Genomic DNA, 119,196 nt, shown 5'->3' on the forward strand with positions numbered 1-119,196 from the left:
CAGGCCCTTTTAAAATTGTTGTTGTTGTTGTTGTTGTTGCTTTGTTTGTTTGTTTTGAGACAGTCTCTCTACATAGCCCTGGCTGTGCTGGAACTTGCTCTGTAGAGCAGGCTGGCCTCGAATTCACAGAGGTCTGCCTGCATATGCCTCCTTAGTCCTGTGATTAAAGACATTCGCCACCACAGCCCAGCCTAAATTATCATTAGTATTCATTTATTTATTTATTTATTTATTTATTTATTTATTTATTTAGTGTGTGTGTGTGTGTGTGTGTGTGTGCAGTGTGCACTAACACATACTATGGTGCTCCTTTGGAACAACTTTCAGAAGTTATTTCTACCCTTCCACTATGTGGGTCCTAGAGATGGAACTCAGGTCATCATCCCAGACTTGGTATAGCAAGTGCCTTTGCCCCATGAGCCATCTTGCCAGCCTTAGCAGCACTGTACTTCTCAATATGATGCAATCAATGAGAAGGACACAAATTCACATTTGTGTGTCCTTGACAAAAAAAAAAAAATACATCTCAATTTATTTTGTTATTTGTTTATTTGTTACCCATGTATATGTGTGTATGTCTGTGTGTATATATGTGCACCATGTGTGAGCAGGCATGCTTGGAGGCCCAAAGAGGGCATCCGATACCCTGGGACTGGAGTTGCTGACCATTGTGAGTCCTGGTCCTACGGAAAAGCAGTCAGTGCTCTTAACCACTCCACCGTTTCTTTAGCCCCTACCTCGAAAGCAGGTGTAGGCGTGCTTGCCTTTAATTCAGCATTAGGAAGGCAAAGGCAGGGAGATCTCTGCATATTCAGGCCAGCCTGATCTGTACTGTGTGTTCCAGGACAGCTAACCTACTTAGTGAAACCCTGCCTCAAAAATAAATAAATAAATATAAAATTTTAGAAAGTTAAAACTTTGGGTGTCTAGGCCAGTTTGGTTTCAGAAACTTTGGGTTTCTGAGCCAGTGAGATGGCTCAGACAGAAAAAGTACTTTCTGAGCAAGCCCCGTGGCCTGGGTTTAATCCCCAGAATCCACATAGAGGTGTTAGGCAACTGTGATGACCAGGACACTACAGAAACACTCCATCCACATAAAGGGGAAAGGAGAAAAGCATCTCCACAAACTGAAGTCCCAGACCTTCACATGGCTCCGGCACTCCCACCTACCCACCCACACTCATAAACACACACACACACACACACACACACACACACAAATAATAATAATAATAATAATAATATAAATAAATAAAATTTAAAAATCAAAAGCCACTTTACCGTTTCCCCTTGTATTTGTTTGCTCAATAACCAATCAAAGTAAATATACATATATGTTTCAATACAAGCCTCTCAGGACAAGGCTTCTTTTCTGTGTAACCCTGGCTGTCCTAGAACTCACCCTATAGACCAGGCTGGCCTTGAATTCAGACATCTGCCTGCCTCTGCCTCCCAAGTGCTCAGATTAAAGGAGTGGGACACCACCACTCAGCATTCTTTCATAGTGTATTTACAACTCACAATGGTATTCTCTCTTAGTTCTGATGCCTTCTGGATATACGGGTCTCAAATTTGGGTCATACTAAGATTACCTGGAAAATAAAGAGGCCTGCCTCCCACCCACCCCCACCCCCAGAAAACCTGTTTAATTAGTCTAGGGGACAGCCCGGGCTTTCAGAGCTTTGAAAAACATTTGAAGTGATCATAGCACGTAGCCAAGTTTGAAAGCCATTGCATTGTGTTTATAATTATCGAAGTGTTGACGGAGACAGAGTCTTGTGTGTCGGAAGGGATAGAAACGAGAATAAACTACATGTACAAGAACACAGGCCAGGGTTTCATGGAGCTTTAGCCCTTGAGCAGAACGGACCCAGCGAAGAGGGTAGAGGTTAGACATCTCCTGGAACAAAGAGAGGAATAAGCTTCCACGGGCTTGCTGGGGTGGGGTGAGGGACAGCCTCATCTTGCCTGGAGGACTTCAGGTGCCTAAGCTGGTACAGCTGCAGGAAAAAACCACGAGGCTGAGATCAAAGAAAACACAAAGCCGAGCTGCTAACAGCTGAGGAAAGGGCAGGCCTTAGTTTATTTGCCTTCTGTCCTCTTGTAATACCTAAAGTTCTCAAAAAAAAAAAAAAAAAAAAAATATATATATATATATATATAGAGAGAGAGAGAGAGAGAGCTGTTCAGAAAATCTGAATATCAGACAGAATAGTGAGAGACTTGGGAACCGTCAACCTACTGAGGATAACTGAAGCCGAAGGAGTGGACCTTGCCTTGGGAGGTGTGCCAAGTAATAGCAGAGATAAAAGAAAGAAAAACTTGAGATAGCAGAGAGGACATGATTCCAGGGATGTGTCTGAAGTGGCCAGGAAGGAAGCTGGAAAGATTGCCATAGAAGCCGAGGAGGGGAACTGGGGAGCCCAGGCAGAGTGTCACCTCTTCCCTTCAGCCTGACTGTCTTACAGGACTTCCCTACTCCTTTCCTCCTTACAATAATTGGCATGGGACTAAGCAGGAGGTTCAGCCATCCTTGAAGGACTATAAAAACAACTTTCCACATTATCAGTGAGTGTGAGGTTCATGGAGGAAAACTGGCTTGCCAGTGTGCTCCTCCTTGTGCTAAGCCAGGTATTCTTCCTGAGACCAGGCACTCTCTCAGCCTACTGTGTCCCATCAGATAGCATCAGCCACCCTTTGTTTGGCCAGCTCTTCTTCTGAATCTCTTTTTACTTTTCCAACTCTTTAGGTCTTTGTGCTACAGTGGGCAGTGGGGATGGGGAAGAGGGGGAAATGGAAATGGAGACAGAGGACAATGACATCTGTTGGCCAGTAGTCAGCAGCTGGACCTTTGAAAGAACCAGCATCCCAGCCTCACTGCCCCCTTGGCCCCACCCCCAGGAAGCTACAGAGAGAAAGGAATAACTGTGTCACTTTTGGCTTCTCACTGCTCATCTTGCTCTTAAAACCGGAGGCCTCTGGGGCCGAGAGAAACTGGACACAGTGTGCCGAGCAGTTTAATAGGGCTGGTTCTTTTTCTGAAAGTTCCCTATTGCGGAAAAAATAAAATTATGTGTTTAATTTCTGAAACCTAATGCCTCATTTGCCTTGGCAGCCATTCTGCCGGGGCTTGGCCGAGAGTCTGGCAACAGAAGTAGACTGATTAATACCAGCTCAACTTGCTCTCTGGAGGAGAGTGTTATTTACTTGACTGTTTTCTTAAATCCTCTTTAATTTGCTTGTGTTTCAGTATAATCGTATTGGTTTTAGCGTGTTCTGTCTCTGGTCACTGGCCTCAATGGAGCCCGGGAGAACTCCCTGCTCCCTGCACTTCGGTCCCCTTCACAAAGCAAGATTGTGTTCAACCCAGTGATTAGAAATGGAACGTCACATGTTCTATTCCTTCTGGGATGGGCAAGTTCTAAGCGTACTTTCATCCCCTGCTAGCCCTCAATCTCTGGGAGGAAGGGAAAGAGGTGAAGGCGGCTCAGAATTTCAACAGGGCTTTCTATAGTCTTCTTCCCTCCCAACTTGAGTACCCTTCAGAAGATGGGGACACTACCTCCACAGCCTGACCTTCCCCTTGCGGAGGCCCCAGGGATATCAAATAGCAAGTGTTGGGGGTGGGGGGTGGGGGACACAGAGGACTGTGGAAAGATTGGGCCCCAACAGGGAAGTGTAAACACAGCTGTGGAGATGAGGAGGAGCACCCTCCCTCCCCCTGTTCCCACCCAGAAGCAGGGAAAGGCAGCCCTGAAGTGAGGAACCAAGCGGGCAAACAAAGCAGATCGCAACCTAAAAGCCTGCAGGAAGGTCACCAGAACCTGGGGCTGCTGCCCGGGACGCGCTGTGACCGGCGGAAGAGCCAGACCCCTCCCTGAACGCTTAGGGGCCAGCACAGTTCCAAAGCGAGAGGAGGTCTGGACATTATGGAGCCTGGAACCATGGCTTGATTTTGGAAGCCTGTCCAACTGCTGGACACTTTGTCCTCTGATCTCAGAAAACTCACTTTCGGACTTAGGTACTTTAGCCTCTGGCCCCTAGGTGCCTTAGGGAGCCTAAGAATGCATTGGATTCAGCAAGCAAGAGCAAGTCCACAATAAACCCTTGTCCACAGCCGTTAGGAACTTCTGAGCCTCCGAGCCAAAACATTAAACGGGGGCTTCCTCAGCCTTTGTTAATTACAAAATAAATAATTCCAGCAGGAAGAGCTTGCCTCTTCGGGGAGATTGCTTTGGCGAGGGGCGGCGGGGGTGGGGGTGGGGTCGGGTTTCGTGCCCTGATCTGTGGTCCTCTGAAAGCTTCAACCCCATAGCTAGGCTGCTGCTAACCCATCTCACTCTCAGAGTTCAACTCAGTTAATGCAGGACCTTGGTCACTCAGGACACACCTTTGGCAAAGTCCCACCTGGGAAGTAGCTCTGGTCAGCTGGACAGCTAATGAGCTGTACTTCCTCTCTGGCCGTCAGGAGCCTCAACCGTGAAAGTGAAACCGGGGTGCTTTATGAGCAGAAACAGTCGTTTCATGCTATGCTAATACTAATGATCGACTAACGACTAACGCTAAGCTCTCATCCTGTGCCCAGCCCTATGCGAAGCGCTTTCTTTACGAGGATCTTCTCATCTCGTATAGAATCAGGGATGTTCTTATCCCTGTTTTATAGCTGAGGAAATAGGGTTTATAAGATTCTAGAACTTTCCCCGGGTTGTCCATCCGTAAAGTAGGGTGGCCTGGATTTGTGCCTTCGTTCTGCCCGCTTAGTCCATGATTTGAACATCTCTGCTCCCTCCTCTGAGGTCTTCCTAACTCTGACATCATGATTCTGGATTCACTCCCTGGCTTTCTGCGCTTACCAGTGGCGCCAGAAACTGAATCTATTAGGGGCTCCAGTCTGCTGGTCCAGAGGGGGATAGCTGAAAGCTAAGGGGCTCCTCACTTCCTCTGTACTAAAGATGCCAATCAAAGCTAGACACTCCACAGACCCCCATATCAGCAGGGAACATTCTCTGTAGAAGACAAACAAATCTTAGCCAGGCAGGAAAGGGGAGGTCCCTTGGCTGGGTGACTTCCCCTTTCTCTTTCCTGGTTTATTAATTTATCAGGGCCACCCACCCTGCTGATAGGATCAGTCCTTTGTAACACACTGAGGTCGGGATGGGGCACCCAGCTACAGATCTCTCAGAACAATATCATCTATACATGATATTGTACATAAATGAACAAAAAATAATACACATAAGCCAGGCATGGCGGACGAGTGTCTGTAATCCCAGCATAGGAGAATAAAATATAAAACTTGTAGCCGGGCAGTGAAGGCACAAAACTTCAGTCTCGGCAGAGACAGGCAGATATCTCTGAGTTTGAGGCCAGCCTGGTCTCCAGAGTTAAGTTTCAGGATAGCCAAAGCTTCAGAGTGAGACTCTTGTCTTGAACCCACTCTCCCCGAAAAAAAGAGCATAAACTAATCTTCCAGATGACTAGAGGTCAGTTCCCAGAACCCACATAAGGTGATTCACATAAAATGGTGACACAGAGAAGGACACTGGACTCAGAGAAATGACCACATGGTCCACAGCCTCAGGCTGGTAAGAAGAATTGAAATTCCCAACCACATTAAATCCTAGTCCAAAAATCTGTATTCTTTATATAATAAAAGGAGTATTATACAATGAAAACAAAATCATGAGGCTGGAGAGATCCCAAGATATCTCAGAAATATAGTTGTCATATTGTTATCATGTGTAATCCACATTGTGGGTCACTTATTCTTACTTTTTGAAAAACTTGTCATTTATTTCTTTATTTTTTTATTTCATGAGACAGGGTCTTGTGTATCACGGTCTGGCCTTGAACTTGCTGTGTCTTGCAGAATGACCTTGAACTTCTGACCTTCCTGCCTCCATCTCCCCAGTGCTGGGATCATAGATGTGCACCACCGCAAACCTGCTTCATCCTGTGCCGGGGATCAGAGCTAAGGCCTGGTGCTCCCCCGCTAAGCACTCAACCAACAGAGCTGCATCTCTGGTACCTTCCCTTCAGATGCACGCAGGTTCACAAAGTCCAAGGCATTTGGCCAAATGCTTTACATGTGTTATCTATACTGATCAGTGAGGTACGTCAAGTAATCCCACTTGGCAGATATGAAACCAGCTTAGAGGTGCTAGATGTCTCGAACAAAGCAGGACAAAGGGACATTTCAGATTCAAATTGCAGCACCTCTGGTATTGCTTATCGTTCTCATCGCTATAACACGCCATCTGACAAGATCAAACTTAAGGAAAGACAGTTAAATCTCTGATATGCAGGATCTCTGGTGTGCGACCCCCAGATTGAGAACCACTGCTCCAACAGGGGATGGTTTCATAGGACAGCCGTGAGGGGCAGGGCGAGGGTCACAGCAGTCTTCACATCTGGCACTAGACCCTGAGAGTGACAATGAGTCAGCCCTAGGTGCTGAGGGACTGGCTGTGTTCTCAGCAGAACTGGGCGTGTGTGTGAGCTGTGGTCATTCTGGCCCCGGTCCTCCTCAGTCACGCTGTCTGACTGTCGTTTTTGTAAATCTGGCCTGGGTTCTTTTCAGAAAAACAGCCTCTATTATGTGATGTCATGGTCCAGCCTGGGTCAGAGAGGGAGGGGAAGCCGTTTGCACACGTCTTGTTTCCAGACGACTCCATCCGTTCCTAAAGGAAACTATTCTTCTGTCTTTCTCTCAGACTCAGTAAGGACTGCTGCTGGGACAGCTGCAGAGTGCATGTTGACCATAAATGAGACCCTGGGACCAATCCCCAGTACTTGACACCCCCCCCCCAATAACACACAAAAGGCCAAGTAGAGGATAAGATTTTGATCTAAGGTAAGAAGTGTGTGATAAATTATATGGTTAAGACATCCTCCTTAGCATCAAGTTATCCTGGGTTCGAATATTGGCTCTGCTATTACCTCAACTATTTTATTTCCTGATTGAGAATAAAATCCTGCCGGGAGGTGGTGGCACACGCCTTTGATCCCAGCGCTCAGGGAGGCAGAGGCAGGTGAATCTCTGTGAGTTCGAGGCCAGCCTGGTCTACAAAGTGAGCCTAGGACAGCCAAGTACACAGACAAACCCTGTCTTGGAAAACAAGAGAGAGAGAGAATAAAATTCTGATGTTATTTTTTTTTTTTTTAATTTTGAGACATTTCTCATTATATAGCCCTGGCTATCCTAAAACTCCATATGCAGACTGGGTTGGCCTTGAACAAACTCATGGAGCTGTGCTTGCTCCTGCTTTCTGAGTGCTGGGATGAAAGGTATGTATCAGCATGCCCATCTGCAATGTATTAATTTTTTTAAGAATGTAAGAATGTGTACAAAAGGGCTGGGAATAAAGCTCATCGGTAGAGCACTCACCTAACATACACAAGGCCCCAGAGTCAATTCCAAGCACCATATGTGCACACCAAAAAAGTGCCAGAGACACATAATGTAATGTACACTGAGTGTTCGATGAACGGTAGCTACTGTCAAATCCCCAGCACTGGATGGAAACAGCAAGTAGCGCTGAGAACTGCTAGTCTCTCAATACCTGGGATTCTCAGGGTTGCTATCAGGACCCAGTGTCAGATGTCAGGATTGCTGTCTCCTTTCCCAGTTCTTCAGAGCTGTCCTGTGGGGCCACTCCCATATCCTAGCACCTCAGGAGCCCTGGTGTTACCTAGCACAGGAAGACTATACTTTCAGGGATCAGTTCTACAATTCATTATGTAGCATAGGGCGTGACATGTTCAAGCCCTGAGAATACTGTATAGGAAATTCCATGCCTGGGCTAAATTGCTTCGTTTTAAACTCACAACTAGGTTATAATTGGAGGCTTAACCGTTTGCCTTTCACCAATTCAGGGGCCAGTTTGCCTGTGATAGCCATCCTTTCCTCTGAGACATGCTCGGGTGCCACACTCCCTGTGCCAGCCTTCTGGGGATGAAGATGGCTGGCTGGAGAAGTCCTTGTGTCTCTACCCACTTCATCCCTCTTCTCTTAGCCAGCTGGCTCCGGGCTGGCAGCTCCTCTTCTTCTCCCTGGCATCGATTTCTCCGCTGAGGAAGTCTGCCTCCTCTTTCTCTCGGGTTTGGAAGGATCAGCCCCTCCGAGCCAGGACTTCTGGTTTTCTTTACCCTGTGTCTCCCCACATCTCTGGGCTCTGTTTTTTATTGTGCAGACGGCTGGGGGAAAGGCCATCCCGTGTGAACTAACTGTAGGGTGCTCCGCACAGGACTGCACGGCTAGGAGGGCCTCTGGTGCTCTTGACTCCCTTCTGTGTGTTCTGGCTTGGTGGGTGTGTAGGGGGGGGAAGGTTAAAGAGTATAAATGGCAGCCCTTCAAAGAGCTGAGTCACTCCTTTCCCCGCTCCGGGCAAGATGGCCCTTGGCCTGCAACAAGAAGGGAACTCATATGGCAGTAAGATTCCTGCTCAGAAGGAATCAATCTTCTCTGGGGTAAGAAGTCTCAGGATAGTGTCCAGCTGGACCAGAACCAGACTCTTCTGCCTGCAAGCACTGGGGCGTAGGGAGTGGGGTGGGAACAGAGGAATAAAAGACTGTGTGAGAGCCTTGAAGACCAGAATCCACTGAATATAAAAGGGATGGGGGGAAGAAATGGAGCATAGTGCCAAGAGACATATCTGTATGCAGTGTCATGGGGGCACTGAGTGAGCCAGCAAGATAGCTCAGCAGGTGAAAGCACCCACTGGCCAAGCCTGACAACCTGAATTCAGTCCCTGGACCCCATACAGTGGAAGGAGAAAATGGACCCTGACGAGTTGTCCTTTGACCTCTACACATGTACTGTGGTGTGAGCGTGCGTGTAATAAAAAATCTGAAGTAACTGAGTAAAAGAGATATCAAACCTCGTTTGTGTTCTGTCTTAATCTACAATGTGTGCAGGGCTGGAGAGATGGCTTGGGTGTTAGGTAAGAGCACTTATTGCTCTTGTGAAAGACCCAGGATCGGTTCCCAGCACCCACATGGTGGCTTACAAGCATGTTCAGTTTCAGGAGACCCAACACCCTCGTCTGACCTACACAGGAACCAGGCATGCATACATGTGCAGGCAATAATCATACACATAAAATTTATTATTATTATTATTATTATTATTATTATTATTATTATTTTTGTCACAAGGTTTCTATGTAGTCCTAGCTGTCTTGGAACTCTCTATAGACCAGGCTGGCCTCAAATTCATGGATATCTACCTTCCTCTGCCTCCTGAGTGCTGGGACTAAAGGCGGGTACCACTATGCCTGGCAAATAATAATAATGATCATAATAATAATCATTATTATTATTTTATGGTTTTTGAGTTAGAGTTTTTCTGTGTAGCCCTGGTTGTTCTAGAACTTGCTCTGTAGACCAAGTTGGCCTTACACTCAGAGATCTGCCTGTCTGTGCCTCCTGAAAGAGAGAGAGAGAGAGAACAGGGGTGGAGAGGGTGAGATTAGAAGGAAGACATAGTTTTCTATTGCTGTGATAAAACACCATGGTCAAAGCAGGTTATAAAAGGAAGTGTTCAATTTGTCCTGTGATTTCAGAGGATTAGGGTCCCTGATGTCATAGTGAAGGAGCAGTTAAGAACTCACATCTTGCTCCACAACCCAGAGAGAGAATACTGGAAATGGCATGGGTCTTTTGAAAGCTCAAAGCCTCCCTGATGTCCCAGTGAGACACCTCCTTCAAAAAGACCACACCTCATAATCCTTCCCAAACAGTTCCACCAACCATGGACCGAGTATTCAAACATGTGAGTCTATGGAGGCCATTCCCGTTCAATCCACCACAGGGTCTGTGAGAGGGGAGGAAAGAGTTTAGAGGAAATGGAAGAAGGAAAGATGATAAATAATTGAGGAGGATAAAAATGTGCATTTTCAGGGGCTGAAGAGATGACTCACTGGTTTAGAGCACTTGTTGCTCTTGCAGAGGACCTGGGTTCGATTCCCAGTAACCATCTGTGTAACTCCAGTTTCAAGGGTTTAGACACCCTCTTCTGCTCTTTGTGGGCACCAGGTACATACATTATGCACAAACATACATGTAAAAAAATGTTCATACGTATAAAGTAAATAAGTCTATATATTTTTTTAAGATTTATTTATTTATTATGTATACAATGTTGTGTCTGCATGTACACCTTCATGCCAGAAGAGGGCACCAGATCTCGTTATAGATGGCTGTGAGCCACCATGTGGTTGCCAGGGAATTGAACTCAGGACCTGTGAAAGAGCAGCGGGTACTCTTAACCTCTGAGCCATCTCTCCAGGCCCATAAGTCTATATTTTTAAAGTTTTGTTTTTGTGTGTTTTGTTTTGTTGCTATCATTTTTTAAATAGGGTGTGGCAGAGTAGCTTTGCTGGCCAGGTCACCGTGTAGATTAGGCTATCCTCAAAATTGCAACCATTTTCCTTCCTCTGCTTTCTGTGTGCTGGAATATCAGGTGTGCACCACAATGCCCAGCCTAAAATGCCATGTTTTCTTTCATTTAAGCCTCTAAGAACTGGACAGTAGTGGTGGACATCTTTATTTAATCCTAGCATTCAGGAGCCAGAGGCAGGTGAATCTCTGTGCGTTCAAGGCCAGTCTGGTCTGCAAAGTGAGTTGTAGGACAGCCAGGACTACACAGTGAAACCCTATCTTGAAAACCCAACCAAACCAAACCAAACAAACAAACAAAAAAAGCAAGCAAACAAACAAAAAGGATGTGTGTCTAGGTTGAGCTGGAGAGATGGCTCACCATCAACTAGGCAGTGGTGAGGCAAAATTTTAACCCCAGCAGGGGCAGGTGGACCTCTGACTTCAAGTCCTGGTCTACAGAGCGAGTTCCATGGCAGCCAGGGAGACACAGAGAAATCCTGTCTCAACCCCCCTCTCCCCAAAAATCTAGATTTAACTTTGTGTGTATGTTTATATACATAGAGGGCATGAAAAGAAAGGGGGAGTCTGAAAGGGCAGGAGGGGACAAATGAGAATGGGAAAGTTGGGGGGATACTGTGAGTGAACACGAATAAGGTGTGATGGTATTTATGAAACCCATTATTTTATATTATTTTATATGCCGACTTAAAACTTTAATTTAAAGAAAAAGGAGATTGCTGAGCATGGTGGCACACGCCCTTAATCCTAGCACTTGGGATGCAGAGGCAGTCAGATCTCTGTGAATTAGAGGCCAGCCTGACCTACACAGGGAGACCCAGGACAGCCAGTGCTCTGTCGTGAGAACTCTGTCTGAAAAACAAATGAAGAAACAAACAAAACCCAACAAAAGTAAATTGTGGAGATATTTTAATTTCTGAATGTCAGCAACATGTGGCAGATGATAAACATCTGTTATCCCAAACACAACAAACGCTTAAATCTAGAAAGAAAGAACAAAACAAAACAAACAAAAAAAAAAAAAAAAAAAAAAACCCGACCTATCCTTTGGAGGTTCAACATCACAATGCAAATTAAGTTCAAGTCCCAGCTACCAACTGCCCTCTAACACCGAGCTTCCTACATTTTTACCTCCTTGATTCTAAGGCCTAAAATTTTACTTATGAAAACACTGAGTTCCAGAGATGGGAAGATTCCACAGAAAGACAAGCTGGGCCTGGCCAGTGTCCCCCATCGGTGTTTGTTGTTTTATCCACTATACTAGATGATCCCATTTAAAACCACATTTGTTTCTGTAACCTTTAACCTTGACCCTGACCCCAGCCCCAACACAGTGGGCCATGGTGCTACTGGTCCCATCTAGTGGAAATGTCTTGTGTTTGCTTTCTGCCCTTCCTTTCTCACCTCCCAATCTTTCTTTCTGTCTTTTTTTTCCCTTTCTTTCTTCTTCTCAATCTTATGGCTCAGGAACCTCCCTATTGACCAAGTTTCCCTCTTGAAAAGGGCAGTCCTGGCCTGGGAGTGGGAATGACGGATGCCTAGCATGCATCTGGCACTGGACTTTACCCTCAGCACGGCATAAACTGTGTGTGGCTGTGTACACTTGTAATCCAACACTACTCAGAAAGCGGAGCAGGCAGGTCGGGAGTTCAAGGTCATTCTGGGCTATGATGAGGCAAGTTGGAGCTTCATGAGATCCGGATCCAAAAGGAGGGAAGGAAGGAAGGGAAAAAGGAAGAAAAAAAAGAAGGAAGGAAAGAAAGAAGGAAGCTGAGGAGATCGATTGATGGTTAAGAGCATTTTCTGCTTACACAGGATGGAGGTTCAATTCCCAGTGGCCACCTTATGGTGACTCATATTCTCCTGTAACTTCATTTGGAGAGGACTACTCTAGCGTGTAATGGAAGTTTTGTTTTATGTTATATAAACATGTTTTTGTTCTAATCCCAAGGGTGGGATTTTAGTTGGGCTATAGTTTGTCCATGGCTGTTAATCGACTCTGGTGCCGGGCACGGCTTTTGCCATCTGGTAGCAGCTTATCTCGAGCCTCGTGCCACAGAGAGGGGCGTGCTCTAGGACTCAGAATATAAATGTGAGAGTGCAGAATGAGAAGGGGGTGATATGCAGTGTTGGCATGTGGCCTGTAGCAGTTTGGAGAGACCAGAGAGACAGACAGTGTGGCAGTTTGGAGTAGACAGACAGAGAGAAACATTTGAAGAAGACTGTTGGCTGCGTCTTGGTTGATGGAGATTGGTATAGAGCCTTGAAGGAACCCCTCAACCCTAAACAGCCGGGAGAAGTAACGGGGCCCTCTCTCCCCACTAACCTTCTCTCTCCTATGTAGGGTTGGGAGGTTGAGGCCTGAACACCCCAAATAAATCAGTTTTTAAAAAGATTGCTGCACTGGCCTTTTCAGGCACTTGCCCACGTACATACATAAATTTAAAAGTATTTAAAATAAAATAAAAAAGCCAGGCATGGTGGCGCACGACTTTGATCCCAGCGCTCAGGAGGCAGAGGCAGGTGGATCTTTGTGAGGCTAGCCTGGTCTACAAAGCGAGTCCAGAACAGCCAGAGCTACACACGAGGGGTGGGGGAGAATTAAAGAATAAAAGTTCAATTCTGTGAAGAATGGAAGATATAAAACTTGGTCCCCAGTTTGGAGTAGCCCTGAGGCTATGAGCTTCTCTTCTGCACCTTTGCAAGAATGATTCTTACCAACAGAGCTTTGGGGGGTTCAAAGGCCTACCTCTCCTCTCTTACAGCTTGCCTGTTCATTTTCAGGCTACCTGTGGCCATGATGCAGCAGCTAGAGAGCCTGAGATGACTATTTTTTTTTTTTTTAAAGGAGAGTTCATGAAAGATAACTTTAGTGATAGGCATCAGTAAAGTGAGACAACAGCAACAGCCGAGTTCAAGGGTCAACGTCTGGGAGTAATTGGGAAAGTTTTGCGCTGACAGCTGTGTGCCTGGAGTTGAACATCAATGACCAAACAAGCTCCTGGGCTGCTTCAGGCTAATGACTGGCTGGCCCAGTATACAGCAACAGCTGAGCTGTGACAGCAGGCAGAGTCCCTCGGGGCCCAGGCTAAGCCCTGGGGCTTCCCCATAATGTGACCACGGTCAAGCCACTGAGGACAGGAGAAAAGAAAAACTGGCTTCTGTGGAGTGAGTGCAGTCTCTCTCCACAAACTGGATAGGAGGAGAGTGAGGTCTGAACACTGCAGGAGAGGCTCTGATGACAATCGTGGATTCCAAGGCTGTACAGCTGGGGAGGGGGAGGTAGAATTAGGACCAGTTTGAGTCCTGGGGTCTTTGCTTGAGCTTTGGCTTGCCTCCTACTCTGTAAAACTGGTTTTGTTGACAGTGGTGTTGACGACATTGGGGCTGAGGTTCCATCCACCGCAGCAACAAGGAGGACAGAAACTCACCTCAAACACTAAGAGGCATATTGGAAGTTCTAATCCCTCTCTTCTTTCTAGCAACTTGGGTGGCCATTTTCCTGCCAATGCAGTAGTCTTACTTTTTGCACTCCTCTATCAGGCTGTGGGTGAAGGACCCAGAATTTGCCTTGAAGCGGGGTTATTTACTCTTTTCTTCCTCCCTACCCTGCTTCCCTGGCCTTCTCCCTTTCTCGGTAGGGCCAGGCCCCTCTCCTCCTCTCTGGCTTTTGGCAGACTTCAGTGGGTGTTCCCTGGGAAACGGGGCGGGCTCAGCTCTGGACGGCGCTTCCAGAGCTGAGCCCGCTTCTGAACCCCTTGCTTCAGATACTAGGGCCTCGGAGGACTTTGGAGCTCGCAACCGCATCCCTCTTCCCCCAAGTGTGGGACAGCAGCTGGTCTCCACCCCTCGGAAGCGAGAAGGAAGGGGGTGCGACTTGAATCCCTCAGCCGATGATGGAAGACTAGAGCTAGTCTAGAGCGGGAAACGGATCCCAGTTCTAGGGTTCCAGGGGGAGCTGTCCAGCCCCGCAGCCCGAGCTGGAAACCAGAGTGGGCCAGGGCGCGCCAGGCGGGCGCGAGGCGCGGGTGCGGCAGTGACTCCCCCCTGCACCCCGCCCCCCACGTGGCCGCCGCCGTCCCAGCCCCTCCGAGGAAGCGGCGCGGCTTCCTGCGGCTCGGGCCGGGGATATAGGCGTCCCCGCCTGGGCCAGCTCAGCTCCGCCGCCCCTCCTCGCCATCTCGCCCAAGGCGTGATGGCCCGGCTCCGGGTGGAGCGCGCCCAGGGTGGAACGCCGCTCACTGTGACTCGCGCCCGGCGGCCGGCACCGCTCCGCCTCCCTCTGCTGCTGCTCCTTCTGCTGCTGCTGCCGGGCGGTGAGCGCAGCGCCAGGGGGCCCGGGGTGGGAGACGCGGGAAATCCGGGAGGGGAAGGGGCCTGCGTCACCGAGGCCAGCACGGGACCACCGTGCGAGTTACCAACCCGACGTGCAGAGCAGCTCTGACCTGCGGATGGGCCCTGTAAAGCATCTCCGGGTTGGCACAGGCCGGCTGCTTCCCACTTAAGAAAAGCTGGGATGCCTGCCCGGACCGGGCGGAGAGGTCTTGGGAGGTTCTGGACTGGCAAGGAAGGAGGGGGCTTTGGGCCTGGGTGCCAGTGGGACGCATCTGGTACCAGCCGCTCCTTTCCCGCACTAGGACAATCCCATGGCGGGGGGTGGGCGGTGGATTATATTCCTCCTTATGTTCCAAAGTACTGCTGACTTTACAGGACCTTGGACGCTACCGATAACATAAACAGGCACCCCTGCTCAGACCCCTCCCCACATCATCCCACCCTTCTCTCTCACTTGTTTATACAGCTGTCTCAACCTTTCCGGAGTCCCTGAATGAATCTCATCCCACTGAGGACAGCCATCTGTTAGAAGGTGGGTGCCCACCTCTGTGGAAGAACGACCTGGTGGAAGGATAAAGCCAGCACAGGGAGGGGAGGGGTCCTTTCACAAGGCAAGCCTAGGGCCCGCTAACCTCTCTGATGGCCCTTCGGGTTCCTATGGTCTTTCTGCCTGTCATCCCACAAAGCCCCAGCCCAGCTGTAAGGTGTCTTGCCTCAGTTGGGTAAGAACAAACAGGTGGCTGTGGCTACGTCTGTGCGGCTAGGGGAGGCAATACTGTGCACACGGAAGCCGTTACAGGATTCCTGAGCCTGGACTCTCCTCCTCCCAGCCGCAAGTGTCCTGCTAGGGAAATTTTCGGAGCGATTCGATTCCCTTAACTGAAGGCAGAGGACCCTACTTTGGAAACACCTGCGTTGGCAGGCTTGGAGGGAGGGCCAGGGGTGTGGTCATGGCGAAGCATCTGTCCCCACAGGGAATATTGAGGACTATGAGACCAGTGTCCTACCCTGCTGGGATCATTATAAGAGTCACATGGATTCTGTGAAGGATTGGTGCAACTGGACTTTGATTAGCAGGTAGGGACAGTGTTGAAGGGTGGCTCAGGCCAGGGGTTGGGCCTGTTCCTTGTGGGTGGACCCTAAATGAATGTGGCACATCCCTCTCCCCGTCCCAAACCCTCCCCTCACTCAAATCCTATATCCCCCCCCCAACAGACATTACAGCGACCTGCGATACTGCTTGGAGTATGAGGCGGAAAGGTTTGGCCTGGGCTACCCAAATTCCTTGGCAGAAAAAATCATCTTTGAGACTCACATGATACACTTTGCCAACTGTACCCTCGTGCAGTCCACCCTCTCCGATCCCCCTGAAGATGTGCTCTTGGCCATGATCATAGCCCCCATCTGCCTCATCCCTTTCCTTGTTACTATTGTGGTATGGAGGAGTAAAGACAGCGATGCCCAGGCCTAGGGTCCATTTCTCAGCGGCCATCTTTTCCCTTTCCCCGACTGGAGCTGCGAATCACTCTCCCCCTCCCTCTCCCCTCTTTTCCCACTCTCATCCTTCCCACAGACTTCCACAGGATTGGTGGGAATGGAAGCAAAGTGAAGTCATGGCACAATGTCTGTTGTCTTTAAAATAAAACACGTTTTTGTACAACATTCTGTTCCTAGTGGGGTCTGTGTCGATGATAATCCGACGGGGCTTCGTGACTGAGCAACAGAGCTTGAGGAATCTAGATGACCCTGCTGTTGTATTCATTTCACCTGCCCTCCGCCCGAGCATGAAGGCCATGTTCCTACACTCTTTCCTCCCAGGGAGGGGCCTTTCCTGCCCCTCTCCAAACCCAGCTCCAGGAAATGAGCAGGAAGAGACTCCCTTCCGGTCTGGACAGCAGCTGGGGGCCTGCAGCTGGGAGGTGTGGGGGGAGGGACAAGTAATCTCTACAGTAACCATTGCAAGGAAGAAAGGCTACCCAGGAGCCCAGCTTTGCCCTTACTTCATGCTTGTTTACTCTAGATCCAGAGAGAAGGAATATGATTACAACAGGAGTTTATCCGTAAGGACTTTGGGACTGAGGCCCAAGGCAGTAGGGGCTTCCTTTATATGATTCTACTGTCCCCCTCTAGGTTCTTGGCCTTCATCCCACATTGTCTTAGATCCATCATAGCCACACACTGCCCCCTGGTGTCCACTAAGGCCTACAACCAGGCAATGTATGGTATCAGAAAGACACTCCAGGCTGAGAAACCTGAGGTTCAGGTTGTGTGTCTCCATCACCACCTAGTTCTTAGCTGGGCCCTTCTATAAGCTTCTTGAGAAATATGGATAACGATACTCCATTGACACATCTACTTCTCTGCAACTCACCATTTCTGTATATGAGCAGTGTTTCCCAGACAGGGGGGATCTGTTCTCCTAACCAGGTAACTCATCTCCAACCCTTCCTGGGCTACACTCGCAAGGTCCCCTGTCCCCCAAAACATGTAAAGCACCTTTGCTTTCCATGGAAACATATGAGCATCCTTTTCAGCACTCTCAGCCTCTTTAGAGGCTTCTGTTTTCCCTGCTGAAATATCCCGCATCTCTAAATACGTGCATGTCTGCTTCCTGGCATATGCTTATCAGTGTTACAGCTATATGCCTTTGTTTCTTGGAACCTACCTACTGTCAAAGATATACCTGTCTCAGGCCATGTCTGTCACCAAAGGATTTTTATTTTGTTTGTTTTTTTGTTTTTTTTTTTTTGAAACAAGGTTTCTCTGTGTAGCCCTGGCTGTCCTGGAATCGGAGATCTGCCTGATCTGCCTGCATCTCCCTCCCGAGTGCTAAGAGTAAATGCATGCACCAGCACCAACCAGTAACCAAAGGATATACATACATACATACATACATACATACATACATACATACATACGTGTGTGTGTATGTGATAGGGTTTCTGTGGGTAGCCATGGCTGCCCTGGAACTCACTGTGTAGACCAGACTGGCCTCAAACACACAGTGACCCACCTGTGTCTGCCTCCCAGAGTGCTAAGTTTAAAAGTCAGCACCATCACAGCAACCTAAGCATATTTAATTTTTTTCCAGCTGAGATAAATATTTTCTCTATTTCTGTGAATACAAATCTGTCTTTATTCATTTTACTAATATGTACCAGGGGCCTGTTGGAGTAAAATGCTGTGTACAGCACAGTGTTGGAAAGGCAAGGTTAGAGCAACTCTGGTCTCCACTCTCCATAGCTTTCGTCCCCTGGGAAACTTGACATGTACATGTAAGAAAATGTCTAGAGAATGTACAGTGGCAGTCATACAAGGGAAACAGCACAAATTAGTATCAGGTGCAAAGAAAGGGAGGGAATCCTCTCTGGCTGAGATGCTCACAAGAGATGTGGTGTTACCCTTTCTGTTGCTTGGGGTAAAAACAGACAAACAAACAACGAAAAGCAATGTAGAGAAATAAAGTTTTATTTATTTTTTCTTAATGTTCCAGAGCATGGCTATTTGGTTTCATTGTTTCTGGGCCCATAGTGAGGCAGGAACATCACGGCAGGGAGCTTGTGGCCAAACAGAAACCTTATGACAACTGAAACACAGAATGAGGCAGAGACTAGGGAAAAGGTATACTTTTCTGAGGCATGCCCCCAGTGACCTATTTCTTCCCGCCAGACCCCCTACCTCCTCCTTCTCTCCCTCCTCTTTCTTTTTCTTTTGTTTTTGTTTTCCAAGACAGGGTTTCACTGTGTAACTATGGCTGTCCTGGAACTTTCTCTGTAGATCAGGCTGGCCTCATACTCACAGAGATCTACCTGCCTCTGCCTCCCAAGTGCTGGGACTAAAGGCATGCACCACCACTGCCCAGCCAGGCCCTACCTTCTAATAGTCCATTCAGCTTGAATTCATTAATGAATTATCTCTTGGTGAAGTTAGGCTCTTTGTGATCTGAGTACCTAAACAATAGCAAACATAGCTGAGGCCCAAGCCTTCAATACATAAACCTTCATGGAAACATTTCATATACAAACCATGATATGTAATCACTGCAGAGTTGGTACATGGCAAGGCCCTAGATGGAATGTATTGCCCTAGAGCAAAGAGTGAAAATGAGCATGAATCCGGAAATCATTATAAGAATCCAAGAGTAGTGGCCCACACCTTTGATCCTAGTGCCCAGGGGGTAGAGGCAGGTGGCGTTTGAGGCCACCTGATCTATGTAGAAAGTTCCAGGCCATCTAGGCTTACATAGTGAGATCCTGTCTCAAAAACAAAACAACAAAGGCATCCAGGAGTGAGAAAAAGACTTAGCTAAACTGATGAGTGGAAATGCAGAATTATAAAACAGAAGTTATGATTAAAATCAACAAAGAGAAGTTATAGGACTGGTCATGAAGGGGGGAAGGAGAGGTATGAAAGGTAGGTCAGACTTTGACCTTCAGAACTGACCTAAAGGAAAAAAACGTGGGAGGTTGAAAAGATAGCAAGGAGATCACGAGTGCTCCCCGCTCTTGCAGAGGACCAAAGTTCCATTCCCAGCATCCATGTCAGGCCACTCACAATCACCTGTAACTCCAGTTCCAGGAGATCCTCTCCTCGTTTCCATGGGCACCTGCATAAATGCATGTGTACACATAGGTAAAAAATAAAATAATGTCTTCTTTAAAAAGAAAGAAAGAACGAGGCTGGAGAGCACTGCCCATTCTTCCTAAACTTCCTGAGTTCAGTTCCCAGCAACCACCTGGTGGCTCACAACCATATATAGTGAGATCTGGTGTCCTCTTCTGACATGTAGGAAGGCATACAGGCAGGCAGAGTACTGTATAAATAATAAATAAATAAATCTATAAAAAAAAAAGGATTTGCCAGGTGTGGTGGTGCACGTCTCTAATCTAATCAGGAGATGGAGGCAGGAGGATCAGCTCAACAGCATCATCTTTGGCTACATACAGAATTCCAGACCAGCCTGGGTTACATGAGACTGTGTCTCAAATTAAAAACGAAAAGGAAAAAAAAGAGAGAGAGCTATAGCCAGGCGGTGGTGGTGCACACCTTTAATCCCAACACTCGGGAGGCAGAGGCAGGTGGATCTCTGTGAGTTTGAGGCCAGCCTGGTCTACAGAGTGCATTCTAGGACAGCCAAAGCTACACACAGAGAGAAATCCTTTCTTAAAAAAAAAAAAAAAGAAAACAAAAACAAACCACAAAAACAAAAAGGGACGAAAGAGATGTATAATATGAGGTAACAATGGGACAAGTTGTTACATCCTATAGATAATCAGCAATGGGGAGGGGGGTGAGGAGAAAGGTTGGATGTAGAAATATCATTTGGGAATTATTTCTGTCCTGAAGCACAATATGAGTCCATAGGCAGTATAAGAGCTTTAAATGTTTATTGACAAGAACACAATTGAGGTTTGACTTTGGGGAAATGCTCACCTTTAGAGTAAGAGAGAGAGCCACAGTGATGGCACACCCTGTGGCAAAAGGCAGGTGGATCTCTGAGTTTGCTGCCAGCCTGGTCTACAGAGTGAGTTCCAGGACAGCCAGGGCTACACAGAGAAACCCTGTCTTGAGAAACAAAACAAAAGAATGAGAGAAAGCTAGGTGTGGTGGAACATACCTGAAAACTCATCACCGAGAAAGTCATGACAGGGGATTGGAGCATTCAAAGCCAGTTCAAGTTCAATGCCCACCTCGTAGGACGTGGCACACATATATAATCTCAGTACTCAAAAGGTTGAGTCGGTAGGGATTAAAGGTTGAGCACTGGGACTGAGGTGTGCTTGGCAAACATCACTTTTTAAATAGAACTGAACCGAGCCATGGAGAAAGGGAGAAAGGCAAGATGACAGGGATGTCTGAAGATAACTGAAAAAGCACGTTGAGAGTGATGGCACGGTGTTGGTCTTATAAAGGAAGAATGACAATGAGTCCGAAAGGGAGAGGGAGGAAAAGTACAGAGGAGCTTTTGAGGTAAGAATTAAGCATGGTGATGTAGAAACATTAAGGAATTCTAGTAATCATTCTGCAGCCAGCTAAAAGATAGACACACTCGTGCTATCTTGATGAACGACAGGTAATCAATGAAAACAGCCTGGCTTCCCCTCACTCTTGAAAGCTGAGCATTTCCTAGCAGTCAAATGTTAGCCTTGTTTTCAATACACCTTTTGTTTAGCACTTTCATCCCTCACATGGGTTCATATTGCATTTCAGGTCAGTAGACTCTCAAACTTGTATTTCTAGATCCAACAAGGCTCCCCTGAGAGCCCAGTAGTGAGATTAGTCAAGGAGCCTGGGATTCAGTAAACACATTCTGGTCTTCAGCAATTTTCCATTGCTCAGCCGGTGAGGTAGTGTTGGGAGAATGGAACAATAATTCCGGTTTGGGAGCTGACCAGTAGCTTAGGCAGGCAGAGACAGACCTGAGTAGGTTTAGGTAGGCAAAGAGACAGACCTGAGTAGGTTTGGCAGACAAAGGGACAGACCTGATAAGGCCAAAGGGATTCCAAGTCTGGGGTCTAGAAAGGTGAGGTTGCGGGACACGTGAGAGCTAAATATTAGTTTTACGGTTACGAAGGCGTGAAGTCAACGTGGGTGAGAATGCAGGAGATTTCAGAATCTCGAGTTTAAACTGAAATGATAATTGACACGAATGGAAAGAAGCCTGGAGATGTGCATTCTGCTTGCGTTCTGCTGAGTGAGCAGTTTGTAGAAATCACTACTTTTTTCGGGGTTTAGACCAGAAGACTTTCAGGGCTCTTTCTGCTCTGCATGGTGAAGTGTTGTTGTTTTTCTTTTCTTCTTCTTATTTTTAAGGGCAGTGGCAGATTGATTGGTGACAAGGACCGCTCTCATCCCGCTAAGCGCTTCCCGAAAGGAGTCCGGAACCTTTCTGCTGTGCTGTCTGCCCGGACATGCTCAGGCGGACTCCGGAAGCTCTTGTTGGTTCCGGGTTTTCTGGGCTACTACGATGGCGATGAGCTTCGAGTGGCCGTGGCAATACCGCTTCCCGCCCTTCTTTACGTGAGGCTTAGACCCCGAGAAGCCCCGTGTACCTCCCTCCCCTCCCCGGGGCCCAGGGCTCAACCCTGATGATTCACTTGGGGTTCCGGGGGAGAAAGGAGCCGCCGGCCGCCTTTCGTCCAGCCAGCCCCCGACTTTTCTTCCCTAATGTGCTGCTGAGCTGGTGCTGCTTTCACCCTCTCACGCTCTCTAATTCTGCGTCCCACTCCCTTCACCCGGCAGGTTACAGCCGAACGTGGACACTCGGCAGAAGCAGCTGGCCGCCTGGTGCTCTCTGGTTCTGTCCTTCTGTCGCCTGCACAAACAGTCCAGCATGACGGTGATGGAAGCCCAGGAGAGCCCGCTCTTCAACAACGTCAAGCTACAGCGTATCCTCCCTGGGGCTCTTCCATAGCCCACACACACGCACTCCCACACTTCTCTACATGCCCAGACTGCATCCCTTTACCCACAGTAGGCAGGTTTCTACTTAAACTGGACTTAGAGCTAAAATACATGGCAGACAATCATTTTACTTGCACTCTCCCAGGCAGTGCCAGTCCCTTTACCCTAGGTAATGAGTCCTGAGGTCTTAGAATGTGGACCTTTGAGTCAAGCCCTGAGCTTTACAACCTGGACCCTTTTAAACTATTTGAATCTCCACTCTGTGAGGCTCAAACCCCAAATCACCTTTAGTAATTTTCTGTACTTACACCACCTCTCCCAGGAAGTGAGGGTCACTTATTTTTGCTGTCTGATTCATAGGCCAAATATGTGGAGAAAAGGACAGTGAATGATGGGAATGGTAACACCCTTTATTTTCTAAAACTCTCTCTCTTTTTTTTTTTTTTAAGAGTCATGATCTCTATAGCCCAGCCCAGCTTTTTACTGGTGAGTCTCCTGTGTCCATCTCATAAGAGCTGGTATTTCCAGCCTGTGCCACCACACTCTGCTAGTTCTTCCTTCTAACTGAAAGTTTCATTTTACATTCCTTTCCAGAATATTCAGTAAATGCAAACTTCTATCTTCTTCAAAAACTGCATGTATATATAGTAGGGAAAGGAAGGAGCTAAGTGACTTTTCATCATGGGCCCTGCTCTAAAATGTTTTATTTAATCCAGTTCACATATAGTACCTCCCCTTAACCTTTCACCAGGGAAACTTCCTGTGGAGTCAATTCAGATTGTATTAGAAGAACTGAGGAAGAAAGGTGGGTTCAGTTTCTCAGATACCTACTTTTTCTTCTTACTTGAGTTTTCCTGAGGGCAGAGCAGGATAAGTCTTTTCCTTTTCCTTTTTTTTTTTTTTTTTTGGTCTCCCTCAGCTTGAATCCCCAAGTATTCTGAGATGGCCCAATTCTTTTCCCCCATTATTATACCAAATTAAAATTCCTCAATGGACTAAAGAGAATAGGATGCCTTATAAAATAAGAGTAGTAAAATACATATTGTGTCTCTCGTTCTGAAAGCAGAGCCTCTTCTGCTCTGTCCTCGTGTTGGTGTTTCCCTCTCTGTCCCTTTTTTTAGAGCATGATGCTTTCTTTCATGAGTATCTGTTTTACAGGGAACCTCGAGTGGTTGGATAAGAATAAGTCTAGCTTCCTGATCATGTGGCGGAGGCCAGAAGAATGGGGGAAACTCATTTATCAATGGGTGAGGCCACCCTGCTAAGCACTTAAGTAGTGACCCATAGCAAAGAAGAATTGTTGCCTGTGCCCAGCAGATAGCTGGCAATCTCAGAACCAAACTTGGCAAAGAGGGGAGTGGGCGATGGAGGAAGCATGGGCCTTCCTGGCAACCATCCTTCAGTGGCTCAATGTCTCTCCTATACAGAATCTTCCTTTCTTTGCCTCTAAGAGGCCAGAGGCTACGTGAGGCCATGTTTGGAGAATGCAGCACTGGGAACCATGAGTGCTATTGTTGGCTGGAGCCTCTGGCCACAGGAGATAAATGGGGAAAGGAAGGGAGAAAAAAAAAAAAAAAACAACCCTGGGTTCCCTCTTCCACTCTGCCTTCATGGTGTTGTCTACATGAATGAGACCTTCTGAAACAGTGTGGGTATGATGACAGAGTACTCTGTCCCTCAAATTCCTGGTTACCACCAGTCCCAAACATTCCCAGGAGAGAAGGAGGGGAGGAAGCGTCAACAGCCTAAATATAACAAATACACACCACCCATTCCTGAACAGAAAATAACCAGAATGAGAGGTCACTTTTGAGACACGTGAACAGCTGTGGTTTAGCGGTTCCAAATGTGTGTACACACATACAAATATAGCACCTGTCGGTTTTATGGGTTTAGGACACCGAAGAGGTGACAGCCCTGATTTGGGTGTAGGTACCATTCCTGGAGAAAAAGGTAGAAGTTTACCTTCTCCCAGGAGGTTCTTGGTCCCTACTCAGCCCTCATTTTTTTGTGCCCTCAGGTGTCCAGGAGTGGCCAGAACAACTCTGTGTTTACCCTGTATGAACTGACCAGTGGGGAGGACACAGAGGATGAAGGTAATGCCTTCTTCCAGTTCTCGTATCACAATCCTCTTTTCCTCAGTATTGGTGGTTTTGGGTGTTTGTGTTGTGTTTTTGTTGTTGTTTGGTCTATTATTTTTGGTTGGTTGGTTTGGATTTTGTGAGTGTGTGTTTAGGGTTTTATTTTTGTTTTTGCTTGTTTTCAAGGCAGAGTTTTTCTATGTAGTTTTGACTGTCTGGGACTCACTCTGTAGACCAGGCTGGCCTCAAACTCAGAGATCTGCCTGCCTCTGCCTCCTGAGTGCTAGGATCAAAGGTGTGTGCCACCACCTCCTGACCAGTATTGTTTTACTGAATCTTCAGACTAACCATTTCTCTGTCTCTGAATTCCATAATACAAAAGTTTTGAGGTTTTTTTTTTTTTTAAGATTTATATTTACGTTATACACATGAGTGTTTACCTGGATGTTTATACATGCACCGCATACATGCCTAGTGCCCATGGGGCCAGAAGAGGTCATTGGATAGATCCCCTAGAACTGTTGTGAGATGCCTTGTAGGTGCTGAGAACCGAACCTGTTACCACCGCAAGAACAGCAAGTTTTCTTAACCTCTGACCCATTTCTCCAGCCCAGTGCAAAAGTTCTAAGCTTTCATCTGAACATTCCATACCACTCAGGTTCACAAACAGAACAACTTTTGTTGATGTGGATGTTTGTGTGTCTTTATAAGACTTTCCAGGGGTATGTTCGGATTTGTTGGCTGTAGAAGCCAGTTGAGGAAGCAAGCGTGGGGGATTAAGCTTGGAATCTCATTCCTTGCTGACTCAAGTTCTCTTTCACCCTTCCTTATTGAGAGCTCAAGATTTGTGCATGTCAGCTGAAGGGACTGAGCCAACACCCCCAGCCCCACCCCCAACCCACTTAAAAACTTTGGGTTTGTGCCAGGCAAGGATTTGCATGGTCTTTGATTTTTATATAGGGTAAACATCTTCTTAGTCCTTTTTATTCTGTGACTCTTTTATTCTGATCCCCAGGATCACCAAAAGTTTCAGCCTTTGCCAGGGTAAGGGAGGTTGGGGGAAGGGGGGCCTGCCAGGTGCTCAGCACTCCAGCAGACTTATACCTCTTGGCTGTCTCCTCTTCCCTGCAAGCCCCTGCTTGCTGTTCCCACCATCACCCCATGAGTTCAGTACTGTAGCCTGGCCCACCCCACCACTCAGCCTGTGTAAAGCTGGAGGCTTCCCCAGAATGCTCACTCCCTGACTTGAGCTGGGCTCCCTCAGGGGTGAGGTGAGCAAGCCTGTCAGGGCTTGTCTGCTGCCTCTCACATCTCCTTACAGTACCATCCCATATCTGGATACTACCCTGGACCTTGGCACCCTCACAATTAGGAAAGGGCCAGTGTTGGCTATGAACTGCAGCAGTCTCCTGGCTAGGGGTTGCTGACTACACTTCCGTGTATTAAAGCAGATCCTCCTGGTTTGCACAGATGTTCAGATAGGGTTCCTGTCCAGTGCGTGGGCCCCAGCTTAGATCTGACTATCAGGGTTACTTTGTGGTTCTAAAAGCAAAAGGTGTCCCTGGTACATTAGATATTTGATGGAAAAGGGCTCTGGGGGCTGGATCCTGCAGAATTGAGAAGGGTGAAAGAAGCCTGGTTCATTTCATGCTGACCCAGGCTGCCTTCCACTCTTTACTCCCAAGGAATGCCCAGGAAGTGTGGGTGACAGCTGCTGCAGGACAGGTAGCACACAGAATGAATATCCTGGCTTTGGAAGGTATCCTGGCTTTCAGCATTTTTGCTCAACCACTGAAAGACCTGTGTACCCCTGATTGACCATCTCTTCTTATCTAGAGTTCCATGGGCTGGATGAGGCCACCCTACTGCGGGCTCTGCAGGCCCTACAGCAGGAGCACAAAGCCGAGATCATCACTGTCAGCGATGGCCGGGGAGTCAAGTTCTTCTAGCAGAGACTGTCTCCCTTTACTTCTTACCTCCCACCTTTCCAGGGCTTTCAAAATGCGACAGACCTAGTGTCCCCACAGACTGGATCTGTCACTCTACCAGACTCAAAGGGCTCAAGTCCTGAAAGCTCGGGCTTAGGGTTATTTCCCACTTAACCCATTATATCTGTCCCTGGGATAGGGTGAGCCCATGGTGCCAGGAGAAAGGATGTGTTTCTTGCCCTACCTCCTTTCCCATCCTAGACAGTCCCTGAGCCAGGGTCTATAAACCTGACACATTACATGTGTTCTCACACGTAAATACACACCCACATGCGCCTGCACACGCTTCTTTCTCCTCCTCCTTCCCACTCCTTTAGCTGCTGTTGCCTCCCTTCTCAGGCTGGTGCTGGATCCTTCCTAGGGGATGGGGGAACCCCGGGCTGCAGGCAGCCTTCCAGGCAATATGGAGATAGGAAGCCCCAGAGGGGCCTGGCAGTGAGAGGCGGGCCCACTCATTTACAACATTAAAGTCTCTACTCCCGCTGTCTGCATGTTACTGCTGCTGGAATGGCACTGGGGAAGGCGGTGCCTAGTTCCACCTGATTGAGCCCCGGCCAAGGAAAGAGAAGAATCCTTTGGCCTTTGTACAAGAGAAGGGCCTCTGGGCCTGGGGGGCTCCATGAGCCTGTGGTTTTCCATGTGCTGGGTAGGTTGTGTGGAGGAGTGCTGATGGAACACAGCTTGGGGACAGACTGCTTGCTCTCTAAATTGGAGTCACTTAATTATTCCCCCATGGAAGTCCTGAGCTATTCTGAAGCCCCTCCCTCTACCCATCTGGTCTGGGTGGGGTAGTTGTGGCCAAGGGGAGCTGGGGGGGGGGTTGGGGGAGCTAACCGGATGTGGACTTCGGTTTATTGAAGACTTTGGCAAACACAAGGGGAGGAAGGAGAGCCCACAGCAAAAACAGCCCTTCTGGCCAGGGCCAGGCTCAGGCCAAGGTGGGGTGGGGCTGATGGGTGACCAGCTCTCGGTTGAGGGCTGGTGGGGGAAGGGGGCTGTCCTGGGGTACACACACCCATTCTTGTGCAGACGAGGGGTCCAGCTGTGTCAGGAAAACCTTACCTTTCCAACACTGACGTTGGGCCTGGGGCTACTCCCTCTGATTAGGACCCGATGGTGCTGCCTTATCAGGAGTGTGCAGCCACCCTGCTCCCCACTGAGGGGAGGCACAGGAGCGGCGGTCACTCTTCATCTGTTCCACTGTCCTCCAACTCCCCCACCCCAAAGATGTTTTCGCTCTCCTTGTGCGGGAGCATGCCCGCCGCCGCCTCCCACTCACTCAGCTCTTGCCGGGAAGGTTTGAAGGCGGGGACACTGGAGAGCAGGGCACGCAGCCGGGGGCTAAGCGGCCGCGGAGGTGAGGGGCAGTGCCCCAGCTCCGCACGGTGCAACGTGCCAGGCTCACAAGGGGGCAGCCCTGGGGGGTGAGGACCGGTCTCTGCCGGGGGCGGGCAATGGGGCGGAGCCGGGGGCGGGTCGCCGGGCTGGCCAGCCTGGGGTTGGGGCCCCAGCAGCTCAGGCAGAGCGCTGCGCACCCAACCGGTCCGTCTGTCAGGCCGCCACCTCCAGCCGCCTGGCTTTCCGCCTCGCGGCGGCCGGCCCTTCCCCATGCTAGCACCTCGGACTACAGAGACCGGAGTCCCCATGTCCCAAACCGAGGCTGATCTGGCTCTGCGGCCACCTCCGACTCTCGCCTCCTCCGGGCCGACCCGCCTGGGGCCACCTCCTCGCCGAGTGCGCCGTTTTTCTGGGAAGACTGAACCCCGGCCGCGCTCTTCAAGACCGAGCCGCCGCAGCTCGGTCGACTTGGGACTGCTGAGCTCCTGGTCTCAACCAGCCTCACTCCTTCCGGAACCCCCTGATCCTCCGGACTCCGCCGGCCCCACGAGGAGCCCACCTTCTAGCTCCAAAGAACCCCCCGAGGGCGCATGGACCGGGACAGCCCCGCTGAAGGCTGCAGATTCTGCGTGTCCTGAGCTCACGGGATCTTCAGGAGGTCCGGGGTCCCGGGAGCCACCGAGGCTTCCTGATGCTGCAGCCCGGGAACGACGGCGGGAGCAGGAAGAAAAAGAGGACACGGAGACCCAGGCTGTGGCAACGTCTCCGGACGGCAGATACCTCAAGTTTGACATTGAGATTGGAAGAGGCTCCTTCAAGACCGTGTATCGAGGGCTAGACACCGACACCACGGTAGAAGTGGCCTGGTGTGAGCTGCAGGTGTGGCTGGGCACCCCCTCGGTGGTCCCTCAGGATGGGGCCCACTGAGGGTCTTAGGTTGAGAAAACGGGAGGACAACGTAAAGGGAAGGTTGTTTTTGTTGTTCTTAAGTACCCAGACACCCTTGCTTTCCTTACCGGCATGATTTCACTGAGTCTGGGTGGGTTTAGGAGTGTAGAAACTGAGGCAGGTGGTATATGGTGGCTTCAAATAAGCCACTGAACATAGACAGCTTCACTTCCAAGCCTCCATACAAATCTGCGCACTGGAAAACTGGGTGGGCAGGGGATCGGCCCCTCCAGTCTCCTGCCCTGGGCAACCACTGCCCTTTCCTCTTTAGTCCTGGGGACTGTCTGCTGTGATCCTGGTCCTCTTTTTTTTTTTTTTTTTCCCCTCCTCCCTCTTTACAAACGTAGAGATGGTTATGTGGGAGGCCTGGAGCTGAGGCCAAGGCCCTCTCTCCACCTCCAGAAAGATTTAGGGTAGTTGGGGATTCACCAGGCCCCTTCTGGAGCAATCAGCTTGATAGACTTCAACAGCTTCAGGGAGCAGGACAGGCAGGCAGCTCTAGTTCTAGCTGGAGTCCAGTCCGGCTCCCCACCCCTCTGCATACCCGGGGTCTCCCTTTCCATTGCCAATTTGCTGAGCTCTTGCAAACTTTTGGACTTAAGGAGGATGTGGATTGGCAGGTTCTCCCTCCCATATCTTCCACTGTAAGTGTGAGTGGTCTCTGAAACTTTTAGGGAACAAGACCAGGAGGAAGGGTCCTTCCACTTTAGCCCAGGAGCAGGACTTTCCCCCTAATGCCTGCTAGTGCCCAGCCCCAGGCTCTTAAGTCAGGCCAGGAGAATCAGCTAGACTCAGGGGAGGGGGAGGAGGAGGGAGAAAAGATGGGTGGGGCAGCCCAGCCATGGGGGGCCTTCTCCTGGCCTTAGTCCTGGATCTTTTCTTCCTTGGTACCTTTCTTAACCTCTGTCCAGATCCTGCAGTTTTTAGAGCCAACCTCTTGTCGGCCCCAATTCCCTGCCCATGGTCTGCCTGCTGGCTGCCAGCACCCGTGAACCCTCCCTCCCCCCCAACACACACACACACACACACACACACACACACACACACCACGGTCGACTCTGGTGGCCACAAAGGCGCTATTGAGCACACGGCTCCCAGACCTGGTGGCATAAAGGCCCTAGTGTCCGGCGGGGGGGTCCGGAGTGCTGCCCCAGGCCCAGGATGGGTGTGTTCTTGGAGCAATCAGAAGGGACCAACCGAAAGTTGGGGGTCTGCAGCCCTTCTGGCTATCGATCTCACCAACCACGCCCCAGCTGTATGCTCTTGCCCTCATTTCTTCCTCCAGCGCTACCCCAGATGTCCCATGAGCTTCCCTGGGAGTCTAGGTCTGATGTGATCCCCATCACCCCATCCCACAGACTCGGAAACTCTCCCGGGCCGAACGGCAGCGCTTCTCCGAGGAGGTCGAGATGCTCAAGGGGCTGCAGCACCCCAACATCGTCCGCTTCTATGACTCGTGGAAGTCGGTGCTGAGGGGCCAGGTTTGCATCGTGCTGGTCACCGAACTCATGACCTCGGGCACGCTCAAGACGTGAGCTCTGGCCTGGGGTGGTGGGGAGGGGGGAGGATGGGACATCGCTCCCTGGCTCCGGGAACTTCTCCCAGTTGCTTCAAACTTCCTCACCTAAAACCAGGCTATCTCCCTCCTACCGGACTGTGTGAGTGACAGTGTCATCCTGCACACTAGTCAGAAACTTAGGTACCTTCGTTGTGCCCCTCCCCCCCAACAGTGGGGTCTCTGAAGTCCTTGTTTAACATCTTCCCTCTGCATCGCTGCTACACTGCCGACCTCCTCCCCCCACCCCCCTAGGCAAACCTCCTGAAGGGTCTTTCCCAATTTGCTCTCAAGTTATCTTCTTGCAACCTAGAGGAAATCTGACCCTTTGACTCGGTCCTTAAACCACTTCAAGTTTTTCCACTGCTCCCGGGGGTAAAGTCCGCCCAGTCCCTGAGACACACTGTCACCCTGAGCCGAAGTTACAGCCAAACCCAATTCCCAGCGACTCCTCCCACTCTGCCCTGCCGCTCCTGCAGCCCCTTCTGTCTGGAAAGTCTCCATCCCGACCGGTCTTCACCCTTGAACTTACTATACTCCTTCTTCAAGACAAGAGTCAGTCCTCCCCCACGCTTGGGACAGTTAGTCATTCCTTCCGGAGCTCCCACAGCACCTTCCTTGGCGGCTGCCCTTATCTACGAATTTACCAACAATACTTTTGTAACCCATTTACTGCGCCTACTGACTCAGTTTCTTTCCGGTCCAGAGATACTCCGAGTTAAAGGAATGCTGGCATGAGACGAGGTGGCCGGGTGGGATGAGAAGGAATTTTCCCAGCCGGGTACAGGTGTCCCTGCGGGGCGGCTACAGCTGTGCGCCTTCTCTCAGGTACCTGAGGCGGTTCCGAGAAATGAAGCCCCGAGTCCTTCAGCGCTGGAGCCGCCAGATCCTGCGGGGCCTTCATTTCCTACACTCCCGAGTGCCCCCCATCCTGCACCGAGATCTCAAGTGTGACAACGTCTTCATTACTGGCCCTTCGGGCTCTGTCAAAATCGGAGATCTGGGGCTGGCCACGCTCAAGCGCGCCTCCTTTGCCAAGAGCGTCATCGGTGCGTCTCCCCGGCAGGGAGGGAGGGCCCTTGCCATCGCTAGCCCCCTTACGGGAGAGAGGAGCGTGGGACCCCCACCCCCTCCGCCCCAACGGGGCTCTGGAGAGCTACCGAACTAGGGCGACCCATTCTTCCCGCCTGCAACACACGCTGCGGGCAAGAGTTGGTCACCTCCGGTCGCCCTTAGGCTACTTAGTCCCTTGGGTTGGATATACCCAAGCGGAGGGAGGAGACCAGGAGGAAGAAACCTGATCCTTTCTGTGGGCCCGATAGGGACCCCGGAATTCATGGCCCCCGAGATGTACGAGGAGAAATACGACGAGGCCGTGGACGTCTACGCCTTCGGCATGTGCATGCTGGAGATGGCCACGTCTGAGTATCCCTACTCCGAGTGTCAGAACGCAGCACAGATCTACCGGAAGGTCACTTCGGTGAGAAGGGTGGGGTTCGGGGAAGAAGGGACCCCCATTGGCCCTCCCACTCTCCTGCCCTCCAGCTAGCCCTTCACAAAGCTGGTTAGGAAGGTGTGTAATGCTAATGGCTTAAGGACGACTTCACATCCTGTCTCAGGAGTTCTAGTTGCCCCGTCAGGTGAGCTAGGCCAACGTTCTGCCCTTCCATTTACAAATGAAAGAACAAACAGCTGGAAGTCTTGGGCAAGGTCACACCAACCACACGGACGGGGAATGGGATTTGAAGTGAAGCCTTTCAGTACCAACAACCTCCCTCCACCCGAGCCTTGGCGACTGCAGGCCTGCCCTGCGGACTTCCTGAGAGTTGGCTCGCAGGCTACCCGAGGCCTCATGCAACCTCTTCTCGCAGGGCACGAAGCCCAACAGCTTCTACAAGGTGAAGATGCCGGAGGTGAAGGAGATTATTGAAGGCTGCATCCGGACGGATAAGAACGAGAGGTGGGGTCCCCGGGGCAGAGAGGGCATGGAGACGAAGCTCGCTCGGGTGGTAACGGGCTCCGCTCATTGGCCCACGGTCCCCAGGTTCACCATCCAGGATCTCCTGGCCCACGCGTTCTTCCGAGAGGAACGGGGTGTGCACGTGGAGCTGGCAGAGGAGGATGACGGAGAGAAGCCGGGCCTCAAGCTCTGGCTGAGAATGGAGGACGCGCGGCGCGGGGGGCGCCCACGCGACAACCAGGCCATCGAGTTCCTCTTCCAGCTCGGCCGGGACGCTGCTGAGGAGGTCGCTCAGGAGATGGTGAGGAGAGGGTAGATCCGGCGTTGACTGAACCCGTGAAGGGCTCAGCCAACCTGACATCAGTTCACAGGAGGGGCACTAAGTGGCGAGAGAAGGCCACATCTCCCACAGGGAGGCGTCTGTCTCCCCACCTCTCCGCCCTAATCCACCTGCACACACCAAAGTCCTCTTTTCAAAACAAACCCTGGATCCTCTAAGCTCGCTTCTGTGCCTTTGCAGATTCATTTATCACCGAATGCTCTTCTTGGCAATTTATCTATTTATTTTTCCCCCTCCACCTCCTTTGTCTCCTTTTCCCTCTATGCTTAGCGTCATCAATTCCAGGACAGTCTTATGGAGTTAAAAGTTGAATGTTTCTTTTCAAATCAGCTGGGGGGTGTGTCTCTGTGTGTGTGTGTGTGTGTGTGTGTGTGTGTGTGTGTGTGTGTGTGGCAGGGGGAGGGGAGGGGCTCTATACAACCTCAAACCGTAGGCTTTATTTTTATTCCCGAATAATTTCCCGTCTGTCTCCTCTGCTGGACCAGGATCTATCCATGACCAGACAACATTTCAACATTTTATTGATTTTTTTTTTTTCTCAATGCCTTAACTGTCTGTGGGTGCTCCTTAACATCATATGCGGCTTAGAGAAAGCATTCCACGTGACCCTGTTAGAGGGCAATGGAATGCAAGCTCAGAGGGATTGACTGTCTTGTCTAGAGTCCAAGAAAACCAACGACAAAGTGGGACTTCGTCTCAAGCCGTTCAGGTTTGAAGTCAGGTGGCCCTGCCTCACTTCTTTTACTCACCTGGCAAAGCTCACAGCTAAATTGATTGAAAAGGAGGGAGGAGGTGATGAGCAGAGAGAAGAGAAGGCAGGTGTGGAGATAGATGATGCTAAGGTAGACTCTTGGAAGCTTGTTGAGCCGGAATGGGGGGCAGGGGTTAGGGAATAGGTTGAGGCTATGGGATTCTCAATAGAGAAATGGCAGTTTCAAGGTCAAGGGTCATCTGTGATGGATGATGGGTCACGAACCTGAGACTGTTGGCTTGGTGGGGCATTTTGTTTGTTTGTTTTTCAAGACAGGATTCCTCTTTTTTAACAGGGCCCTGGCTGTTTTGGACTCACTCTGTAGACCAGGCTGGCTTCAAAATCACAGAGATCCGCCTGCCTCTGCCTCCCGAGTGCTGGGATCAGAGGCGCTACGACACTACGGCTGCAATTTTATTTTAGTCCCAAGCACCTATGAGGCGGAGGTAGATGGGGCTCTAGGAATCCAACCAGTGAGCCCCAAGCCAGCCATGGATACACAATGAGACCCTATTAAAAATAATAATAATAACCTAAGACTATTTGAAATGTGGTACAGCAGCAATCCTGAAAACACTGCCCAGCTTGACTCAGCATTTAAATCTTTCAAAAGTTACATCTTGTTTGTTTTGTGTCGGACTGCATATGTGTGTGGGTGCATGCATGCAGAGGTCAGGGGACAACTTGTGGGAGTCAGTTCTCTCTTCCCATCATGTGGGTCCTGGAGATCAAACTCCCTGGGGTTGCCAGGTTTGGCAGTGAGCACCTTTATAGACACAGAGCCACCTTGCCTGCCCTCAAGATCAGATCTTCATCTATTACCTGCAAGGGAGTAAGGACTCCTCCGTCTGTCTGTCTGTCTTTCTCTCTCTTTCTCTCTCTCTCTCTCTCGTGTGTGTGTGTGTGTGTGTGTGTGTGTACGTACATGGGTGCTGGAGGTTGGAATTCAGGCCTTCGTGATTGCAGTATCATGTCCAAAACAACCACAGCAAATTTTATTCCATAACGTTATTGAGAAGACTTAATAATGGTGGGTTTTCAGTTAATACGCACAGTGGTTAATCGGTAAATAGTTCCCTCCTTATATCTAGAGGCCTGAGAAAGGAATCCTGATAGATCCGTGCCCCCCCCCCCCATGTACAGATATGTATGCACATATGTGTGAAGGCCAGATTCAGTTTAAAGGTATCCTGATTGGCCCATCTTCTCTCTGTGTGTCTCTGTCTCTCCTTCTGTCTCTGTCTCTCTGCATGTACGGATGTGTAAGTGCATTCGTGCATACGTGTGGAAGCCGGAAGTGAACTAGTACCCCGGTTTGTTGGTTTTAAATGGGGACCTGGAGGTTAGACCGGCCAACAAGCTCCAGGGCTCTGCCTGGCTCTGCCTCCCCAGCACTGGGATTACGAGCATGTGCGCCTAACTCTCTGTGTGAGCACTGGGGAGGAGACTGGGGGCGCTGCTTGTGCAGCGAGCATTTTTCTAACTCAAGTAGCTCTCCAGTCCCTGGTGGGTCTTTGGTGGTGGGGGTGGAGGGACCCGAAACTGTCTCTCTTCCTATCCTGACTCCAGGTAGCCTTGGGCTTAGTCTGTGAAGCTGACTACCAGCCAGTGGCCCGTGCAGTTCGAGAGCGGGTTGCTGCCATCCAGAGGAAAAGGGAGAAGCTTCGAAAAGCCAGGGAGTTGGAGGTTCTGCCACCAGAGTTGGGACCTCCTCCGGCAACCCCGTCCATGGCTCCTGGTCCCCCCAGTGCCTTTCCGCCAGAGCCTGAGGAGCCAGAGGCTGACCAGCACCAATCCTTCCTCTTCCGCCATGCCAGCTATTCATCTACCACCTGTAAGTCACCCCAACTTTTGAGTTCCAGTTCCCCGAAGTCCAGCCTAGAAGTTCTGTGACTTACCCAGCCTTCCTGCTCCAGCCATGAACCTTCCTTTGGGGACAAACACTCCCACAATTCCCTGCTGGCTCTAGGTCCCTCCTTGCTCAGGCAGGTCCCCTCCTCGACCACCACAGTCCTTCATTGTTATTGTTATTATTATTTTTGATCCGCTCCCTCCCCGACCAGCTGATTGCGAGACTGATGGCTACCTCAGCTCCTCCGGCTTCCTGGATGCCTCAGACCCTGCCCTTCAGCCCCCCGGGGGGGTGCCATCCAGTCCCGCCGAGTCCCATCTCTGCTTGCCCTCGGTGAGAGAGGGTCACCTGGGAGGCCTTCCAGCCACTCAAAAGCCCCATGACCTATCTATCCCTTTCTCTTGATCGCAACCCCCTAACCTGTCCCCAGGTCCCTGAAACACACCACTCTTGTCCTTATCTTCTCCCATCCTGTTTCCCTAGCATTCTCCCTACATACCTGACACCATTTCCCTGGACCACCACCAGCAGCAGCAGTCACTGTGCCCTGATCTCATGAACTGTGTCCTCTTACAGGGTTTTGCCTTGTCTATTCCACGGTCTGGCCCCGGCAGTGACTTCTCTCCTGCGGAAAGGTGTGTTCTGGTTTAGGTTGGGGTAGCTGGGTGAGACATAGAAAGTTCTGGGTTCCCACTGTCCACTCACGAACTCGTTTTTTCTTTCCCCTGTCCAGCTATGCCTCAGATGCAACCTCAGGCCTCGGTGACATGGGAGGAGGGGGACAGATGAGGAAAACTCCAATGAAGAGTCTTCGACGGAGACCCCGGTCCCGGCTGAGGGTCACTAGTGTAAGGAGGGCATGGGAGCTGGAGAATAGCCTACAGGACCAACTGCCAGGGTGATGGGGGTTGGGGCAGAAAAAGAGAGTTGCAGTGTGTAATTGGTGATGCCGAGAGGCATCTCGCCTAGTTTCGGTGGCAGACTCTGGGATTAGAATCTGTTGTGTTGGCTGTATTTCCACCTTGGAAATACACGATTAAGGCAGAGGCGTTGATCTCTTCTTTTCCGCCAACTTTGAATCCGAAGGTCTCAGACCAGAATGACAGAGTCGTGGAGTGCCAGTTACAGACTCACAACAGTAAGATGGTGACCTTCCGGTTTGATCTGGATGGGGACAGCCCAGAAGAAATTGCAGCTGCCATGGTGAGAGGGGGCAAGATGAGGACAGAGCGTTTACATTCTCAAGTTTATTTACTCATTATTTGTACATCATTCTGCCTGCATGTGCGCCTGCAGGTCAGAAGAGGGTGCCAGATCTCATTAGATGATGGTTGTGAGCCAGCACGTGGTTGCTGGGAATTGAACTCAGGACCTTAAGGAAGAACAGCCAGCACTCCTAACCTCTGAGCCATCTCTCCAGCCCTGAGTGTTTGCATTCTATAAGAGCTCATCCCTCCTAGTAGCCACTGGTGCTGAGCTTATACCCAGACCCTGCAGCAAGGGTTTATAAACACTGGTTGGCAGAGGACCTCTGAAGATGCTCCAGCCTTGGTGTGGAGGAGATTTCTGTTTATGCACTCAGGTGGAGCACTTTGGGATTAACGTGAACTGGGGTAGACATGAGTGATGTGCGGAAGTTCCTGCTAGAGGTGTCATAGCGTGACACCTGGAGTGGCACAGGAAGGACCGGGTTTACCCATGCCCTAGCAGATGAGTGGCAATGGCAGGGAAGGGTGGAAAGGGCACAGCACGAGCAATGCTGTTAGCGATGGATTCTGGGAGGGTCTGACGAGGAAACCACAGTCAGGATCCTGCAGGGATGTGGAATCGGGCACATACAGGAAGAACTAAAAAGGCCAGCTGTGGTGGTGCATGCCTGTAATCGAGCGCTTGGGAGGTGGAGGCAGGAAGATCAGGGATTGGGGTCATCCTTGGCTGCCTAGCAGTTCGAGGCCAGCCCAGGCCACACGCAACCTTGGCAAGCAGAGAAAGAAAGTCAGGCAGAGAGAAGCCTGATGAGACCAGGTTTTAAGAAGACCGTTCTGCTGTGGGACCTGGGAGGGTCCAGGAGTAAAGAATGTGATCGGGGGGCCGGACACAGGAAGCCGGACGAGAATGAAGGAGGAATTGAGTATGGGAGGAGGAGAAAGGTTGAATCCAAGGGTTGTTTCTGGAAAACTGCCCCGTAATCCAGTAAGCTCTTGACGTAGTATAGGGTGGGTAGTGGATGCCCAATAAATATTTGCTGAGTTGATATGCTGGGGAGTTAAGGGGAAAGGAGATCAAGGACAACCCGTATCAGAGGAACAGAGAGGAGCAGGCTACTCTCAAGAGAAGCCCGAGATGAGGACAGGGTAACAGCTGAGTCAAGGTCCTCCATGGCAACAGGAAATGGCCCAGCAGAGCTGCAGAGCTGAGGAGAGATGGGTTTAGGAGTCCTCAGTCAGGAGCTGAGGGTGAAAATAGCTACGAGGTGAGAGGCCCAGGAGCTTTAGGAGTGTGTCTCTTGAAAACTTCCTGTTCTGGAATGAGCTGGGGGGGAGGGGCAGACAAGTCACTGAAGAACAGCAAGTTGGAGCCAAAGAAGTAGAAGGGTGTTAGTGAAAAGTTTCAAGCAGGTGGCACAGGGCAGGATCCTGGGGCAGGGCTGCGTTTGTTAGAGGTCTTGATGGGGGCTCAGTCTCTCTCTCTTTCTCTCTGTCTGTCTGTCTCTATGTTCCAGCTTCACTCTGTCCCCATGTTTTCTCACTATCCTTCTCTGCCCTCATGGCTCTGTCCCTGTCTTGTCCCTGTCTGCCTGTCTATATGTCCAATCATCTGCCTCTACCTCTTCTCTTGGAGGCCCTAATTCCTCTTCCCTTCCCTTTCCCTAAATACCAGAAAGAAAAAAAAAAAAGTCTTGATGGGAGACCATTTCAATAGAGTGGGATGGCGGTTGTCAGCCTCTGAGATGATGGAGGAACACCAGGCTGTAGGAATACTTCCCTAAAGCGCCTCTTCCTTGATATCATTCACTGGTCTACAGAACAAAGAACAATATCACCTGGCACCTAAGGCTTGCCATCTTTCGTCAAGCCTCCTGGAGGCCCTTCCAGAGTCTGTATCAGACCATGCACATTGCTGAATAGTTCCTGGAAGTGGCTGGGCACCTTCCTGCTTCTGCTTCTTCTGTCTGCTTGGGGGTCTGTAGGTCTGAAAGCCTTTCCCCATAGTTTTTCCATGCCCATCCAGAAGCCGCACAAGCCAAATGACCCACCCCAGGATCCATCTTCTTTTCTCGCCTCACTAGTTCACTCCTCTGCAGCAGAAGCTGAGGCTTGGCTCTAATTTTGCTGCTTTCCATCGTTGTCTGGTATTCATGCTTCTCAAATCAGGAAGTATGGCCGTGGTCCATCCGATGGCATCAGAGTCCTCTCTTCAGGACCTGTTCTGCCTTTCATGCCTCGAGGCTGTTTTCTTGGCCTCGGGCTGTTCTCCCTTCTCTTCTGCTGGAAGGAAATGGCGGAATGGAAAGAAAGACTAGCTTGAGCAGCGGTTCTCAACCTTCCTAAGGCTGCGATCTTTTAATGCAGATCCTCATATTTTGGTGACCCCCCCAACCATACAAATGTTTTTGTTGCCAGTTCATGACTGTAATATTACTACTGTTATGAATCGTAATGTAAATATCCGATATAGAGGGTTTCTGGTGTGCGACCCAGAGGTTGAGAACCACCTTGTCACTAGGCTTTTATGTATCACCTGAGTTCAAGTTTCTTGTGTTGAAATTCAGTGAGCGTGCCCAGGTCTCCTCTCTCTTCTATTCCCTCCTCTTACCTTCCTTTTCCCTCTTTTCTTGTGGTGCCGGAGATCAAATCCTGGGCGGCAAGTACTCTCTCACTGGGTTAGCCTCTTGGGCAGGTCTCGTCACCTTTCGGAACCTTAGCTGTTCATTGCTTACTATTTGCTTTTTAAGATGGTCTAACATGGTGATGCATACAAGTGGCATTAGATCTTCAATGAAGATCTTTTTAAATCCTTTTTAAAACCTCATTTGTAAGATGCAGCATCAAATTTCATGGTGTGATGCCATCCCAGGTTCTCCCATCCCCAGAGGTGTGTGACCTATTCCTTATTGGAATAGCATTTGGGGGAAGTGATCAATTACAGATTTTTGTTTTGTTTGTTTGTTGAAACAGGGTTTCTCTGTAGAACAGAGCCCTGGCTGTCCTGGACTCACTTTGTAGACTCAATTGCAGATTTGTATTGTTTTTACTTATTTGTGGGTGGAGGTCAGAAGATAACTGGTCAGAGTAATTTTTCTTTCGCGATATGGTCATGCCATTGAGCTCATATATTCAAGCTTGGTGACAAGCAGCGTTACCTAGCTTGCTGTTCCAGTTTCAGATTATCAGCACTTTTTGTTGTTGTTGTTGTTTTTCGGTGATTTTTGAGATAGGGTCTCATTGTGTAGTTCTGGCTGGCCTGGAACTCACTTTATAGACCATGCTGGCCTCCAACACACAGAGATCCACCTGCCTTTGCTAGAACTAAGGACAAGCAACACCATGCCTAGCTAAATCGTGGCTTAAAAAAGAAAAAAAAATTCAAATACATGGAAAGTGGGGCACAGTGGTATATACTTGGAGTCCCAGCCCTCAGGAAAGTCAGGTGGGAAGACTGCTACACGTCTGAAACCACACTGGCCAGTGTGGTGAGACCTGGCTGAAACAGCAGGTGCTCGATGTCTGTGGAGTGGAAAGTGACATTTACTATTGACTGCCTTGTTTCACTTAACTCTGCCATGTGTGAACGGGATCCTATGTGATGTGGTGTACTGTATAACCCTTATGTGAGTGCAGAAATTGTATCCGAAAGCATGTCACTGTGGAAAAAAACTTGGGCTTTGGCTTTCAGTAGATCTCGGTTCAAATGGTGTGGCATTGGGCCAGCTGGACTTTTTAAAAAAAAACAAAAAACTTATTTAATGTGCATTGGTGGTTTGTCTGCATGTACGTCTGTGTGAGGGTGTCAGATCCTCTGGAACTGGAGTTACAGACAGTTGTGAGCTGCCGTGTGGGTGCTGGGAATTGAACTCAGGTCTTCCTTTGGAAGAGCAGCCAGTGCTTAACCTCTGAGTCATCCCTCCAGGCCTGGACCAGCTGAACTTAATCCGAGCATTACTTCTCTTCACTGCAAAGGGAGGCTATTAATAGACCATAGCCAGCTGTTGGCGTTAAATGTGATGATGCAGGAAAGTACTGGTGTAGACAGCACACACATCCTGAGAATGTTAGCTCCTTTCCTCCTGGACTACATATCTCCTGGACCCCAAGTGCCTGGCATGCAACACCTACGTAGCTGATGATGCAGGGTATGAGCAGTTGGGTTTAAACACTGGGAGCAGGGCGGCGGTGGAGAAATAACAGCCTCCTCCCATCCCTTAACCCCTGCCAGGTGTATAATGAGTTCATTCTGCCCTCGGAGCGAGATGGATTCTTGAGCCGGATCCGGGAGATTATCCAGCGAGTGGAGACCCTGCTGAAGAGAGAGCCTGGTCCCCAGGAGGCTGCTGAAGATGCCCCAAGACCCCAGGTCAGGCTTTTAGACCTCTCCAGCAGGAAGAGACTCTGCCCTCAGAGGTCTGCTTAGACTAACTTCTCTTGATCTTGAGGACCTTAGAACTGGCTTTTACTCTGTGTAAAAAGATGATGAGAGCCGCACACGCTTGCTCCAGAAAACTGTGAATGACTACTTTTAACTCAGTATTTTGAAATAAGTGCGGGCTTGCAAAAAGAAATTGCAAGAACTGTAGAGCACATTCCTAGCAGCCCTTTGCGCAGATTTGCCAGTCATTTACATAATGTATGTAAATATATACGTACATATACATATATATTGAAACTAGCTTTCCCATTCTTCCTCTGTATTGTATGTTATGTTCTTTTGACCATGAGAGGTTGGCAGCTCTCATGCCTCTTTTCCTCCACATATTTCAGCATACACATTTGAATCCCAAGAAGCTCGGGTCTGGATTCCTAGAGGCTCATGGGTCGTAGCTTAAGAATCCCACTCCGTAACTTCCTATCTGTGACTCGGCTTTCCACTGTGACTAACGGCCCCATTTCTCCCTCAGGAAGAGCCAGCAGCCCTGCCAGCCCTCCCAGGCCCAGCCAATGGTAAGTTCTGTTCCCGCTCATCCCAACCTGTGGGCTGACCTTGTGGAGGGTCTAGGCCATGGTGGTCTGGAGCCTCAACCTCCCCTCTTCACCAGAGCCCCAGAGGAGCACCTCCCCGGAACAGAGGAGCTGGGCCGCCTTCTCCACCACTCCATCTTCTCCTGGAACCCCCCTGTCCCCTGGAACCCCATTTTCCCCTGGGACTCCTCCTGTCTTCCCATGCTCCATCTTTCCCATCACTTCACCCTCATGCCATCCCTGCCCATTCTCCCCAGTCTCCTCAAGCCTCTGTCCACAGGCCCCCATCTCCCCTCTCCTCTCCTCCTCCGGCACTACTCAGTTTCCACTCCCATCTTCTCCTCTTCCCACGAGTTGTCTCCCCACCAGCTCTTCTCATCCATTCTCTTCTAGTTGTTCCAAAGTCACTCTTAACCCCCCTTCTTTTCCTGCCTGTCCCTCTCCTCCTCCTCCTCCTCCTCCTCCTCCTCCTCCTCCTCCTCCTCCTCCTCCTCCTCCTCTCCCCTCCACCACAGCAGCCCCTCTCCTCTCTCTGGCTAGTGCCTTCTCTCTGGCTGTGATGACTGTGGCCCAGTCTCTGCTGTCCCCCTCCCCTGGGCTTCCTTCTCAGTCTCCTCCGGTGCTGCCGGGTCCTCTGCCGAGCCTGCCCCTTCCTCTTGCTTCTTGTGCCCAGGAGAGCCTTTCACCCCAAACAGCTGAGACAGAGAGCAAGGTGAGTACTGTATGAAGAGGATAGATAATACGGGTGGGGCAATGGCTTCTGGAGCCCTCCCTTCCTCACGGTACCACTCTTTTGCAGGCCCCCCAAAATCCCGCTCAGCTGCTGCTCAGTGAAGCTAGGCTGGCACCCATCTCTGAAGGTGAGGCCTCTAATCCCTGACCTTCCCCCTGCCTGTTACCCCCAAGGCATTTCTTTATATTCTGCTAGATTTCTTTCATGCTCCTCATTTCCCTCGTCTTTCTGCAGAGGGAAAGCCCCAGCTTGTTGGGCGTTTCCAAGTGACTTCATCCAAGGAACCAGCAGAGCCTCCCCTACAACCAGTATCCCCAACTCTCTCAAGCTCCCTGAAACTTCCAACCCCTCAGCTGACCTCAGAGAGCTCAGACACAGAGGACAGTGCTGCAGGAGGACCAGAGACCAGGGAGGCTCTGGCAGAGAGCGACCGTGCAGCCGAGGGCCTGGGGGTTGCAATCGAAGAGGAAGGGGATGAAGGGAAGGAACTCCGAATCAGGGGCAGTTCTCCGCTCTTGAGCCACCCCAGCCCAGTGTGGATGAACTACTCCTACAGCAGCCTATGTTTGAGCAGCGAGGAGTCAGAGAGCAGTGGGGAGGATGAGGAGTTCTGGGCCGAGCTGCAGAACCTTCGGCAGAAGTGAGTCTGGGGAAGACAGCAGAGGTTCCTAGAGCGAAACCTGGGAGAACCAAGTGGGTAACTAGCCTTTCCCTGCCCTCAACGCATCCTCAGGCACTTGTCGGAAGTGGAGGCACTACAGACCCTACAGAAAAAGGAAATCGAGGAGTTGTACAGCCGGCTTGGGAAGCAGCCCCCACCTGGTATCGTAGCCCCTGCTGCTATGTTGTCCTGCCGCCAGCGCCGCCTCTCCAAGGGTAGCTTTCCCACCTCCCGCCGCAACAGCCTGCAGCGCTCCGATCTCCCTGGCCCTGGTGAGATGGCAGCCAGCCCGCTCTCATCCTTCCCTTGAGATTCCTTCCTTATCGAGACAGACTTTTTCCAGGCCCTGGCGGTCCACCCTTGGTTCTGGGGGACTAGCCCCCTCCTCACTGTTCCTCCCTTCACCTAGTGCTCTCTCCTTCCCTCATCCTGCTCCCAGGCATCATGCGAAGGAACTCTCTGAGTGGCAGCAGCACCGGCTCCCAAGAGCAGCGGGCAAGCAAGGGGGTGACATTCGCCGGGGATGTTGGCAGGATGGTGAGGGCGGGCCCAAGGGAGGGAGAGCCCAGGGGATGGTGACTGGCCGCAGCTTTGCCTTGCCTCCCTTTTGGACATTTCTTCAGCATTTTTCTTTTCCCCTCCAGTGAATTCAAAACAGAAGTCCTATGTCTCCCCAACACCAGGGCCCACCATGGCACTTGGGCTCTCAGAACCTGATGCTTTTGTGACCAACTCAACTCAGCAAAGAACACCCCAGCACTGAGAGGGTAGAAGGCCTATGGGCATGGAGAATGCGGTTGTGTTATCCTGAAGAGTCAAACATGTGGGAACTCTTTGCTGTGTGGAAATGTCATTTCTGTAGCCTATCCCACCTTCATCTTCTGTTCCTCCCCAGGCAAGGGCCAACCACTAAGCAGTCCAACAAATGTCCAGATGCTCGTAGAAGGCCAGCTTTCAGCTGGCAGAGCGTAGGAGAGCGTAGGAGGTGTACTCACACCACCAAAGTTAACAGCATCCAATAAAAATACTTGGAAAAGGGACTGTGCCTCTGTATCTGCATCGCCCTGGGAACTGGGGGCAAGGACACATGGGTCAAGAAAGGTGAGGATCTAGAAGCCATTCTCATAATAGGAGGCAGGATGGAAGCTGCCCAGCTTTCTGGCTTTTTGCCATCAGGTCATGAGGAAACTACATGACCAATGATCCAATGACCAAGCTATGATCCCCTCCAGACCCCACCCTAGGCCTGTATAGGCAGGTACCAGTTATTGCTAAAAGAATGAAGTTACTCGTCTGTTCATCCTTCATCAGCCAATCTACGGACAGGAAAAGGCTGTGACATTAGAGTCTGTTCTTGAAGGCAGAGAACAGAAGAGTGACCTTCCTCCCCACTAAGGCTTGGTCCAGTCCCAAACAGTCCAGTAATCTCTCCCTTAAATCAGGTGGAAAGATCTCACAGAAAAAGTAATTCTAGTTAAACATTTACAGCTCCCTGGGGCAATGCCACCACTGCAGCTACTGCCAGGGAGCTTTCCAGCGTGAAGTGCCATGTGTCTCTCAGCCCCCACACACTAGCTTGACTTCAGGAGAGATGACTCATTTTATTACTCTTAACTTGACCCTATCTTTCCGGCTTTAGGTTCCAACTCTGCATAAGAGTTGGGCTCCTGGGAGGTGAAGGGGTAAACCACAACGTTTGGGAAAGGCAAGGTCGCATACCTCTCAAACAAGGAAGTAAGAAGGGCTGAGTAACTGTACAAACTGCATGTGAAATGAACAATCCCCCTTTGGCAGTGGCCAAACGCAGTCTCTGGCTTCTTGGGCTCAAACATGGTCCAAGTTAGTAAGCCAGTGATGCTGTGAGATCACCGGGCATCATTCGACACGTACAGGGCTCCAGCAGTTTGAAGACGGTCCGTACAGTTAGGGTCCGGACGCTCTCTCCCTCTCAAGAGCGCGGGCTCGGGCAGCTTTGGCTTCATCTTCCAGCTCATCAAGGAACCGCTCCTGGGCCACTGAGTAGAAGGTGTAACCATCTGGCAGGGTGGGTTCAGGAAACCACAAAGCATATAGGCATTCCTTTCTTGTACCACCCTTGTTATTCACCCATTTAGAGTGTCACCTTTTTGCTCTTTTTGAATCTTTAACTCGGTTGTTATTACTAAACCACTAAGAGCAGCGTAGACAGTAAGATTAGGTATTAACCCCATTTCCCCGCACATTAAAAGCTACACGTCTTGTTTCCTTTTCCCCATACGCGGTATAACCACCAGGACGGATACAGATAGCTAATACCAGAGCCCCAATGCCCAGGCCGGTCACGATGTTCCGGATCCGCCGCTGAGGCAGTGTTTTCTGCCACTGGGAGAGCTGCACCTGCCGCATAAACTGCAGCTGCGCAGGGGTCAATTTCTCCCGCGACGGGTCAATGCGCTGAGCGAATGGAGCATTTTCGTTCTTAGCATCCAGAGGGTCACCAGCTCCAGGAGCCGACATGTTGCTACTCCGCCCTAAAGCCGTGGAGTCCGGAACGGAACACGCTGGGAATTGTAGTCTTTGACCTCCGCAAAGGCCTCTGGGAGTTGTAGTCCGCGTGGAGTTTTCTGGGTAGAAGCCGGGTCTCCGCCCTAGAGGAAGGGCAGGAATGGCGAGAAGCGGCTGTCTTTTCTGATTGGCTGAGCGTTCTGTGGCAGTTGGGGCGCGAAAAGCTGGTGACAGTTCGAGGCTGTTGAGGGAATTACGTTTTCCTCAGATTCAGATTCGAGGCGAGGACAAACCTACAGGAAGGAAAGGAAGAATCCAAGGTGTGGCAGAAGATTCTGAAAACAAGCCAAAGAAGCCAGTTTATGGATCCCGTGAACTGTCCAAGTGCTCCGAAAGACTTCTGAATATGGAAGGACCCTTGAGGCCAAGACCTACTAACCCCAGTGACTTCCAGTTTGGAGTGGTTGCCACAGAGACCATCGAAAATGCCCTTCTTCACTTGGCCCAACAGAATGAGCAAGCAGTAAAAGAGGCTGCGGGACGGATGGGCAGCTTCAGGGAGACCCGAATCGTGGGTGTGGATGCAAAGTGGGGGAGTCGGGCTTATGGGAGTCTTGGGAACACTAACCTTCTCCACCCAAATGTATTTTGTTACTTCTCCTCTTATGCTAGGTCGTGGGGATTATAAGTGAAGAACGAAGCTTATCAGCACTCTTACTCTTTATTTCTCTCTCCCCTTACCCCCTTGTCCTTTTTTTTTTTTTTTTTTTTTGAGACAAGGTCTCACTGTAGAGCCCTGGCTTATAACTCTGTCTATAGCCCAGGCTGGCCTCAAACTCAAGAGATAAACCTGCCTCTGGCTCCCAAGTACTGGGATTAAAGGCACATAGTATCATGGGGAGTTTTCCCCTTTTGTTTGTTTGGTTGGGTTTGGGTTTGGGTTTGGGTTTCGAGACAGGGTTTCTCTGTGTAGCCTTGGCTGTCCTAGACTCGCTTTCTAGACCAGGCTGCCCTTGAACTCACAGAGATCCACCTGCCTCTGCTTCCCCAAGCGCTGAGACTACAGGCGTGCGACACCAGGCTCGGCTCTTTTTTGTTTTTTATGCTTTTTTAATTTTTATTTTTATGTGCATTGATGTTTTGCCTGCATGTACGTCTGTGTGAGGGTGTCAAATCCACTGGAACTGTGAACTACCATGTGGGTGCTGGTAACCGAATCCAGGTCCTCTGGAAGAGCAGCCAGGGCAGGGCTTCTAACTGCTGAGGCACCCCAGCCCCTTACTCTTCCTTTTGTAAACGTGTTTATTAGAGTGCTTATTATCGACATAGCCTGGCATACAAAGATAAAAGCACAATATAGCCATTGCTCTCAAAGTATGTAGTCTTTGGGTTGGAATATTAAACATATGAAACAAGGAACAAGTAGGTGCAAGTATGGTTGGAGTAATGGCGTAGAGAATACAAGCTATTTTATGAGAATTTAAAGGAGAACAGGGCATGGCAAGGATGGATGCAAAACATCCCAGAGGCAAAATCTAGAAGCCCAAATTTTCATTTAAGAAATGAGGAAGGAAAAGATAACTGCCAAAGGGCTGAGCCTCAGAGACGGGGAGCAGAGTGGTGCCATTAAGAGCAACACATCCACACACAGGATACAAAAAAATAAGGAAACATGACCTTTGTTTTGGGGAAAATTGTTTGATTTGGATCTACTGAGTTTAAGATATCTGAAGAACATCCAGAGGAAGGTCAGCAGTGGACTGTTTAAAGGTCAGAGCTAGAAATTAAACTATTTTACTTACTTTCATGATACTCCTAGAAGGAGAGAAGAGAAGCATGTCAAGGGCAATTCCTTGGGAAACATTTTGTGCTCAGGGAAATGGAACAGGAAAGAGCCATCGATACAGTGATCTGCATGGTGGCTCGTGCAATAATCCCAGGACTTAAGAAGCTGAGGCAGGAGAATTGCAAATTCTAGGCCAGTGTGAACAACATAGTGAGTTCCACATAAGTCTAGCCTGAGATACACCCATATCCTGTCTCAAAAGCAAAACTAAGGTGTTGGAGAGACGGCTCAGCAGTTAAGGTTTAGTTTCCAGCACCCACACCCAGGAGGCCCAACATGCTCTTTTTCTCTCTTTTTTTTTTTTTTCCTTTTTCTTTTGTTTTTTGAAACAGGGTTGGCTTTGGCTGTCCTGGACTCATTTTGTAGACCAGGCTGGTCTGGAACTCAAAGAGATCCCCTTGCCTCTGCCTCCCTGAGTGCTGGGACCAAGAAGCTCTTTCAGTCTCTGCAGACACTTGCACGAATGTAGTGTACATACATGCATACATAACACATACATACATACATACATACATACACACACACATACACATAAAATAAGGAACTGGAGAGAAGACTGAGTAGTTGAGAGCTCTTCCAGAGGAACCATATTGAGTTCCCTGCATCCAGAGGCAGCAGGTCACAACTGCCTCTAACTCCAGCTCCAGGGGATCCAGCAACTTCTTCTGGCCACCAAAAGTGCTGTGCAATACACACAATTTTTTTAAAAAATTATTTTCGAGATAGGGTTTCTCTGTGTAGCCTTGGCTGTCCTGGACTCAGTTTGTAGGCCAGGCTGGCCTCAAACTCATAGAGACTCACCTGCTTCTGCCTCCCTGAGTGCTGGGATCACAGGTGTCCACCACCGTGCCTGCTTTTAAAAAAATATTTTTAAGAGTACAATAATGAACAACAACAAAACCCCACCAACAAACAGTAGTTCGGGAGGCAGGTACCAAACGTCTTTTGAAGCCAACAGGAGAGTTTTGGAAGGATGGTGGTCATCAGTTTCAGATGTTTCCGGGGTACGAGCAGGGCGGAAGGCTGGAAGAGGACCGCTACTTCACGGTTTGGAAGACTTGCTGCCTTTTGATGTAATCATCTTAGCAAACTGGGAAAAGTGGAGGGCAAATTGCGGAAACTTCAGGGAGAGGATGATGAAATGGAAGTAGCAGGTATGTAAATGGAGCCTTAGAGGAATTCAGCAGTGAGGAGATGCAGAGGTGAAGCTGTGTCTTAGAAACTGGAACATCATGTGTGTGGTAGTCCATTTTTGTATGCAGTAGAGCATGGAGTAGGTGAAGCCAAGAGCAAGATGTGACTATAATTCATTCTGCCTAGATCAAATTCAGTTTCCTTTAGAAACTAAAATAAAAATAAATAAATAAAATGACTCCCCAAGTAAGTCTCAAGAAATCCAAAACAAGGATCAAAGATCTGAGAACATGCATCTCGTGAGCTAGGAAATAAAATCTAAGGTCCAGCAAATAAAAGGTCAAAGGTTTGGCCGATAACAGATACTTTTTTTTTTGTTTTGGGTTTTTTGTGTGTGTGTGTGTGTGGTTTTGTCTTGTTTTGAGACAAGGTTTCTCTGTGTAGCCTTGGCTGTCCTGGACCAGGCTGGCCTTGAACTCACCGAGCTCCGCCTGCCTCTGCCTCCCCGAGTGCTGGGATCACAGGCGTGCGCCACCACATGCAGCTTCATTGACAGATAGTTGTGTTTAACTCTTTTTCCTCAATAGAAATTGTTAGCTAGGACCGTGGTCTTTGTAACAAGGCTTTATGTATGAGTCTATTTGTAATTTGTGTTAAGTAAATTACAAAACTGTCTTGTGACAGCTTGACTCTAGTGTTTTGTGAATTTAAAAAACTTTTTTTTCTGGGGGCTGGAGAGATGGCTCAGCGGTTTAGAGCACTAGCTGCTCTTCCAGAAGTCCTGAGTTCAAGTCCCAGCTACCACATGGTTGCTCACAACCACATATAATGTGATCTGATGCCCTCTTCTGGCATGCAGGTGTAAATACAGATAGAACACTTACAAAATAAAATAAATAAACGAATAAATCTTAGAAAAAAAATTTTTTTCTGGCCTGGCACAGTGACACAAGCCTTTAATCCTAGCACACAGAGAGGCAAAGCCGGGTAGATCATTGAAAGTTCGAAGCCAGCCTGGTCTACAAAGCAAATCCAAGACAGCCAAGGCTACACAGAGAAACCCTGTCTCAAAAAAACAAACAAACAAACAAACAAACAAAAACAAACAAAAAAAAAAGCAAAAAAAAAAAAAACCCACGTTTTTCTGAGACCAGGTCTCATGTAGCCCAGGCTAGCCATTACTTCACTATGTGAGGATGTCCTTGAACTCCTGACTCCTCCTCCACCTGCTGAAATTACGGGCATTGCCATCATGCCTGATAAATTGTTTTTCTTCTAAGAAAGTCAGATTTTCTCGGATGCCCACTGTGTCATTTCTTGCTGATCAATGATAAAAGTTCTCAGCTCTTCAGTCTTCTTCCTTGAGAGCTGACATTTACCCTGGTTTCCACCCTCTAACGATATTGCAAGCTAAATAGAATTTTATCTGGGGCTGTTCTTTCAAAGGGAAACAGAAGCAGGATAAAATCTTGCCAAGGTATCTTACCCTCCTCACCCTCCTAATGACTTTTTCCCTCTAACTTGGGCTATGTTCTCTGAGTTTGTGGGTGTTTCTTCAAAACAAGGCACTCCACAGTAACACTAGAGATTTACCCAACAAACTGGTGGTGGAGAGGTGGTGGCCAGCTGCAAGGTGAATGTGTTTGTAAAGCAATGGGGTTCTGCAGAGGGTAGTTACTAAACAAACAGTGTTATAAAGACTATCAAGGCTCCAGGAGGGGCCTTTCTGTTCCTGCCAACATTCCACTAAAAACAGAATATAGGGGTTAGGGTTTTTATCCATCCAAGAATCTTCCTTGGAGCTAGGGGTTCCCAGCGTGAGGCAGAGCCCAACCAGGCCACCTGGTATATGTTTGTGTCTAACTGACCAAACCTTTTATCTGCTGAGATTCACAGGAAGGCTCAAAGGTCACAGAGGGGCTTGGTAAGCCCTTGACTTTGGCACTGAGTCGGCCTGCTTTCCATGCCTCTGATCTGCCTGTTGGCAGCAAAAGGAAACTGCTCAGCTTTGGTTTTCCAGTCTCATCTTTCTCACCTCCTGACCCCCCTCCTCTCTGCTCCATCATGGCTTTTACACAATGCCAAGAGTTAACAGAGTGGCTTGGGTTGCATCTTGTGAATTAAGCTCTTCTTTCCTGTTTTGGCAGAGTTTGTTTTTCTCCTGTCTGAACAATGGTGTCTGGAGAAATCTGTGAGCTACCAGGCTGTAGAAATCCTGGAAAGGTAAAGCCTGTGCATAAGGCCTTTGTGCTAGTACCCCTCAGAATGGCTGGCATGCCAGGATCTTTACACAGCACCAGTTGCCCCTTGCCTTGAGGCTTGCTGGGTTTGCACCCTCCTTTACTTGCAAATGTAGCTCTCCTAGCCAGCATCTGGTGTCCAGCAGGATAAGATGCAATGTGTCTGCAGCACAAAAGTCCCTTTAGTTGGTGTCACTGTGAGTCACTCTCCGTTTTCCCCTTACAGGTTTATGGTAAAGCAGGCCGAGAACATCTGTCAGCAAGCTACACTCCAGCTGAGAAATAACAAGACAGAATTGCAGAACTGGAGGGCTCTGAAAGAGCAGCTTTTCAACAAGTTTATCCTCCGTTTGGTGTCATGTGTTCAGCTGGCCAGCAAACTGTCTTTCCACTACAAGGTAAGGAGCCGGGTTGCTCGTAGGCACCAGAGTGTCAGAGAGAAAGCAGCTCACTGAAGGTGGCTGTGAGAAACCCGCCGCTAAGCTAGGCGATACCACTCATGTGGAAATTCCAGAGTGTGATTATACTTCCTAAGCAGACCTCCTGAATACACACACAGTCACACGGAGGCAGTTATTAAATAGCCTCAAGTTCTGTTCCCTGAGTATAATTGCTGGACGGATGCCATCATTCATACAGGTCACCTTTCCTCCCCTTGGACTTAAGGACAGTTTACATAAGGTACCTGAATTACCAACATGCCTATCGGTGTTCAGGACAAATGATTACACCTAAAAAGGATAAACTGTTTCGACATCACTATCCAGTGCCTGTACAGTAAAATCACTCATTCAGCAAATACTTTTGAGTTTCTTCCATGGCCAGATGCTTCAGTAGATACCGTGGCTGCCATAGTAAGAAATATTGTCTGTGCTCTCAAGGGATCTCCTACCTAGTGGGAAAAGGCAGAGGGGTAAACAAGGTGGAAAGTAAATAAAATAAAATAAAAATAGTGTAAATAGAGGGCAAAGAATGAGACTCATCAGCCTTAGGGAGTCATGGACATTTCTTTAAAGAAAATGAATTATTGAAATTGGTAGATGGGAGATGGTGGCCACAAAGAAATTTGAAACAAAATCAGGAAGGGCAGGGAGAAAGGAGTGGGCAGAAGGGAAGGGAAATCCAGCATGTGCCAGCACTTGGAGAAGAGAGAACGTGGATTTGACTGCAGGTAATCCTGCCTGGACAAAGTGGGCTCATGGGCGGGCAGTGGATAGGACCTGCATGCTGACACCTCTCCTCTGCCTTTGTTTTCTGCTCAGATTGTCAGCAACATTACAGTTCTGAGTTTCCTCCAGGCTCTTGGTTACGTACACACCAAAGAAGAACTGCTAGAGTCAGAGCTTGATGTTTTGAAGTCCCTGAACTTCCAGATAAACCTGCCCACTCCGCTGGCATATGTGGAGATGCTCCTTGAAGTTCTAGGTACTTTATTAAATGTGTCAGGAAATGTGGGTTGGAGACTTGCATAGCAGGCAAAAACCAAATATGCCTAGGGATTTGGGAACAGGGGACACAGCCTACCAAAGAGGACCAGCAGGAAACCTGTGCATTTCTAGATGACTGAAAATGTTCCCTCCAGCACTAGTCAGGGAAGGTGATGCAAAGGTCTCAGCACCTTTCTGTTTGGATTTTCTTCTCTGTAACAGCCCAGGCTGTCTGGGAACTCAATTTGTAGCCCAGGCTACCCTCCTAAATGCTGAGATTAAAGGTGTGTACCACCACGCCCTGATCCTTAGGCGTTTTCTTAGTGCAGGATCCAAGAACTGAGTTTATGGAGGAAAGTAAGACAGAACAACTGTACTGTAATTGTATCTATGCTCAGCAGGAGACTGAGCAGGAGCACTACCCAGCACTCACCTTGATGGGAGGCCCCAGCTGGGCTTGTCGAGGTGGAGCTGCACTGTGCCAGTGATGGGGGGGGGGGGGGGGGGGGGGCGGCGGGGGGGGAGGGGGGGGGGGGGGGGGGCACGCACAGCCAGCGGAAGAAGCTGAAGGAGTTGATGATGGAGAAGCAGCCTTGTCTTTTAACCCCTGGTGGCCAAGATTCCCAGGGGCCACAGAGGGGGCCACAGCAGACATAAATCACAGGGGAACACCAGGGCCAGTGTCGTGCGGCAGGGTCCCCCCACTCTGGGTCCCCCCTCTTTGGGTCCCCCCAGCATCCCTGCCCTTTCTGCCAGACAACGTCCCTCTGTTTGTCGCTTATGTTTCTTGCTACTGTGACAAAGTTCCTGCTCTAATTTAAGGGAAGGTTTATTTCGGCTTATGGATATGGGGGACACAGTCCATCCTTGTGGGGAAGGCATGGTTGGCTGGGATCGTCAGTCACAGTGGTGGGAGCCTGTGCCCCATGCTCTTCACTCTTTGCAGGGTCCGGCTGAGCACAGACAACCAAACCAGAAGCAGAGCCCGGCAGTAGCCACCCCCTCCCCCGCCACACGCTCTGCCCCTTTGAACTCTGTCCTCCAGCTCTGCCTCCTATCCCAAGGTCCCACAGCCTCCGGGAAAGGCACCACCAACTGAGAACCACTCATCCAGATACAGGAGATGGTGGGGGACATTTGAGATTCAAACCATGACTGCAGCCCAGGCTGGCTTAGAATTTACCATCCTCCTGCCTGGGGCTTTGGGGCTTTTGGGATTACAAGCCTGTGTCTCTAATCTCCTCTTCTGCCTACAGAAGAGCCATGGCACACAGCTGGGACAGCGGAAAACTGTCCTTTAAAATTAACCTTCTGGCAAGAAACATGCCTTTAATCCCAACAGTTGGGAGGCAGAGGCAGGTGGATCTCTAAGTTTAAGGCTAGCCTGGTCTACAAAAAGTTCCTGGTCAGCAAGGACTACACAGTGAGGCCCTGTCTCAAAAGAAAACTGGCCTCCTGCTAACAGATTTTGCATTGTGGAGTGTAGCAATCAGGAAGCACATTGGCAACTAGCCAGCGTTATGTCGTTAAGATATGGTCAGGGAAGACTTGATGCTCTCGGCCATGCTCCTGCTCCTTGTAGGGTACAACGGCTGTCTGGTCCCAGCCGCACAACTACATGCAACTTGTCTGACCCTCCTCGACCTGGTCTATCTTCTGCACGAACCCATCTACGAGAGCCTGTTGAGGGCTTCAATTGAGAATTCCACACCCAGCCAACTGCAAGGGTAAGAAACTTCTCTAGGGGAGGCTTCTTCTGGGCATGCGCAGTAGAGGGCGGATCATATGACTATGAGGAGTTTCCGGTTTGGAAAGTGGTGGTGGAGTACCTGCCTAGTAAATCCAATACCCAGCACTGAAAACCAACACAGGTTAATTGGTTCTTATTAACTGCCATTATATGGGTCAGACGCCGATGACTAAACCCAGGAAACCCCTAAAGGTTTTTACTATTAAATGTAAATTACCTCAAATAATTAACATTCTTTTCTAGTTCTTCCTTTCCAACTACCTACAATTTGAGAGTGCTAGATTGCTTTTATAGTCACTTGAGGGGGGAAAAAAGCCTGTCACATGGTTATGACTTGGACAAAAGTATTTGATTACTGTAAAGTCAGACTTGCCAAAGCCTCAGTCACATGTTAGGAAGGCAGATGGGACAACAAAAGGCCTGTCAGCCACCCAAGATGCAAGGTGCTTTAATCCCAGCTGAGCTATTCTGACCACTCTTTTTTCTGTGTCTAAAAGTCCAAGATGAGCAGCACGAACAACTCATACTTGGAAGTTCTCTGAGACTATAGGATCACATTCCATACTCATTCCAAAATTAATATGGCTTTAATTATCCAGGGAAAAGTTTGTCTCCGTGAAGGAAGACTTTATGCTGTTGGCAGCTGGGATCATTGCAGCAAGTGCCTTCATCCGAAGCCATGCATGCTGGAGCCAGGTGCGCATCACTGAGCAGGAGCAGCCTGATCAGAATTTGTTTAATAGGAGCAGTCCCCCTCAGTTAAAAGAACTCGGAAGACAGTCTTGCAGAAAAGAAGCGTCAGGACCCAGGAACTGATGGTCAACCAGGAAGAGAGGGTTGGGAAACTAGAGTAGGATGGTAATGTTTCGCTTGTCTTTTATGAAATTGGTAAGAAAGGCCCATGTTCCATTTGTTCATTTGCCTTTGTAGTTATGACCCATGGCATGTTCACATGCCTTTGTAGTTATAGTTTATCTTTTATAGAGGGAAACAAGTAACTAGAAGAAAGAGTTCATGTTACGCTATCAGGGAAATGACACTTGGCCATCAGCAAACATAGGAATCTGGATTTAATTTTCCCACTGTGTTCAGAAAAATGAAAAGCTTGTGAGGCTTGAGAGAATATTTCAAGCAAGTGTTTATGTTTGTGTTTGTGCATGAACGTGTGTGCACAAGCGTTTGTACACTAAAATATGGTGAGATTCCTTAGTGACAGGAAATCTGTCTTTCAAAGGTCGTAGGGCACTTGCGGAGCATCACAGGCATCGCCTCGGAAAGCATTGCCGAGGTCTCTTACGCAATCCTGACTCACAGCGTGGGAGCAAACACTCCTGGGCAACAACAGCCTGTTCCCTACAAGGCAGCCAGAGCTCTGAGGACTGCTGCTTCCTCTAACACATGAGGCTGGCCAAGCCCCGGCGCACAGCCTTCTGTCACTGTATTCTCCTTCTCTCTGTTTACTTTCATACTCGGGGCACAAAAATCTCAAGTTTCCTTTGAACACTATCTTGTATTTCAATTTCAGGCACATTTTTTTTCTACATCAGAGATAGTTATGGGGGAAAACCATGTCTCTTGTGTCATGGCAGGCTGAAAACGTCAAAGAATTGGACAGTTTATGAAATTGGCTCATTTGTGTTTAACAAGACATTTAATTTTTCCTAATTTACTCTAATAGGAAATATCAGATACAGAGATAAGTATTTCTGAGGGTTTTAAAACAGACTTTTGGATGACCTTGACTGAGTATCTCCAAAGTAGCCTTTCTTCTTTTGTTTCCCTACAGCTGATTTTTTATTTGTTTTTTTTGTTTTGTTTTGTTTTGTTTTTTTAGACAGGATCTCACAATTTAGCCCTGGCTAGCTTACACTTCGCTATTCACACCATGCTGGGTTGGCATTCAGGGGGCCACTTGTCTCTGCCTCCTGAATGCTGGGGCTAAGTACCCTCATGCCTGGCTCACTGTTTTATTTTTTTAAACTAAAACATGTTTCAAAGAACTTCTACAGAACTGACTGGAACTCAATTCTTCCAGAGTACAAAATACTCAATTTAAAGAAAAACATACTGGCATACCTCTTGGTAATTAACAGACGGTAGCAAATCCTTTATTACAAATAATTAAATCTCTCTGTCTCAAACAGTATCAAATACCATTCTGTAATTCCAACAGATAACAGAGTAGGTACTCAGTACTAGAGCTCAGAGGGGACAGTTAAAAGTCCCAGCTGCTGACCTGGTGTCCTTCCCCACCTTACCCAACTGTGTGCCACAAACATCATCTCAAAACTTTTCTGTTTCATATTTTAAGTGCAGGAAGTTGAGAGATAAAATCCAGTGAAAACACATCAATGTCAATTCAACTTAAAAAAAAACCAAGCAAATTTAACTTAGCTGTTTTTGGGGGGAAAAGAGGGAAGTCATGGGGCCACGTCAAAACTATGATAGGGCTGTCTGCTACACATGGCGTGCTGTACTCTGGAAACTGTCGTGATATTTTAAAATAAAGTGGCTTTTGGTTGTAAACATGTGGTTTAATATTACCCAAATTTAAAGCATCTTTCCAATCCAAACAAAATGTAAAACCTTAAAAGCAAACATCCCCTAAGGAGTAAGTCACTTGTTATAAAACTGTGAGGACACCCAAGCGAGACCCCACTTGAGATTCGTCAGCATGAACTTGAGTGCTTTCGTCCACTGCTCCTCAGAGTTAAACTGGGTTTTGATGGAATAGGAGCCGCCACTGCCTCCAGTGTCTTCAATCTTGCCTTTCTCCACATCCATCCTGCAGATGGACACAGCAGAGCTCATCAGTAACACAGCCACGAAGGCAGTTCAGGCAAACTGCAACTCCATCATAAGACCATTCACGTCATTTTATCTGATAAAGAATGCCTGGTGAAAAACTACCACTAATATGTTTTAGATTTGCTGGAAAGCCTAAAACCAAAAGCTGTCACAGAGTCTCATTGTACTGCAGAGTACAGGACAGGACACACAGCCAAACAGGTGAGAAGTCTGGAGCAGGGGGAAATGAAGGAAACAATACCCTTCACTGTCTGCCTAGGCATCCTGAACTCAAGGAGCAGAGAGGGAGGCAGAAGAAAACAAAAACTTTGTATTAGGGTGCAAGAAAATTCAACTCTGCCCCTTCCTTTCTCACTACAAAGCACAGACTGACCTTAAAAAAAAAACACACACTTCCTGCCTCAGCCTCCTGAGTGATAGAGTTATGGGTGTGCCCATCTCACCTGCCTTTCCAACTCAGTCTCTTGAACCAGTCTCTATGCTGGGCTGCTACACTAAGAAAAGCATTCTTGTCTATTCCCAAAGGCTGCAGGGAAAGCCTTTCTGAAATGGGACTGCAAACTTGAGCTCTGTGCCAAGAAAATCTCTACCACCACCCAAGAGAATAGTCAGGTGGTCACATAGTTCTGCTCACAATACCAAATTAGTCCTTGTTCATAATGTCATGTGACTGTGCACCATTTTCTTTTTGACCATTTTTTAAAAGTCTGTTTTCATTCACTGGCCCTCTAATTCAGTTTAGTCCTCGCTACAATTTCACAGAGTCTTCAGGGGATACAGGGTGAACACTCACCTGTATGGAAGACAAAATCGAGTCTCGCCTTTCTCCACCTCTTCTTTGAACTGCTGTACACAGTCCAGAAAAGCTACCATTGCATGGTCAAACTTGTTGTCCCAGAAAAACCGCAGTCCCCCAGAACAGTATAATGGCAGCTCCTGCCCAGGGAGAGAAGACTGGCTATGGGCACGCCCCCGTCATTCCGGGGCCTCCAGTCACCCAAGCTTCGCCTGCACCCACCAGAACATGGACTGTAGCTGACCAATGTCTTTTAGAGCCCTCAACAACTTTCAACAGGCACCGGCAAACAGCAACTCTTGGCAGTTTCCTACCAATGGAAATTTACTGAGCTTCAGATATTCCCCTCCCTCAAGTACACACTCTCCTCTGATCTGCCCAGACCCCTTTCTAACAGGTTGTAAAAAACGGAATTTTTTCTACAAACCCCAGAGAGCTAAGTTTGAACAAGAGGCTGGCTCCTTATAAGTTTGTCTGAGAAACTGAAAATGCCAGCTGATATAAAAACTAAGCTTAAAAAAAAAAAGAAAGAAAGAAAGAAAACAAAACCACAAGGCCTCGTGCACTTTAGGCAAGTACTCTATTCCATCCCTACCCCACAACAAACCCATTTTGTTTGGGTAAACAAGAACTCTGTAAGCCAATGAAAAAGGGGCCTCCCAGAATACCTTAGATTTGTCTGTCAGAGACTCCAGGTATGAATGATTTCCATAAGGAACAAGGCGGTACCTGAAGTGGGGGTGCAGAGAAATATATATCAGACTCCTGTAGTGATTACTACAAAGTTGCAATTCAGTAATTTTTTTTTATTTTTTGAGATAGAGTTTCTCTGTGTAACCCTGGCTGTCCTGGAACTTCCTCTGTAGAGGCACCTGGCCTCAAACTCAGAGCTACACCTGCCTCTGCTTCCTGAGTGCTGGAATTAAAGGCCTATGCCACCACCACCTGGCTGCACCCAGGAATTTTCAATCTGCATCTTATCATTTTTTTCCCATCCACTCCCAGCATCCATATTTAAAGTCTTAAATAATTCTATCTATTATATAACTGGGGGAGCATTCATCAAAATAGCGTTAATGTCTGTTTTGGCTTTGTTTTGTTTTGTTTTTTTTGAAATGGCAGGGTCTCCCTATATAGACCAGGTTGACTCTGAACTTTTGATCCTCCTGCCTCAGCTTCCCCAGTACTGGGATTACCAGTGTTTAACACCATGCCAGTTATTTTGGTTTAAAAGATGCATATAACTTGTGGCTTGTGGGTTGTCCTTGTCCCAGGATAGCTATGCCTGAGACTCAATACATTTGCAGACCACAATAACATGTTTCGATATCTAAAGGTTGGACACCCTGGTGGATTTTTTAAAAATGAAGCCTGAAACTTTCTTAGGGAAAAACTAGGTTCTGGAGACTGCTGGGGACCACTGCTGGAGTCTGAGGACTGCTCCACGATACCACAGGCAAGAGCCTTGGGATGAGGGCCCCGATGCCCTCCACCCACAGCAGAGCAGTACCAGGTAGTACAGACACATTGCGTCAAAGACACACTTCACCCGGGCAATACGGAAGAACTGCATTTTCTCACCTCTGAAATTTCAGACCCATCTTATTGGCCAGAGCATGGAGCAGCAACACTGTCTGGCCCCAAGCAGCATTGATTTCATTCCACTCGACAGGAACACTGGGCAAACGACCTAGTCTGAAATTATTGATTGTGCCAAATTGTCCACTGTGCCTACAGGAAAAGGCAGAAAGGGGGTCAGGGGAGGAAAAAGAGGCAAAACTTGAGATTGCCCACTTTTACCCAAAACCTAGCATGACTCCCTCTCCTTTTCTTCATAACTATATACCTAAGCTTCCCCTGGCATTTTAAACGGATGCCCCAAGGCATCATCTTTTCCACGCCAAAGTGGAACTGTGAGAGTCACTGACTATGTTTATGCTCCTCCCCCGATTAAAAAAAACACAAATATCAAAGTCAAAGCCAGCAAACGCCACTGTGTCTGTCTCCTCCCCCTCTTAGATTTTTTTTTTTGATGTGTATAAATGTTTTTTCTTTTCTTCACTTGCATGTATGAATGTGCACCAAGGCATGACTGTTGGATCCCTGGAGTTGGGATTATGGATGGTTGTGAGCCACCACGTAGGTGCTGGAAATTGAAATCCTCTGCAAGAGCAACAAATGCTCTTAACCATGGCCAAGCCCTCTCTTTAGCACCTTCCTACTTGTCTTAAATGTGTCTACTTCTGCCAAGTGTGGTGGTGCACACCTCTGATCCCAGCACTAGAGAAGCAGGGGCAGGCAGACCTCTGTGATTTCCAGGCCAGCCTGGTCTACACAGTGAGTTCCAGGACCGCCAAGGTTGTTACGCTTAGAAGTCCTGTCTCAAAAAAAAAAAAAAAAAAATCTACTTCCCTCCATCTCAAGACTGCTACTCTTTTCCAGTTTAGATGCCCAGCAATGTAACGTCCTTCCCAGCCAATTTCTCACCCGTTATTAAGAAAAGCTATCATTCACAAAGGCAAATGTCCTTCTGTCACTTCCCCGTCTGAAATGCTCCAGTCATTCCCTCTGCCTTCAGGATCAAGTCCAAACGCCTGAATAACGGTAACTCTCCGGTTTCCTATCTCCGCTTGCCCCTTACACTAAGTTTCAGTCACAATAAGATCCTTTCAGTTCTTTCAGTGCACCACTCCCTTGCTCCCGTTTCTCAGCACACGATGTTCTCTGCCAGGAACAACTCCTCTGTAGACCCGTACTTCACTCTCAGCCACATGAGCCTTCTTGGGGAAATTTCCAGGCTTCTTCCCAAACTGGGCAAGTGCCCTCTCGGCTCACCCAGCACCTGGCCTACCGCTATCACACTGTAGCACTCTGCCTGTTTACAAAGTCCTTCCAGGTCACAGGGAACTGCTAGATTGTGTGTGGTCTGTTTGACCCTTCGGGTGCTCAGCACAAGCCTTCCACACAGCAGACACTCAGCGTCACTAATTCAATAGGAAATGCATGAATGGGTCTGGGGTTGATAACTCAGCGCCTGGGGCTAGAGAGAAGCCCAGCTATTGGGATCATTGGCTGCTCTTCCAGGGACCCAAATTTGATTCCTGATACCCACAGTGCAGCTCACAACTTTCTGCTCTTCCACTCCCAAGGGGTCTGACTCCCTCATCTGGCCCTGTAGGCACCAGGCACGCATGTGAACATACGTGAAGGCAAACACACAAACCTAAAGGAGAGGGAGGGAGGAGCGGGCTCAGGGCACCTGCTGGCTTTGTTTGACTTCAGTATTTGTGGGTTCCTGTCAGGGGAGGAGCATGAGCATAATCAGTGACTCTCAGGGTTCCACTTTGGCATCAAAGCAGCTGGGAAAGGTGACTTGGGATTGGGGCATCTGTTTAAAACGCCAGGGGGAGCCTGGGTGTGTGGATCTGAAGGAGAGGGATTCAGGCTAGGTTTTGGGTGAAAGTGGAAAATCTCGCAAGTTTTATAAATCTGTTTTCTTCTCCCCTGACCCCTTTTCTGACTTTCATTGTAGGCACAGTAGACAATTTGGCTCAGCTAATTAAAAATAATTTTTAAAGCAGTATCAGGCAAGTATCAGGATTTGGTGGGTAGACAGGACTTGGTAGGCAGATACCGCTGAACTCCAGCATCCTGCTTGTGTGCGCGCGCACATTCCTGAGCTTGCGCTCTCATGCACACACGCACACAGAAACCTGGCTTAGGCAAAGATGATCTACAGTGCCTCACCTATAGGGAGGTGGTCACCTGGTATGTTGCTAACGGCTACAGTCCAAATATGAAGTGCTTCCCAGATGTGCCCCCCCACCGGCAGCACTTATTACCAAATATGGAAGGTCGCATTGAAAACGTTGGTCTTCTTCAGCTTGTCCAGCTGCATCTGGGCGTAGCGCATCTGGTTTTCTACACTCTTCAGCTCATCATCCAGCTCCAGCTGCTGTCTCTTGAACTCACTGTACTCACGCTGGTACCTGTGAGCCACCAAGGGGGCCATGAGAGCTGGCTCTGGGGGCTCAGTTTCTTTCTCATCACTCTGCTGAAGGATTTACTCTAGTGATATAACTACATTTAATTACAGAACTCTCTACAGCTGGCACTACTTCCTCTCAGAGGAATGTTTTGACTACAAAGTAGAAAAGTATCTCAAATTCCAGATGCCCACATTTTAAAATATAGAAGAAAAAAAAGAACCTTGTGAACTATGACAAAACATTTTCTGTATTTTTGATTTTTTTTTTTTTTTCAGAAGTGAAACAAGTTAAAAGTGAGTCTCTCAGCCAGGCTGACCTACAGAGGGAGTTCCAGCATAGCCAGAGCTACACAGAGAAACCCGGTGTCTCAAAACACCGGGTCTCTCGTTGCATTTATTTATTTGTGTGTGGGCGGAGCTGGGTCTCCTTCCACCTTGTGGGTCTCAGGACTGAACTCAGGTCATCAGGCTTGACAGAAAGCACTTAAACCCACAGAACCATTTAACTGACCCAAGCAAGAGCGTTGTTTTCGGAGCACTGGTGCCACACTGGACCCAACTAGCATCCTTTCTTCATTTCTCATGTCATGTCTTCATCTACAGCCCTCCCAACACTCTTCTGGAAACAGGCCCAGGAACCACGCGCAGGATTCGGAGCAGACCCGGCACTGACAGCTGGCCCAGTCAGACATTCAGCTGGCACACACCCCCCTCCTGGTGCTAGAGGCCGAGGGCAGCAGAGCAGGGCAAGCACTCACTGAGCCTCCTCCTGATCCAGTCTCTCCGCCTCAGCCTGGACCTTCTCCAGGTTTTCTGCCACTACCTTGCGGTTTTTTTCCACATCCTCCAGCTCCTGGATCAGCCTCTCCTCCTCTAGGGCCAGCTCTTTGAGCTCCCTCTGGAGCTGTTCACTGTCATCCTCGTTCATTTGCTCGAGGATCTCCAAACAGCGTCTGCCAAGGACACAAACACGGTCTGCTGATGAGAGGGCGCCTGCTGTTCTATGTGCCTGAGGGGAGCACAGCTCTTAAATCTGAGGGGCCAAGGAGTCTCCCAGGCCCAAACCCTGGCCCTAGAGGAACTCACTTGTAGTTCTGACATTCATTTTCAGTGACATTGAGCTGAGTGTCCAGCTGGTCTAAAAGAGTGTCTGTGCATTCCTCACACAATGGGTGATCCACATCTGTCTGGCCCGACATGATGTCAAAAAGGTCTCCAGTGACCTGGAAGCACAGAACAGTTGGGATGGGGCCTCTCCTGGGCTATCCGCCTGGCCACCCCCTGTACCAACCACACATATTTCTGGACAGTGAAATAAGGACAACTTGCCTTGAGCCTCCGGCTGAGATTCTCCATGGTACCGCCATCAGATGCCTCCCCGATCAGAGTGAAGCTATTAGCACTTTCTGTGGACATCATCCTGCAGATAGGCCCCCACCCATGGGCCACATGAGGGGGCAGAGAGGCCTCCTCCACCTACTGTGCGGCCAGTGGCAGAGACTCTCAAACACCGGCTGAGGGGCCTCAAGATGCATACCTACTCCTAGCCCAGGCGGGCCTCCCAGAGTACCTCTCTCCCAAGGGAAGGCCATCCTGGTCTTCCGCAGGGGCACTACTCAGCACCAGGTTAGCCTTGGATGGACTAAGGAGGGGGAGGGGGCACCAAAAATTGATATGTATGTCTACAGCAAAAAGGAAGGAGAATCAAGAAGACCATTTTTTAATATTACTCTCCATGACAGCAACTTTTAGCTGCTACATCAGTGAGAACTAAGAGCCTCAACATCTACTAAAAAGCTTCTCAAGCACCCATCTCAGTCGCTCCCTCAGCACCCCTCACTTCACTGCTACGGGTATTGACTCTGTATGATGGCTACAGGGGGAAAAAAAAACACGCTGAAAGGTGATGGTCAGGGATAAGGGGACATATCTTTCCTAAAAAGAGCCAAAAGGCTAGACAATAATTTACATCTCCTGGTCCCAAGTCCTAACTCCTAAGTCTAAGAAAAATGTCCTTGGTCTTTGGCAAGAAACAGGGGATGAGGAATAGTAAGCACCTGGCTGGGGGGATGAATCTTCGAGAGACACCATCCTGGCGAGTTTCAACAAATGGTTCCTGAGACAGAAATAAAAGAGCATCAGAATTCCGGCAATGTAGAGTGCAGTTTATTTCCCCAACAGCCTGAGAACTATTTGGCTTTAGCCTAGATTGAGAACCACAAGAACTTGATAAACTGAGCAACTTAAGAAGTGGGTGGTCTCTGGGCTGGGAGACAGCTAAGTAGAAAACATTCTATTCAAGGAAGAGGACCGGAGTTCAGAGGACCCACAGTTAAACAAACAAATGGGTCATGGTGGCGTATGCCTTTGAGCCCAGCACTCTGGGAGGCAGAGACAGGCAGATCTCTGTGAAAGAGCCTAGTCTACACAGCACAAGAGCCAAAGTTACGTAGACAGACCCTGTCTCAGAAGCAAAAACAAAACAACAAACCCACAAAACAAAACAAAAAAGAACTGTACAAAAACCAAAGAGTGAGCGGGCTGTGCACCTGTAATGGCAAAACTGGGAGGATCTTCCTACCCTACGGACATAAGCAGCCAGCCTAATCCTCAAGCTCCAGGACTGATCCTGGTCCAAGTTAGAGACTGTCTCAAAAAATAAGGTGGAAACCTAGACACGGACTTTGTACATAGAAACTAAGAAAGGACCCACAGCACAGACAACTTCCTCATACCATCTGATGATTGCTTTCTTTGATGGGGAACAGCATTTCCTAAGGATACTACACTTTATCTGTGGTTCCATTTGCATTTAACACTTGGCAATTAAGGAGGCAAACACCCTAAGTCATGGTACAAGGCAGAAGGCAGAACAGACTGCAATGAAGTTTGTCACGGCACAAAGTAGACCACGTATGGGTTGTTTGGTTTGCTTTCTCTATGTGTTTTTAGGAAAAAAAATAAAGTGTTTCTTGAATGCAATTTAAAAAAAGCAGTGGGCCTGTCAGTACCAGAACGGCATGCCCACCATCAGCGTCAACAGTTTTCCAGCATTTCTTCATAACATCACTGGCTTCAGCTGCCTGCCTCTTTTGCTTCCCTGCAGGCTTTCTCTGACCTTGTACCCTAGATTCCCTGCAGAGCACGTGGCCAGAAATAACAGCTCCCAACCCACTTAAGGTTCCATTTTCCCAATGACAGACAGACAGGTGGATAAATATTCCCTTATCACAAGGGTGAAGCCAACGCCCTCTAACAGGATGCTGCTCCACAGAGGGGCCCACCAGTGTTTGACCATGGCTCCTGCCTGGATTCCCTTCCTTTTCCCACCCACCTTCTCTGCTTTGCAGTAGAGTTCCCTGGGCTCCTCTCCCTAATCAGTAAATTCTACAACGACCTGCTCCACGCAAAAGAAAAACAACTTCCAACACCTATCTTTGATAATGAAAAGCATCTCTATTATTATTGTTATTATCATCATCATCACTGTAAAGCGGAGACTGAACCCAGGGCCTGGCCCATGCAAGGCAAGGGCTCTACCTCTGAATTATGATCACAGCGTCATCACTGACAGCACTAAAATTTTAAAATGATATATTCTAACACTGCTAATCTTTCATGTCCATGGTAAAGATACAACCCTCTGTCGAAGCAAGATATGTTTGTGAATGGAGAAGGAACGGAGAAATAGCTATAGAAAATTAAAAAAAAATCAAGAACACCCTAGAGCAGCCCAAATACATAGGTCATTCATCTCTGACCTTAGTCATTGACCTTTTTTTTTGTTGTTGTTAAGATTTTATTTATTTAATGCATGAATGCTCTATCTGCATGGATGCCAGCATGCCAGAAGAAGGCATCAGATCCCAGTATAGATGGTTGTGAGCCACCATGTGGTTGCTAGGAATTGAACTCAGGACCTCTGGAAGAGCAGACAGTGCTCTTCACCTGAGACATCTCTCCAGCCCTCTACCTTTTTTTTTTATTATTATTATTCAAGACAGGGTTTCTCTGTGTCCTGGACTCATTTTGTAGACCAAGCTGGCTTTGAACTCAAACTCACAGAGATCTTCCTGCCTTTGCCTCTCTTAGTGCTGAGATTACAGGCATGCACCACCACGTCAGCTCTAAGCCCTATTTTTTTTTGTTTTTCATATATGCATCTCAGGCTGGTCTAGAACTCACCACGCAGCCCAGGCTGGCTTCATCTGTGACCCACAAGGCCTCAGCCTCCCAAGCACTAGCATTACAGGTGGCAACACCTTGTCTGGCTAGAGTGTCTTTTATAACCACGCTTTATCATTAACCCCCAAAGTTTGGAGGCACCAAACACTATGCAGAAATCCAGCCTGTACTGTGGTGCTTTCATGTCAAGCCTCCCGTCTGGCATACTGTAAGGAGGATGGGGAGAGGGTACTTCTTTTACCTCTCCTGGGTTAGCCTCTTCCTCCTGGGTCTCTCCTGGTTTCTCCTGGGCTGTGGTAAGTAATGGAGCTAAGGGTAAGGAAAATCCTGGGTCAGAAACAGTCTCATCAAAGCAGGAGGGCTTTGCAAAGCCTGGGAAAAGAATCTGAAATAGCTTTATTACCAGCCCAAACCCTACTACAATCTCTCCCTCTCTTTAGACAGGGCCTATGTAGTCCTGGCTAGCTTGGAACTCAATATGGAGATAGACCAGACTGGCCTTGAACTCCTGAGTACTGGGATTAATGATTTGTGCCACCACTGCTCGCCTTTTTTAATTCTTAGTAATTTACTGGTTTGTTTTATGTTTGCCTACATATGTGTCTGTGTGAGGGTATCCAAAACACAGGAACTGGAGCTAGAGACACCTGTGAGACGCCATGTGGGTGCTGGGAATTGGACGCGGTCCTCTGGCAGCGCAGCCAATGCTCTTAACCACTGACCCATCTCTCCAGCCCCCTTTTTTTATTCTTTACACATAGAAAAATGTTTTCTTCCCCCTCTTCCTGAAAGCACAATAGATGTCATGACTTTAAGAGTCATGCAGAAAGAGTTAGTCTTCATGTCCTAGACAATTACTTTAGTTATTGCAGAACAGAGAACAATGGATGGGTGTACTGACCAACGATCATTGAACATGTGTTTGTAATTGTTGAAACTAGATGATAGGCAGGTAGGGATTCCTTATATATTTAAAACTCTTAAAAATTAAAACAATTTTTAAAAATTATGGGTATATGTGTACTATGGGTGTGGACAGGAAGGTGTCAGATCACCTGGAGCTGGAGTTACAGGCAGTTGTGAATGACCTAATGTGGGCACTGGGAACTGAACTCAGGCCCTCGGGAAGAACAGCACCAAACTCTCCTAACCAGTAAGCCATTTCTCCAGCCCTATAGTTAAGTTTTTCCATCACAAAAGTTAGTATCCCTCTACCCTAGAAAAACTGGGAAGGGGTGAGAAAATTTTCTGGACAGCTATACTCTGTCTGCTCCCGGGTGTCAAAGAATGTAGGGCTGGGATGTGGCCAAGTGGCAGAACACTGTCAAGCACCAGCAAGGCCCTCCTCAAACCCCAGCATCAGGAGAGGGCCTATGGGAGAGCCATGTACAGGGGCACATGGCTATAATCCTAGTACTTCAGAGGCTGAGGAAATTCAATCATGTTTTTAAAGCCAGCCTGGGTTATATATTAAGACTCTACCTCAAAAACAAAACAGCAACAACAAAAATACAGCTAATATACACACAAATGAAAATCTATTCAGCTTTTTTTTTTTTAATTAAACATGAACTCCATCATTTAAGACCGAAGGCCATACATTAAGTGAAATTACCCAGGCACACAAAAGCAATCACTGAACCATCTCATATGTGGTATACCTCATTTAAACTGAGAGCAAAATGGTGGTTCTTAGGGGCTGCAGATGGTAGGGGAGGGATACAAAAAGGTCAACAGGTCAGTTAGGCAGGAGAAACAAATTCTGGTGTCCTATTGAACAGTGTTGACTATGGGAGCCATAATGAACTGCACAGTCCCAAAAAGCCGGAAGGGAAGATTAGGAATGTTTTTGCCGCAAGGAAACAATAAATGTTGGAAGAGACAAATGTGCTAACCCTGATTTGAACACTGTTTGTGTATTCAAACATCAAGTGGTGCCCCATAAATGTGTCAGACTTTAAAAACATATCAAAAAGTTAAGAAATGTGTAAAGCTGGGCACAGTAGCACATGCCTGTACTCCAACACTTGGGAGATGAAGGGTGCCTTTACCACTTTTACACTTTCAATGCACAAGTAACCTTTAAAAATGTGAAAAGTAGTGCTGATCAATGTCTTTAATTCTAGAACTCTGGAGGCAGAGGCAGGACAGTATGAGTATGAGGACAGCCAAAGGGTGCATAGTGAGAGTCTGTCTAAAATAATAATAGTAATAGTAATAATAATATTTTTAAAAAGAAGAAGGGGTGCCTGGAGAGATGGCTCAGCGGTTAGGAGCACTGGCTGCTCTTCCAAAGGTCCTGAGTTCAATTCCCAGCAACCACATGGTGGCTCAAGACCATCTATAATGAGATCTGGTGCCCTCTTCTGCTATGTAGGCATACATGCAGGCAGAATACTGTATAAATAATAAATAAATAAATAAAAATAAGAATAGGGGCTGGGCACATCATTCAGTAGTTTAGAGCACTTGTTGCTCTTGCAGAGAGAGGACCTAGGTTTGACTCCCAGCCCTCACATGGTGGCTCACAATCACCTGTTATCTCCAGTTCAGGGGATCTGATACCCTCTTCTGGCTTCTTTGGGCATCGGGCATTCATGTAGACAGATATATATAAACAAAACACCCATATACATAAATAAGTAATAGTACTAATTTTTAAAAAGTAAACCAAGGTCCAGAGAGATACAAGACCAAGGTTTACAGGCTAATGCCAGGTCCGCGAACTTGTTTCAACTCCCTATAGTCACCTTCTGCGCTTCTTCAGGCCTCTAGACTCCCCTACACTTAGCAGGCCCTCGGGTAAGTTCAAGTCACACGACCTCTGTAAACCTCAATTTTTCACCTGTAAAAGGACATAACCATGGAACGTCTCTTGCTCTTTTTATTTCTAGAAACAGGGACTTGTTCTATAGCCCAAGCTGGCCCGGAACTTGAGGCAGCTCCTGTTTATACAACTCCTGAGTGCTGCAATTAACGGATATGAGCCACAAAGCCTGGTTTCCACCGGGATTGTCCCAAGGACTACATGAAATACACCTGGTACACGGTAAGTCCTCAAGAAAATCTGTTCTATTCCTTCACTCTGGAGACAACGTCAGAACACTCTACTCCTGATGAGGAAACCGAAAACCAGAGACTGCAGCCACGTCGTCTCTAAAGTCGCCCATTTCCCACCTTCCAGACCACCCCCTTCTCGCGAATCCTGCTGACCTGTGAGTTCCTGGATGGTGACCCGGTCCAGGATCTTGAAGCTCGTGTCCAGTTTCAGAGGCTGGCTGCAGCGCTGGCACACGAAGCTCACCTGCATGGTACTGCTGGACGCCTTTGACCCCTCCATGCCTGCGGCAGCGGAGAAAAGACGAGGTTAAGGCTCGGCGCCCCTGAACCTCGGGCCGGAGGCTAGCCCCTGCCTTGGGAGGTGGAGGTGAAGAGGGCCATCCCGGTCCGCGCTCTTCCCCCCGGGAGCGGTATAACACCAAGAGGACCTGCTTCCGGGGAAGAGCCCGGCTGAGACAGTTTGGACTCCCGGGCGGGGGAAGGGGCCCCCGAAGTGGCCGTCAGGGATTCTAGGACTCCCTAAAGTCTCACTTCAGGCCCCGGCGCTCTTCACCTCAGGACCCCGGAGCCCGCCGCCCAGGCTCGCTCTACCGCGGGGGCACGGTGGCCTCGGGTCCGGCCCGGAGTGAGACCTCCAGAGTTCCCATCGCCCGGTCTTCAGCTACTTCCCGGTCGGCTCAGCTGAAGACTTCCGCCCGGGACCAGACGTGACGTCTTGACGGCCGCAGACGCACAAGCCCTGGTCCAGGTCCCGCATACCCGGCTCGGGGCGCCCCCCAGAGGCTGAGCGGGAAAGCGCAGCCTGAGCCGGCAGGTGGGCCAGAAACGCCCATGCTCTGTTCTGATTGGTCCCCTCAAGATTTGTTACTTCCAAGGGGGGCCACTTCCGTATTCCTTCGGTGTCAGGGTGATCAGAGAGATGGGGTCTCTCGTCTCTCTCTCTCTCTCTCTCTCTCTGTCTCTCTCTCTCTCTTTCTCTCTTTCTCTCTTTCTCCCTCCCTCCTTCTGCCCCTCCCTCTCTTTCTCTCTCTCTCTCTCTTTGGTTTCTTTGTGGAGCCTTGGCTGTCCTGGAACCCCCTCTGTAGACCAGGCTGGCCTCGACCTCACACAGACCCGCCTGCCTGTGCCTCGCTGGGTGCTGGGATTACAGGTGTGCACCACCGTGCCCGGCTGAGACAGGGTTTCTTTCTCCAAGTAGCCCTGGCTGTCCTAGTACTAGCTCTGTAGACCAGGCTGCCCTCGAATTTACAGAGATCCACCTGTCTCTGCCTCCTATGCGCTGGGATCAAAGGCGTGCGCCACCACCTCCTGGCTGGTGTCAGTTTTTAAAGTGTTTTGCTTTTTTTTTTTTTTTAGGAGACTCAGATTGTCTTTTAAACCCTTCTGATGGAGTGCGTTTGGCAGGATGGCTTTATATATATATATGCACACATATATAAAATAACCTTTATTCTAGTGGGAAAGGATAAGGTAAATAGATGTTAAGTATTTTAATTTTTTAAACATTCATTTTTCTTTTCTGTGCATGAGTGTTTAGTCTGAGTATACATATGTGCACCACGTCCCTCTCTGGTGCCTTTGGAGCTTTGGAGGTCAAAGGAAGTCATCAGATCCCCTGGAGCTGGAGTTACAGGTGGCTGTGAGTCAGCGTGTGGGCGCTGGGAACAGAGCCTCTGGAAGAGCAACAAGCGTCGGTGCTTAAACTGAGCCGTCTCTCCAACCCAAAGTACAGAAGTAGAGTATAGTAAAGTATGGGATGATACCGACTTTTTTTTTTTTTTTTAACAGAAATGATTTAACAGATTGAACCTAGAGCTTCACCCGTGTGAGGCAAGTACTCCGAGGAACTGCCGTGACTTCAATATGAAGAGTGTCAGCCATCATGAGCAGTCTGGGGAGGTGGGGTGGTGAGAGAGAGGAGAGGGAGAGAGAAAGCTTGCTCCAGTGGGCATGTAAGACTCTAGAATCAAGTCCAAGGGCTTTTATATGCAGAGCAAGTACTCCACCGTGGACTCAGCTCTATCTCCAACCCGCCTTTTTCTTTTTACATAGAATATAGCTGAGCTGACAAGAAGGCTCAACCTGTAACAGTGTGTGCCACCAAACCTGAGAACCTAGGTTCAGGTCCTAGGACCCACAGAGTAGGAGGGAATCAATTCAACCAAGTTGTCCTTTGAAGATTTTCCATGGCATGGACCCCGCTCTGCCGCCACTAAGTCTAATAAGCAGAACAGAATGTGCCCCGTGTGGCTCCAGTTCTGGTGATTAACATTCTCGTGACTGCAGCTTATTACAGCAGATCTACTATCTTGGTGAATCTCTTTATTGCTGAAATTTTCCATTGCTTCCAATTACCATCACAATTTGTGTGATGATACCAACATCACTATGCAGGGTTGACTGTCCCCTTTTGTCGGAGCCTTATAATTGGAAGTTCTGAATACCTTGGCTCTCGGTATTTATTAATATTGGCAGTTGTTTTCAAAACAATTGCTCGTATTGCCTCTAGGAATCCATAAGAGAGACTATTTTATGACGCCTTGACCAGTATAGTAACCTATACTATAAATATTCCAGTATTTAGGAAACAATGGCAGAGAATGGCAGTTCTCCATTATTTTAATTAATACCATTGACTACTGATAAGGCTGATGAGTTTGTCACGTGGTCGCCCACTGCAGATCCTCTTGTAAATTATGTTCACATATTTGTATTTATTCACTGGATTCTAAACGGCTTCCTCAGGTTTCAAAATAAATTCTCACGGACAGGTGTGGTAGTGCACATCTTTAATCTCAGCGCGAGGCAGGCAGATCTTCACAGTGGCCGTCCTGCTCCTCACAGTGAGCTGCAGGCCAGTCAGGGCTGCATGGTGAGTCCTTGTCACAAGGACAGGCACACTCATACACAGGAGTCAATAAATTCTCATGAATGCTCGAGCCAGCTAATATTTCTTCCTCCCATACTTTTTTTTTTTTCAAGACAGGGTTTCTCTGTGTAGCCTTGGCTGTCCTGGACTCACTTTGTAGACCAGGCTGGCCTTGACCTCACAGTGATCCACCTGTTCTGCCTCTCTGAGTGCTGGGATTAAAGGTGTGTGTGACTATGCCTGGATCCATCCTTTTTTTTTTTTTTTTTTTAAAGGGGAAGTCTCCTGGATCCCAAGGATGACTTCAAACTCACTAGGCAGCTGACAACTTCTGACCCTCCTGCTCCACCCAGGAGGAGGCGTGTGACCCACGCTTTTGTGCATGCAACCAACTGAGAGCTCCTGAGATCTCCATTTTCATGTTTTGTTTTGTTGAAGCAAGATCTCGTATACCTCAGGCTATTTTCAAAATTGCTGTCTGGGGCTGAGGAGATGTCTCAGCAGTTAAGAGCCTGAAATAAGATGGTTGATCTTGTAGAGGTCCCAGATGTAATTCCCACCACCATCCATAACTCTACTTCCAGGGGGATTTGGTGCCCTTTTCTGGTTTCTGTGGACACTAGACACACAGGTGACTCACACACACATCCATGTAGGCAAAACAGCCACACACAAAATAAAATACACGTAACGACGGAATTTTGTTTTGCTGGGCTGGAGAGATGGTTCAGCAGTTAAGAGCACTTTCTGCTCTTCCAGAGGTCCTGAATTCAATTCCCGGTGACCAGTTCCCAGCAATTCAATCTTGGAATGCAGGTGTAGATGCAGATAGAACACTCATATACATAAAATAAATAAAACAAAACAAAGAACTTTTTTGTTTTGCTTTTCAAGACAGAGTTTCTCTGTGTAGCCCTGGATGTCCTGGAACTCACTCTGTAGATCAGGATGGCCTTGAACCCCCCAAGTCTGGGATTAAAAACATTCACCACCACCAACTGGTAAACAATTTTTTCTTAATTGCCATGTCATTGGTACTGGAGATTACAAATGTGTACTACCATGCCTAGCTTTAGAAGATTTAAAATCTTTATAAAGTCAAATATATCCATTTATTGACTGAATGATGGATGGATGGATGGATGGATGGAATGATTGAGACAGGGTCTCAGTGTGTACCCTGGATGGCCTGCAACTCTTTACGTACACTGACCAAGCTGTCTCAAACACAGAGATCCACCTGCCTCTGCCTCCTGAGTGCTGGAATTAAAGGTGTGTGCCACCTCATCCAACCGTAAGTCTATTTTTCTGTGACTTGTGTCACTTAAATTATTCTGCTCCTTTTCAAGGTACCTCCGAGGAGGCCAGCAGTTGTCAACCTGTAGATTGCAACCCCTTTGGGGGATCAAATGACCTTCTCACAGGAGTCACATATCAGATAGTTATGATTCATAATAGTAGCAAACTTATAGTTAAAGTAGGAACAAAGTAATTTTATGGTTGGGGTGGTCACCGCAACATGAGTACCAATGCCTCTGTTTCGGCAAAGTTCACGGTAAAGTCTGGGATGGAATGCAGAATCTCCTTTCACTTTTTATCTCGTAGGTTTTGCTTTATCTCTTGGGTTGCCAAGCTGATGGCTCAGCTAACTGATCAGGATGGATGATTGAAAGAAGAAAAAATTGGGGAGGGAGCCCAGGATTACTTCTCCAGGACTAGGGATTGGCTACAATGCTGCTAAGGAGGAAAACTTAAACTGACCACTTTTCCCCCTGCAGCCAGGGTTGAAAAAGTGGCTTAGTTTAGGGGTTGTAAAAGGAGGTTGTGGGTTGTAAAGGTGGCTCTTTGATCGGTAGATTAACCTTCTTTTCAGAGATCTCTATTAAGCTAACGCATGCCTGCTGATGGCAGAGCCCTGAGTCTGTTAGTGAATCTACTGAAAAACAAAAAAATAAGAGAGAGATAAAAAACAAACCACACACACACACACATGCACTCAAGAGGAAAAGGTGAATGAAGTTAAAAACTCTAACTTCAACTTTTACAAATACCCACAGGCTTACATAGGATGATGATGATGATGATGATGATGATGATGATGATGATGATGATGATGATTTCAGCTAGCATCTCCTCGGCAGAAACAAGTTCAGGCTGCCAGTTCCATAGTATCAGTCCATATATACACATAGACAAATAGCCAGGCGTAGAGACCTGCACATATTATACATATATTCAATGGACAATACAAAGATACAAAAGGAGCGCCTTACAGACAGACAGACAACTGGCATCCACTGATATACCATACTTACAAAAAAACACATATATTTACATGCAAACATTTATCTTTATATGTATTTACATATAAACAACTTGTGGATGAAGCAAATTCCAAAGTTTATTGTCTGGTCACAGCTTTTATACCTTTTTGAGACAAAGCTTTCTACATTGAAAAAGGAATTACCTCATAGTCAAAAAGACAATCACAAAAACAGATGAATTATAAACTACAACATGTATTCACACGTTACATGTTTTTTTTTTAATTAAAACTAGACATTTCTTACCTATATATCCATAACATGAGCTCATAGTGAGTGACAAGGACTAAGGTTTACAGGGTCCAAAGTTACAAGACTATATGTCTTTTCAATTAGAACTGACCTGCCTACACATTCTCCAGCTATCTCTAGTTGATAGTGAGTTCAGAACAATAATTTAATCTGTCTTTCATTCTGAGAAACAAAGTAAATTCAAAATGACAGCATTTTATGCCATAAGGTGACAAGGTATAAGGGATTACAATGAACCAATTTGTATTTGATGACATCAAGATTTGTATTTAAGGGCTAGAGAGGTGGCTCAGAGGTTAGGAGCACTGGCTGCTCTTCCAGAGGTTCTGAGTTCAATTCCCAACAATCACATGGTGGCTCACAGCCATCTAAAATGAGATCTGGTGCCCTCTTCTGGTGTGCAGGTGTACATGCAGCCGCAACATTGTATACATAATAAAATAAATCTTTTAAAAAAAGATTTGTACTTAATTTAGACATTTTTTGGTAACTTAATTATATTTTGGGTTCATGGAAAGTTTAAACCAACTTGCTTATATTAATGGTATATACCACGGTACAGGGTGCCATCCTTAGAGTCAGTGAAAGTTTATCTGAATCCACAAATCTGTCTCAAGCCTGTCTCCTAGTGAGGCATTTGGAGTCCACAAAAATATTTATTGCAGCCATAAACTTTCTTTTAACTCTTTAACCTTCTAAAATATTTTTAATCAAGTCAGAAATTCTATAATCAGGAATTAATCCATTTGAACAGCACTATATCTTCATAAAGATTCCATAAAAAGTTTGTTCAAACGGAGTGGGTGAGTACCCAGAAAGTGAGGGTTTGCACCGCACCAGATTTTTTTTTTTTTTTTTGAGAGATAAAGCAGCAATGCAGAAATGACAGGGGTCAGAGAGGTTGGAAGCAATTCTAGGGTACATCACGGTACACACCTTTCGAAATACCAGATCCCTTCCAGAAAGTCTACGAGCCTATTGAACCTCCCCAAATCGATGACTCTTGATATCATGTCAGAGGCTGGAAGCAATTCTGGTGGTGCATCACAGTACAGACCTTGCAAAATACGGGACCCAGAAAACCCACAGGCCTACTGAGATCCTTTAACAGAATGGTTCTTGACACATGAGGAGCTGTATTAAAGGGATGCAGCATTAGGAGGGTTGAGATCCACTGTCTCAGGTAATTGGCTGTGTTGAGAGAAGACGAATAAGCTACCAGCTGTCAGAAAATCATCCAAATAGATGATGAACTAAAATTTTGTACTTTTTTGGGGGGTGGTATCAAGACAGGGTTTCTCTGTCTAGCCTTGGCTCATTTTGGTCTTCAGTGAGTGGCTCTGCTGGAGAGTGATTAGGAAGTGTGGCCTTTTTGGAGTGGGTGTGGCCTTTTTGGAGTGGGTGTGCCTTGTTGGAGTAGGTATGTCCTTGTTGGAGAAAGTACATCACCAGGGGTAGGCTTTGGGGTTTCAAAAGCCCTAACCAGACCCAGTGTCTCTGCCTGCCCATCCAGACAGAACTCTCAGCTACTGCTCCGGCACCATGCCTGCCCGTGTGCCACCATGCTCCCTGCCATGATGACAGTGGACTAAACCTCTGAAACTAAGCCAGGCCTCTGCCTTCCAAGCGCTGGGGTTGAAGGTGTGCACCTTTGTGTAGACTTTCTTTTCAAAGCTTTGTTTTTTACTTTTGTTTTTAGGTGTATGGGGGTTTTGCCTGCATTTATGCGCACTGTGTATACCACGAACATACCTGGTAGCAAGTGGAGCCAGGAGAGGGGGTCAGATCCTGTGGAACCAGAGTTATAGACAGTTGTGAGCCGCCATACGGGTGCTGGGAATTGAACCCAGGTTCTCTGGGAGAGAAGCCAGTGCCTTTAACCACCGAGCCATCTCTCCAGTCCCCTACTTTGTGTTTTGTGAGAGAAGGGCTCACTATATAGCTGAGGCTAGCCTCAAATGTGCCACCTTTCTATCTCAGCCTCTCAAGTGCTCTGTGGCACCTCTACCATCCCCATGTGGACACGTACACACGTGATAATAATGAATACAACTTAAAAGAAAGAAAATAGGAAGCCAAGTGTGGTGGCGCACGCTTCTGATCCCAGCACTCAGCACCCAGAGGCAGTCAGATCTCTGTGAGTTCAAGGCCAGCCTGGTCTACATAATGAGCTCTAGGGTCAGCCAGGACTGCATAGAGAGATCTTGTTTCAAGAAACAAAAAAAGATGAAACAAAGTTAAATATGAAAATGTAGATTTTGACTGAACGCTAATATCAGTGGTTGGAGAAAGTGGCATTGTTGTCAGTGATGGCTGAGTATCATGAAGCCCTGTGTTTGATCCCAGAACCCACATGAGAACCCCACAAGGAGGAAACCAGGTCGTACAACTTTTCCTACAACCTCCACTCACGCACTTGGGCCAGCAATAACTAAATACTTAAAATTATTTGTAAAACGGAAGTTAACTAACTGTGGGATGGTAAGTCTTTTCCTGGAGACATTTTCTCATCTGGTGGCAGGGGCTTCAGGATGTGCTCGCCCCCTCCCCCACTCCTGTAAGATCTGTGAGAAATTCTAATTTTGTAATAAACTTTTTCTGTATTTTAGGGTCCCTTTACAACTGTCAGGGTTGGCTCATGGGTGATATGGTGTCTTACGTGGTACTCAACCTGGCCCCCAACTCCTAGATTCATCTCCCTAAGCAGCTGCTCATAATTGCTTTCCTGCGTGGGGACCTCAGCTCAGAGATCCAGCCACAGGCCAACCCCACCTGGAATTAAGCAGAGCTGTCTGTGTTGGCTCAGCTCTCTGTGGTGAAAGACTCTGGACAAGGAGTGTTTGCCTCAGAGAGGAAGAAAGGGCTGCTGTGGCGGTAGCAATGGCTGACCTAAAGTTAACTGCGTTTATTTTTCTCCTTTGGTGCTGATACTTAAGCCTATGTTTTCAGTTGCCTATATACATATATCAATAACTGCCCCCCCGCCCCATAGACAAATGATTTCCCAACTTAAAAAAATAAAAGTATACTACAATTTCGCAATACCTTTAATCTTCTAAATCTTCTAGTTTGTTCTTAAACGCAAACATTAACTTCATTAAAAGTGGTCATTCACTTCTTCATTAATTAAAAATCATCAGAGTGATTTTTCTCCCTTACCAGGCTGTACTCTAGGGCCAGAGCTCTGATTTTGATCTTGGGATGTTTCAAAATTATTAGGAAAACTTACATTTCATTCATTGAAAACAATTATATTTTACACAGCAGCTGTTAGAGCGGAAGAGGCAAAAAGAACCGCCCCAGGAATTGTTAAAGCCCAATTGTTTGCAGCCGGGTGTGGCAGTGCATGCTTGTAATGCCAACACTGAGGAGCAGTCTGGCAAGAGGGTAAGGAGTTCTAGACTAGCTTAGTCTACATAGGGAGTTGGAGGTGACACTGAGGTAAACACAAGCCCCAGCCTCAGAGAGTGGGGGAGGAGAGGCAAAAGAGAGAGAGAGAGAGAGAAAGAGAGAGAGAGAGAGGACAATGCTGAAGCGTTTCCTTGAGAACTGAAAGTGGATATCCTCCAAGGTACAAGAGAAAGAATGGGTTTTCATAGGAAGAGAGGTGTTTTCTCCAATGAAAGCAGATGAGGAGAGATGGAAAGGATCGCTAGGTTGGCATATTGGTGGTAAAAGTTGATGTCTTAGTTTGCTTTCCAGTGCTGAATCAAAAACAGGAATGAAAACAATTAAGAAAGGAAAGGGTTTATTCAATCTTTCAGTCCAACATAAGGGAAGTTAGAGCAGGAACTCAAGGCAGAAATCTGGAATTAGAAACTGAAGCAGAGACCATGGGGGAATGTTGCTTCTGGATTGTTCCTCCTGGTTGACTCAGTTTAGTTTCTTAGACATCCCAGAACCACCTCTTTGGGGATGGCACTGCCCACAGCAAGCTGGATCCTTCAAGAAAGAGCCTCACAGGCCTGCCTACCGCCCAGGCTAATGGAGACACTTTCTCAATTGAAGTTCCTTCTTCTAGATTACCTTAGCTTGTGTCAAGTTAACAAAAAAAAAAAAAAATTTTTTTTTAAACAGGCCAGGTGAGGAGGAACTTCTCATTTGCTTTTGTTTTTTTCCAATGACAAATAATACAAGAGCATACACTGGAGATGAAAGAGAAGGGCTAGTGGAGGTCTCAGGAGAAGAGCAGGTGTGACAGTCATTCTTCGGCATGTGAGAAAACTTGTCAAGAGTGTGAAGAAAGAGCTCAAGAAATACCATAAATTTGCTTGAGATTTACGAACATGAATGTAAAATAAGACCAGTCATCCTCAACCCCATGAATTTCTAACACGCAAAAACGAGTGACATTTATAATTGTTCTCCCAGTAAGTAAGTTGACGGCTCATTGTATAAAACATTTAGGGAAAGGAGGAGGAAAAATGTCTTCTTAAGGCTTATCTGAAGACAAAAGTGATTGAGAAGCAAAGTCATTATTTCAATAAGCACAAACGAAGTTAGAACTCTGAAAGACACACAGAACAGTGGCATACTTAAAACTGAATGAAGTTAATTTGGGAGAAGATTCCTTGACGTTACGTATCCCGTAACATGGAAGGTTACTAGAGACGTGTGTTTAAAGAAAGTAGTGTGTAAAGGTGAACTGTGGAAGTGAGTGGACAAGGTGGGTGGGAGGGGGTATCTGCACTTGAATAAATGGGAAGACTATTAAAAATAGATTCCGCTATTGTCTGTTTTTTTTCTTAATGTGCATCAGTGTGAAGGTGTCAGATCCCTTGGAACTTGAGTTACAGACAGTTGTGAGCTGCCTTGTGGGTGGTGGGAATTGAACCAGAGTCCTTGGGAAGAGCAGACAGTGCTCTTAACCACTGAGCCATCTCTCCAGCGGCCCCCCCCGCCCCCACTTCTTTATCCAGGGTTTCTCTGTCTGACAGCTCTGGTTGTCCTGGAACTCCATTTGTAGACCAAGCTGGCCTCTAAACTCACAGATTCACCTGCCTCTGCCTCACTGAGTGCTGGGATTACAGGTGTGCGCCACCACCAGGATGTGATTCCTGCTATTGTCTGCCTACCATTTCTTTGCTATGATCAAAATTTTGCAGTTGCATTGCCACTTTACTCTCTAGTGTTGTTCCTAATATGAAGCACCAAGGACAAGCAGAAACTTTAAGTGGATTGTTCACTTTCAGTCTCCCAGAGCTGTTGTGTTCCACAGAGGAGCTACTGAGTATTACAATCACAGTTTCTTTTGTTGGTTTTGTTACATTTTATACGTTTTATACAGGGTCTTACTCCTTAGCTCAGGATTTAAAAATCATTGTTTACTCGTGTGCGCTCCCGTGCGTGCTTGCTTGCTTGCTTGTAGGGCTTGATTCTCACACCAAGTGTGTCTAATAGATTGCTTTTTACGTCGTTTGGCTTAGGGGAGAAGTTCCTTAATACCCACTGTCATCCATCCTTTAGTTCCTTGTAGCTCAAACTTTTCTGAATATTTTCCATTCAGTTGGTTGAGCCCAGTGAATTGGAAATCCAGACACAAGGGGCTGACTGCATTGTATAAATTGGATTAAACGTGGCTATCAAGTGTTTTGTTTTTTTTTTTTTTTTTTTTAGTGTGGCTGATAAACCACTTTAACCTACATTTAACCTACATACATAACGTACACATTTCTAGTTTCTCCGGAACATTTGTTCTGGGGTCTAGCACAGACCCCTACTCTATTTTATTACGTGGAATAACCCATACTAAAAGACACACCGAATAAAAGAAGAGATGAGGTTTCAAGACTTCCATTAGGAAAATGGTAACCGGTTTCTTCCAGAACTGGGAAGATTTTTTATTCTAGTGAAGCCATTGGAAACAATGTGTTGTCTTAGCTAAGACACTATCTTCTTTTGGGCGTGAATTTGCCCCTCAGGTATTTGATATCTAAGAGTCTGAACGTTTATTATCATAAACTGTGTAGTAGGAAAATCCGGTGCAGTGGTACTTGTCTTCAGTTTGGTACTAGCCGGAGGGAGAAAGGGATGGGAGGCGGGAGACAGGAGTCGCAGCCCGGAACCTTCAACTAGGAACCCGGGCCGCGGGCTTCTCCTGTAACGTCACTAGGGCGCGACGCCTACTCTTCCAGAAGCAGTGGCACATGGGGTCCCACGGTAAAGTCCAGTTCCGGGACAATAGGGCACATCACTCTTAAGCCCCCGGGAGGCTTGGGTCTCAGCATCCCTGACCCAGGTTTACCACCACAGGGTCCAGAGGCCGGCGCTCCAGGAACACAGCCAGAAGAGACCTGTAGAGCCGAGCATCAGAGCGGCTGCGCAGGGCACGTGCTCATCCTTGCCCGAGTTCCGGCGATTGGCTGTGACGTAACTTCCGTCGTGAGCGGCGAAAGCCGGGAGGGCGAGCTAGAGAGCTAGCAGGCAGCAGGCGGCAGGCGGGCGGGTGGCCGGCCGGCACGGAGGGAGGGAACGAGAAAGCGGTGAGCAAGCCAGCGAGGGCGGCCGGGTCCCGAGGGCAGCGGAGATTCCTCAGGTCCCTCCGGCGCCCTCCCCGGAGCCCACAGCACCTCCGGCACCCAGCGGAGCGGACACGGCCCGGCCCGGCCATGGCCTCGTTGCTGAAGGTGGATCAGGAAGTGAAGCTCAAGGTAGCGGCACAGCTGTGGCCTCCTCATCCCTTCCTTCGAACCCCCAGCAGTCGGACCTGCATCTCATTCCCCATGTCGTCTTTGTCTCCCTGGGGACACCAGCTCTGAGCTTCTGCCCGGCTCAACCCAGCCCCCCACCCCTGGAGACGGCATTGGAGAGGATGGTATAGGGGTGGCTTTCTGCTCAGCTTCCAGTGATGGAGCGCACCAGGGCCTCCTCCGCGGACACTTGTTAGACTCAGTGCTTTAGGCTAGTGACAGGTGGTAGTCCCCCAGCCCAGCAACGTCCCCGCCCCCGGACGCTGGCACTGACCCTGCCCTTGGAGGTTGGCCTACTGCGTATGATAGGCCAGGTCTGGGTGGGAGTTGGGCACGTTTGTGAGCTCACATTTTCCAGTATAGCGTTTCTCAGCTTATCAAATTCAGAGAGTTTCAGACAACCAGAGCGAGGGAGGGACCAAGGGAGGGGAGGGGCTTGAACGGGGGGGGGAACTGACAGGTGCTGGCCTTCAACCCCAACATCTTCTGAGATGGAGAAATGGATCCTCAAAAAAATAAAATATTTGCAGTCTGGGGGTCTCTCACCTTTTCATTATAATTTCAAGGTGAGAGAGACGCAGCTGGATTTGGGATTCCTTGGGATCCATACCCTTGTATCACTAGGTATTGAATTGCTCTCTTTGTTGATTTTAGGTTGATTCTTTCAGGGAGCGGATCACAAGTGAGGTGAGTCTTGTAAAGGAGAAATAACTGGGGGTTACCCAAACAGATATTCGTAGGGAGTGACCATCCCGTTTATTAATTCAGCTGTATTTTCTCTGTCTAGGCAGAAGACTTGGTGGCAAATTTTTTCCCAAAGAAGTTATTAGAACTTGATAGTTTTTTGAAGGTGAGAGACGCTTTTATTTTTTTAATTCTTTGGTCCCTGTCTTTGTGACAAATGGGGCAGATTGTGCGTTAATTCTGTTCTCTTGTGTACTATAAAGCACCCTTGTTTCTTTTCTTTCACAAATACTTCTCTTTCCTTTTCTTTTTGTTTGTTTGTTTTGTTTTGTTTTGTTTAAACTTACACTAATACTATTTTGGGATGAATGCCTCTCTTTCAGGAACCAATCCTAAATATCCATGACCTAACTCAGATCCACTCAGACATGAATCTCCCAGTCCCTGACCCCATTCTCCTCACCAATAGCCACGATGGACTGGATGGTGTGAGTGTCTTGCATTTATGTTTGTGTTCTTAGCATTTTATCTCTTGGTAAGCTTGGGGATGTACAGAGGATGTGGGTTTGCTTGTGGGACCTGGGGTTCTGTTTTAGGTATGGTGGCTCCAGTACACTGCTTTTTGGACCTTTAAGTTTTATTTTTAACAAGGTGAGTATGTTTGTGCCGCTCTCAGTCTTAGCCTGAGTTTTAATTAATTAGTTCTGAACTAGTCACAGGCTTCTTCTAGCTTCCTGGCTTCTGCCATGTTTCAGAATAAGACTTTTCTGTTCTGTGTTGCATCTTAAGATGAGAAAGAGAAGTTTTGCTGCATAGCTGCAGTCTCTGACTCTACTGTGCTTATAGGGCCTGCACTTTGTTTTGTTTTTGAGATGGGGATCTCGCTGTGTAGACCTGTTTAGCCTGGAACTCCCTAAGTAGACTAGACCAGGTTGGCCTCAAACTGCCTGCCTCTGCAGATGGAGTGCCAGGATGGTAGGAGTGAGCCATCATGCCAGCTGGCACCAGAACTGTATTAGCTCCATGTTTGCATAGTGTTAGAACACCAGTGATATGACAGTTTTGTCTGGATTCCTGTAGCTTGGGTATTTTTCTGTTGTTTTATGTTTTTTTCTGTCCTAGAGGTCAAGCCTAGGGTCTTGTGCTCTACCACTGATTTATATTCCTAGCTGTCAGAACCATCTTAATTTTAATTAAGTAAGCTGGGTATGGTGGCTCAGCCCAAGGAAGGAGAATTGTAAGTTCAAGGCCACCCTGGGATACATAGTGGGTCGAAGGTCAGCTGGGACACATACTGGGGTCCTCTCTTGGAAACAAAACAAAATAAATCTTCAATTAAGGGAAGAGACATCTCAGTTGTCTGTATCCCTAGCTTCCAACATTACTCCCAACATATAGAAGGTAGTGGTCTTAGTTTATTAAACAAAGATTGCCTTTATTTTAGAACCAGCAGATTCATGCATACTCCCTCAGTTATCCTTTTCCTGTCTTGTTTGCTTTCTTCTTCCTGTTTTTTGCTATGTTGATCCCAGGGATCAAAGTTGAGTTGTCAGGCTTGGCAGAAGTGCGTCTACCTGCTGAGCCATCCTTTTGGCTTCTTCAGTTGCTTTTTTAAGTCTTCTCTTTGTTATAAATTTGGCCTTCCCAACTAGAATTTAAGTTTCTTTACGACAGGAATCTCTTTTAAAAGATATGCATGCAGAAATTAATAAGGTAACCTGTGGGGTCCAGGAAGGAATTAAACTTGATTGTTTGCTATTTTGTAACGGCATGTGGTGTTGAAAATAAGCTAATTTCTGCATCTTCATACCCTTAGCCTACTTACAAGAAGCGCAGGTTGGATGAATGTGAAGAGGCCTTCCAAGGTAAGAGCTTCCCTTGATTCAGCTCAGTTCACCTGCTGACTAGCAGCCCTGACAAGTAGAAGTAGGATGGATCTGGTTTTCACCAGCTCAGGAAGTGAGGTCTGATTTAATTTCCGAGGATCAACACTTGGCCAATCCTCCTGACATGGTCATTATTTAGTCTTCTCGTACACCAGGAGGGTGCATGGAGGCAGAAGCTACACCTCACATTTGTCACAGAAGTCTAGGTTTTCTGTCACCCCTGCCCCCTTTAGTAGTAGTTGGTAACTGATGCACTGAAGGTAGTACAGTCATTAGACATGTGACATAGAAGAAGGTTATCACATCTTCTAGGTCTAGGGGAAAGGAAGAAGATGGAGGATGCCCTCGCTTTTCCACTGCCCTGAATTTCTGACCTTGACATTTCTCACAGGAACCAAGGTATTTGTCATGCCCAATGGCATGCTGAAAAGCAACCAACAGCTGGTGGACATTATTGAGAAAGTAAAACCTGAGATTCGGCTGCTGATCGAGAAATGTAACACGGTAAGGCAGGGCTCGTGACCCAAATAGCTCCCCTTGCATTGTAGAATGGTGGGTGGGCTTGGCAGGCTAAGTCTCTTGATGTCTTTGTTTCTGTCATCTATCCCCAGCTACAAGAATCATGTACTTCATGGCTTTAGTAGGAAAGACTAAGTTCCTTTTACATGTGTTTTGTCTTGTCATGCTCTAGGTCAAAATGTGGGTACAACTCTTGATCCCCAGAATAGAAGATGGGAACAACTTCGGCGTGTCTATTCAGGTGCTGTTGCCCACATTGCAAACTGGGAGCTCCTTCCCTCGCTTTGTCCTTTTCCCTTGGCCTTTGCTGCTGCTGTTGAATGATGTGCAAGTAATTTGACTCACCTGTTCCTTCCCCCAGGAGGAAACAGTTGCAGAGCTAAGAACTGTCGAGAGTGAAGCTGCATCTTATCTGGACCAGATTTCTAGGTAGTGCTATTTGGGCCAGACCCAGGTAGTTGGGTTGGTGAAGTGGGAGGCATGTTGAGGGTCGTCTTCAACTGTTCTCTTTCTCTCTCTCTCTTTTTTTCTCCCAGATATTATATTACAAGAGCCAAATTGGTTTCTAAAATAGCTAAATATCCCCATGTGGTAAGTAGGGGTCTTGGGGTCTGAGGGGGGCGGTGACAGGATGGGAAGGATAATAGGAATGAGCTGTCTGTGGGCATTCGGGCCCTGGAAGACTAGCCTGCCCTACTTCCCACACAGGAGGACTATCGCCGCACTGTCACAGAGATCGATGAGAAAGAATACATCAGCCTCCGGCTCATCATCTCCGAGCTGAGGAATCAGTATGTAAGTAAAGTCAGTCCTGCCCATGGCCGTCCTGGCTTCTCTTAGTTCTGTGGTAATTTGTTGAACACTGGTTCAGAATAAAATGAATGCAGTGGCTATGGTGGTGTCTGCCTGTAGTTGCAACTACTCTGGAGATGGAGCAGGAGGATCCAGAACTTGAGGCTGGCCTGGGGTGCACAGAAATAACTGTTCATCAGCTGGGTGTGGAGGACGTGAAATCACTGAGGGAGTCTAGTTAGCTGTGTCTGTTCTAGCTAGGTGGTGGTGGTGTGCAGCTCATGGAAGGTTAAACACAGGCCTTGGAATCAGAGAGATGGCTTTGTAACCAAAGTCCTCATAAAATGGGTGATTTTGTTTTTTAGACAAGGTCTATTATGTAGTTCTGCCTGGCCTGGAGCTCACTCTATTTGTTGTAGACTCACAGTTCCACTGACTCTTGTTTCTCTTTTTCTTTTTTCTTTTTGGTTTTTGAGACAGTTTCTCTGTGTAGCCTTGGCTGTCCTGGACTCATTTTGTATACCAGTCTAGCCTGGAATTCACAAAGAATCCACTGACTCTGTCTCTCAAGTGCTGGGATAAAAGATATGTGCCACCATAACCAGCCTGATTTTTTTTTTTTTTTAAATAATGTCTATGTGTATTAGTATGTGCACATGCAAGAATGCAGGTAGTATGGTTACCAGAAGGAGGGTATCAGATTTTCTGGATAGCTGTGAGTTGCCTGACATGGGTGCTGGGAACTCACTTGTGGTCCTCTGCAAGAGCAATTCCTGTTCCTAGCTGCTGAGTCATCTCTTTCAGCTGGGAAAGTGTGATCTTAATCATGTTCAGGGTCATGAATATGACCCTGTCTGAAATGGGAGTTTGATGACTTAACTACAAAACCTGATTTTTAGCAGTGAGACAGCACATAAAAGGGCTTCTTGTACTTCTTGGTGTCTATGCGTGGAGCTAGTTTATAGGTAGTGTTGGTCCCCCTTTAACCAGCTGATAGAGTAGGAGAAGGCGAGTGATTGCTTGGAGCCTGCCAGTTTTTGGTGAGGTCCAGGTTGAACAGATGAGTAATTTCCTGATCTTTTCTGTCCCAGGTCACTCTACATGACATGATCCTGAAAAATATTGAGAAGATCAAACGGCCCCGGAGCAGCAATGCAGAGACACTGTACTGAGGCCAGGGCCAGGGCCAGGGGACTTTGTGAGTCTGGCTCAAGACCGACATTGCCTTGGTTTGTTACATGACTATCGTGATGGGGAAACTGGCTGGAAATAGTAATCACACCTCTCTGTTTTTAGTTAGAGTCTAATGAAACTCTCATGTAGTTCTGTGACGTGTTTACCTCTTTTTTCAGGCCTCAGGAACTCCTCTGTCTCCTTTCCCTCCCCTCTTTGCCTCCTCCCACCCCCAAAACCTAGTCTGTCCTCATTTCTGGAGAACTCCAGGTTTGTGCAAGATATAGGCACAAGAATAATTGTGAGGGTTTTTTATTTTTTTTCTTCCCTTCTCTCCCTCCTTCCCTGTTACAAGTTTTGTGTTTTCTTCCTTTTGATATTAGTTGATTAAAAGCTGGAGGAACTATAGGGAAAATGTTAGGTGTCTTTTAGGAACTGTGGGGGAGTGGAGGTGGAAGGGACAGCTCTTCCTGTGACAAGGCTAGTGTCTCTTGCTTCTGTGGGACTTTGGGTCCTCCCTACCACAGCTGCCGTGGTGGTGCCTGGGGGCTTTCAGCCTCCATCCATCCCATGTTGAGCCGTGATGAGGGTACCTTAGGCCTTCAGCTGTGTCCCTAGAGCGCCTTTGGATGTTTTTATAACTGGGGTTTTCACATACACATGTGTGCGCATGTACACACGCATAGGGACATGCATACAAGCTTCCTGCTCCATTATAGAACATAGCCTTTCTTCCTGCACCACCACCCCTCAACCCCGTCACACACAACACCTCAACAGGTGATAGTTGTCTTAGTCATCCACCCAGGCAAAAGTCCCAGGCCACCCTCTTCTGATAATGTAGCCGTTGGTGCCAGGGTAAGTTGAAGGAGAACCAAGAGCTGAGCAGCAGAGGGCTCATGAAGGCCTTCCCTCTGTGACTCAGGTTCTTTTTGGTGTTATGCAAAAGCTGGTCCTCTGGCCCCCACTTGCCCCTCTCCCAGGCCAGCTTGTGCGCTGGATAGGGCGAGGGCAGCTGTGAGGTCCAGAGGTTGTTGCTCCTCGCTGTGCTTTCCCTTTGGGAAATATTTCTCGTATTTATAGTATTGTGCTTCCAGGGAAAGCAGTAATTCATGTGTATATGTGTGTGCACATACACACGTGCACGTGTGTGTATTCGTGTATGTATAAATATGCTGCGAAGGTCAAACCCAAGGAAGAGTTGCCTCCTCTCTTGACTATTCCAGAGATATCACTTATCACAGCTTTTGTGTTAACCCCACCAGCCCCAGCTTTTTAAGTGAGAGTTGACCTTTGCAGTTAGCCTGCCAGTGACTCTCAGTGTCTGTCTGACTATTCTTCTCTGTCTTCCGATTCCCAATCATATTTTCACCTGGGATGCATCATTTTCACTCCCAGTGTTCTATAGAGAAGGAGTCAGGATGCTCTCTTCCCATGAATAGTGCTCAGTAACAAACCAATTGCATTTTAGTTGGGCAGTACTCCTACCCACCCCTCAGATCCCTTCCACTTAAACTCCTCCCCTCTCCCAACATGTGTTTCTCAGCTTCCCTTTTTGTTTGATTGTTCCACTGCCCCTCCTCGCCCTACCACCCTTGGATTGTAATGTAAAATTCTTTTACCATGTCAAGAAATTATTAAAAATACAGGTACTTTGACCTCTTTCTAAAGCTGCAGGCCCTGGTGCCGTATTCTGGGTGACTGAGAGACATACATAGTAATCGCACATGAACATTCAGACACTCATTGTCACAGATGCTCTGCCAGCCTGTTGTGTGTACATCTGCTGGTCAAACTGCTTCATTTTTCTTCCTAGTGGCAAGAGCAAAGCTTATGACCCATCGGGAAGGAGTGGGTCCTGCTCTGTGTTGAAGCTGGGTTATGTGAAAGCTGCCTCTGTTGGATACCAGATCCCTGTTCCTTCCCAGTGATACCCATGAGCCGCCAGCAGAGGCTGCTGGAGTTCTGCGTGGGGAGGGCTGCTGAGGCTCACCCTACCCATCTGTCCTTTCCCACCATAGCAGCTTGTCTCTGAGGGAAATCCTGGTCTTGGTTTAAAATGACTCAGAGGGCTCATAGGAGACTCACGTCCCTCTGAAATAAAGTATCATCACCTCCTTCCTTGCAAGAAGACTTCGAATTTCCAGGGAGACTCTCATTGTGTGTAGAGGTTTAAGGTTCCAGCAAGGGAGAGACATCTATTCTGCTCTACCCCAGAGCTTAGAGCCAGTGGCTAACAGCTCTGCCTGTGGGGTTGCTAAGCACTTGCTGTTTTAGTCAAAAGCAGGCCTTGAACTCAGGACAACCCTCTTGAGTGTTGGTATTGTAAGTGACTGTCCCACTGTGCTGTTATAGGCAAGAAACGCAGAATAAGTAGCTCCTTTAAGGCTATACGACTTAGACAGGATTGTTGTACAAATCTGAACACAAAGCTCAGAAACTCACCAAGTCTTTTCTCTGACGATATGAGTAAGGTCTGCCCCTCCCAAGTCAGGCACTCACTGCATTAGATCCCAGATAGAGCTGAATTGGGCAGTGGATCCAGGAACTATTAGTTGGGCTGTAATTCTGCCAAGAGGTGTTCTGTTTTGTTAGTACTTATGTGCAACACAGAGAAAGGTTATATCAGAAATTGCCTTCTCAGAACTGTTGAAGGTTACAAGGTAGTTTAGTGTGGTTACTCCATCCCTGCTCGTCTGGTCTAAGTGATGGAAGAGCCAAACCACAGCACAGAAAATTGGAACAGAATTACATAAAGCAAAATGAGAAATTTCCTGACCAGCCTCCAGGGTGGAGCTTAGTCCATTCCCCTCCATCCTGAATATAAGGCTGCCTTGATGTCAGACAGAAAAGTGCTGCTGTTAGGTTGATGCAGCTCAGCGTCGACCATGAATCTCAAGGTGCTGCTGGTGTTTCTGGTGCTGTCTCTTGTGACTGTCTTTGCTCTGGCCTATGTTTTGCTGACCAGGCAAGGCAGTTCCAGCCAGCCTCCTCGATGTCCCTCCATACCTCCCAGAATTCATCCCTGGACACACCCTGGCCAGAGCCAGCTATTTGCAGACCTGAGCCCCGAGGAGCTGACAGCTGTGATGAGCTTTTTGACCAAGCGCCTGGGGCCAGGGCTGGTGGATGCAGCCAAGGCTCGGCCCTCGGACAACTGTGTCTTCTCGGTGGAGCTGCAGCTGCCTGCCAAGGCCGCAGCCCTGGCCCACCTGGACAGAGGGGGACCCCCACCTGCCCGGGAGGCCCTGGCCATCATCTTCTTTGGTGCACAACCCCAGCCCAATGTGAGTGAGCTGGTGGTGGGGCCCCTGCCTCACCCCTCCTACATGCGGGATGTGACTGTGGAGCGCCGTGGTGGCCCCCTGCCCTATTACCAGCGCCCCATCCTGGGAACTGAGTTTGTTCAGATATGGAGGCATTTGAAAGAGGTGGAGCTGACGAAGGCACCCACCTTTCTGGCTTCTGTCTTGAACTACAATGGCTCCACCTTGGCACCTCTGCATGCTACTGCTAGTGGCTTTCGTTCAGGGGACCGGTCTACCTGGATAGCCCTCTACCATAACATTTCAGGTCTTGGAATGTTCCTTCACCCAGTGGGGCTGGAGCTACTGCTGGACCACAGAGCCCTGGACCCAGCCCACTGGGTGGTCCAGCAGGTCTTCTACCTTGGGCACTACTATGCAGACTTGGCCCAGTTAGAAAGGGAGTTTAAAGCTGGCCACCTAGAAGTGATTCAGGTTCCTCTACCCACACCAAATGGGGCTTCCTCTCTGAGGTCTCGAGTCACTCCAGACCCTCTTCCCCCTCTTCAGCTCTCACCCCAGGCTCCCCAGTACAGTGTACAGGGAAACTCAGTGGTATCTCCTCTCTGGACATTTACCTTTGGTCATGGGGTGTTCAGTGGCTTAAGAATTTTTGATGTTAGGTTCAAGGGTGAGCGTGTGGCCTATGAGGTCAGTGTCCAGGAGTGCCTGACAGTTTATGGTGCCGATTCCCCCAAGACAATGATGATCCGGTACTTGGACAGCAGCTATGGCCTTGGCAAAAACAGCCGAGCCTTGGTTCGGGGGGTGGACTGCCCCTATCAAGCCACAATGGTGGACATCCACATACTAGTAGGCACAGGTTCAATCCAGCTACTCCCAGGGGCTGTGTGTGTATTTGAGGAGGCCCAAGGACTACCCCTTCGAAGGCACCACAATTCCATTGGGGGGCATTTTTACGGTGGTTTGGCCAGCTCGAGCCTTGTTGTCAGGTCGGTGTCATCAGTGGGCAACTACGATTACATTTGGGACTTTGTGCTGCACCCAAATGGGGCGCTCGAAGGGCGTGTCCATGCCACAGGCTATATCAACACAGCCTTCCTGAGTGGAGGGGCCGAGAGTCTCCTCTTTGGGAACCGAGTCGGGGAAAGAGTGCTGGGAGCAGTGCACACACACGCTTTCCACTTCAAACTGGACCTGGATGTGGCAGGTGAGTTCTTGGACTGAGGCTTGAAGGCTGGGAATGGGGCCCAGGGCGGGAAGCCCCCCCCCCCCCCCCCCGGGAGCATTGCCTGAGCACAGCTGCAGTCGTAACAGGATGTCCTGCCAAAGGCCAAAGGGGTTTCTTTTGCCCAGCTTCTACCCTCTGACCCCCTCCCTGCCCCACATGTGCAGTTGTGAAACTAGTCTAAATGTGATGGCTGTGCCTGGCTGGCTTAACCTTGAGGGACCCTCTTAGGGAGTGACTTGACCCTGCGGGAATTAGATGGGGCTAGAGGGAGGCACTTGCTGCTCGAGCTTAAGGTGGGTGGAGAGGCCATGGACTAGAGCAGAGGTAACTGGAAGTGTGGCTGAAGGGCTTTCAGTAGGGTAAGGATGTGTGTGGTACTTGGGGAGGGAGGTGGTCGGGGCTGGGGTGGCGCTGCAGTTAGTGCCAACCATGTGGGGAAGTTCTCCCTACCCTGTCATCACTGAACTGTCCACTGTTGCGGCAAGCCTGGGATGGCCTGCTGTCCCCGGCAGATACTCTGGGGGACAGAACCCAGGCTCGTGAAAGCACAGGCACGGACCCAGAAAGAAGCAAAATCCACCAGACAGACCTCCGTTTTACACTGGGGAAACTGAGGAGGGCATGGGAGGTGGAGCAGGAAGTGGCTGCGCTAACGTTGTGTATGAAGCCCTGGCATCCGTGCTTTGAACACTGCATTTGTGCTTGTGGGTTTTGGGTGGGGCATGAAACGGAACTTACAACGAACAGGATGACAATAGATTCTAATCTGACATGCTTGGACTGTGACTGTCCAATTGGAAAACTCTTCAGCATCGCTGGGCATTAAAGAGCCAGTTACAAGCTTTCTAGTGTGTGCATCGTGGTCTCGTTTAAGGGAACCAAATGTCCTGATCCTGAAAAAAGGGATCAAGTACTGAGTTGGGTTGCATGTGTTCAGATACAATAGGATTTAAGAAGCTCCTGGGTGATGGAAAGCTGTGAATCTTTTGAAAGAGGCTAGCACTAGTGTCCCCTCTGCCAAGAGAGTGGAGTCCTAGAGCAGGGAGGAGTATACAGGGACTGCAGAGCGGAAGGGGATTGTGTTTTCCAGGTCACCTCAAGACTAGTCTCTCTCGTAGTCACGGGAGTGTTTCCACGTGTATGCTCTTCCATGTGTTGAGCACAGTCACAAAACAGCATTGACTGTGTCTGCTGTAAAGATTTAGGAAGTAGGAATCAGAAGCAAACTATTCTAAGGTCTACTGGGTAGGCCGATGCTACTACAGCCCTCTGTGGAGGCAGAAACATTTCGTATCTAGTCATATGTGACTGCCAAGCAGTTTGTTGTTTATCTGAGGCTGGGTCTCACCGTATGTTAGACTGGTTTTGGACTTTTATTTATTTGCTTGCCTATCTATGTATTTTAAGATGGGGTCTCACTCTGTATCCCTGATTATCTTGGAGCTCTCTATGTAGATTAGTCTGGCTTTGATTTTGCAGTCACCTCCTGCTCTGCCTCCCAGGTGCTGGATTGCAGGGATGTGCAGGGATGTGCAGGGATGTGCAACTATGCCTAATATTGAGCTCTTTAAGTTATAGCTAGTGTGCCTGGAGAACTGAATTTTTCATATACGTAGCCACACATGACTAGTGGTTGGAAGAAGCCAGGCCAGCACTTGGCCATGGTTATCACTCTCAGTCCAGGCGCTCTCTGACGTCTTTGGTCAGGCCAGTGCTATAGGCATCAAAGAGGAGACCAAGGATCCTGTCCAAGCAACCTCACCTGGTGTAGCACTCTCCCTTTCCTTACCCTGACAGGTTTGGAAAACTGGGTGGTGGCTGAAGATGTGGTGTTTAAGCCTGTAGCAGCCCCATGGAACCCAGAGCTTCAGCTACAGCGCCCACAGCTGACCAGGCAGGTCCTGAGCAGGGAGGACCTGGCTGCATTTCCCTGGGGGAGCCCCCTTCCCCGATACCTTTACCTGGCTACCAACCAGACCAACGCCTGGGGTCACCAGCGCGGGTACCGAATCCAGATCCGCAGCCCTCTTGGCGTACATGTACCCTTGGAGAGCGACATGGAGAGGGCTCTCAGCTGGGGGAGGTGAGGAGGGCCCCGGGAATGGGTGTGAGGGAAGGACTTGTCCCCAGTGCCACTCCCAAATCCTGGACCTGCCCTCAGATTCAAGTAGATAAGGACAGGATGGGAACTTGTCCCAGAATCTGACCAAGGGATTCCAGGCCTGTAAAGCTCTTTGATTTTTTTTTTCCAACACTGCCTACAATTCCTGGTCAGATACCAGCTGGTGGTGACCCAGAGGAAGGAGGAGGAGCCCCACAGCAGCAGCATCTATTACCAGAATGACATGCGGACCCCGACCGTGGCCTTTGCTGACTTCATCAACAACGAAACCCTCCTAGGAGAGGTTGGTGGCTTAGACACTGTAGAGAAAGCTTTCTCTTTTATTGGCACCTTAGCTGTCCAGCCTCTGTCCAATACAGATCATCCCTACTAGGGCGAACATAGTCACAACAGTGGCGCCCTGTGCAGCTCCTTCCACAGATTGTCAGGTGTTCTGGGTAGGAATATGGCTGGCAGAGAGGCAAAAGCCATGCTGAGTCTGGAGGCTGGGAAACTGGAGCTAAGAGGAGATCCTTCGCCTCCAAAAGCCTCCAACTCCCCCCTCCCCCTACAGGATCTGGTGGCTTGGGTGACGGCCAGTTTCCTGCACATCCCCCACGCTGAGGACATCCCCAACACAGTGACTGTGGGGAATGGAGTGGGCTTCTTGCTCCGGCCCTACAATTTCTTCGATGAAGATCCCTCCATTTTCTCTCCTGGCAGCATCTACTTTGAGAGGGACCAGGATGCTGGGCTCTGCAGTGTCAACCCCGTGGCCTGCACCCCGCATCTGGCAGCCTGTGTCCCCAACTTGCCCTCCTTTTCCTATGAAGGCTTATAGGCTGAGGATGTGCCGAGGCTCCGGGAGTGGAGTATGAGATGCACTTATCGCCCGCGCTCCGGGCTTCCCACCCTCTGTTCCTGGAAAAACATCCTGGGTAGCCCCTTGTGGGTTGATTCTTGCTTCCTGCTGTTTTGTAGCTTGTTTTGTGTTTGTTTCTGAGACAGGGTCTTCCTACATCCTGGAACTTGGTGTGTAGACAAGGCTGGCTTCAACGCGCAGAGATCGGCCCGCCTCTGCCTCCAGACTGCTGGGATTAAAGACGTGCACCACTAACCCTGGCTTCTGCCAGTGATTGAAATGATAATTTATTAAAAAATGGTTTTGGAATACCCCAAAATACTGCAAACTGTCAAAGCTCGGTGGTGTTCACATTATACTAGGCTTCTCTCATATGTGTGTATCTAAAAGGAATGGTGTAGCTGATAATAAAATGGTTTGCAAAATTTTTGAGTTTGGCTTTTTAAGTCATGTAGAGCTCCCAAGAGGATATAAAGGACTCTGGCCAAGGAAATCAGCAACAGAAAGATCCATGGGGGTTGGGAGTAGGTAAACCTGGCCAAGGAATGTTTCTTGGGAAAGAGGCTGGAAGTGAGAGTTTCCTTGGCAAAACAATAACTTCACAGTGAAAGCAAAGAAAGCATCTGGCCCTCGAAAGGTGGGAGTTGGGGAAGAACTCCATCTGAGGAGCACTGGGCTCTGGAGCAGACCCGGCTCCTCGCTGGTAGTGGATTTTCCATGCCCAGACTGGATTCCTCCCCCTTCCCTCAACCCTAGCTCTCCCCAAGCCCAACCCTGACCCAGAGAGCACAGTCTGATTTGGAAGCTGGAGGACAAAGCCATGTAGAGCCATGTAAGGTCTGTGGCTATCACTGCAGCCAGCTCAGACCCGCCTCCCAGCCCTGGCTCCAGCCTCCTCCTCCTCCTCCTCCCCACCCTCAGCGAAAGCATCGGAAGCTCCACAGTTGAGAGGAGTCCATTTCTGATAGAAGCCCGGCTCTCTTCAGGGAACAATGACCCAGAAGACCACCCTGGTGCTCCTTGCTCTGGCTGTCATTACCATCTTTGCCTTGGTTTGTGTCCTGCTAGCTGGCAGGAGCGGAGACGGGGCAGGACAGAGCCAACCTCCTCATTGCCCCTCCGTTCCTCCTAGTGCCCAGCCCAGGACACACCCTAACCAGAGCCAGCTATTTGCAGACCTGAACCCCGAGGAGCTGACAGCTGTGATGAGCTTTTTGACCAAGCGCCTGGGGCCAGGGCTGGTGGATGCAGCCAAGGCTCGGCCCTCGGACAACTGTGTCTTCTCGGTGGAGCTGCAGCTGCCTGCCAAGGCCGCAGCCCTGGCCCACCTGGACAGAGGGGGACCCCCACCTGCCCGGGAGGCCCTGGCCATCATCTTCTTTGGTGCACAACCCCAGCCCAACGTGAGTGAGCTGGTGGTGGGGCCCCTGCCTCACCCCTCCTACATGCGGGATGTGACTGTGGAGCGCCGTGGTGGCCCCCTGCCCTATTACCGGCGTCCTGTGCTGACCAGAGAGTATCTGGATATCGACCAGATGATCTTCCACAGAGAGCTGCCCCAGGCTGCTGGGCTCCTCCACCACTGCTGCTTCTACAAACACCAGGGGCACAACTTGTTAGCCATGACGACAGCCCCCCGTGGCTTGCAATCGGGGGACCGGGCTACCTGGTTTGGTTTGTATTACAACCTCTCGGGGGCTGGGTTTTATTTACACCCCATTGGCCTGGAGCTGCTGATAGACCACAAGGCCCTGGATCCTGCCCTGTGGACCATCCAGAAGGTGTTCTATCAAGGCCGCTACTATGAGAGTCTGGCTCAGCTGGAGGACCAGTTTGAGGCTGGCCTGGTGAATGTGGTGCTGGTCCCAGACAATGGTACAGGTGGGTCGTGGTCCCTAAGATCCTCAGTGCCACCAGGTCCAGCTCCTCCTCTGCAGTTTCATCCCCAGGGACCCCGCTTCAGTGTCCAGGGGAGTCGAGTGACCTCCTCACTGTGGACTTTCTCTTTTGGCCTTGGTGCTTTCACCGGCCCAAGGATTTTTGATATCCGCTTTCGAGGGGAGAGGGTAGCCTATGAGATCAGTGTCCAGGAGGCCATAGCCCTATATGGTGGCAATTCCCCAGCAGCCATGACGACCTGCTACATGGATGGTAACTTCGGCATTGGCAAATACTCTACCACTCTGACCCGAGGGGTGGACTGCCCTTACCTTGCCACCTATGCGGACTGGCATTTCCTTCAGGAATCTCAGACCCCCAAGACGCTACGTGATGCATTCTGTGTGTTTGAACAGAACCAGGGCCTCCCGCTACGGCGACACCATTCGGATTTCTACTCCTACTATTTTGGGGGCGTCGTGGAGACGGTGCTTGTGGTCAGATCCGTGTCTACCTTGCTCAACTATGACTATGTGTGGGACATGGTGTTCCACCCCAACGGGGCCATAGAAGTCAAATTCCACGCCACGGGCTACATCAGCTCGGCCTTCTTCTTCGGCGCTGGTGAGAGGTTCGGGAACCGAGTTGGGGAGCACACGCTGGGCACCGTGCACATTCACAGCGGTCACTTCAAAGTGGACCTGGATGTGGCAGGTTAGACATCCCGAGGGAGACGGGGCTCCTCCAGGTGGGGAGCAAGGGTCAGATTTGAGGCGCATCCTGCCTCAGAGGATGCGCCTGAGAAAGGGCCGCTGGGTTTTATGCGGATCTTAGCTTCCCAGCTGGGTACAAAGCTGCCAGATCCTCACACATGCAGCGTCCTTAGGAAGTCTTAGGAAATGGCTAACCTCGGGGAGAAGGCGGGGTCTGGTTTCACAAGGTCCCTTGAGCTTACATGGGCTTCTGTTCAAGCAAGCCGCTGTTTGCTTTCCAGCTCGGCTCTGTCCGGCCTGTGGTGCCGCGGCCATGGAGGATGGGTTTGGGTTTGCTGCGCCTCTGGGCACGAAAGCCAATCTTGGAACAACTGCTGTTCTACATTTCTCTGGGAGAGAGGCCCTGCTCTTCCCTGATTTTTTATCTCTTTCCCGGCACCATTCCCTTCAGTGCAGGGGTATGCCCGGCCACTGTGGAGAGTTCCAGATGGCTCTTGGAGTTTGCGCTCGCTCACAGAGACAGCCAAGGCTCCATGATTTAAGATCATCTTTCTCTTTTTTTCTTCCTACATTGAGTCATCACCTGATTTTTTTTTCTTATTCTGCTTATGAAATATCTCAGAACTCTCACTAGGTCCCAGTGATACCCTCTGTCCCTGCTATCTTTGTTAAACAAATATTTTTTTCTTTTTTCTTTTTTTTTTTTTTTTTTTTTTTTTTTTTTTTTTTTTTTTTTTTTCTGAGACAGGGTTTCTCTGTGTAGCCTTGGCTGTCCTGGACTTGCTTTGTAGACCAGGCTGGCCTTGAACTCACAGAGATCCACCTGCCTCTGCCTCCCGAGTGTGGGATTAAAGGAGTGTGCCACCACTCCTGGCTGCACTTTTTTTTTTTTTTTTAAGGTTTTTCAAGATAAGGTTTCTCTGTGTAGTCCTGGCTGTCCTGGAGCTCACTCTGTAGACCAGGCTGGCTTCCAACTCACATAAATCTGCCTGCCTCTGCCTCGCTGAGTGCTGGGATCACTGACGCCAGCACCCAGAGTCTGTCTGCTCTTGATGCTTTCGGTCCTGGGTCCACTGTGTGTGGTAGAGAGAGCTGTCCCTCTCATGCTGCTTCCACAGCTGCTGACTTCCCAGCATCCACAAGGGGGCCTGCACAAGGACCTCCCTTCTTCTGCCAGCCCTAGCCCACCCTGAGGGTTTCTCCCTTGCTCTGCTGTAGCTGTAGGGACAAGCACAGATTTATTTTTCGTTTTTACTTACGTGTCTGAGGTATGCTGTGCACACGAGTCATACAGCCCACCAGAAACCAGAGGGAGCGGAGCTCCTGGAACTGGAGCTCTAGGTACTTGTGAGGGGCCCAGCATGGGTTGTGGGACTATTCTTCCAGAATAGAAGAACAGTATGTTCTGGAAGAACAGTATGCACTCGTCTTGTTTTGTTTTATTTTGCCTAACAGCCCTGGCTGTCCTGGAACTCTCTCTGTAGACCAGGCTGGCCTTGAACTCACAGAGATCCACCTGTCTCTATCTCCCAAGTGCTGAGGTTAAAAGTGTGGGACACCACTGCCTGCCAGCATTACTGCTAAACTGTAGCTCTAGTCCCTATTAATAGGTTAAAAGTTTTGTCTAAAGGATTGGGGAGTTCTTGGGGCAGGGAAGGAAGCACGAAACCCAGTCAGTCCTGGGCTGCTCTCTGATCCCCACTCTGATGTCAGGTAGATGCAGAAATGGCCAGAGTGGTCAAATGACGAGCCCTTACTTTACACAGGGCTGAAGAACTGGGCCTGGGCAGAGGACATGGCTTTTGTCCCCGGGAATGTACCTTGGCATCCTAAGTACCAGATCCAGAGGCTGCAGGTGACTCGGAAGCTGCTGGAGACAGAGGAGGAAGCTGCCTTCCCCCTGGGGGGTGCCAGCCCCCGCTACCTGTACCTGGCCAGTAACCACAGCAACAAGTGGGGTCACCGGCGAGGCTACCGAATCCAGATACTCAGCTTCCCTGGAGAGCCACTGCCCCCAGAGAGCCCCATAGAGAAAGCCTTCAGCTGGGGGAGGTGAGCCGTGGGTGCTGAGAGTGGGCTGGGGAAGGTGAGCCCTGGGACGGAGCGGGAGCAGAGGAGGGATAACCAGAAACAGGTCATACTGTTTCAGACATTGCCCGTCTCTGGGCTCAAGGGGTAGGGTAGCGGCGTCCTTTTTTTCCCCTTGGAGAGCTAAAGCCAGGTAAGGAGAACTCTTTTCTGTTGAGGGTGGGTGGGGGTGGGTTGTACTTTGAAATGGCAGGGGTGTGACATAAGCCTCCAGCGTGGTCACAGGAATTCTACTCCTGGCGTTGCTGTGTGAGGGAATATGGAAGCTGGGGGTCAGAGCGCTGGGCTCGCTTCCATCGTCAATGGGCATGGTGATGGGCTTAGCCACCGTGGGGACCTAACCGGTGCCCTTGTAGGTACCGCTTGGCCGTGACCCAGAGGAAGGAGGAGGAGCCTAGCAGCTCCAGCATCTTCAACCAGAATGACCCGTGGACGCCCACCGTGGATTTCACTGACTTCATCAACAATGAGACCATTGCCGGAGAGGTGAGCTGTTGGTGGGATGGACGGAGATGGGGCACGAGGATAAGCTTCACTTTCTCACTGCTGGCTCCCTGAAAACCGTCTGAACTCCATGGAGGTGGAGCTGACTCCCGCCTTTTGCACTTTCGTGGGTAACCACAGCACTGTGATTACCCACAGTGATCACTTCCTTAAGAGCCTTGTTTCCCAACCTCCCCAACGCTGGGACCCTTTAATCCTGTTCCTCATGTTGTGGTGACACCCGAAACTGTAACGTTGTTTCGTTGCTACTTCATAGCTGTGATTTTGCTACTGGTATCAACTGTAATGTCAAGAGCTCATGTTCGGGCTATCTGACATACGACCTCTCTGGGGGTCATGACTCACAGGTTGAGAACCAGTGCTCTAGAGACACTCTAGAGCTGGGGACTCATGTGCAGACAACTTCCACTTAAAGACTGAAAGCCCTAAAAGTCTCAGCTTTGTAGGCTGAGCCCTTTTCAGGCCTGAGGACACATAGAGGGCTGGAAATTACCAGAGAAAACCACAGACCACAACTCCCAGCCCCACCTTGACGACTGTATTCTCCTCATTAACCTGCTTCACCCTTCTAAGTCCTGAATGTCTGTTCCACAATGCTCCCCTGAGTTACACTTGGAGAATTAGGGAAGAAAAGCTGAAGTAGCCTATAGCGGTCACCCTCTGGGGTAGCTAGGCAAAAAGCACTATGATGGGAAACGTTCAAGCCGGGCTCAGGGAGGCAGATGTTGTTCCCAACACGAAATGAGCTTCTTATGTTTAGACTTCTGGGACAATGGAAGGAGACACTGTTTAAAAAGATTCAAGATCTATGGGCTCCTGAATAGCTTCTTCCCTGAAAGGCCACTGTGTAGAGAAGGCGTGTCCAGCCAACCTCACCATTTTCGGTTCTTCTCTCCTGCTAGGACTTGGTAGCCTGGGTGACGGCTGGGTTTTTGCACATCCCACATTCGGAAGACATCCCCAACACAGTGACTGTGGGGAACGCCGTGGGCTTCTTCCTCCGACCCTACAACTTCTTTGATGAGGACCCCTCCTTCTACTCCGCTGACTCTGTTTATTTCCGGGAGGGCCAGGATGTCGGGGCCTGTGAGGTCAACCCCCTGGCTTGCCTGTCCGAGACTGCCACCTGTGCGCCCAACCTCCCTGCCTTCTCCCATGGGGGCTTTACTCACAATTAAATGTCCCTGGATGGACAGTTTAGCCAGGGGCTGGGAAGTAGAGCAGCAGCTGGGTGGTGCACAGGGCAATCTGGCTCTCTCCTATGTCCCCACATCTCTGATGGTCCCTCTCTCTTCTGCTGCCCTTCTGGTCTCTCTTCTGCTCCCCTCCTGGAGCATCCAGAACCCATAATGCCTGACACATAGGGGTACCTCATAGTAGCTTTGAGGACCCTGCAATGATAATAACCCTCTAGGCACCCCAAAGTAGGGTCTCCCCTGAGTCTTGCACATTCACAAATGAGCTGGGATTCTTTGTCCACATTCCATTTTACTTAAGCCTCTTTCATCTCCTCCTACCCCGGCACCCCGTGGAGTTTCAGTTTGCTCTGACATTCTAGGATTTCAGTCCAAAAGGGATGTCTGTCTTTAGGGTTCCTTCAGCCCTCGTTTCCCAATCGCAGCCCCTTCTCCTGAACCTGAGTCTGTGAGAGTCTCAAAGATGCAATAGAAGGGCTCATTGGACAGGACCAGGCATGTCTGTCTCCTGATGTTTGTCACTTGCCGGGAGTAGGAGTGGTCCCAGCTACTCCTACCATTGAGTACAAGAAGATGGTCCTAGCGACAGCAGGTGACTGTGGGGTGCTGTGATAATGTTGTTCGTTTGTTTGGTTTATGTTTTGTTTTTTGAGGCAGGATTTCCCTGTGTGGCCCTGGCTGCCCTGGACTCTCTTTGTAGACCAGGCTGGCCTCAAACTCACAGAGATCCGCCTGCCTCTGCCTCCCGGAGTGCTGGGATCAGAGGCATGCACCACCCACCCCACCACATCCTGCTGCGTAGTTATTTTATTCCACCGCTCTGTGCAACTATGGCCTCTGTGCCCGGCAGTGGCCAGTTTGGGACAGTGGGGTGGGGTAGGAACCATGAATGCACACCGGAAGTGAGAAACAGAAAGCCTTGGGAACCCCATGCCCAAAACAAGGTCTGTCCAATCAGAAGCAGTCATGCAAATGACCCTGAGTCGGCTAGAGAAGGGCGTGGCTTGGAGGGACCTGCTTCAGGGTTTTCCCTCACTGCTTGTGGTCCAAAGAAACATCCAAGTGACAGGAAACTACAGACAGATCATTCCCCCACCCCCCACCCCCGGCAGGCTGGCCAGCCCCATCGTGACACAGCCTTACAGTGCAAACCAAGCTGAAAACTGATACGTCATTACACGTCAACAGGAATGATCTTCGAGGGGGAAGGGCATGCAGAATTGTGTATACTTCAAGACCTTATCTCACAAAACCAAGGGCTGGAAATGTGACTTGGTGATCGACAGAGCCCCTGAGGCCCAGCTCAGCGATGGGATGCTTGCCCATCATGCACGAGGTCTCGGGTTCAATTGTCAGCACTGTTATCAATGAAGGAAAGGTGCTGGAGACATGGCTCAGAAGTTAAGTGTGCGCACTGCTCTCATAGGGGACCCGAGTTCGATTCCCAGCATCCTTATTAGGCGCTCACAGCTATCTATAGCTCTAGCTCCGGGAGATCCAATGCCTTCTTCATGACCACCTACACTCATGCACATACCCCCACACAGAGTTTCAGGACAGCCTGGACTACAGTACAGAGAGACCCTACCTAAAAAAACAAAACAAAAAACTTCCTCTTTCCCGCCCCTCCCCCCAAAAAAAAGAGAATTCTTTAAAGACAAAATAAAAACTAAAAATGAGGAGGGTATATGAGTACATATTTCTTTATCTCTGCATTCTTTGAGAACTGAGTAAATCCAATTGCCTCTGGGGAGGAAGCTGGGTGAATGAGGGAACTGGGTACTGGGTACCTTCTGCGCATCCTGAATTTTGAATAATGTGATTGTATTGCCTCATCAAAATAAGTAAGTGGGCCCGAAAACGAACTGCCTTTTCTTTTTCTTTAAACATGCTACGTGTGGAGAAGTAGGTGGCCTACAGTACTGCCCTGGCCTCTTCTTTCTTTTATAAATTCTGAGGAAATGCTAAACTTCAGTTCAATAACTCTCACCACCTCCATTGCCTCTCTTGGAGGAGGGGATAATGAGAAGCAATGGAGGTGGGGACTTCTGCTCCGCCAGGAGGTGAAAGCGGTGGGAGCAGTTTCAGGTGTTGCTCAGTTTCTAGCCAAAAACTCAGCAAATTTAAGAGCTCAGACACCACCGTGGGTCCTTTCGCTGCCTTCTCTCTGTCCTGCCCCAATTTTATGCCCTCCTTCCCATGGATTGGGAAGGGGTCGTGAGTGGAAAGAAAGCAGACTCCAAAGAGCAAGGAGGAAGAGGTCGATGAGGAACAAGCCCAGCAATGCTGGCTTCATTTATAACATGCCCTGGGGTGGGTAATCAGAGGGTTGATGCGTAGACTGGAGAGATGGCTCAGAGGTTAAGAGCACCAGCTGCTCTTCCAAAGGTCCTGAGTTCAATTCCCAGCAACCACATGGTGGCTCACAGCCATCTATAATGAGCTCTGGTGTCCTCTTCTGGCAGGTAGGTGTACGTGCAGACAGAACACTGTATAAAATAATAAGTAAATAAACCTTTTAAGGAAAAAAAAAAAAAAGGCTGATGCAGGAGGATTGCAAGATTGAGACTAGCCTAGGAAACTATTAAAACAAAATTTTTAATATACAGTGGATCCTGTCAAAGTTGGGTTTTGGTCATGGTGTTTTATCACAGAAATGATATCCCTAACTAAGACAATATTCTTTTATAGCCCCTTCTCAAAGCAGGTGGCAGCACCAGAGTTACAGGGAAGGGAAGCAAAGGGACTGCTACCTGCCACCATCTAGTTCACTTGAAACTCGTTTCCTTCATGGCCATCTCTTTACTAGGGCCAGAGTGTATATATGTGGTGTGTGTGTGTGTGTGTGTGTGTGTGTGTGTGTGTGTGTAAGTGAACACAGTTCTATTGGAGGATGTGACTAGTGTGTCTATGTTTACTCCCTAGCCCACCAATGATGGGGTGGGAGCGGACATGTAGATGATTAGACCTCAGCCCAGCTCAGGAGGTCTTCAATGGGCCTTTATCCCTAAATCAGTCTGTCCTATAGATCACTGTCATTGCTTACAGTATTGGCCTTAGATGTATCAGGTGGCGAGGAGGAGTGACTAGCTAGCAAAGACTGACATCCTGGTGGATTGGATGAACGGGTACCACCAACGTTCAGAGCTTCATGATGGAGACCTGTTGACCTCAGAAGAGGATGCTGGGCTAGGGGGCCCCTGAGGCTGAACAGAGAGCATGACTATGTCTTCTCTGGGAATGTAGACTCAGACACCCACAGCGGGGCATAGGAGACGTGCCAGCTGCCTCTACCTCAACGTCAGTTCCACACTCTAGTTCCCAACACCTGGAGGAATTCTTCCTTGCAGTAAAGAGATTTATGGAAGCCAGGCATAGCGGCATACATCTATAATCCCGCACTCAAGAGTCTAGGTAGAAGGATCATGAGTTTAAGACCAGACAGAGCTACTGTTATGAATTGTGATTTGAGTATTTAGTTCCTAACATGGTGGCATTACTTTGGGAGGCCACAGAAACTTAGAACACCGTGCCAAGCTGGAGGACGCAGGCCACTGGGCGAGCCCTGCCTGGGGATATGTAATTTCTGGCTATTTCCTGCCTTGCCTCCTGGTTCACCATGAACATCACTGCTGTGCTCTGCCACACCCTACCACACCGTCCTCACCAAGAGAGACAGAAGCTTCGAAGACCACAGGCTGAAATAATCTTTTCTCCTCCTTACATTGATTCTGTAAGGTCTCTCTCATTCTCTCTCTGTGTCTCTCTCTCTCTCTCATATACACACACACATACACACACACAAACAAACACACACACACACGTGCATATACACACAAACACAATGATTTAAAAAAAAAAAAACACCTTGTCTTAGTTAGGGTTTCTATTGCTGTGATAAAATGCCATGACCACTGAAAGCAATTTGGGGGAAGAAAAGGTTTATTTCAGCTTATGGCTCATAGCTTATCATCCAGAGACATCAAGGCAGGAATTCAAGATGGCGGCAAGAACTAAATGCAGAGCCCATGAAGGAGAGGCACTTACTTGCTCCCTCCACCGGAGGCTCGCCATCAGAAAACACAGATCTGTACACTGTGCTTCATAACACTAGCAAAATTACAGTTATGAAGTAGCAATAAAAATAACTTTATGAGTCTGGCGCAGTGGCACACGGCTGTAATCCCCGCACTCGGGGAGGCAGAGGCAGGCCTCTGTGAGTGCGAGGCCAGCCTGGTCTACAAAGTGAGTCCAGGACAGCCAAGGCTACACAGAGAAACACTGTCTCGAAAAACCAAACCAAAACAACTTTATGGTTGGGGTCAGCAGAACACAAGGAACTGTATAAAAGGGTCGGTCATAGCATTGGGAAGGGCAGGAACCACAGTCCTAGAGGATGGGATGCTTAAATTGATCTTACGGAGAAATAAAAATTGCCTGGGGTGGAGGGGTGAGAATGTGAAAAGGCTCCAGGACAGACAACAGCGTGTTCAACTCCTGATCAAAGGGTAAGCCTCCCCACCAATCAATTCCCTTCCTAGGAAGCTCATTTCCCAGGAAATGGTCCGATCGCCTGTGTACACTTACACAATGCATAGGGTGGCTGGAAAAGCCATCAGTGAATAAACTTTGAAAAGCTGGAAAGATTCCCAGACCATTTAAAAAAAAAAAATTTTTTTTAACATGGTCTCATTATGTAGCCCTGGACAGCCTACAACTTACCATGGCTAGCCTTGAACCTACAAAGAACCCGCTTGCCTCTGCCTCCTGTGTGCTGGTGTTAAGTGTGTGCACCATTTTGCCCATTTTATCCCCCATTAATTCACAACTCCCCTGTCTGTTGGAAGCAAAGCCTTCCTTTCAGCTCCTCAGGAATATCCTGCTATCTTCTTTCTATATTTGTTTACTTATTTAGGCTTTTGAGAGAAGGTCTCGGTATATGATAGAGTGACCTAGCTGGCCACATAGCCCTGGCTGACTATGTGCAGAATGTGCAGGGCTCCTTTCTCCCCTCCTCCTCCCCTCCCCCAGCCAGCCGAGAAAGGTTTTTATCAAGGTTTTTTAGCTCTTCCCTAGGGACCCGAATCTTGCTAAGCCTCTGCCTGACCCTGAGGCTCCAGGGGGCAGGAGTATCACACACACCCTTTCCTCCAAAGAGTCTTCCATGCCGCGTGACTCTGCTTCCCATTCTCAGGAAACCACCTTTCCACCCACCGCCCTTCCAGCAGCGAGCCACAGGTCATGGACACTGCTTTGGCAACTGTCAGCTTGACATCTCCATCGAGGAAACCAGTGAGGCCTTCCCGCTGGCTCCTCCTGAGCTCCTCCTGCCTCACATTCCCACGCCTCCTCCTCCTCTGTGTCTGTCCTTCCTAAGATGACTTGTCCCAGGATCTCTAGACCCTCTTTCCAGGGCTGTGCTCTTGGCCCTCCTTTATTTTTTTCTTTTCCCCAAATACTGTCCTGCATACTTCAGACTGTGGGTATCAGCTGTTGGCTAAATATGTCTTTCCATCTAAATTGTCCCATTTCACAACAGCCCTTTGCCTTAACCCCCAGACATGTACTCCTACACACACACACACACACATCTGCTCACATGCACACCAGGCACAGACTGTCACACACACAGAGAAATATGCAGACACATACAGGAAGAAGCAGGTGCACGTGTATATATGAATACATGCACGCATTAAGCACACGTGTGTGTGAGTAAACACGAAGAACAGGCACAGACACCAGGATACATATGGCACAAGCCCCCCCCCCGTATGGGCACGTATATACGAAAAATGTGCGTTCACAGTGTGAACAAATGACAGAAATATAAATGTGGCTGGCATCTGCTCCCATGCACCCACGCACACAAAACACGTGTGTGCACATACACACTCACAGACATACACCCGAGTGTGTTTTTACCCACACATAAACACTCTCATGCATGCACACCAAACACAGGTGTATGCCCACACATAAACCCATGCGGACACACACACACACACATTCACATGTGCGCATGCATTCCTGTTTTTGGTAACAGGGTTTCTCGATGCAGCCCTGGCTGTCCTAGAACTTGCTATGTAGAAAACACACAGACATCCTACCGTCTCCCATCTCCCAGGCGCTGAGGTTAGAGGTGTGTGTCACCATACCCAGACACTTTCTTTTCTTTAAGAATACAAACAAACAAAAAGTAGGGGACCTGGGGAAATGGTTCAGCAGTCAAGAGCACTGGCTGCTCCGCCTGAGGACCCAGGTTCAGTACCCAGCACCCACATGAAAGCTCACATCTGTCTGTCTGTCACTCCTATTCCAGGGGATCCCACACCCTCACACACAGACATACATGCAGTCAAAACACCAAAGTACATAAAAAAATAAACGAAGGAAGGAAGAAAGGCTCAGACAAGCCTGGAGCTGCTGATGTCACCAGACTGGCTGGAAGCGCAGGGCGGTCATACAGCCTCAGTGCTGGGGTTACAGGGGTGAATCTTGACCCCTAGCTCTGAAAGCTTCTGTTGTTGTTGTCGTTAATAGTGTGTGTTTGCATGTGTGTGCCCATGTGCCTGTACAAGAGAGAGAGAGAGAGAGAGAGAGAGAGAGAGAGAGTGTGTGTGTGTGTGTGCAGGTACCTGCAGAGGCCCTTGGAGCTGGGTTACAGACAGGTGTAAGCTGCCTTGTGGGTGCTGGGAATGGAACCAGGATTCCGAGCAACAGCCACCAGCACTGTTAACTGCTGAGCTGTCTCTCCTGCCCCTAAGACTGTTTCTCAAGAAACACCAACCCTGCTTCAGAAAGACTCATCCTGAGGTTGGTTTCTCTGTTGGTCTGAATGAGAAATATCCCGCAGAGGCTCTGGCATTTGAGCACTTAGTCACCAGGTCAGGGCCTTGTTTGGGGAGATTTAGGAGGTGTGGCCTTGCTGGAGGAGTTGTCCACTGGGGATGAGGTGTTTTTTTTTTTTTTTTTTTTTTTTAAAGATTTATTTATTATTTATACAACATTCTGCCTGCACACCAGATCTTACTATAGATGGTTATGAGCCACCATGTGGTTGCTGGGAATTGAACTCAGGACCTTTAGGAAGAACAACCAGTGTCCTTAACCCCTGAGCCATCTCTCCAGCCCCCAGGGATGAGTTTTTGAGAATGTGAAGACCAGTGCCATTCTGAGCCTGCGTTCTGCTCTCTGCTTTCTGTTTGTGAAGCGTGGCTTGGTTGCTCGCTCCTGTAATCCCAGCCCCCAAGGAGAAGGAGGAGTTCAAGGTGATTATGCATTACCAACGGAGCTCAGTATCAGCCTGGGATACATGAGACCCCATCTCAAAACCAAAACCAACCCCACAACCAACCAAACAAGCAAAGATGTATTAACTGAGCAAACCACTGACACCCAACAACTCAAAAGCTAAGAATAACCAATTATTCTCAGCCCCACCAATCTGAGATTTCCACCAAAGTATCTGAAAATGTCTTATGATTTTCTGCAGGTCTGTAGCTATAAAAACTCCTTGTAGCTATAAAAACTTCCCCGTTGGGATATGCTGCTTGAGGCAACCTGAATCTGTGCTCCAGGCCAGGGTCACGGCACATTTGGCTCAGGAATAAACCCTTTTTCCCGTTGACATGGTTTGTGTTCAGAGTGGAGTCTCTGAAAACAGAACTTGGGCTGCTAGAGGGGCAGTGTAGGACTCCATCTGGATGACACAGTGATGGCGGGGGGGTGGGGGTGGGGGGTGGGGTGGCTACAGGCTCCTGTCTGAGGCTGGCGCTTCTCCAAGCCTTGGGTGAGAAGAAGGCAGAGCTCCTCATTCCCCAGGGGAGGGACACACACAGTCAGTCTTCACTTGTGCGTCCCATGGAATTCCCCAGTGACCTGCTATTCCTGTGTTAGGGAGGCCCTCCTACATCTCCCCTCAGCCCTCCCAGGAACCTTTACCCTCTTTTCTCTACTGCAGCAGTCCCGTCTCCCTTCTTCTCACCACATCTGTGCTCCGTTCCCACTCGGGACCTCCAAGGAAGAAGATACAGGAGGAGCCAAAGGATTGTTCCTCAGAGATGACAAACTGTGTTCGTCACAGCACACTCTGTCTGTGTACCACAATTTTTTTTTTTTTTTTTTTATGAAGACCAAGTCTCATGTAGCTCAGGCTTGCCTTGAGTATCCTCTGTAGCAGAGGGTAGCCTGGAACTCCTCCTTCTGAGTACTGGGCTTACAGGCACACACCCACTATGCTTTCCCTGCTCTTGGGGACGGATCAGGAGTTTCGTGCATGCTAGGCAAAAGCCTCACAAAATAGGTCTCACCCCCAGGCTTGTTTCCTAAATCACTTATCACAAATATTTTGTTTGTTTACCAAGTGCTCACCAGAATGTTCCTAAAATCTGTTTTCAGTTAACAATATTTATCACTCAGCTCTGCCCTACCCAACCCCCAGATAGCGGCTGCAGAACACAGAGTCAGATGAGGAAGAGGAAATGTGTTCTCACTTTCCTGAAGGACAGGGAGGGCTGCCACTGTGTGGAAATGCCGTCCCACCAGAGGCTTCTGTTTCTCACAGCCTTGGAAGGAGCTCGTGCCTACAGCTCTCAAGAACAAGGGAGAGGAACTGCCACCAAGGTCCAGCCAGTGACACAGTGACTTCTGGAAAGCCTTATCCTCCGGACTGGGGTCCAGGCTCCCATCTTCCAGCAACAATGACCTTGGGGAGAACAAGCAGCCACGAAGGCTTCCATCCTGTGCCAGTGAGACACATTATGTTCACCATCTCTTCCTGGACACGTCATCAGGTCAAAAGTGAACCCACCCCAACCCCAGGCATGTGAGGAAATCGGGTTCCATCTCTGGAACCCTCAGCCCCTCTACCCAGGATGTGGCTGTCCGGTTGACAGTGATGATGGAGCTAAGTTTGGGACCCAGAGATGGAGGACGGAAAGAAGATGCAGAGATTTGCTGGCAGATGTGACATGCTTTCTTCACTCAGGGTAAACACATGCACACTTGATTCCAAGGCATTTTTGCAGAATATTATACAAAATTGGCTTCTGGCCAGAGCTGGCTACATGATGAGTTATGTAACAGTCACCGTGATGGTTTACACATGGCTGCCTGCACATCCGGTAGTGGCCGTCTAACCAAGTCAATTGGGTGTCCATGCTGGCACCTTTGTCTGAATCTTTATATGGCCCTGACAGCCTTTATTTCTTTCAAGTGGCCTCCCACATGTCCACTGCCTGGCCGAGAAGCCCCCAACCAAAGACCGTGAGTAGTGGAGGTCATTGTCCTCAGCTCCTGCCACCATTTTGGAAGAGGGCAACTTGATTACTTGATTCTATCCCTGTTGCTGGGATAGAATGACCTGAAGGAGAGATATGAATCCCACTGGGTAAGACTAAGACCACTATCACAATTTTTGGGGCCAAATTTGAAGCAAGCTTTATTGAATACTGGCCAGGATGATGGACACTGGCCAGGTCCATACTCTCCCAAGAGCATCAAATTACATTAGACAGGAGCTCAAAGGAAAGACCCATAAGGTTCTGTCCTTCCCACATTCGTCCAATCAGGGACAAGCATATGTCCTCAAGCACTTCTTTTGTTCTTTTTTGGTTTTTTGAGGCTGTCCTGGACTTGCTTTGTAGACCAAACTGGTCTGGAACTCACAGCAATCCACCTGCCTCTGCCTCCCAAGTGCTGGGATCAAAGGCGTGGGCTACCATGCCCGGCTCCTCAAGTACTTCTTGCCCATAAACTTTCCACCTTCAGATGGTCACGGATGTCCTGTGCAGTTGGGGCAACCAAGCTTGCTTACAGAAGTGAAAACACATAGCTTGTCATTTTACATGAACAGCAGCCCCCAGAATTCCAGGAAGTTATCAGTCCTTGCCAAGTGGGGCTTACAGGTTGGGGCATTTTTGTTTCTTTAGATCTCTTAATTTCAAGTAATTTCAACCTGGAAAAGCTTTAGCCACCACAGTGACTCAAGGACGGGAACAGCTTGTCTTGGGTCACAGTTCAGGGTCCATCATGACAGGAAAGTTTAGGCTTCAGGAACTTGAAGCAGCAGGTCACAGGTATCCTGTTGTAGAAAACTTGGTTATTGATGTTTGGCATCAATCAATAGATTATTACGGCGGCTGTTATTTAAGCCAATAAAAGATTGTCTTTTATCAATAAAAGACACAGGCACCTGTTAGATTTTTAACATGCCTTAAACTCTGGGGCTGGGCAGAAACTACCCTCCTAAGCTATCTTTTTTACCTCCCAACCCCACATCCCATGCCAATTGCTCTAATAATTCCTAGCTGAGCTACTTCCCGTCCAATATCCCATAAATGCTTGCACGTGTTTCTCATCTGGGCCGTTTCCATCACCGATCCTCAGAGCAGGCTCCTCCCGGCTATATGCTGTTTGTTTATGCTAATCCATGGGAGTTTTGCCTCTTTTTCTCCTCTCTCTCTACCTTCTCCCCTCTCTTCCCTCTCCCATGATCCTCCTGTCCTCCAAGCTTGGAACCTTGATCCACCTGCCTCAATTCTGCCCTGCCCGGGTATAGACATTTATTCAGGCCCTCAGGGATTATTGGAAGAGAGGTTACATAGTATCATTTTGGGTACCTGATAGATTGCTGGTTAAAAAAACAGCAAGCAGCCCTCAGGGAGCAAAACAGTTAGCAAGCAAATACAAAGCACTAGACCATGCTGTAACAGTATCCACAGTCAGAAAGCAGAGAGGAAAGAATGCATGTTGGTGCTTGGCCAGCCCCCTTCCTACTTTCTATATAGTCCAGAGCCCAAACCCAGGGAGTGGTAAAACTACTTTCAATGTTCCCACCTCAACCACGCACCTTTGCATAAGCCTGTCCAGAAGCCGCATAATCCCCAACAGCTGTGCCTGGAGGCTTATCTTCTAGGTAATTCCAGATCTGACAAGTTGGCAAGGAACATTAACCCTCATAGAGGATTTTCTGGTTGAAAGCTCTGGCTAGTAGGTTAACCTGGAGGTCAATATCCCAGCCACACCTGGCCTCTGACCTGCCTGGCGGTCAATCATGCTGAAGAGGACACGAGGGTTTCAGTTACTTGCCATGTCTTCCCTGATCCTCATCAAGGAAGCATTCAGATTCCGACTTGCTCAGCAACACCGCCCCCCCCACCCCGATATACACACTCCTTTCCAATGTTTAGAACTTTCAGGCTTCCTTGAAAGAAAATGGCTCAGCTCTCTCCGGCCCAGCTGGGAACCCAGGAAGGAGGATGGAGGATAAGGGGAGTGCCTGAAGTGCTCCAAACTGGAGGAAAGAAGGTGGGAATAAGGGAATCCAGCCGTGGCTCGTGGCTCGGGTGCAGGGCAAGGGCCTGTGCCGCCTGTAACCAAGAAAGAACAGAGAAATAGCCCCAGGCAGAGACGATGCTTCTCCCGGCCTACCTGCTCTTCTCCAGAACACATCCGGCACCCAAGGGGCTCCCCGCCCCTGGCTCTGGTGAGTGTATTGCTTGATTTGGAACAGGACCGATCACTTGAAGTCAAGGTTCCTTCCCCTGCCCGGCCTGACCCCTGACCCCAGTACTTGCCTGATCTGTCCCTCCCATTCTTCCCAGGACTGTTTTTGTTTGTTTGTTTGTTTGTTTTTGGCTGTACCATCCAGAGACCAGGATCCTAACAAGGCAGAGAGACATCCCTTGCCAAGGTCCTTATGGTCACTTGGCCTTTCTGTTTCCCTCTTTCATTCAGAACCAGAGCCTGAGATGGTAGGAATCTAGCCACAGGTGTCTTCAATCTTCCTACCTGTTTAGGGTTCTGCTGACAGGCCTAGTGGAAGGAAGAGCAGGGAGTAAAGGAGAAAACGGAGTTAGGTGGGCTCTTCGTGGTCCCTCCACACTTCCCACTCTTCAGCTCTGGACACACCCTGGCCAGAGCCAGCTGTTAGCAGACATGAGCCCCCAGGAGCTGGCAGCTGTGATGATCTTGCTGACTAAGTGCCTGGGGTCAGGGCTGGTGGATGCAGCCAAGGCTTGGCCTTTGGCCCTCGGACAGCTGTGTCTTCTCGGTGGAGCTGAAGGCCTCATTAGAGGCTCTGGCAAGGGCCCTTCTCCCAGCTGCCTGGGAAGCACAGCCCAGTGCAAGTGAGCCTGTGCTGGGGGCCCTGCCTCCCACCTCCCACTTGTGGGATGTCACTGTGGAGCATCACGGTGGCCCCCGGTCCTATTATCAGTGTCCTATGCTGGTCAGAGGGTATCTGAATACTGACTGGATGGTTTTTCATAGAGAGCGGCCTGGGGAGATCAGTCCCAAGAACTCACAGAGATAAAAGAATCAACTCCACAGGGCTGACCTATAACCTCCATGTGCATGCTTTAAACACACACACAAACACACACACACAAACACACACACACTATAAATAAATGGTAAAATTAGATTGGGTAGCCAGGCTCACACTTGGAATCTCAGTATTTGGAAAGCTGAGGGTCACCTGAATTCTGGGCCACCCTGAACCACTTAAGTGAGTTATGCAGGGTCTGGAGAGGTGGCTCAGTGGGTAAGAGCATTTGCTGCTGTTGCCAGAGGTCCCAGGTTCAATTCCCAGCACCTACACATCAGCCCACAGCCGTCTGTTAACTCAGGTTCCTGGGGACATAGCGCCCTCTTATGGCCTCTGTAGAAACTGCATGTGTCTTGAACCATATGACCCCGTATGCACCTGATCCCATGGGAGACTGCCTGGGTTACCAGTGCTATGGGTTTAAAAATATATATGAAATATATTTATTAAGATAAATCTTTTTTAAAATGAGAGAGAAGTTAAACCAAACTGTCCCTGTACTTGGCCAGCCACCATAGCAATAAGAGGGGTCACTGGTGAGTTTAGCTGCTTAGGTGCTCCCCAGAACAGCTCCACTGAGAGAGCCTTTGGCTGAGGGAGGTGAGCGGTGGGTTGTCACAAGGCCTGCGGTGGTGGACTGAAAAAAGGGCCTCCCATTGCTCTACCTCCTGTGGGTAGAAGGGACCTATGAGTCCTCAGTTCTGGGTCTTGAGCTGATCAAAATGAAGACACATGATGGATAGTAAAATTCACTGACGCAAAAATAGGAAAATGTTCCTGGTAGAATTTAGGTTGTGGGATTACAGATGTTTGCAAATCAGAACCCTTCCGCCTCATCTTCTGCGGGCTGGGATGACAGACTCGTGCCACCATGCCTGACTTATATCGGACTGGAGATGAAACTAAGGCTTGTGCGTGCTACAGAGGACTCCACCAGCCGAGACATCCCAGCCTTGTATACTTAAGACAGTGACAATAAAGAATGGAGTTGAAGGCAGGGGATAGAAGGGACACAGAGAGCAGGTGGAGGGGTGCAGCGGGCACATTGGAACCCATCATCAGGAAGCAGGAAGAGCAAGCTGGGAAAGGCACGAGATCTTTAAAACCCCAAAGCCTGAGCCAGGTGGTGGTGGTGGCTCACGCCTTTAATCCCAGCACCTTGGAGGCAGAGGCAGATGGATGTCTGTGAGTTCAAGGCCAGCCTGGTCTAGAGAGCTAGTTCCAGGACAGCCAAGGCTACACAGAGAAACCCTGTCTCGAAAAACAAAAACAAAGACAGATGGTGCATAAGGATAACCTCTGATCTACACACATACACACACACACAAGCATGCAGGCATGCACGCACAGAGGAACTGCAGGGTTTTGAAGTCATATCCAATTGGCCTTGGGGCCAGCGCCCAGCCTGGCATTTACGGAAGCTGAAATGAGTCTCTCCTGAAGCCGGAACAGGCGCTCCACATCGTTACATCCTCATCCCTCTTTCTCTTAACATTTAAACGGCCATTTCACATCCGTTTTCTGATTTGACTCCCTTGGAATGAGTGGAAGTTCAAAGATCCCGGGTAAATAAACCATTCTTATTTTTTGCACTGTCAGCCTGGGACACAAGGCCAAAGGGCAGTACTGACATGCCAAGCCCAAGCACTTCCTTTCCAGGGGACAGTGGTATTGCCTGAACTTGCATCCAGCAAAGGTTGCAGGAAAGACCTGAGGTCAAAGGATTCTGGGATGGTGGCTATGAGCAGGACAGAAAAATAGTTCCTTCAGCTCAGAGGAAACCCTGAACATGGAGGGAGACAGGTCATGGAGTGGGGAAGGGACTGGGGAATTAGATCCCGGTTCCTCGTCACCCAGCACTCACTGACTCTGTAAGGGGCAGGACTGCCTTGGAGACAGCAGTTGAGAGTGATGTGGTTTCCTCCCTCTGGGCGAGCGGAAGCAATGGGGCACCACTGCTGGGATTTGGAGCCAGTCAGTGTGACCTAGGATGAGTTAACAATTTTATCACCTGTGCAGTGGGGGCAGGGCTAAAACCCCCTTATGAGAAGTGAATGAATCCATGGCTTTCCATGCTTTTTCTTTTTTTAGGAGGGGGATGGTTTGAAAAAGGCTTTTTCTGTGTAGCCTTGACTGTCCTGGACTTGCTTGGTAGACCACGCTGGCCTCGAACTCACAGAGATCCGCTTGCCTCCGCCTCCCTAGGTTCTGGGATTAAAGGCAGTCACCACTGCACCTGGCTTCCATGAGTTTTCTTAAAGTATTCCTGAATATAGTAATATATTTAGTAATTATATATATATATATAATACTAAATATAATATAATACTAAATATAATTTATAATATAAATATAAATAATTTATAATACTAAAAAAATATAATACTAAATATATATAGTATATATATAAAATATATATATTTTATATATATATATAAAAATATAATACTAAAATATATAGTAATATATTTCAGTGCATATAGCTATTATATAACTTTTTATTAACCAGCAATTATAGGCTTTTGCTTTTTCTTTTTGGTTTTTCAAGACAGGGTTTCTCTGTGTAGACCTGGCTGTCCTGGAACTAGCTCTGTAGACCAGGCTGGCCTCAGAATTTAGAGATCCTTCTGCCTTTGCCCCCTTGAGTGCTGAGATTGAAGATGTGGGCTGCCATCGTCTGACTATAGGCTAGTTCAGTAACTGTGTAAGCAATCCCTCTAAACACTTAGTGGCCTAGAGCAACAAACACAATTTACCTTGCTCCCGACTCTAAGGGTGGGAAGTCTGGGCTGAGCTCAGCCGGACAGTTCTTCTGCTGGATTCTCCTGGGTTCGCTGACAAGGCTAGCGGACAGGGTCTGGGTTGTTCAAAGTGGCTTTACTTATGTGTCTAGTGGCTGTGGTTATAGCAATATGTGGAGGTCAGAGGACAATTTGTTTATCTCCTTCCACCGTGTGGATTCCAGAGGTCAAACTCAGGGCTCTAGGCTTGGCAGCAAGGACTTTTACCTAGTGAACCCTCTAGCCGGCCCTCTGTTTTATTTCTGAGCTAGGGTCTCTCACCGAAACTGTACCTCACTCGTCCGTTAGGCTAGCTGGTCAATGGGCTCTAGAGACCTTCTTGCTCCTGGCTCTGCCCCATCTCTAGAAGCATCCCGTATTGCCGGCTTTTTATGCCAGTGCCAGAGATAAAAACTCAGGTCCCCGTGCTTGGCCAGGGAGCATTTTACAACTGAGCCCTCTCCCCAGCTCCTGCCTCCTTTTTACCAATGCCCCGTTAGCCAAATCGAGTCATAAGACCAGACCCTTAGTCAAAGGATAAAGGCATAAACTTCATCTTCTGATGAGAAGAGAGGTACCGTCGAAGGCAAAGGGGCCAGGGCCAAGGCCAGGGCTACGAGTATGTTCTCCACCATCTAAATCACTTCACGCTGAGCACCTGGTGGGTCTAGGATACCAACCTAGACCGCAGAGCTCAATTTTAGAGACTGAAGGAAGTGCTTTCTTGGCCCTCAAGGCTCAACACAGAAAGAAAAGGATTGAGACATAAACAAAACAACTTCAACGCATGCTTGAATGTGATCAGTGCCCCAGGATTAGGACCAGGTTGGGTCAGAGAGCAACTTTAGTCAGAGGTGAGGGTCGCCGTGTTGGGAAGGCTTGATTAGCCTTGATCTTGGATACAGTTAGAAGCTGGACATCTGCAGATGAGGGAAATGATATTCTGGGTGGAGGAAAGAGAAAAGCTAGGGCAAAATGGAGGAAGGAAGGACTGTGTAGGGAACAGGAACTGAATGATAACCTGGAATCTAACAGTGTGTGAACCTGGCCTTGAGCCTCACTCTGTAGGCAGTGGGAGCTACTGAATGTTTCTGTTTTTTGTTTTTTGTTTTTTGGGTTTTTTTTTGTGGTGAGTGAAAAAGGCTGTCTTGCTAATAGTCGGATGGCTTGGAGTGGGGCGTGAACAGACATCAGGTGGTCAAGGAACTAGGGGTCTAGGTGGATGAACTGGCTAGAGCATCAAGAGAGAAAGCAGGGCTTGGGAGACGGCAGTGGAGAACATGGACGGGTCTCCAGCACCCGTCCAAGCTGAGATGCCATCTACAACCCTGGCACTGATACCAGAACGGATACGGGTGGATCCTGGGAACCATTGCTGAGCCAGCCTATCCAAAATGGCAAGCACTGTGTTCAGTAAGACCCTGCCCCAAAAAATAAGGTATGTGGGGTACTGTAAAGATAGCTTAGCAGTCGAGAACCCTGGCTATTCTTGCAGAGGGCCCTGGTTCTATTCCCAGCAGCCACATGGCAGCTCCCAACCATCCATCACTCCAGTTCCAGGTGAGCCGATGCCTTCTCCTGACCTCTGTGGGCACCTGGAGCACACACACACACACAGCACACAGCCCCGTGCACATAAAATACAATAATATGAACAGAAATGTTTTAAAGTAAAAATTAAAAAAAAAAAAAAAGGTGTTGAGTGGTACAAGAAGATACCTGACATGGACCTCTGGCTTCCACGTGCACACACGTGACACACACGCAATATACCGAGCACCCCCAGACACACAATAAATACAATGAAGTAAGCTTGGAAATGTAAGGGCAACAGAGCATGAAGAGCTGTCAAAGAGGATGACAAGGCTGCCAGGCACAGTGCCCACAGGACGGCAAAGAAAGGGTTCCCTTCCAAAGCAGGGAAGCCTGGAGGAAAAACAGATCCGGAAGGAAGCTGTGGGTGTGGGGGATGTGTGGGACATCCGGGTGGCCTCTCCCTAGACGGTAACACACATACACACACACACACACACTCACACACACACTACAGAAGCAGAGAGAAAGGAACAACCTGGAACACAGCAACCAGGGTGTCAAACTTGTCACTTGTGGCCAGGTGATGAAGGGGGAAGCAGGATGCATGGAGGCCAGTGAGATTTGACAACAAAAGGGTCACAGTAAACTTCCAAGAGAGGAGATGAGGTCAAGGTCACCTGGGGTTCAAGGTGAGGGGAGCAACAGGCGTCTTGCTCTCTGGGTTTCTGGTTGGAGAGCTCCCCTGGACTCTTAAAAACCTCTTTCTGTTCCAAACCTTTCAAGGAGAAGGTGCTTAAAATCTCACTCAGGGCTCCTGCTGCCAAGACAGGGGCCTCATGCTCCAAGGCGCTAGCACTGAGCTCCATGGTAGCTAAGTGCATGGTAGCTAAGGCCCAAGATATTTAGAATCTGAAAACCAAAAAAGAACACTCTTTCCCCACCCGCCCTTTCTAGAAGGAAAGCACACGGGACTCTTCTGGCTGTGCTTCCCTATCCTCCGTCCCCATCATGCCTTGTGGAGACTGGGGAAATCACCTCCTGGCTGTTTACTTCCTAGCTGAACCCTGCTGTGTTTTCCTATCTAAAAATAGCTACACACCAGCAGCTCAATTCACAGGGCCTCCCTAACTTCAGTGTTTGTTTTCATAGCAACTTGGGACCTCACCTCTTCCCTTCTCAGCATCCGTGAACGCTGAGGGGGACAGGGGAGGGGTGTTTAAAATGGCCCAAGACTGCTTGTTTCCTAATGATGTTTCCAGCTAGCCTCCGGGAAAAGAGCAGGACACAGCATACACTGTAAGAAAGGGCTGTTTGCTCCAGATGAAATGCTCCCAGTTGGACTAATTGATGAAGGGTGACAAAGACAGGGTCGGAGGCACAGAAAGCTCACTGTGCTAGGTAGATGCCAGGTGGGGGTTTCTGTTGAGTTATGTGTACTTCAGATCTGAGCTGCTTCCACTGGTCTTAGTGTCCAAGTGTCTTTTGTTTTGTTTTTCAAGACAGGGTTTTTTTTTTTTTTTTTTTTTTTTGTGTAGCCTTGGCTGTCCTGGACTTGCTTTATAGACCAGGCTGGCCTGGAACTCATAGAGATCTGCCTGCCTCTGCCTCCCTGAGTCCTGGGATTACAGGTGTGTGCCATGGTGCCTGGCTTAAAATACATCTATCTATCTATCTATCTATCTATCTATCTATCTATCTATCTATCTACCTACCTACCTACCTACCTATCAAATTATTGTTTTTTGAGACAGGGTTTCTCTGTGTAGCAGAGCTCTGGCTGTCCTGGACTCACTTTTGTAGACCAGGCTGGCCTCAAACTCACAGAGATCTGCCTGCCCCTGCCTCCTGAGTGCTGGGATTAAAGGCGTGCGCCACCACCCTGGCCCACATTTATTTATGGTGTATATATGCGGGCATGCTTGCATACCCAGATCTCGCCCTCTACCACGTGGGTCCTGGGGACTGAACTCAGGTCCTCAGGCTTGGCAGCAGTCACCTTTACCTGCTTAATCATCTCACTCTGAATCAGTAGGGTTTTTTGTTTGGGGGAGTGGGGTTTCAGTCTCCTTATTAGACAGAGCCTTTTGTTGTCACTCAGGCTGGCCCCGAACTTCTTGAGCTCAGGCTATCCAAATGCCTCAGTCTCCTGTGTAGCTGGGATTAGAGGTACCATTGCACTCAGCCGACGGTCTTCAAAATCGAGCTCTGTTTATCTTTTCCTTCAGCTCTGTGCCAGAGGACTTGCTGCAAATGTACAAGGCCCTGAGTTCTAAAAGAATTAGCTCAGGCACTTGGGAGACACTTTGAGAGGGCACTCCATGCTCAGGATGGAAGGAGAAGATTCCCTGCAGTGTGCCACCAACCAAATTCAATTGCTAGGAGGAAGGACCAAGTTTGACAGGAGGAATGTTCCCTAACCACTGAAGGGGTTTGACATCACCAGGGGTTGTGTTGGGAATGAGGAAAGGGTCTGCCATCTGTCCCTGAGGAAAGGGGAAGTGCTTGGTTGTCCTGGCAGAAACACCCACTTCCTTTGGGAAAGGTGGCTTAAGAGATTTTTGTTAATTTGTTTGCTCGTTTGTTTGTTTGGAGAGAAGGCATTTCCTGGGCTGGCAGGAGGAAGGGAGAGAGCAGTGAGCTCTTAGCTGTTTCCAGTGGAACAAAATACCTTTGGGTATTCTTCAGTGAACACAACGTCCAGCTCTTCCTGAGTGCCAGGCTCCGGCTGCCTGGCCAACAGGTGCACAGGTCAAGGTCCTCAGCCTGAACTTTCTCACCGGGCAGAGATAAGTCAGCCATTTTCACTGGCTAACAATCATTAACCCACCTTCACCTGGATTCCCCGACTTGTTTTTCTAGCAAAGGAATGGGGTCACTCACTCTGAAGGTGACAGCAGCTGAGCCAGCCAGTTTCCACAGTCCACCAAGAAACAGCCCTACCATCCCCACCCTCTCCCCACCCCTGGCACCTCATTGATCGCTTGGTAGGAGAGAGGGAAATGAAACCCACTCAAAAGCTGTAAAGAACAGAAATATTAAGTTCTACTCTATGGCTGGGGCTGTAGTGCGTTTGTCTAGCAGGAACGAGCAGGCTCCTATAGACCCAGGAGTGGTGGTACATGACAGCAATCCCAACATTCAGGAGGTGGAGGTCGTTCAAGGTCATTCACGGCCTCAGAGAGAATTTAAGGTTGGCCTGGCTTGAGACACTGTTTTAATAGACATAGGCGCATACATACACACACACACACACACACACACACACACACACACACACACACACA

At 48.7% G+C, this 119,196-nt stretch overlaps 9 protein-coding genes and 1 long non-coding RNA gene across 17 annotated transcripts; 7 read left to right on the forward strand and 3 right to left on the reverse strand.

Moving 5' to 3' along the window:
- Positions 1-14,159: 14,159 nt before the first annotated feature.
- On the forward strand, positions 14,160-16,395 carry Ramp2 (receptor activity modifying protein 2). The gene is made up of 4 exons (XM_055620148.1): positions 14,160-14,714; positions 15,200-15,265; positions 15,708-15,810; positions 15,949-16,395. The coding sequence occupies exons 1-4, from the start codon at positions 14,594-14,596 to the stop codon at positions 16,202-16,204; spliced, it is 546 nt and encodes a 181-aa protein (XP_055476123.1). The 5' UTR covers positions 14,160-14,593; the 3' UTR covers positions 16,205-16,395.
- A 5,270-nt stretch (positions 16,396-21,665) lies between these two features.
- Positions 21,666-26,689, forward strand: Vps25 (vacuolar protein sorting 25 homolog). 2 transcript variants are annotated; one of them, XM_055620544.1, is made up of 6 exons: positions 21,666-21,753; positions 21,976-22,121; positions 22,889-22,942; positions 23,296-23,384; positions 24,158-24,233; positions 26,055-26,689. In XM_055620544.1, exons 1-6 carry the CDS (start codon positions 21,701-21,703, stop codon positions 26,165-26,167), a joined length of 531 nt encoding a protein of 176 aa, XP_055476519.1. In that variant the 5' UTR covers positions 21,666-21,700; the 3' UTR covers positions 26,168-26,689. The 2 variants fall into 2 exon arrangements, with proteins under 2 accessions (XP_055476519.1, XP_055476520.1); XM_055620545.1 differs by lacking the exon at positions 26,055-26,689 and adding an exon at positions 25,904-26,018.
- A 1,037-nt stretch (positions 26,690-27,726) lies between these two features.
- Positions 27,727-43,560, forward strand: Wnk4 (WNK lysine deficient protein kinase 4). 2 transcript variants are annotated; one of them, XM_055620332.1, is made up of 19 exons: positions 27,727-28,423; positions 29,851-30,023; positions 30,876-31,096; positions 31,370-31,527; positions 31,919-32,007; positions 32,092-32,308; positions 34,668-34,932; positions 35,162-35,283; positions 35,527-35,585; positions 35,684-35,798; positions 36,037-36,153; positions 40,387-40,524; positions 41,066-41,108; positions 41,204-41,838; positions 41,926-41,986; positions 42,094-42,499; positions 42,593-42,792; positions 42,960-43,057; positions 43,165-43,560. In XM_055620332.1, the coding sequence occupies exons 1-19, from the start codon at positions 27,815-27,817 to the stop codon at positions 43,165-43,167; spliced, it is 3,729 nt and encodes a 1,242-aa protein (XP_055476307.1). In that variant the 5' UTR covers positions 27,727-27,814; the 3' UTR covers positions 43,168-43,560. The 2 variants fall into 2 exon arrangements, with proteins under 2 accessions (XP_055476307.1, XP_055476309.1); XM_055620334.1 differs by lacking the exon at positions 27,727-28,423 and adding an exon at positions 29,545-29,747.
- Positions 43,561-44,101: 541 nt separating this feature from the next.
- Positions 44,102-45,041, reverse strand: LOC129686309 (cytochrome c oxidase assembly factor 3 homolog, mitochondrial). Its single transcript, XM_055620176.1, has 2 exons — positions 44,803-45,041; positions 44,102-44,556 (listed from the first exon to the last, which is right to left on the reverse strand). Exons 1-2 carry the CDS (start codon positions 45,014-45,016, stop codon positions 44,444-44,446), a joined length of 327 nt encoding a protein of 108 aa, XP_055476151.1. The 5' UTR covers positions 45,017-45,041; the 3' UTR covers positions 44,102-44,443.
- Positions 45,042-45,211: 170 nt separating this feature from the next.
- Positions 45,212-55,399, forward strand: Cntd1 (cyclin N-terminal domain containing 1). Its single transcript, XM_055620013.1, has 7 exons — positions 45,212-45,579; positions 50,132-50,207; positions 50,451-50,622; positions 51,487-51,649; positions 53,234-53,378; positions 54,001-54,097; positions 54,636-55,399. Exons 1-7 carry the CDS (start codon positions 45,411-45,413, stop codon positions 54,801-54,803), a joined length of 990 nt encoding a protein of 329 aa, XP_055475988.1. The 5' UTR covers positions 45,212-45,410; the 3' UTR covers positions 54,804-55,399.
- Positions 55,400-55,476: 77 nt separating this feature from the next.
- Positions 55,477-68,939, reverse strand: Becn1 (beclin 1). Of its 2 annotated transcripts, none has more exons than XM_055620011.1 (12): positions 68,792-68,939; positions 68,392-68,520; positions 65,420-65,487; positions 63,051-63,109; positions 62,323-62,413; positions 62,080-62,216; positions 61,752-61,946; positions 60,848-60,994; positions 58,587-58,736; positions 57,674-57,734; positions 57,003-57,145; positions 55,477-56,186 (listed from the first exon to the last, which is right to left on the reverse strand). In XM_055620011.1, exons 2-12 carry the CDS (start codon positions 68,516-68,518, stop codon positions 56,018-56,020), a joined length of 1,347 nt encoding a protein of 448 aa, XP_055475986.1. In that variant the 5' UTR covers positions 68,519-68,520; positions 68,792-68,939; the 3' UTR covers positions 55,477-56,017. The 2 variants fall into 2 exon arrangements, with proteins under 2 accessions (XP_055475986.1, XP_055475985.1); XM_055620010.1 differs by having other exon boundaries at positions 68,770-68,939.
- Positions 68,940-80,057: 11,118 nt separating this feature from the next.
- Positions 80,058-87,096, forward strand: Psme3 (proteasome activator subunit 3). The gene is made up of 11 exons (XM_055619962.1): positions 80,058-80,333; positions 81,027-81,059; positions 81,160-81,222; positions 81,440-81,544; positions 82,873-82,921; positions 83,334-83,446; positions 83,634-83,702; positions 83,823-83,890; positions 83,998-84,052; positions 84,170-84,256; positions 85,345-87,096. Exons 1-11 carry the CDS (start codon positions 80,292-80,294, stop codon positions 85,423-85,425), a joined length of 765 nt encoding a protein of 254 aa, XP_055475937.1. The 5' UTR covers positions 80,058-80,291; the 3' UTR covers positions 85,426-87,096.
- Positions 87,097-87,170: 74 nt separating this feature from the next.
- On the forward strand, positions 87,171-93,283 carry Aoc2 (amine oxidase copper containing 2). Its single transcript, XM_055619961.1, has 4 exons — positions 87,171-89,902; positions 91,721-92,006; positions 92,199-92,328; positions 92,599-93,283. Exons 1-4 carry the CDS (start codon positions 88,315-88,317, stop codon positions 92,863-92,865), a joined length of 2,271 nt encoding a protein of 756 aa, XP_055475936.1. The 5' UTR covers positions 87,171-88,314; the 3' UTR covers positions 92,866-93,283.
- Positions 93,284-93,749: 466 nt separating this feature from the next.
- Aoc3 (amine oxidase copper containing 3) lies at positions 93,750-100,952 on the forward strand. Its single transcript, XM_055620365.1, has 4 exons — positions 93,750-95,478; positions 97,244-97,529; positions 97,922-98,051; positions 98,972-100,952. The coding sequence occupies exons 1-4, from the start codon at positions 93,879-93,881 to the stop codon at positions 99,245-99,247; spliced, it is 2,292 nt and encodes a 763-aa protein (XP_055476340.1). The 5' UTR covers positions 93,750-93,878; the 3' UTR covers positions 99,248-100,952.
- Positions 100,953-108,680: 7,728 nt separating this feature from the next.
- Positions 108,681-114,481, reverse strand: LOC129686538 (uncharacterized). Of its 5 annotated transcripts, none has more exons than XR_008721632.1 (4): positions 114,353-114,481; positions 111,059-111,082; positions 110,118-110,637; positions 108,681-109,349 (listed from the first exon to the last, which is right to left on the reverse strand). It is a non-coding gene; the product is annotated as an uncharacterized LOC129686538 (long non-coding RNA). The 5 variants fall into 5 exon arrangements; XR_008721633.1 differs by having other exon boundaries at positions 110,118-110,929; XR_008721630.1 differs by lacking the exon at positions 111,059-111,082.
- Between the last annotated feature and the right edge of the window lie 4,715 nt (positions 114,482-119,196).

The sequence above is a fragment of the Psammomys obesus genome, unplaced genomic scaffold (assembly GCF_907164565.1).
Source record: "Psammomys obesus unplaced genomic scaffold, mPsaObe1.curated_primary_1811, whole genome shotgun sequence".
NCBI classification, from domain to species: domain Eukaryota; kingdom Metazoa; phylum Chordata; class Mammalia; order Rodentia; family Muridae; genus Psammomys; species Psammomys obesus.

What these genes read in the sequence shown, in the direction of transcription:
- Ramp2 (XM_055620148.1), top strand. Translation starts at nt 14,594, where the DNA reads ATGGCCCGGCTCCGGGTGGAGCGCGCCCAGGGTGGAACGCCGCTCACT. An exon ending in TCTGCTGCTGCTGCCGGGCG is followed by an intron (nt 14,715 to 15,199) that starts GTGAGCGCAGCG and finishes TTGTTTATACAG; the next exon opens with CTGTCTCAACCTTTCCGGAG. An exon ending in AACTGGACTTTGATTAGCAG is followed by an intron (nt 15,811 to 15,948) that starts GTAGGGACAGTG and finishes CCCCCCCAACAG; the next exon opens with ACATTACAGCGACCTGCGAT.
- Vps25 (XM_055620544.1), top strand. Translation starts at nt 21,701, where the DNA reads ATGGCGATGAGCTTCGAGTGGCCGTGGCAATACCGCTTCCCGCCCTTC. An exon ending in CAACAACGTCAAGCTACAGC is followed by an intron (nt 22,122 to 22,888) that starts GTATCCTCCCTG and finishes ACCTTTCACCAG; the next exon opens with GGAAACTTCCTGTGGAGTCA. An exon ending in GGAAACTCATTTATCAATGG is followed by an intron (nt 23,385 to 24,157) that starts GTGAGGCCACCC and finishes TTGTGCCCTCAG; the next exon opens with GTGTCCAGGAGTGGCCAGAA.
- Wnk4 (XM_055620332.1), top strand. Translation starts at nt 27,815, where the DNA reads ATGCTAGCACCTCGGACTACAGAGACCGGAGTCCCCATGTCCCAAACC. An exon ending in GACTTCTCTCCTGCGGAAAG is followed by an intron (nt 35,586 to 35,683) that starts GTGTGTTCTGGT and finishes TCCCCTGTCCAG; the next exon opens with CTATGCCTCAGATGCAACCT. An exon ending in GCTGGCACCCATCTCTGAAG is followed by an intron (nt 41,987 to 42,093) that starts GTGAGGCCTCTA and finishes GTCTTTCTGCAG; the next exon opens with AGGGAAAGCCCCAGCTTGTT.
- LOC129686309 (XM_055620176.1), bottom strand. Translation starts at nt 45,016, where the DNA reads ATGTCGGCTCCTGGAGCTGGTGACCCTCTGGATGCTAAGAACGAAAAT. An exon ending in GGCTCTGGTATTAGCTATCT is followed by an intron (nt 44,557 to 44,802) that starts GTATCCGTCCTG and finishes CCACCCTGCCAG; the next exon opens with ATGGTTACACCTTCTACTCA.
- Cntd1 (XM_055620013.1), top strand. Translation starts at nt 45,411, where the DNA reads ATGGAAGGACCCTTGAGGCCAAGACCTACTAACCCCAGTGACTTCCAG. An exon ending in ACACCCAGCCAACTGCAAGG is followed by an intron (nt 53,379 to 54,000) that starts GTAAGAAACTTC and finishes TTAATTATCCAG; the next exon opens with GGAAAAGTTTGTCTCCGTGA. An exon ending in GCCATGCATGCTGGAGCCAG is followed by an intron (nt 54,098 to 54,635) that starts GTGCGCATCACT and finishes TGTCTTTCAAAG; the next exon opens with GTCGTAGGGCACTTGCGGAG.
- Becn1 (XM_055620011.1), bottom strand. Translation starts at nt 68,518, where the DNA reads ATGGAGGGGTCAAAGGCGTCCAGCAGTACCATGCAGGTGAGCTTCGTG. An exon ending in CACCATCCAGGAACTCACAG is followed by an intron (nt 65,488 to 68,391) that starts GTCAGCAGGATT and finishes CCTTACCCTTAG; the next exon opens with CTCCATTACTTACCACAGCC. An exon ending in AATGAATGTCAGAACTACAA is followed by an intron (nt 61,947 to 62,079) that starts GTGAGTTCCTCT and finishes TGTCCTTGGCAG; the next exon opens with ACGCTGTTTGGAGATCCTCG.
- Psme3 (XM_055619962.1), top strand. Translation starts at nt 80,292, where the DNA reads ATGGCCTCGTTGCTGAAGGTGGATCAGGAAGTGAAGCTCAAG. An exon ending in ATCAGGAAGTGAAGCTCAAG is followed by an intron (nt 80,334 to 81,026) that starts GTAGCGGCACAG and finishes TGTTGATTTTAG; the next exon opens with GTTGATTCTTTCAGGGAGCG. An exon ending in GGGAGCGGATCACAAGTGAG is followed by an intron (nt 81,060 to 81,159) that starts GTGAGTCTTGTA and finishes TTCTCTGTCTAG; the next exon opens with GCAGAAGACTTGGTGGCAAA.
- Aoc2 (XM_055619961.1), top strand. Translation starts at nt 88,315, where the DNA reads ATGAATCTCAAGGTGCTGCTGGTGTTTCTGGTGCTGTCTCTTGTGACT. An exon ending in ACTGGACCTGGATGTGGCAG is followed by an intron (nt 89,903 to 91,720) that starts GTGAGTTCTTGG and finishes TTACCCTGACAG; the next exon opens with GTTTGGAAAACTGGGTGGTG. An exon ending in AGGGCTCTCAGCTGGGGGAG is followed by an intron (nt 92,007 to 92,198) that starts GTGAGGAGGGCC and finishes ATTCCTGGTCAG; the next exon opens with ATACCAGCTGGTGGTGACCC.
- Aoc3 (XM_055620365.1), top strand. Translation starts at nt 93,879, where the DNA reads ATGACCCAGAAGACCACCCTGGTGCTCCTTGCTCTGGCTGTCATTACC. An exon ending in AAAGCCTTCAGCTGGGGGAG is followed by an intron (nt 97,530 to 97,921) that starts GTGAGCCGTGGG and finishes GTGCCCTTGTAG; the next exon opens with GTACCGCTTGGCCGTGACCC. An exon ending in ATGAGACCATTGCCGGAGAG is followed by an intron (nt 98,052 to 98,971) that starts GTGAGCTGTTGG and finishes CTCTCCTGCTAG; the next exon opens with GACTTGGTAGCCTGGGTGAC.